The 144179-nt window shown below is 37.2% G+C and overlaps 5 protein-coding genes and 1 long non-coding RNA gene across 8 annotated transcripts; 2 read left to right on the forward strand and 4 right to left on the reverse strand.

Annotated features, from left to right (window-relative positions):
* Positions 1-18899: 18899 nt before the first annotated feature.
* Positions 18900-22574, reverse strand: LOC306847360. Its single transcript, XR_013782151.1, has 4 exons — positions 22261-22574; positions 21563-21742; positions 20840-20998; positions 18900-19921 (listed from the first exon to the last, which is right to left on the reverse strand). It is a non-coding gene; the product is annotated as an uncharacterized lncRNA (long non-coding RNA).
* A 9849-nt stretch (positions 22575-32423) lies between these two features.
* Positions 32424-44965, reverse strand: LOC306847369 (transcription factor E2F3-like). The gene is made up of 7 exons (XM_079381281.1): positions 44476-44965; positions 42547-42649; positions 42172-42391; positions 41880-42047; positions 41644-41758; positions 32923-33061; positions 32424-32833 (listed from the first exon to the last, which is right to left on the reverse strand). Exons 1-7 carry the CDS (start codon positions 44731-44733, stop codon positions 32547-32549), a joined length of 1290 nt encoding a protein of 429 aa, XP_079237407.1. The 5' UTR covers positions 44734-44965; the 3' UTR covers positions 32424-32546.
* A 412-nt stretch (positions 44966-45377) lies between these two features.
* On the reverse strand, positions 45378-51958 carry LOC306847370 (uncharacterized protein). Its single transcript, XM_079381282.1, has 3 exons — positions 51865-51958; positions 48777-49420; positions 45378-47581 (listed from the first exon to the last, which is right to left on the reverse strand). The coding sequence occupies exons 2-3, from the start codon at positions 49398-49400 to the stop codon at positions 46013-46015; spliced, it is 2193 nt and encodes a 730-aa protein (XP_079237408.1). The 5' UTR covers positions 49401-49420; positions 51865-51958; the 3' UTR covers positions 45378-46012.
* LOC306847371 (macoilin-1-like) lies at positions 51949-65125 on the forward strand. The gene is made up of 11 exons (XM_079381283.1): positions 51949-52226; positions 53584-53725; positions 53879-54005; positions 54979-55102; positions 55547-55722; positions 58297-58804; positions 58883-59041; positions 59473-59655; positions 59742-59862; positions 63141-63315; positions 63400-65125. Exons 1-11 carry the CDS (start codon positions 52147-52149, stop codon positions 63600-63602), a joined length of 1998 nt encoding a protein of 665 aa, XP_079237409.1. The 5' UTR covers positions 51949-52146; the 3' UTR covers positions 63603-65125.
* Positions 65126-65812: 687 nt separating this feature from the next.
* Positions 65813-83269, forward strand: LOC306846928 (low density lipoprotein receptor adapter protein 1-B-like). 3 transcript variants are annotated; one of them, XM_079380632.1, is made up of 9 exons: positions 65853-66316; positions 72811-72953; positions 74240-74352; positions 74870-74984; positions 75485-75568; positions 76991-77063; positions 77693-77788; positions 77887-77984; positions 80316-81701. In XM_079380632.1, exons 1-9 carry the CDS (start codon positions 66142-66144, stop codon positions 80433-80435), a joined length of 1017 nt encoding a protein of 338 aa, XP_079236758.1. In that variant the 5' UTR covers positions 65853-66141; the 3' UTR covers positions 80436-81701. The 3 variants fall into 3 exon arrangements, with proteins under 3 accessions (XP_079236760.1, XP_079236758.1, XP_079236759.1); XM_079380634.1 differs by lacking the exon at positions 75485-75568 and having other exon boundaries at positions 65813-66316; positions 77890-77984; XM_079380633.1 differs by lacking the exon at positions 75485-75568 and having other exon boundaries at positions 80316-83269.
* Positions 83270-90881: 7612 nt separating this feature from the next.
* Positions 90882-108932, reverse strand: LOC306846753 (fibronectin type III domain-containing protein 5b-like; the record flags this gene model as incomplete). The annotated part of the gene is made up of 5 exons (XM_079380343.1): positions 90882-91021; positions 93004-93093; positions 97150-97348; positions 98181-98296; positions 108854-108932. The coding sequence occupies 5 exons, from the start codon at positions 108930-108932 to the stop codon at positions 90882-90884; spliced, it is 624 nt and encodes a 207-aa protein (XP_079236469.1).
* Positions 108933-144179: the final 35247 nt, after the last annotated feature.

Below are 144179 nucleotides of genomic sequence, written 5' to 3' on the forward strand. Positions count from 1 at the left end.
GGGAGTAAGGCAATATTGTAATGCATTACTTTTAAAAGTAACTTTCTCCAACACTGGTTATCAGCATATATTATCTCTTCATGTATGATGGATTAGTGCTCAAAACCTTCCATTGTTGCTAGTTTCCCCCTTTAAGCTAAATAATGCAGTTTACAAGACTAGCTTTTTCTTCCACGTTTGTGCATCAGTGTCTATATTGTATGTTCTAAGTCCAAACAAATATAGGAAACTTGGATAAGATGTATGTCAGTCGTATGCTATTTGTCATGCAGGATCACAGAATGAAACCGTGACAACAAATATAATTAACCCTCATGTTGTGTTCTGGTCATTTTGACTTGGAGAGGGTTTTCCTTTTTCCTGAAAATGCTAGTTAATGTAATCACATTGGACTAAAATCGATTGTCTTCTGTCTCAGAGAATATAACAACTCCCCCCCAAAAAATTATAATTTTTTCTCACCTTGTGACATTCCCAATCAAAAATGAGTGGCCTTTTAAAAACATTAAATACATTTGTTTTCTATATTATTACCAAATTATGGATTCAGACTTGCACAGGTTTTGTTTTTATTTTTGGAACTAACTGATCCATAGGCTTCAGTGATCAGAGCTTATGCACCTCAATTTATGAGTGAATATTTTTCCACTCAAAAATTGAGGTGCTTACGCACAGATTAAAGGGATAGTTTGTTTATTTATTTATTTAGTCATTTAGCAGATGCTTTTATCCAAAGCGACTTACAAATGAGGACATAAGAAGCAATCAAAACCAACAAAAGAGCAACAACGTGCAAGTGCTATTACAAGTCTTGGTTAGCCTAACGCAGTACAGACAATAATTATTATTATTATTATTTATTTATTTATTTTTAAATACAAAGGCAAATAGATCAAATAAAATTAGAATAGAGAGTGCTAGAGTTAGAGGGTCAAGTAAAGATGGAACAGATGAGTTTTTAGCCGTTTATTGAAGATGGGTAAGGATTCGGCTGCTCTGATTCAGTTGGGCAGGTCCTTCCACCAGATGGGAACAGTTAATGAAAAAGTATGTGAAAGTGTTTTTGTGTGTCTTTGTGTGTCTTCACTTGAAGAACACAAGCTTCTAGAGGGCACATAAGTCTGAAGTAATGAATAGGCCCTTTTCACATGACGTCACGCAACTTCCGTTTTGAGTCGAAGCAGGGTATTTTTACTTCCGCCCACATAGTAAAGCGCTATCGCTACCAGTATGGAGTTCAACCAGACACTTATACATCTGCCACAAATACGATTAAAGGATGACTGCAGCTTTCTACTCTCGTCCTCATTCAAGACGAGGCGTCTGGCATCTCAAATTAACTTACCGAATACCTATCAGCGAAATTTGCCGCTTGAAGTCGAGGGAGGAGTTGTGAACGGAGAAGTTGTACTTTCTGATTTACGCGACTCTTGCGCAGTGTTTGCTGTCTTTATTGCTGTTAGATATATTTGTCAAATACGTTTTAGATATTTGCATGTGGTAACAGAAAGACTATACATTCAATAATTTATGTACTGCTTAATACAGCGTCTGTATGTACAAGAATATTCAACATAAGCCTGTACTATTTAAATATCAATAAAATGGGGTCTATATTTGTCCACTTTATTTTGATAAACATGACACAATTTAATTCATAAATAAATAAATGGGTCAATCTATGGAAATGTCCATTTTTCTGTCCCTAGCCTTTACAGAAATATTACACTTGAATATATAAAAAAAAAAAATTATATTTTAAATTGAAACAATATGTTATTTGAACAATTACACCTTATTGAGCCATCAATGTGGCAATATTTGTTTTTTAATTAATTATAAAGAATTCCAAGCACCACAAAACTGCTTCTCCCCACAGCAATGATGAGCAGCAAGTGCTTTATTTTGAGGTCAAAAATATATATAAATGCTGAATAAATATGATAAAACATATAATGAAAACGGTGGTCCCATGGAGTTGTGTCACTGGTGTTATACCCTTCAACAAAAATCATTTATTTTGAAATAAAAATCACACTGATGACATCACTTGACTTCCTCCTTCCTATTTTCTAAACATCTATGAAAAAAGGCCCATGTTATGTCCACTGTTTCTTATTCTTGAACTGGATAATACTGGGTTTCTTTTCAGACCACTTGCATTTATGGATGTGAAACTTGTAATATGGACTTGTGATTGCAATTATTCCCATAGTAAAAAAATAAATAAAAATTATGACATTTGTCATTTTTATTGCAGAATAACAATACTTGCATGAACATTTACAGTGTACTCACTATTACAATATTAACAGCAACTGAAATAAATAAAATAAATTATCCAGGGAATAAACCGAAATAAGTGAAAATATTTTAAGTAGGCATGTGTGGAGACGTAAACGATATCATACAAATCTGAACGCAAATCTATAACATTGCTGCAGGTTAGCCTCCAACCATCTAAAGCAAACATGTAGAATAACGTTCGCAAAAGAATCCGACTGTAAGTACATTAACATTATTAGTCTTAACTCTTAGCGTACGTCTTTAGATTTCAAGTTGTTCCCGCATTTTCCCGAGAAGTCTCCGGTGTAAAGGTATAACGGAAGTACGGATCCACTGCTTTGCGGAAAAGCGGAAGTTAGCTGACGTCATTGTGAAAAGGGCCTATTAAGGTAAAGGGGTGCAGAGCCAGTGGTGGTTCTGTAGGCAAACATTAATGCCTTGATTTTAATGCGAGTAGCTATTGGTAGCCAGTGCAAATTGATAAACAGAGGTGTGACGTGCGTTCTTTTCGGCTCATTAAAGATTAATCTTGCAGCGGCATTTTGGATTAATTGTAGAGGTTTAATAGAATTGGCTGGAAGACCTGCCAAGAGAGCATTGCAATGGTCAAGTCTGGACAGAACGAGAGCCTGAACAAGGAGTTGTGTTGCATGTTCCAAAAGAAAGGGCCTGATCTTCTTAATATTGTATAATGCAAATCTGCAGGACCGGGCAGTTTTAGCAATGTGGTCTGAGAAATTCAGCTTATCATCAATCACAACTCCAAGGTTTCTGGCTGTTTTTGAAGGAGTTATGGTAGATTAACCTAATTGGAATGTGAGTTGTGGAATGTGTAGTTCACCCAAAAATTTAAATTTTGTCATTAATTACTCACCCTCATGTCGTTCCAAACCTGTAAGATCTTCATTCATCTTCGGAACACAAATTAAGATATTTTTGATGAAATCCAAGAGCTCTCTGACCCTCCATAGAGAGCAATGCAACTGAAATGTTCCCAGACCAAGAAATGTCGCAAGGTACTTGGTCCATGTAACATCAGGGTTCAACCGTAATTTTACGAAACTACGACAATACTTTTTGTGCACAAAGAAAATAAAAATAACAACTTTTATTTCCATAATTCTTCTCCTCCTCATCATATCCACAGCAGCATGCCACATTGTGGAAAGAGTATCATGATGCAGGTGAGCGAAGGTCTTACGGGTTTGGAACGACAAGATTGCGAGTAATTAATGACAGAATTTTCATTTTTGGGTGAACTATTTCTTTAATGGTGCCTACAACCAATCAACTCCAAAAAGAAACACAAAACCTTTGTTAATTGAAAGAAAACAAGTTAAATCTAAGATTTGGTGATATATAGAGTAATGACATCATTACACAATGGCACAAAAGAACAATTCTAAGGCCATGTGGTGATTGACACCATGATGGTCATAGCTATATTGTGGTGTCCATCGTTTGGTATCTGCTATTTTTAACCAAAGTAATAATAGCAACCAAACTAAACCACCGTCAACAGAGCCATTGTGTTTTGTTTTTGCTTAGAAGAACACTTTGCCGAGCACACTCTTGAAATGTCCACTTATTATAAGCGATGCTTATTAAGCATCTTTGGGCTTGTTGTTTGGGCTCAGCTCATAAAGCACTCCATTATATGGAGTAAATAAATTAGGCAGGTGCAGGTCACAATAATGTGGCTTATTTCCAGTATTAAACATTTGGACTTGAGTTTATTATGTGCTTGTTCTTAGCTTTTGTCTAGCAAGATCTGGCAACACTAATGAGTCAAAACATGCCTGGTGATTTCTTGCACGTTTAAATACAGTTAAGTCCATATATTTGGACACAGGCACAATTTTTATTATTTTAGCTGCTAACCAAAACATACTGATGTTATGGTTATATAATGAATATGGGTTAAAGTGCACACTCTGAGCTTTAATTTGAGGGTATTCTAATCAAAATTGGAGGAAAGTTTAAGGAATTACCACTCTTTAATGTGTACCTTCCCCTTTATCAAGGGACCATAAGTAATTGGACAATTGATTTAAATTTGTTTCATGGACAGGCATGGGCTATTCTTTTGTTATTACTGCATTGATTAAGCATGTAAGAGGTCTGGAGTTAATTCTAAGTGTGCCATTTACATTTGGAAGCTGTTGCTGTGCACCCACATCATGCAGTCAAAGGATCTCTCCATACAAGTGAAACAGACAATTGTTAGGCTTCAAAAGCTAAATAAATCCATTAGAGAGATAGCAGGAACATTAGGATTGGCCAAATCAACAGATTGGTACATTCTGAGAAAAAAAGAACGCACTGTTGAGTTCAGCAACATAAAAAGGCCTAGACGTCCATGGAGGACAACAGTGGTAGATGATCGGAGAATCCTCTACATGGTAAAGAAAAACCCTTTCACAACATCCAGCCAAGAGAAGAACACCCTCCAAGAGGTAGACGTGTCACTATTAAAGTCCACAATCAAGAGAAGACTTCACGAGAGCAAATACAGAGGGTTCACCACAAGGTGCAAAAAAGGCCAGATTAGACTTTGCCAAAAAACATCTAAAAAAGCTAGACCACTTCTGGAAAAGCATTATTGGACGGCTGAAATTAAGATCAACCTGTACCAGAATGACAAGAAGAAAAAAGTATGGAGAAGGCTTGGAAGATGCTCATGATCCAAAGCATACAAATCTGTGTTTTTATAACAGTAAAGCATTTTAGTGTAGTCGCACTGTTATCTTGAGTCATTTTTATCAAAAACACTGATAAAACTATATATATATCCCCACTTTATTTGTATTTAAATAGTATATATTTATGATGAAGTTTATTCATGAACAGATGGCGCTGTATAAGCAGTATATAAAAAAGTGTTTCTGTTGCTCATAAAAACGTTTTGTATTTGACAAATATTGCATTGTATTCACTTTTTACTTTTATCTGTGATAAGAGTATGGAATCACTGTGAGAGCGTCACTACCGGGAGCAGTACGTGTCCAACTTGACGTCTCCACTTTTAATTCCGCCCTGACTGCAAGTGGGTACTCTCGCCAGCCAGTGGCAGGCTAATATAGTTCATCTTGAACAAGCCTATTGTCAGTCCTGTGTCGTGTGTGTCATGTGTTTCCCTCTTGTATCCTTATTTGGTTTGTTTCCTGTCCTTGTTAAGTGTGATTATGAGTTAATTATGTTCAGCTGTGTTTTAGTTATTATCTGTGATTAACCTGTGTATTTAAGTTCCTGTCTGTTTAGTTAGTGTTGTCTGGTCTACTCGTTACTCCCGGTGTCTGCCCTGCCCTTTTCAACAAAATATTAAAAATAAACATTTTATTTATGATTATATTTATTTGTCCAATTACATTTGAGCCCCTGAAATTGGGAGGACTGTGTATAAAAATGGCTGTAATTCTTAAACATTTTATGCTACATATTTGTTCAACCCCTTGAATTAAAGCGTAAAGTCTGCACTTCAATTTAATCTTGATTGCTTTATTTGTAATATCGCTCTGGTGGCATACAGAGCCGAAATTATGAAAATTGTGTCAGTGTCCAAATATATATGGACCTAACTGCATGTCATTACCAACTAATTGTTCTGTTCGGTTTGTGGTTGTCACTACCATTTTTTTGGGAGTAAGTTTGTTTGTAGAATACGATTGTTACTCCCGTAAATTACTGAACTGTGTGTGTACAGAAAAGGATTAAGCACTGAAAGGTGAATGGATAACCGAATTTAGCTGCAGTGTGTACGCAGCCTGAAAGAAATGGTATTGAATGGGACTTCCCTTTAAAATCGATTTTTGATTCCCAATGCCTCAGAATCAAGGAATCGATTATTTTTGGAATCTTTCACAACCATACCATTCAGACAATGTGAGACACACACAACTCATTTGCATGACACTGCATTGGGTGAATAGCATAGTCAAGTTGGTGCACGTGTATGTGTACACCTGGTAAGCATAAAGCGGTCAGGGTGCAAGGCATGAAAATTAATGTGTTCTAGTAAAACAAACACCCAAAATACCACAATGACCGAAGGGCACATGGACTGGCACACTGAAACCATGTGGAAAAACCCTTCGTGCCAGCCTCCATACCAACTCACTGAACTCATCGCAACCACAGGGGAGGAAACCAGGGCTGCTGTTAAAACACTAACTGCCTAAACCCAATAACCTCCATCTTGCACATTCACTGAAAGCTTTCTGTTTTTCAGGGGAATTTGGGAGGATCTTTTTTTTCCATCTACTTCTCGGTTTTCGCTCGCAAACACACACCCACGTGCACAAAAACACAAACAAAAGAGTGTTAACCTTGTGGACCTTTGGTTGATTATGCTGCTGTGACTCAGGAAGGCGTACGATCAATACAGCTCTTCAAAAAAGCCATTGTGTCAGGCATGTTATTAGGGTCACGCTATTAGTCAGCGCTGAACACAAACTCAGGTCACACCAGCTGAGGCAAACGAAACAGTTGTTGGAAAATTATATGCACATGTTTTCCAAGCATGAGGGAATTAAAAAATGTTAGGGCCTTAAAGACCCATTAAATTTCTCAATCAGTGCAGTTGTCTATTTTTTGTTGAGGTATTTCCTGTTGAGTATGGAGGACCAAACCTGCATAAATTAAATATGAATAAATGAATGAATGAATAAATAAATATATTAATGAATAAATAGAAAAATAAATGTGATAATAGGAAAATTAATAAATGAATAAACGATTCAGTTTATTCCCACAATTATGCCCACAATTCACGATTGTGGGCAGTCGTGGCCTAATGGATAGAGAGTTGGACTTGTAACCCGAAGGTTGTGGGTTCGAGTCTCAGGTCCGGCAGGGATTGTAGGTGGGGGAGTGAATAACCAACACTCTCTCCACCCTCAATACCATGACTGAGGTGAGACCCTTGAGCAAGGCACCGAACCCCCAACTGCTCCCCGGGCGCCGCAGCGTTGGCTGCCCACTGCTCCGGGTGTATGTTCACTACTGAGTGTACACTTGCATGGATTAAATGCAGAGCACACATTTCACTGCTGGTTATACTCTGTATAATTGTGTATGTGACAAATAAAAACAAATTATTTATTTATTTACGACTTGATAAAATAAATATGATTCATTTTTAATAAAATTAACCCCCCCCCCCTTAATTTATTTTCTGCTTTTATATATTTATACATTTTTAAACATTTTCTTTAACTTTTATTTTTTCACTAATTCTTTTTTAATGTATTTTTATTTTATTTATACATTTATTTTTAGATTTATTTATATATTTATGCATTCATTTTTTTAGAATGATTTATTCCCACATGTATTTATTTTTAGATTTATTTATTTATTTATTTATTCAAGATTCAAGATTTTTATTCGTCACATACACAATTATACAGAGTATAACCAGCAGTGAAATGTAGGTCAGGTCAGCTCCTAGAAACCTAGTCTAAAGTAGTTTAGACTTTGAATTTTATTACACATTAATCATATTTATTTTATCAAGTCATTTATTCCTTTATTTATTTTCCTATTATCACATTAATTTATCTATTCATCTATTGATTCATTAATATATTTATTTATTAATTCATTCATATTTAATTTATGCAGGTTTGGTCCTCCATAGTTGAGACAGGAAGTTTGGGGCAGGACATATCAAAGGTTCTTTTTTTCAAATATTTACCAGTAGGCTCTATGCTGCAATTACGTGCACCTGAAAAGAAAAAACAAGCCAGTATCAAGCATAGTATCTGATAAAACACATTTATTTTGCATAAAACAAACTATGGTAAATGATCATCATGGTCAAATCACCTAAAAAGTATTGGAATACAGCACAGAAATTAAAACTATAACTATGAACTACCTAGTAAGAATATGATTGGGCAGAAATCTGACTAGTGCAGGATGATGTCATCAGAGCTTCTTGATCTACTGGAATTTTCACGCACAACCATCTCTAGGGTTTACAGAGAATGGTCCGAAAAAGAGAAAATATCCAGTGAACGGCAGTTGTGTGGACGAAAATGCCTTGTTGATGTCAGAGGTCAGAGGAGAATGGGCAGACTAGTTAGAGATGATAGAAAGGCAACAGTAACTCAAATAACCACTCGTTACAACCAAGGTATGCAGAATACCATCTCTGAACACACAACACGTCGAACCCTGAAGCAGCAGAAGACCACACCGGGTACCGCTCCTGTCAGCTAAGAACAGGAAACAGAGGCTACAATTCACACAGGCTCACCAAAATTGTACAATAGAAGATTGGAAAAACGTTGCCTGGTCTTATGAGTCTCGATTTCTGCTGCAACATTCAGATGGTAGGGTCAGAATTTGGCAAAAATAACGTGAAAGCATGGATCCATCCTGCCTTGTCTCAACGGTTCAGGCTGGTGGTGGTGGTGTAATGGTGTGGGGGATATTTTCTTGGCACACTTTGGGCCCCTTAGATTGAGCATCGTTTAAACGCCACAGCCTACCTGAGTATTGTTGCTGACCATGTTCATCCCTTTATGACTATAGTGTACCCATCTTCTGATGGCTACTTCCAGCAGGATAATGCACCATGTCACAAAGTTCAAATCATCTCAAACTGGTTTCTTGAACATGACAATGAGTTCACTTTACTCAAATGGCCTCCACAGTCACCAGATCTCAATCCAATAGAGCATCTTTGGGATGTGGTGGAACGGGAGATTCGCATCATGGATGTGCAGACGACAAATCTACAGCAACTGCGTGATGCTATCATGTCAATATGGACCAAAATCTCTGAGGAATGTTTCCAACACCTTGTTGAATCTATGCCACGAAGAATTAAGGCACTTCTGAAGGCAAGAAGGGGTCCAACCCGGTACTAGCAAGGTGTACCTAATAAAGTGGCCAGTGAGTGTATATATATATGTATGTAACAGTACACATATATTATGTACACAAAAACTTTTTATTTTGGATGCGATTAATCACGATTAATCGTTGCCCAGCACTATAAATAATACTAAACTCTGTCAATAAAACAGCTGATTGCCCTGTGTTAATGCTGAAAGATATGCTTGGGAGAAAAAAAGTTGCATAACACCACCCACCACAGTAAAGCGTCCTGACATTCAAGCTCGGCTGAACACAAGCCACACTCTGTAAGGGGCCAACTTTGTGTTTCACAACAAATATGCTGGCCTTTGAATAAACTTATATAAGACACTACGCCAACTGCGACACTTAACATTTGGAGCGAGGCGAGAGAGAAAAATTAAGGTATATAGTAAAAGAGTCAGCAGGAAATTCATACATAGGTCAGCTGCCACATCTAAAATCATCTGTTTGAGCAAGCTGTCTGCATGAATGCGTTGACAAGGCACACTGTTGGTTAAAGAGAGTTAACACACAATCCTCCCTGAGGGTTTCATATCTGTATGCATTCTAACTCCACAGCCGGAAGCTTGTTGCCCTATGTAGACATATAGACTTGCACTATAATAGCCTGAAGTGTTTACACAAAAAGCATCATTGCATAGAAGCAAATGTATAAAGCTCACAGGCAGTGGATATGCCCCGCTGAGATCGTTCACAAGTGCACCGTGCAGATCAAAGACTAACGCTGCATTACGGCAACTGTACCAGAGCCCTATAGGGCTAAATATGCATTCTGGGATCGACACCGACTGCACACCTTCAACACTTCCTGGCTTCTGCTCTCCTTGAACCTGCAGGCTACTGAACATTGGCAGATTGGCGCGCTGCCAAAGCCTCAGCTGAATATTCATTGAGACTTTGTGTATTATCCGTGACCAATGCTCCTCATGAAGTCTGACTCCTACTTCCTCTTGTCGGTTTGAACTGGGAGGAAGTGGATTATTTTTACCTGCCAATGATTCATGCGCTGCTCAGTGATATGTTTCCTGTTTACTTATTAATTACTTGACAGTTGTCTCCTGGGTTTAGTCTGACAGAATTAAAGGGGGCGGGGGCATAATGTCATAGATCATTTTTGAGATTAAAGATTCTGGAGAAAAAGTAGTGCTGGTGTTGTGGTTGGTTGCGCTGGTATTGCTATGCAGTTTTTAGTGCAATCGCTAGTATGTTCCAAGTGGTTGCATACAGGTCCAAATAAAAAAAAAAATTAAAAAAGGGTTTGGAATATTTTATGCAAAAAAACTCACAAATCACAGGTTTACATTAAAATGATTTGTGAACTGCAAACATTTTATATATAGTAATTTCCCTGCTTATGCTCAATCTGTGTGAAGCTTAAAGGTGGCCTTTGTGGAAATCCATCCTTGTAAATAGAACTGAACTTACTTAAATGTAACGTAATGAAACCTTAAAGGTATATATATAAAAAAAAAAAAAAAATGTACATACAGATAAATTTAAAACATCCTACGTAATCCGCTGGAACCCCACTCTCTCGTGAATGAGTGTACGACAATTAGTGGAAGCTAGAGATTAGATTATTGTTTATAATTAAGTTTTAAATTTAGATATTTTTCTTACACATAAATTCACTTCAGAAGGTCTTTTATTAAGCGGAATAAATAAGCTTTCCATTGATGCATGGTTTGTTAGGATAGGACTATATTTGGCTGAGATACAACTATTTGAAAATCTGGAATCTGAGGATGCAAAAAAAATCTAAATATTGAGAAAATCACCTTTAAAGTTGTCCAAATGAAGTTCTAAGCAATGCATATCACTAATCAAAAATGAAGATTTTATATATTTACGGTAGGAAATTTATAAAATATCTTCATGGAACATGATCTTTAGAAAAGGCAATAATTTTGACCCAAACAATGTATTGTTGGCTATTGCTACAAATATACCCCAGCGACTTTAGACTGGTTTTGTGGTCCAGGGTCACATATTAATTTACTATAAATGCTTGTTAGACCATTTAGTAATACACCTTTACCATATTTCAAGACAATAAAAAAACAAACAAAAAAAAAAACTCAAGACTAGAAACAATTATGAAATAAAAAATTTATGAAATAAAATGTGCTAAATAAAAAGTATGCTAAGAAGAATACTATTTTAAAGTTTACATCCTTTTCACAAGGATGGTGGAACAAGAAGCTTTAATTAACATCTGTATCTTGAACAGCTCTGAACATGTGACTCAGTGCTTATATCATACTGGCTGGAGTGATGAAGAAAAAACTTCAGCTGAATGTTTGTTTCCATGTTTGTTGCTGTCCAAAACCTTGTTCATGCTAAACATATGTGCTAAACAAACGTTCAATTTAATATTTAGGGTTAGTGGTTTGCTCAGATCTCTTACCCTAAGTACAGTGGGGCAAATAAGTATTTGATACACTGCCGATTTTTCAAGTTTTACCACTTACAAAGATTGGAAAGATCTGTAATTTTAATCGTAGGTACACCTCAACTGTGAGAGACAGAATATAAAAATAAAATCCAGAAAATCACATTGTATGATTTTTGAATAATTAATTTCCATTTTATTGCATGAAATATGTATTTGATACAATAGAAAAATAGAACTTTATATTTGGAACAGAAACCTTGGTTTACAATTACAGAGGTCAGACGTTTCCTGTAGTTCTTGACCAGGTTTGCACACACTGCAGCAGGGATTTTGGCCCACTCCTCCATACAGGTCTTCTCCACACCTTTCAGGTTTCGGGGCTGTCGCTGGGCAACACGGAGTTTCAGCTCCCTCCATAGATTTTCTATTGGGTTCAGGTCTGGACACTGGCTAGGCCACTCCAGGACCTTGAAATGATTCTTACGGAGCCACTCCTTAGTTGCCCTTGTTGTGTGTTTGGGGTCATTGTCATGCTGGAAGACCCAGCCACGACCCATCTTCAGTGCTCTTACTGAGGGAAGGAGGTTGTTGCCCAAAATCTCGCGATACATGGCCCCATCCATCCTCCCCTCAATACGGTGCAGTCGTCCTGTCCCCTTTGCAGAAAAGCACCCCCAAAGCATAATGTTTCCACCCCCATGCTTCATGGTTGGGATGGTGTTCTTGGGATTGTACTCATCCTTCTTCTTCCTCCAAACACGGCGAGTGGAGTTTATACCTAAAAGTTATATTTTGGTCTCATCTGACCACATGACCTTCTTCCATGGCTCTTCTGGATCATCCAGATGGTCTCTGGCAAACTTCAGACGGGCCTGGACATGTGCTAGCTTGAGCAAGGGGACTTTGCGCACGCTGCAGGATTTTAATCCATGACGGTGTAGTGTGTTACTAATGGTAACCGTTGAGACTGTGGTCCCAGCTCTCTTCAGGTCATTGACCAGGTCCTCCCGTGTAGTTCTAGGCTGATCTCTCACCTTTCTCAGGATCATTGATACTCCACGAGGTGAGATCTTGCATGGAGCCCCAGTCCGAGGGAGATTGGCAGTCATCTTCAATTTCGTCCATTTTCTAATAATTGCGCCAACAGCTGTTGCCTTCTCACCAAGCTGTTTGCCTATTGTCCTGTAGCCCATCCAAGCCTTGTGCAGGTCTATAATTTTGTCCCTAGTGTCCTTAGACAGCTCTTTGGTCTTGCCCGTAGGGGAGAGGTTGGAGTCTGATTGATTGAGTGTGTGAACAAGTGTCTTTTATACAGGTAACGAGTTCAAACAGGTGCAATTAATACAGGTAATGAGTGGAGGATAGGAGTACTTCTTAAAGACAAACTAACAGGTCTGTGAGAGCCAGAATTCTTGCTGGTTGGTAGGTGATCAAATACTTATTTCATGCAATAAAATGGAAATACATTTTTCAAAAATCATACAATGTGATTTTCTGGATTTTTAAAAATATTCTGTCTCTCACAGTTGAGGTGTACCTAGGATGAAAATTACAGATCTCTCCTTTCTTTGTAAATTGGAAAACTTGAAAAATCGGCAGTGTATCAAATACTTATTTGCCCCACTGTATATGGCATATTCCTTCTAATCTCAAGTCATCACAACAGTGATGCTTGCCTTAGCAATTACTGCTAATCATAATGACCACAGGCAATGGAACTTTACGACATTTGAGTGTTGCTTCATGATACTAAACACTTGGCAGTTTGGTGTATTGTGAGTTAAGGATTGATATTGATTTTCCATCTTGTGAACATTTCGCCACTTCGATTCAGTTATTGTATCAAAACAGAGGCAGCAATCTCAACATGCGTGGCAAATGGGGTGGAAAAACATATCTATATTTTGAGCAGACAGATAAAGACAACAAAGAACGGGCGCTGTAAATCTTGCACGCCACCGCTGTCGCACCGGAGTTACGATGCTCTCAAAGGTGGTGTTCCAAACGGTGTTACTGAAGCGCCACTTCTCATCAACAGAAGCCCCTCAGGTATGACCCGCACATCTCCTTCATCCCAGATCCCCCTTGTGGATTTGACACGTTCCGCTTCCACAAGTTTCCACCCTGAAGGAAAGGAAGCGTCTCTGTGGAACGACGCAAAGAGATTCTCATTCTGGACCATGGCGCTCAGAAGCCAATCTGAGCGTTTATTAGAGGCGCCAGAGCAATCAGAGGACCTGCGATTGCAGCCAACAAATGAATAACTGATTTCCAGAGGTTGGGGTTAAAAGGCTCAGGAGGCCCCTGTTGTGGATGCCGGGGCCTTGATGAGAGATGCTATTGGCATATGGATTCGGAGGTGAATTTCACACTCCACTAGGAGCAGTGTCATTATGATTCTGCTCGCTCACCCTCTCTCCCTCTCTTTCCTTCTCTGTTTCTCTCTCTCTCCAAAGCTTTAGGAGCCCCAGCCGAGCAGAAAAGCCTCAACCCAAAAGCTTAATTACAAATCTACCCTGAGGAGGAAAGGAAAATATACTCTGTCGCCCCCCTCACACACACACACACACACACACCCACAGTATTGTGCTCATTCAACTTGGTGGCGTGTGTTTGAAGAAATCCTCAGAAAAGAAAAAAATGGGGAAGTGTTTATGTATAGTCAGGTCGAAATGTCTGAGACTGTAGTATAAGTATAGCATTTTTCTTATTAAAAAAAGCATACATATACATATATATATATATATATATATATATATATATATATATATATATATATTGTGTGTGTGTGTGTGTTCAAGTTTGTTTATTTGTTTAAAACAACAAATGTTGTATCAAAGTAGTATACAATCAAGAAGTAATACAGTAAAAACCAGAATTACACAGAATTAGTATTATGCATTATTATAAAATGTAGAATGTTATCAGCATAGCAATAACACTAAAAAGTTGAATAATAAAAAATATATATATAAATATACAACACATTTATAATGAAAATGTATATTAAATCTGAAAAAGTCTATATTAATTAAGAATTGTATTATATAATAATAGCATAATAATATGAGTGAAGTTATAAAATGTATTCATTAATAAATTTATCTCAGTGAAAATGTTTCAAAAAATACACTGAAACAAATACATTTATAATGAATATATATATATATATATATATATATATATAATTAGAATTAATATGCATTTTTGATTGAATTGTACTGAAATAAACTAAATTATATTATATTCATCATTAAACATTTTGTCCTTGTTCTGTTCTTGGAATCAAATTCTATATATATTAGGGATGGACAGATAGGATTTGTTTTGGCCAATACTGATACAGATTTTAACAAACAACTATTGGCTGATTCCGATACCAATACCGATATTGGTCAACTGCATAAAGCAGGGCTTAAAAATAAAAATAAAAATCTATCGGTTCACTCCGAGCAGAATCGGTATTTGAACGTTTTTATTCCTGCGTTCCTCTGCAGCAGCCAGCTAAAACCAGCCTAAGCTGGTTGGCTGGTCTTAGCTGGTTTAAGCTGGAAGTAGCTGGTTTCAGCTGGTCTCCCAGCCTGTACTACGGAATGCTATGAGCAGTGTAACTTTTTATGCTTCTTTAACTGTATTTTATTTTGATAATGAACAGGCTGCGATGTCAAGTTAGCAAAAATATGTTGTATGTGCGTGTGAGACGCCGATGCGATCACTGCATTGTTTTCCCAACTTTTACTCCATAATTTATGGTCATACCAACGCTGGTTGGTCATACAAATAGAAGCAACACATCATTCAAAACTGTAAAGCTTATGCAAAATAAAGGAAACTTCTCGGTTTCCTTTCCGTGAACTTTGGAGCTTGTTACAATTAGCCGAAACTCAGAACATTTTTTTTTCTTTTGTTTTGTTAATCTGTTAATGATTTAAGTTAAATATATTTTGTGTAATAGGCCTATATTCCTTTTTATGTAGCCTATATAGTTTTATTCTGTTTTCTCCATTCACAGATGCGCTGCAGGTGTGTGATCTGATGTGACCTTGTGTGAATCCGTTGGTCTACACTATCCTGCCATTTTTTGCTGGTTTCAAACACACAAAAAGCTGCATATTACATTTTCACTTAAATGTAGGCTTAATGCTTGGCGATTCGTGACATCCTCAGATAAATTAATACCAGGGTATTGCCATTGCTATGATGAATTTACAGATGAGCACGGGCATTTCACTCGCTGGATGCGTCTGCGTCATATTTGCATAGGCTGTACTATGCCATCTGACAAAAAATATTTTGTACAGATTTTATTTTGTTTTGGCAAGTATTTAATTATTTTGCCCAGAGAAAAATGTTGGATCACGCAACAGACTTGCATGCAACTCATTGTCTTCATGCAGTTAATTAATAAACCATTGGTATCGGCCCTTTTCATGCAATTTCCGATATGCCAATGACTTTAAAATAATCAAATATTGGCCGATAAATATTGGCCGGTAAATATCGGCGGTCGATACATCGGTGCATCCCCGTTTTATATATATATATATACAGTGCCCTCCAAAAGTATTGGAACAGTGAAGACAAAATTGCTCTGTTGGCTGTAGAGTCAATATAAATATGATTACAAGATGAATATGAGACAAAACTACAGAATGTCACATTTTATTATTGGGTGATTCAACACATACATGTTTTACCAGCTAAGAAGTTCAGCACTTTTAGAGTTTCATCTCTCTATCTGATATGAGCATAAGTATTGGAACAGTTGCCTCACAGGTCTTTCTAAGTGATCAGCTGTCCTGTTGCATTAATTCTTCAGATATTAAAAGCAGGGAATGTGTCGTATCAGTTGTATCCATTACTTCTGCATTCTGAATCTTGCGCTCGATGATGACACACACAAACCGAGGGAGCTGACTTTGAGAGAAAAGCAAGTGATTTGGATGCTAAAAGAAAAGAGGAAGTCAGTTAGAGCTCTAGCAAAAACAAAGGGCATGGAGAAATCAAGAGTTTGGAAACCACCAGCGACACCAGCAACCAACAACGACCTGATCAGCTGAGAAAACAACAGTAGTTGATGACAGACAAATCATAAAAGCTGTGAAAATTAACCCTAAAAGAAGTGTCTGTAAAATCACCAACAACTTCCAGAAAGCTGGGGTGATGTTCTGACAATCTACTGTCCTCAGGAGACTTTGACACAGAATTACAGATGCTACACAGCAAGATACAAACCTCTGACCAACACCAAAAATAGAAAGGCAAGATTAGAGTTTGCAAAAAAGCACAAATGTGAGCCAGAAGAGTTTTGGAACTGTGTTTATGGACCGAAGAGACAAAGATGAACCTAAGTGATGGGAAAGCAAAATTGTGGAGAAAAATGGGAACTGCCAAAGATCCCAAGCATACAGCCTCATCTGAAAAGCATGGTGGAGGTGGTGTCATGGCATGGGCATGCATGGCTGTCTCTGGAACAGGCCCTCTCAACTTTACTAATGACTTAATGTATGATGACAGGAGCAGAATGAATTTGGAAGGGTACAAAACCATCTTGCCTACCAATATTCAAGAAAGTCCCACCCGATTCATTGGGAAGTGCTTCATATTGCATCAGAACAATGACCCAAAACACCCTGCCAGTTCAGTCAAGGAATTTATAAGGGCAAAGAAATGGAAAGTCTTAGATTGCCCAAGTCAATCTCCAGATTTAAATCCGATTGAACATGACTATCACCAGCTGAAGAGGAGAGTAAAGGCAGAAACTCCCCAAAACAAGTAACAATTGGAATTGGCTGCATTAAAGGCTGGGAAACGTATTTCAAAGGATGAGAGCAAGAGTCTGGTGATGTCTATGGGTCACAGACTCACTGCTGTGATTGTGCGCAAGGGATCTGCAACTAAATAATAGCTTTTAATCTTTTATATCTGCCTTATGTTCAACTGTCCTTATGCTCACATCAATGAGTGGGATGAACTCTAAAAGTACTGTTCTTTTTATTTGGTAAAACATGTCTAATAAAATGTGACATTATGTAGTTTTGTCTCATATTCATCTTTTAAACATATTTGCAAATGTCTTGACTCCACAGCCAATAGAGCAATTTTGTCTTTACTGTTCCAATACTTATGGAGGGCACTGTATATATTACAGGTTTAAATAATATCAAACTTTTGGATCCCACTATTTACACAAAGGTTTAAATAATCTGAAAGCTTTCTTAAAATGTGCTCGCTAAACATTTAAAATGAGTTAATTTCCTTTTCACCCAGCCCTATGTGCTTTATCTTCAGACAGTGAAGACACTAGACCATCACATTAACCTGTGGCAAAAGCAGACCGTTTAACATGGCAAAACTATGAACCTCCCCTGCTAATGTAATGAATGAATCTGCTTCTTTTCTGATTGAGATTGATCGCGCTGATGAAGGCAACACTCATCATAGCCTGTCCTAATTTTTCATCCTTACGAAAAGTATGACAGAACATCTACACATGCAAAACGCGACTTGATTGGGAACAGCTTGCACATCCCCATCCTGACAGCATGCAAATGTATTCTCTGGGTCATAATGATACTTTCCTTAATGAAATTAATTGCAATCAGAGGCTGCTTTCTCCCTGCACAAGGACGAAGGCAATTAAGGTCACCTAGCAGAGCAACCTCGGTTAAGCAGCTTCCATGCAAATGAGATGCAAACCGAAAACTAGTTAATTTGGCCTCTTGACATTACCAAACGGCTTTGGGGGGCAACTATATGCAAATGGTATGCAAATGACCAGACCTGGGACCACTTCTGGAACCACTTCTGGAACCTACTGCTCCGTCCTCACACGGTATCTGCAGTTTGCAGGTGGGGTAGCAAGGAAGTTCAGGTGCCTCTGTCTGTGTTGGTGCAACTGGAGCATTACGCAGACAGCAGCTGGTCTGTCATTTCTTAAAAGAAGGTGCTACCTTCAACAAATGTTACATTAATTTTGCATTAACACCATATGAAATGGACTGAGTTTGTCACTAGCGGGTACACTCTCAGAAAGAAAGGTACAAAACTGTACCTTTTAAGGTACAAGTGGCCGTCACTGGGGTGGTACCCTGAAGGGTACAATTTTGTACCTCTAGTCAGAGGTACAACATTGTACCTTCTAGCTTTGTACCATTTAAGGGGCAATTTTGTACCTCAAGGAACATTTGTACGCACTGCAATGAAGGCAAAAAAGTGTACCTTGTTAAAAGCATCCTCAGGTTACTGTCCCAACCATCTTCATTCTTTTGGTGGCCTTGTTCATGCATGCATGCAAAAAAACCAAACAAAAAAAAACAATAGATACATTGGCTAACAAATACAATTTTATTTAGAAATGTTCTATTTAAAAGAAGTAATTCATTACATCTCATAACAGCAGGTGTGTCAAGAAAAAACTCTCAATGAAAATTAAAAACTCATCAGACCATTTAACAAACACACTAAGTATAAAACAGCCATTTAAAACAGTACAACTTTTTAAAAATGTAATAGGTGTACAAGAAATTGTCCACTGTGCAATCATTACAAATTCAACTGGACAAATACAAAAAAAGTCCTGTTTAACATTGATATATACCTTAAATGCTACTGCACATTGTGAAGTTTACAGCAGTTTGTCTTCAGCAAGAATATCTAATGGTAATAAATAACTTGTCATCAACACTGTATGTATCTATCTAATGTATCAAGATCAAAGCCATTTTTTCTAGGTGATATGCAAGAAATTCATCATAGTTCTCTTTGAAAAAACTAAACAGGAAATTAACATCATCCAAAATTTCTTGCTGTACTGACTGAGGCAAGTGATTTTTTTCTCTGCATTTCAACATGAAGGCAAAAAGGTTCTCTTTAAATTGCTGCAAGAGCTCATTCATGTTTGGGGGTGCTGAAAAAGCAACATCAGTAGTACATTCTTCCTCAACCTCATCAAGAAGAGGCAGAGGGTCAGTAATCGTAGTTGTAGTCTGTTGTAACACTGTTTCTTCGAGAACATTTAGGGCAAATGAACAGGTGGGGCATTTTTGCTGATCTTACTGTAAAAGGTTTATTAGTCTGGTAACTGGGGTAGGAAGCGGCTTGTCTCCATCCACAGTAAGTTTCAAAACATACCGCTGAAGAAACATCAGGGTGTTCGTCAAATGAGATGGATGTCAAATTGAAGACGAAATAAGCAAAAAATGCTGCAAGAGCCCCTTCATCCACACCGCTCGCCCGGCAGATCTCGATCGCATCAACTTTGATGACTGCAGTGACTCTTCTTGTAAACACAGTTTTCCAGTCAGTGGTCTCTTGTACTTGAACAGTTGGATATGGCAAAGATGGTTCCCTCTAAATGACAAAACACAAAACAGAAACAGATTCTATATCAGTCAAATTTTCTCAGCAGATGACTAAACTGATGTAGAGAAAACTGACATGCATAGTCTAAGATAATTATTATTCACCCATTTGTATGTGGCCACAATAAATACAGTTCAAAGAGTTAGTTCACCCAAAAAATGAACATTCTGTCATTAATTACTCACCCTCACATTGTTCCAAACCTGTAAAACCTTTGTTCATCTTCAGAACACAAATTAAGATATTTTTGATGAAATCTGAGAGCTCTCTGATCCTGCATAGACAGCAAGGATATTACCATGGTCAACGCATAGAAACGTAGCAAGGAGTTTGTTAAAATAGTACATGTGACATCAGGGGTTCAACTGTAATTTTACTAAGCTACGAGAATACTTTTAGTGTGCAAAGAAAACAACAACATAATTTCCCTGAGTTACCTTATTCTGCCATTTTGGAGAATACCCCAGAACGTAATCAGCGTTGTTTGCATTCAGCATGCGCGTGTTATCTACTGAACGTAAAGAACGCTAATTACATTCTGGGGTATTCTCCAAAATGGCAGAATAAGGTAACTCAGGGAAATTATGTTGTTGTTTTCTTTGCACACTAAAAGTATTCTCGTAGCTTAGTAAAATTACAGTTGAACCACTGATGTCACTATTTTACCAATGTCTTTGCTACGTTTCTGTGCGTTGATCGTGGTAATATCCTTGCTGTCTATGGAGGGCCAGAGAGCTCTCAGATTCCTTTAAAAATATCTTAATTTGTGTTGCGAAGATGAACGAAGGGATTTGCATGTTTGGGATGACATGAGGGTGAGTAATTGATGACAGAATTTCCATTTTTGGGTAAACTGAATTAAATGGTTAAAATTGAATGTAAGCGATTAAAATGAGAAATACTTACATTTTGTACTGAGCCATGCTTTCATACAACGTTATAACAATTTTGATTCGTTCTGATGATGTTAGTTGGCATTCTTTTCGGTCCAACTTGGCCTGAACATCAAATGGAAACTTCGGAACTTCGAAAACTGCAGGAAAAGCTGTTGTCGGGCTGATTTTACTATGGCAAAACGAGAAGTAATAATCAGATATCGCAATGTTGCAGGTATACATAAAATAGTACAAATACTGTAAAGTACCAGTTTCAGTACTGAAAAGACAAATTAATAAAACAAACAACAACATCACTAACGTCAGATTTTTACCAAACAAGTTTTATTTACAATGTGTGCCCTACCCTTTACTTGATCATCTTAGTTGTCAATTCATACACTGTGGTAACCTAATAAATAATTATACAGTAAACATAAATAGTGATGCACCAAAAATTCTGAGCACACTGGGCTGAGTCTGTGCACTGTTTTTCCTCAATGTCAAAGTTTCTGTTATCTTATCTGCTCAAGTAGTACTTTCTCTTGATATTTTTGACAAAGAAAATGGCTGAAATTTCAGAGCCTCTAATACATTGTTACAGATGCAAGAAATTGATAAACTAAGTACTAGTAGTAGTACAGTAAAGTAATAGGCTATGTAGGGAGGCATGGGGAAATTACCTAGTTATTTTTAAGATTTGCTTTTAGAATAGGTCTCTGAAACAAATTAAACATTATTAACCAGCAATTACCTTGCTCCAGCTGATGACTGGCATTCTACAGGCACAGGTTCAAGAGTTAATGTCACTGTCTCCTTCATTTGCTGAACAAATCGATGGAATTTTGCTTGTTTTTAAATGATCCCTCAAAGAGGAATGAAATCATTGACTCGGTCAGTCCAATGTCAACAGTCTCTCCATCCACATCATTGTCTATAACATAAAAAGTAAGAGAAGTGAACACACCTAAGAGAACACACCTAACTTACCTGGGAAAAAAATGTGGGGGACGAATTCATATTTTATTAAAAGGATAAATATTCCCCGCATAAACATCTACTCCCATGTTTGTAACAAATAAATATTAATTTTGGTGCTGTCCTTTTACTTAATTAATCACTTGCTTTGCCGTCTAAACACAAAATGGCCGCATATAACGAGTTCCCTATTGAGTTCGTTGGGCAACTCCTGCGCCTATTACAAAATGTAGTCATACTAGCAAAGGCGGGAAAAATTGTATGCAAATGTAAAACGTTAATCACTAATTACTGTACAGTTGTTAATATTGCAAATATATTAAGTGGCGGCCATAGTTATTATTATTTAAGCAACAAGGTAACTTATGAGAGGCCGATAAAAAGATCACGGATAAGTTAATTGGACGTCACTTTACACTAGAAAATCCTCAAGAAAACACTCAAAACGTTTTAAAAATGTTACAGAATACTCACCTTCGATTTTTTTGTGACTTCGATGCCAAACTGTATTAACTCCTTTATTAAGTGTGCTGTAGACATCCTAGCCAGCTCCATCCCGCAGGCCAAATGACGAAAGCACTTTTCGCGGGCTTAGAGCAAGGGAGCACAAAGTTAGACAAAATCAACTGAACATTGAGTCACGCGTGTAAAAATAAGATTATATAACATTATTCCGAATTTACCTGAGAAATGTTTTCTCCAAAACAGACTCAGCGTTGAAAACCGTAGGAGATTCTGTCAGAGCAGCTGGCAAACTCAATCGCCGGCCTCAACTGAACGAACGACTCAAGCAAGCCAAGCAAGGGAAATTTTCTTAAAGCGATAACGTCTGCATAAGCAAGTTTTAATAAATAAATGTTGCCATTCCGCACTGTCCTTAGGCTATTCCAAATTTCATTCAGCGTCTTAAAATAATGCAAAGGTCAAAATTTTAAAGTAAAAAAAAAAAAAAAAACATATAAAAACTGACGAAAGACTATAATATTACAACATTACAACAAAAAACATTTACAGTTATTCAAAATATTTCATTATTATTGTTTGTTAATTATATCTGTCTCATTTTACAGGTAGGAGACAAGTGGTTGTAGGCTTTCGTACACGGTTTGAGAAGGTATTTTAAAGTAATTTAATATAGTGTCTTGATGTTATCATGAGTTCACACACATTAAATTAATAAACAACAACAACAAAAACACAGTTAGGCCTACTCTAATTGGGTCTAAACTTTAAATAAATATATAAATAAAAATTCAAATAATTCCAAGGTACAAAAATGTACCTTTCACATCTGAATCTGAAAAGTTGTACCTTTATAACTCGTTTTGGGAACAAAATTGTACCCTAAGTACCTATTGTGGACCTTTAAAGGTACCATTATATTTTTTGTTCCCCTAGGAACAAAATTGTACCTCCGCGGTACCTTTTTTTCTGAGAGTGTAGCAGCCATGTGCTGTTCCAACATTACAAACTGGCTGCTCACCAGGGCAGCACTGCATATCTGCGGCAAGCCAATTTAAAGTGGCGGTCACTGGCTGCCGCTTATGTAGGGGGCACACATTACCTCATCCCGACGGCTGGGGTCAGTGCATGAAAGAACCAAGCCAATGTGCCAAACGTCTGGGGTTCTACTTTAAAAGATGTAGTTAATGCTCCTATTTAGTCTGTGTTAATGCAGTAAGGATGTTAGTGTAGGAATATGCAAATAATTGTTTTCATATCTCACCATTAGTTTGCTTATAATTCATTACAATAGGAATCCTGATAAAAAATAAATAATAATAATAAAAAACTCCTATGGACTCAATAAGTCAAGCCAGTAAGATCAACAGTCATTCTTCAGAATCAGACAGTATAATTTCTCTTGTGAGAAGATTGTGCCAATAAAATCATTCAGTACAAAATTATGATTCTATTTCAGGATATGTCACAGGAATAGTTCATCCAAAAATGAAAATTTGCTCCCCCTCTGTCAATTCAAGATGTAAATGACTTTGTTTCTTCATCAGAGATCAACAGATTTGGACAAATAGCTGATAACAAAACATCTCAATAATGAAACGTGTGATCCTCACCACTCCAGTCCATCAGTTAACATCTTGTGAAGTGAAAAGCTGCGTGTTTGTAACAAACATGTTTTAATTGTAAACTGTTGTTTATGGACAAAATACTGGTCCATAATAAATTCTTCCAAACTCATCTACATCTAGGATGGACTAACTTTTCATTTTTGGGTGAACTATTCATTATCTTGTTTATTTAACGTATTATTTCAATTATTTTCTAATGTTCAGTTTACCCAAAAATGTCAATTCTGTCATCAAAGAACAATAAAGATATTTTGAAAAACATATTCGCATATTTGTGTCCATACAATAAAAATCAGTGGGATGCAATGATGTTTAAACCCCAATGTTCTTCAAAATATCTTCAGTGTCCCACAGAAGTAAATCATATAGGCTTCAAACAATGACAGAATGTCAGAATTTAAGGTTGCTATCCGGTTATTTTCAGTACACAACAACAACAACAAAAAAATGTATGCAGCAAATACGATAGGTGAATATTGTCATGTTGCATGAGTATGTATTATGATATATCCTGTAGAGCCATCAAAAAGAGTGATATCTACTACACAAACAGTATATTCACTCATGAGAATACCTTCTTTTATTTCCATCTGGAAATTAAACCATCTGGATCAATCACACACATTCTCCTTGACTACAGACAATTCCGTCTGATTAATTACCCATCACTGAACTGCCTGCACTGTGACGGTATGGTTCTTATATACATATCAAACATAAATAATTAAACAATTTGATGTAAGTTCAATAGGCAAACAGAGGCAATCTGGAGGAAAGACGTGTCCTGACATCCGTATCAATGAATGTCAACCAAACAACTTTATAAAATCCCTTGTGAAAAGAAGTACGCTTGGTTCTATTGAATGAGCATTTGTAGTGTACTTCAGATCTTAAACTGTACTTACATATAATCTAATTTTAATTACATAAAAGTCTAAGTGAGCTTTAAGTAAACACTTTACATATTTAAGTATACATTTAAGTGTAATAATGTACTGTCAAATTCAATAATTGTTTTAATAATATTTTAAATAAGTTCACTTATTTTAATGTGAAGTACTTAACTTTAATGTGATTTTCAATATTTAAAGTTAATATATATATTATATGTACTAAAGTGCAACTTGATCATTACAAATGTGTAATTACAAATATATTTAAATATATGAAACCACGTTTCAATAGAAATTACATTAAAGTCCATTTTAGTTTACCAAAAATGCTCATCAGTACATTCACCAGACAATGGAAACAAGACCAAATATTAGCAATACATTAAACATTTGCAAAACTATAAAAACATATAAAATTGTGCTTAAGTCCTACTTAAGTGGGTCCAAAAAAACAACAAAAAAAACAATATGATGTTCAGCTACATGAATTTCATATAAATATGAACTAAAATGCAATTTATTACCACAAATACACAATTATGTGTCAGAAAACATTGCATTCAGTTCACACTTTTGCATATATTTTTTCAGTATATACAACATAAGGCCTGTGTATGTCTATGCAAATAACTGCAGACAACTATTTCCAAAAAACTAAAACAAATCTCAGGCATGCCATTTATTTTAAATAATGCTAAACATGTGGGGTAACCAAGATGGCGCTGCTGATGGCAGCTATTGTGCGTTGCTCTCCAGTGTTTGTACTGTTTTTGTTTGTTTTTCCTGTTTTTTGTTTCTCAAATACGATCAGTTTTACCAGGGATGACCTGCTGAACATTCGGCAGAACACACCACAAAATCTTTTACCGGATTTAGATTTTTCGGACGTTTTGCTGGACATTGTAGTTAGCGGAGCCGTAGCTCTGGTCAAACGCTACAGGAGGCGCAGACGGGGAAAGAGAGCCGGAGTGCTCATGAAGCTTCGTCAGCTCGGATTTCGAACGGCATTGCCTAGCAACCATCTGGCGAATCTCCGCTCTCTACCCAACAAAACGGATTAGCTCCTTCTGCTCTCCTGGACAAACAAGAATTTTTCTAACTCTGCTGCCCTGTGTTTCACGGAAACCTGGTTAAATGGCGACATACTGGACAGCGCGATTCATCTGCCTAATTACCAGCTGATCAGAGCAGATCACGACGCGGAATCAACGGGGAAATCGCACGGCGGCGGGACGTGCTTTTACATCAATGAGAGGTGGTGTACAGATGTAACAGTTTTAAAGAAGATGTGCTGTTTAGATCTAGAAACGCTCATCATTAACTGCAAGCCGTTCTATTCGCCGCGGGAGTTCTGCTCGTTCATTCTCGTAAGTGTCTACATTCCACCGCAAGCGCACGTGAGCACAGCTTTACAGAAACTCGCTGATCTGATCACAGACACAGAACAACAACACCCAGACTCTGTTTTAATCATTCTCGGGGACTTTAATAAAGCAAATCTCTCCCGTGAACTGCCAAAATACAGACAGCATGTGTCCCACCAGAGACAGTAATCTATTGGATCACTGTTACACAACAATAAAGGACGCATATCACTCGGTTCCCCGAGCAGCTTTAGGACTGTCTGATCACTGCTTGGTTCATCTTATTCCGACCTACAAGCAGAAACTTAAATCTGCAAAGCCTGTATTAAGATCTGTTAAAAGATGGACTAATGAAACAGAGCGGGATCTACAAGCCTGTTTCTCTCTCACTGATTGGTCTGTTTATGAAGCCACTGCCATCGATCTGGACGAGCTCACAGAGACTGTAACATCTCATATCAGTTTCTGTGAGAATATGTGCATTTCTAACAGAATTCATCTAATCTACAACAATGACAAACCATGGTTCACTGCAAAACTCAGACAGCTCCGTCAGGCCAAAGAAGATGCTTACAGAAAAGCGTATAAAGTCTTGTACAAACAGGCCAAATACACACTGGAAAAGGAGATCAGAGTGGCAAAGAGGAATTATTCTGACAAGCTAAGGAAAGAATTATCTTCCAGTGATCCTGCTTCAGTGTGGAAAGGTATGAAGGATATCACCAGTTACAAGTCACCATCCCCCAGCACTCTGGAGAATCAACAACTGGCAGACGACTTAAATGAGTTTTATTGTCGTTTTGAAAAAATCACCCCACACCCGCCCTGAACACCACTCCACACAACCATTAACACTTCCAGCAACCCTCCTCTCCCCCACACATACAATTCAAATCAGCGAAGAAGATGTGTGCCAGGTCTTCAGGAAAAACAAAAGAAGGAAAGCACCAGGCCCAGACGGTTTGTCACCAGCCTGTCTAAAAATCTGTGCTGACCAGCTGGCCCCCATCTTCACACAGATCTTCAATAGATCACTGGAGCTGTGTGAAGTCCCCTCATGCTTCAAACACTCCACCATCATCCCCGTCCCAAAGAAACCCAAAATTACTGGATTTAATGACTACAGACCTGTGGCCCTACCGCCTGTAGCCATGAAATCATTTGAAAGACTGGTTTTGGCTTATCTGAAGGACTTCAGCTCCGCTTTTAACACCATCATCACGGAAACCCTTCAGAATAAACTAACCCAGCTCTCCGTCCCCACCTCCATCTGTCAGTGGATCAACAGCTTCCTGACAGACAGACAGCAGTTAGTAAAGCTTGGTAAATTCACATCCAGCACCCGCACCATCAGCACTGGAGCTCCTCAGGGCTGCGTTCTCTCCCCACTGCTCTTCTCCCTCTACACCAATGACTGCACATCTAAAGACCCCTCTGTCAAGCTCCTGAAGTTTGCAGATGACACCACACTGATCGGCCTCATCCAGGACGGTGACGAGTCTGCTTTCAGACTGGAGGTTAAGGAGCTGGCTGTCTGGTGCAGTCTTAACAACCTGGAGCTTAACACGCTCAAAACTGTGGAGATGATCATGGACTTCAGGAGAAACCCCCCTGCTCTCCCCCCACTCACCATCATGAACAGCACTGTGACTGCAGTGGAGTCATTCAGATTCCTGGGCACCACCATCTCCCAGGTCCTGAAGTGGGATATTCACATTGACTCCATTGTCAGAAAGGCCCAGCAGAGGTTGTACTTACTTCGCCAGCTGAGGAAGTTCAACCTGCCACAGGACTTACTGAAACAGTTCTACTCCGCCATCATTGAATCCATCCTCTGCACTTCAATAACTGTCTGGTTCAGCTCAGCTACCAAATCTGACCTCAGAAGACTACAGAGTAGTCCAGACTGCTGAGCGAATCATTGGTACAACCCTCCCCACTCTCCAAGAACTGTACTTATCCAGAGTGAGCAAAAGGTCTGGTAAAATCACTCTGGACCCCTCACATCCAGCACACTCCCTCTTTGAACTGTTACCATCTGGTCGACGCTACAGAGCTCTGAGCACCAGAACGACCAGACACAGGAACAGTTTCTTCCCTCAGGCAATCCATCTCATGAACACTCAACAATAAACGTGGAACACACAACTATAACACATTATCCATTCAACACTCCCTTATTTTATTTTTATTTTCTAATTTGCACATACTTGACCTGTACATACATAGTTGTCTATATTATATATTGTGTTTTTGCTGCTTTGTACATTGCCTATTTGTATATTATTCTTTTATTATCTGTGTCCTGTCCTGTTGCTGTCTTTCTGTTGCACTGTGGAGCTTCTCTCACTACAACAAATTCCTTGTGTGTAAACATACTTGGCCAATAAAGCTCATTCTGATTGTGATATTTTGGGTGGTCATTCAGTCAGTAGTCTGAAGAAGCAGCTGTCCAGCTACTAATGTAGTCCACAAATGAGGCACCTGTGTTTAAATCTCAAACATCTGTGAATGAAGCAAAAGAAAAATACATATTTCCAGCTGGATAACCATTATAATTTTCCTTAGAGAGACAGCCAAATACTAAAAAAGAATTATATAAATTATAATTTCAATGAAACTTGCAAACAAGATGTAAGAATCAAAAAATAGCACAATATATCAATAGCAGTTAGTTTCACTAGCGTCCTGTCATAACAACTGTCACTCAGCTAATACTGAAAAACAGGATTCTAATGTGATATAAATTTTAATTTCAACCAAACTTGCAAACAATAAGTAAGAAGCAAAAAATAGCACATTATATCAATAGTAGTTCGTTTCACTTGCATCCTGTCATTCAGTTGTCTTGGTATCCGTTAATGCACTTAGCACATGCAAACCCTTTTCATGGTGTGCTGAACTGGGAATATGCATGCAAATCAATCTGGATAAGATCACCTACGCAGATGGATTTCAAAACAGATGCATATGGTGTTTTATGATTTACAGCATTACGTTATCCTTGTTTATAGTGTCCACAGACCTCTGACCACTGCTGCAAACACAGTGTGGCAAAAAAAAGGATCTAGTTGAGCAGTCAGACTCACTACTGAAACTCTGAAACAGAGAGCAGAGGGAATGAAGAGCAGCCTGCTTCTGATTGGCCACATAGGATGCGGCGAATGGCAGCGTAGCGTAGCCCTCATCCAATCAGTATCCATCAAAACACGCCGTGTGCTTTTATGAATGAGGAGTAGCGTATGCTGTGCATGCGTGCACGTGTACGTTGCGTGTACGTTCCAGCTTTACTGTAGCACTTATACATGTTTAGAGGAATGAATGACATGCTCCAGGACATAAAACAATCGTTTGTGGCAGTTCAACAGGGTGCTGTGGCTGTACGAGCGCTTGGGCTAAAATAAAGGGTGCTTTGCAACTGTCTGGCTTGAAATTTCCCACCGGAGCCTGTGTGGACAACAGCAGCAGCTGAATGAAGCATTAATCAAGGGCACACAAATATCAGTTTTCACATAACCAATGAGAACAGCTGCAGCCATTTGTTTTAACTGCTGGATGGATGCTATAATTTGAATAACTGATAAAATCTGACTTTCCATGAACCTAGTGTCTGGCAAGCAAAACTGGGGAATTAGGTTAAGTGTGTCTGGGCCCTCTTTGGTGTCTCAACAGTGCCCCCTACAGGCGGATGAGAGGGGCGCCACTCAAAACAAATTACATCATAGATTGTCTGCCCCATTCACTGCTGCTTCTTGCAGACAAAGAGCAGACAGACTCAAAGCTGAGACATTAGTCTAAAGGATGTCTGTAGATGAACAAGTCTGTCTGTTCGTTCTGATGATGCTGTCTGTGCTGATGGCCATGGGACTCCCAAAAATAATATGAAATTACACATTTAGTCACCAGGGCTGAAATTATGTGAAATGTCTTTAAAAGATGAAAATGATAATGGACATTTTGCAACAAAGCACTAAAGGAAGCCATGTAAAGTAAATATGAAAGCCAAAAAAATATATATGTGCTCATTGGGTTTTGAAAGAAGCAGTGTAAGATCTACATTAAATGGCACTGCATTGATTTTGAGTGGAACATTAAGATTATGGTTGAAAAACGTTTCTCTTTCAAATGAAGAACATGCCATCTAATGGCAAGTGAGGGGAAGACAGGCATCACATGAGGCATCACATTAATGCAGAAATAGAAAAATATATTTACTACTAATTTAGAATATATTTACTACTAGTAAATTAAAAAAGAAAAACTACTGATCAAAACATAAATACAAATTGACCACACACACTGGAGGATCATTTATACTAGCATTTTAATTCAACCGTGAGCTAAAAACAAAAAAAAAAAAATTCTAATATTTAATATTTTATTTGAACTGAAAATGTAGAAGTTCCCCAGTGATTCTGGTTAATCCAAATATGGGTCACTAGACTTTTTTTCCTCATGGCCTTATGACATTTACATTTCATTTCGGTTAATACCAAACATCCTGACAATATAATTTGGAATTTGATTCATAATTCTAATTTCTTGTTAATATCATAAAAATTAAAGTGACACAGTATATCCTACATGCAAAACTGGTCAAACTATACCATTACAACTTTTTTTTGTTTTAGTAACATTGAGGATTTGAGATTTCTCAACAGAATCAATAAAGATGAATTATATAACCATCTCAGAATGAACAAGTTCTGAATGATTGATGTTTAGCACCAACTCAGGACATGACCACAGAATTTACATAGAACTGGTTATATAAAATATGAAAGCAATGCTTGATGATACAATGCAACGATTGAACAAAATCAGCAGGGCAGAATATGCATAAATACATAACTTTATTAACAATTTGCAAACAAGTGATGCGCAGTTTACAATCCACATAAAACTTCACATTTTCACACACATTGGCACACAGAACTGCCTTGATTGTTAAAAAAAAAAAAAAAAAAAAAAAAAAAATCAAACTGCATTTGGGAGTAAATCAAACTGCACAGTAGAATAGAATAGGCTTACATACTGGCGATTAATCATAACTTTCTATGCAATATGGCTGCATACATGACCAACACCCTCATTCCAATGTAGAATCAAGAGAACTAGTGAGCATTAGCATCAATTCAAAATTACGTACCATAATTTACTTTAACCACAGCAAAAACTGCATTAACAAATTACTTCACATTTGAAGTATTCAACAATTGAACTCTCCTAAAAAGGTTACAGAAAATACAGATCGGCAGTCTAATTTGCAGGAAAAAAGATTGAAAAAGGTATTAGAACAGTGGTCTGTTTATAAGCATGTAATGAGGCTTTTCCAGAAGATGTGAAAAAAAAAAAAAAAAAAAAAAAAGTTAATTTATTGGAATGGACAAAGAAAAAGGAGAAATAATGCTGGGGAATTTATTAAAGCTACTGAAAAACCTACAATTCTCTGTGGGACACTAAACGTTTCATAATCATGTGGCGATATATGCCACTGATGTCCATGATGGCTTCATAAGACTTCAGTCTTCAGTGCAATCCAGATACAGAAATACATTCAACATTGAGGGGGACTAGGGTCATATCCAAAGTTCACTTTCCAATCTAAAGTTTAAAACACTAGCCAAAACTGTAGTACCGGAAGGGCACGCAGAATCATTACATTGTTGTTTACACAAGGAATCGCAACGAAATGCATCAACATTGTCATTTATTTGCACAAAATCATTTGGTAACAAAAGGGATAAGACACTGTAGCTCAGGAAAACAGATCTGATTTTACCCAGAGATCACTAGACCAGCACACAAAGCACTCGCTCCTTGATCTGTGCCCTGAGTTGCTGAACACTGGCAAAACGCATACTAAATGAAGGAGCACCAAATGCACTTTGGATCATTCAATAAAGAAACAACTCTGATCTTCTTTGATACTTAGCTAGCCTATGATGCTGAGAGGTTTCTTTTTCCCCAAGAAAGCAAGCAAGAGATTCTCACATGGACAGAAACGTCCACATTGAGAGTAGAGAAATACTCCATTCTGAACAAATTGTGACCTTTCTGCGTTATTTGTAGATGTGCCATCAGGAAAACCAGTATGACAAAGTTCATAGACCAATCACACAGCTCATGCAATTCACCACACTAAAAAACAACTTTAAAACAACATTATCAGGATACAGAAACCCATCTGTACAGTATCAGACAACCGAAACCTTGGATCCCTTAGCAGTAAGATCCATGCGTAAACGGTCAATGTCAAATCCGACAAGGGAGATTTTAGAGTTCATCAAGTTCAGTCTGTAGTTCATCCCCAGAGTTATGCCCACCAATCTCACCAATCAAGATTTCATTCAGGAACTAAGAAGCACCCATCAACTAACTTGAAAACAGGTCCGGTCGGTCTCCGGGATCGCTCATATCCTGAGCAGGTCATCCAGTGCTAGCGTGTCCAGGTCGCAGGAGTCAAACAGATCGCTTATGCCCTGCTCATCACCTAAACCCAGCATGTATTCATCGTTGAGAAGAGCAGGAGACAGCGGCACGAAGGGGATGGACTCCTCCGGCTGCTGGAGAATGGAAGACAAGGAGGAACTGAGGGGTGACATGGGGGCACTTCCAGTCAGGGGCCCATAACCGTTGACGCCACCGTTAGAGCTGCCGTTCATCTTCACACCATCAGCCATTCCATCTGTAGCGGCTTCTGAAATGATAAAGAACAGCAAAAAAAAAAAACTTTAAGGATGAACTTTTTTGGAAGGACCAAGGTATTGATGCTGTAGAAGTTCTTGCCTTGGGAGACTTTGAGAAATGTAGGGTGATTTCCATTTACATCAAGGCCGTTCTGCAGCAGGCTCCCGGAGTCGCCACCGTCCGCACAGAGGAAAACATCAATGGGACCCTTGGAGCTACTCAGGAGGACCTGTAAACTCTGAATGGACATTAAAAAGGAGTTTAAGTATATGGAACAAATACAAATCCCTTTAATGAGCTGCCTCTACTAGACATCCAATTAGACTCAGTTTACACCAAGTGTATTTAAGAAGCATTTTAGTCAACCCGAGCACAAGTAGACAAGTGAGACACATTCCCACTAACAATCTCATTTGGTCTCTTCTGTCCACTTTCAGTCACTTCTGTCTTGATTTCTTGGAGGGTAGGGTCGTGCACATTTTACTTTCACTTCCAAATTAGTGGCAATTCGGCGTAAAGCAATTGTTTGTTTTTTTTTTTTTTAGATTTATTTTTGGCATTTTTGCCTTTTATTTGATAGGACAGTAGTTAGACAGGAAACGAAGTTGGAGGGAGAGAGAGAGAGAGACTGGATCGAGAAAGGTCCGCGAGCCGAGACTAGAACACAGGATGCCCGAAGAGCAATGGCGCTACATGTCGACGCACTGCCCACGAGGCTATCGGCGCCGACGATTGTTTGTTTTCAGTTCATTTCAGTTTTCCCTCTTTTCTTTGCTTTCCTTCACTTTTAAACAGCTTAAAAAGCGCTATGCACTTTACGTTCACTTTCGAATTAATAGCAATTCAGCATCAATTGCGTGAATGCAAATCAAGCAACAAAATAAAACGCCAAACTCACTTCACCTATATATAAATCATAGAACTTTTATTACTAAAAATAAAAATACACCATGCTATAGGTTAAGCCTAATAAAAAAACAAATTACTTAGTTTAAATTGGTATACAAAAATTGAAAATTAAACACTGTGGAACCAAAAACATAAGAAACGTAGAATGTTTATTAGCAAAAAAAAAAAAAGCTTGGAGGCATTGCATACACCTTGATGTCAAATAAAATTAAAGTAAAAAAAAAATTAATATCTTCCAATATCACATTAGATAAACAGCAAAAGTCAACAGGCTGTTCAAAATCTAAATTATTTCCAAACAGGCGCTTTTGCATTTTGTTTCGAAACAAAAATCATCCGCCATTGTCTTGTCTGTCTCACCTCACTCTTCTTGTCAGTCAGCTCGACTCACTCTCCTCGTGTGATAAATGAAGTCTGATCTGTGAAGAGACGGTCCTTCAGCACGCTGCATTGTGCAGCCGCGTTCAGTTTTTATTTTTAGTGTTCTCTAACGGAACTAAATTACTTTTATTACTATTAAAATAAAACTAAAATGACGGTGGGGCGGTACCGTGGTGGGCAAGTGAAGTAACTGGTGTTGTAGCTTAACGGTATTACCGCCAACACAGACCATCACAGCAAGCCTAGTCTGCATGTTGGGCCTTTTCTGATCTTTCGAGCTAATGTTGCGAAATAAGTTTGTAATTCTTGTGTAATTACAGGAGCCACTGGAAAATGATATGGAAAGGAGCAGCTTTCGTTTTTTTCTCTAAAAGCTACAAAACGTCACCAAATGCTGTGGGTTCATGTTAGAACCAGGTCCAGTAAATGCCGGGACATACCAATGGTCAGCTGTCAGCGAGCATTTGCCGGTAGTGGTGCAACGGATCACAAAACTCACAGTTCGGATTATACTACAGATTTTGAGTCACAGATCAGATAATAAAAGTTTTTTAGTTATTATTAGTAATTATTATAAGCTTGCTTTAAGTACTTCTATACCCAAGCAGAAACTACTAGCTTAACTACTAAAGTCAGTAATAAAACAAGAACAATTACACAAATTACAAGCATAGATGAACAGCCTACAACATAAATTATAAAAAGACAGTAAACGTAGTATTCAGGTGCAGAAATTTAAGTTTTACACTGCATAAGTTAAATACAGATTATTCTTTGTTAAAGCTGTTGTGTTGTTTGATTAGCAGACAGAAGCAGGTATTATAGGCTGCCGTCTGTTTAAGACTAAATGCATGGACCTAATACTGACACGCATCCGGTTTCTTTCTCAGCTGTATACGTTAATTTAAAACATAACCGACTGTATTTACCAGAATACTTGCCAAAACTGGTATTTTAACAAATTTGTGTGTATGTATATCCATCTGTTGAGGCGTTGTCTGAAACGCGGTATCGGAATCGCTCCTCTCTCTGCGTGTGCGCGGCAGAGCACAGAAAACGGTGTGCGAGTCCCGATTCGACTTAAAGACAAAACACGTGCAGATACTTTCACTCTATGATGGTTAAACTTAACAGTCAATCCGCGAATCACATGCGTGCCGAACCGTGGGGGCTGTTCCGTACGGATCACAGATCTAGTTTTTTTGGTGTGTTCCACAATGTCAGCATGTTGAATCGGTGCCGGGGCCATCGGTAAGAGTGAGAACTTTGATAGGATGTTGAGTTTAGTGAACAAGTCCGTACACAAATCAAAAGTGATCAAAACAAGCATTGTTTGTCATGTCAGCAATGAACAAACTTTGAGCTATTTACCGGGTTCAACATGACAACACAAATCTAAACCACATGGTTTGTAAATGACTCAAATTAAGAGGGTTTTTAACCTGTCAAAATGGCTCTTGAATGAGTTTGACTCATGCCACAAATGGTTCACTCACTCAGTGAATCAGTGAATCAACCTCAAGTCTTTTCAGACTCAAAATAAGCAGAGAGCTGTTAAGGCTCCCCCATATTCTCTTGCCTGAGAATGCATTGTTAGGATTTTATTGATACTCAATATTATGGTCCAAAATTTGGTTCAAATGCAGCTTTATCTCCCTACATGAAAATATTAGCAACCTTTCAAAACAGGCTTTTAAGACCTAATGCATAAATCCAATATACGGACACCTAAATTCTTTCCCAACTGTGACATTGACTTACCAACTGCATTTAAAAGAATACTCACCAAAGTGGGCACTGACATAATTGTATAATTGACCAATCAGGAACAATAATCATCCCTATTCATCACTCCGGCATATTCTTTTTTGTGTGTGTGTGTCTGACATCAATGGACTGTTATCGAAGAAACAAAATGCATATTTTCCAATGTTTCTCTTTCTTTTTGGCATTATCGCCCGTGTAGACATTTCATGATGTTATGTTAATTGAAGCATTGTTTTTAAGCTTGTAGTCAAGCTACAACTTAGGCTATTTGATAATTATCACATACAACTAAAATCGTGATTTTTTTCTTTCTGGTTTGGAGGTCTCTTTTGGCCCGGTTTTTAAGAAATAAAAATAACTGCTTTATTTTTTTAGAAGCAGGGGTAATTTAAATTTCATTTGTGTGTTTTAATTTTTATTTTATCAAAATACAATGCCCACAATATAATAGGCTATTCAGTGTTGGGCTGCCGAAACTGCGAATGCGTGCATGTTGAGGGGTGAGCTGAGATGTACCTGTATGGTAGCCTACTAGGCCTATCTCAAAATTATAATATCGTGAAAAACTTCATGTTTTTGTAACTTTTCAAAAAGTGAAACTTTCATTTTTTACATTCATAACATGTAATCACAATCAGAATCAGAAAGAGCTTTATTGCCAAGTGTGTTTGCACACACAAGGAATTTGTCTTGGTGTTATGAGCTTCCAGTACAGAAAGTACAAACATAGTGCAGACAACATATAATTAAGGTGATAAAGAACACTAATGAAGAGAATATACAATAATTAAGAATAATGAGTTTGACTCATGCCACAAATGGTTCACTCACTCAGTGAATCAACCTCAAGTCTTTTCTGCCATATCAGACTCAAAATAAGCAGAGAGCTGTTAAGGCTCTCCCATATTCTCTTGCCTGAGAAAGCATTGTTAGGATTTTATTGATACTCAATATTATGGTCCAAAATTTGGTTCAAATGTAGCTTTATCTCCCTACATGAAAATATTAGCAGCCTTTCAAAACAGGCTTTTAAGACCTAATGCATAAATCCAATATACTGACCCCTAAATTCTTTCCCAACTGTGACATTGACTTACCAACTGCATTTAAAAGAATACTCACCAAAGTGGGCACTGACATAATTGTATAATTGACCAATCAGGAACAATAATCATCCCTATTCATCACTCCGGCATATTCTTTTTTTTTTTGTGTGTCTGACCTCAATGGACTGTTATCGAAGAAACAAAATGCCTATTTTCCAATGTTTCTCTTTGGCATTATCGCCCGTGTAGACATTTCATGATGTTAAGTTAATTGAAGCATTGTTTTTAAGCTTGTAGTCAAGCTACAATGTAGGCTACCTGATATTTATCACATACAACAAATCATGATTTTTTTCTTTCTGGTTTGGAGGTCTCTAATGCAAGACATTTCAAACGTTTTTTTTGGTTTTAATTTTGATTAGAGCTTACAGCTCATGAAAGTCAAAATAAGTCAATATTTTAGAATATTTATATTAGAGTTTCATTAAACGACTATCTCTACAGAATAAATTCAGGGTATCTCTTGTTCTTTGAAACCACAATAATGGGGAAGACTGCTGACTTGGCAATTGTCCAGAGGGCAATCACTGACACCCTCCACAAAGAGGGTAAGTCACAGAAGGTCATGACTGAAAGGTGTGGTTGTTCACAGAGTGCTGTATCAAAGCATATTAAATACAAACTTGACTGGAAGGAAGAAATTGGGTAGGAAAAGGTGCACAAGCAACAGGAATGACCGCAAGCTTGAGAATACTGTCAAGAAAAGCTGATTCAAACACTTTGGAGAGTTTCACAAGGAGTGAACTGAAGCTGGAGTCAGTGCATCAAGAGTCACCACGCTCAGATGTCTTCAGGAAAAGGGCTACCAAGCCACATCTGAAACAGAAACGACGTCAGAAGCATCTTACCTGGGCTGTGGAGAAAAAGAACTGGACTGTTGCTTAGTGGTCCAAAGTCCTCTTTTCAGATAAATTTAAATTTTGCATTTCATTTGGAAATCAAGGTCCCAGAGTCTGGATGAAGAGTGGAGAGGCACAGAACCCAAGATGCTTGAAGTCCAGTTTGACGTTTCCACAATCAGTGATTATTTGGGGTGCCGTGACATCTGCTGGTGTTGGTCCATTGTGTTTTATCAAGTCCAGAGTCAATGCAGCCGTCTACCAGGAGATTTGGGAGCACTTTATCCTTGCATCTGCTGACAAGCTTTATGGAGATGCTGATTTGCTTTTCCAGCAGGACTTTAGCACCTGCCAACAGTGCAAAAACCACTTCCAACTGGTTTGCTGACCATGATATTACTGTGCTTGATTGGCCAGCCAACATGCCTGACCTGAACCCCATATGGAATCTATGGTATATTTTCAAGAGAAAGATGAGAAACAGTCGATCCAACAATTCAGATGAGCTGAAGGCTCAATAGTGCCTCAGCAGAGCCACAGGCTGATCGCTTCCATGCCATTCCTCACTGATGCTGGAGTTTGTGCTAAAGGAGCCCCGACCAAGTATTGAGTGCATATATGAACATACTTTAAAAGAACTTGAATGTTTCTGCTTTGCAAATCCTTTTGATTGATCTCAGGAAATATTCTAATATTTTGAGATACTGAATTTTGACTTTCATGAGCTGTAAGCTCTAATCATCAATTTAAAAAAAAAAAAAAAAATTGAAATGTCCTACTTTACATGTAATGAATCTAATATATATATATGAAAGTTTCACTTTTTGAAATAAGTTACAAAAAAAAGCAGTTTTTCACAATATAATTTTTTTTTGAGATATACCTGTAATGTCTTAATCCGAAAAATTAATTAAGAATTTATAGTGCTATATTCTCAGCTTAAAAATCTTAAATAAATACAATAAAATAGGGCGCTGTGCGGGCTGTATTAATAGGCTGTGAAGGAATTTGCGTATTTTAAATTATAACTGTCATGTTTGTGGTTTCATAATTATACCATCCGTTTAAATAAATATTCAGAAACAAATGCAGTGCTACCATGTCTTTTTTTCTGTTTAACATTTATTAAACAAAGGATGAATTATATTGGAACGCATCTCTAAAATAATCATATACACAGATGCACGTTGCCATTACCGTAGTTGGCGCCGAAAAACAGGCAATTAAAATATAAACTGAGGTTACAAAAGTGATTCAATCAAGATCAGAGGGATTTTCTTTTCTTTTGTTCTTTGATTAACATTAATGACTGGTGGCAGCGGCTGCTATCAATGCACAGATCCAATACACTTGTTTTCTCTCTCAACTCTTTACGTTCACAATCGGTCACACTACCTTACGACATCTCTTGAGTGCATGAATGTTTATATAAAACTAATTGTATTAGTAGACTTGGGTAGGGTAGGTAGAATGTTCACATACTTGCAAGTTATCCTATACTCAGTATGTCTGTTGAGCAACCATCAAAATAAAGTGTTAGCATACAGTATATTCAGCAGACACACTACTAATACTCTCATAACTGCTATTGGACATGTAGTTGCAGAGTTACTTAACAGCTGTCTAAAGGGTGCCATTAAAATAATCAAACTGATATTACAATAGAAATGGTTCAAAGCAAATGTGTCATATTACACAATCATCTGATCTGATATCTGATCTTATGGCTGTTTGAGAAAAAAAAATATATATTGTTATTATTATTACTCATAAGTGGTCTTTGTCTGCTTTAAGTAACATAAGAAAGGTGGCAAGATATGGGACTTAATACATAACTATGAGAAATATAATCCATTGTAACATTGTAAACGGATGGATCGTGTTCATTGTGTGTTATAAATCATCATACTCCTAAAAGCTATAACCACAACTATTATAATACATTAAAACTGCTCTTACGATTATTCGAGATGACATACCATATTATAAAAGTTATTTATAATGCATTATGCATTTATTATAATGCCTTAAGAATACCTTTATAATGTATTATAAATACAGGCTTCATAAATATCATAATCGTCTGTTACTTGACTATGATAAAGTTGATATTATCGACATTATCGGAAAAAAATTATAAACCTAGTAAGTTGGAAAAAATATTTCACATAGCCCCATAGTCACCATACAGGTCTTTTAGCATGCAAGGATGAAATAATTTAGTACGAGAGTTATGAATTGAAAAGCTATTCCAATTTTGGAAATCAGATCAGATGCATAAGGTCAGGAATCTAATTTCTTGCTATAAAATTTTATTTCGATTCTGCATCTTGATTCCTGTATTTATTGCGCATTTATTGTGATTTCAAAAGATTCAACTGCAAGACGGCAAAATAGAACTCGCGGTAACACTTTCTACACCTTTAAAATGGATCTTACGCATACCTATCCATAAAACGTCCCACCTTAGCTTGCTCAAGTGTCTAGTACTGTAAATGTGTTACTTGACTGTTGACATCAACACCGCGATATTTACGAGACATCCTGGAGCGCCCTACGCTGCTCCTACGTCATCAGCTGGAACGCCACTCTCGCGTACGAAAGTGAGCCATGGGGAGATATTTTTGTGATGGATGGATGCACTTTATTGGACTTCAAAACCTCAACAGCCATTCACTACCATTATAAAGCTTGAAGGAGCCAGGGCTGCATTTCCCAAAAGCATCGTAAGCCTAAGTTGATCGTAGCTCCATTGGTTTCAAAGGGTCTACGATGTACTTAAGCTTACAATGCTTTTGGGAAACGCAGTCCAGAACATTTAATATAACGTCGATTGTATTTGACTGAAAGAAAAGTCATATACACCTAGAATGGCTTGAAGGTGAGTAAATCATAAGGGTAATTTTCATTTTTGGGTGAACTATCCCTTTAAAGATTGCGACATGTCAATCAGTGCACTAAATGGACATTTAAAGGGCTGCGGTTTGTAGCATTTAAAATTGCTACCAACAAGGCTTTTGAGTAGTTGTCTAATAGAACTAATGTAACAAGGCAAAATACAGTTAAGATTTCAAAGCGTAGAAAATATTCCTCAACTTTTTAGCCCTCAATAGTCCTCATTAGGCCTGTCGCAATAATCAATATATCGACTTATCGCACAATATATGGACATGACCTCAATTTTCGGTGACAATATTTTGCCCATTATATTTACATAATGAATGTCACCATGTTTTTTGCATTCCACTTGCGCCTGTTTCTTTTCCAGCTTCTCGTACATAACGTGGTGTAGTCATGAGCTGCTAGTTCACATTTAAAAAAATGCTTCTACAAAAAAGGTTTCACTGCAGTTATGGCCATAGTTAGGGATCTGTACCTTTGTGCATACAGACATCTCTGCTAATTAGGGATTGTGTTTTTCAGCAGTAGTGTGCACCCTTAATTTACAAAGAAAAGGTGGTCAGAGAAAAATCAGGAGATGGAAAAATCTCCGCCCAAATTCATTGTGCATTTTTCTTTTTTTCTTGTTACTTTGCACTTTTTGTTAGAAAATGTTTACTATTTATTCAAATTTTAAGGTAATATTTTGATCTAAATATTTTTATTTGAAAGTGTATAGGCGTTTTTGCATTATTACGCTGTTGAATTATGATTATATATTCAGTGGCATAAAATGGTCTTAATGACAATAATATTGCTTATCGCAATTATTTGTGGGGCAATATATCGCACAACAAAAAGTTATCGTGACAGGCCTAGTCCTCATTCTTGATGTGAAATGGCTTAATATGTATGAATTAAAACTTAAATTAGTTTACCTCCTTTGGGTCAGGCACCTCCAACTTTGTTTCAGATGGAGCTTTAACCGCTATGACGGTTTGGTCTTTTAGGCTCTTTATTCTTCGGATGTCCTGATAGGTCACATAGGCATATGTGAGAAAGGTTAAGGACAAAACAGGGAATTACTTTAATTCCTGCCAGTGCTCTCGTTTTTCTGATCTTCAGTGGCCATTACACACATGAGAAATTACAGCTGAGTGCTAGTAAAGGATATTTCTGACTGTGTATCTCTTCAGTCATCTGCTGGACGTTGCGCGTGCAGGTCTGAATGAGCTCATCCAGGCGTCTCTCCTCCTGAGTGAGCGCCAGCATCTCTCTGGCCAGGCACTGACTCTGTATGGCTGGACATGGAAGGCCTCCTTCTGACGGCAAACTGGAGCCCCTGCAAACAGCAAAGAACAAGCCAACTCTTAAAACTCTTTAAATCTAAACTAGCAGCTCAAATATACTAAACGTCCAAAATAATCAGCGTTGCTTAAAGCAAACCACATTTTTAAGTAACGCACAGCCATTGTATGTTGTTCTTTGACTTCTTCTTGATGAGGTGCACCCCCTCCAGCACGTTGGTGATGTCATACAGACGTCTCTTCTGGACGTTGAGCACAATGGCGGCGTTATTGAGATCCAGCACTCCATCGGAGGACTGCGCCAGCAGTTGACAGAACTTTTTAGTCAAGAATCCCAAGGATGTGTCATATCGGGTCTTCTCCGGTGGGGTTTTGGGAGCTGAAATGTAAGAGGTAATTTAATCATTCATAACTCTGCAGCAGAATGAAGGAGGGTTGGTTGGTGATCTAATTATATGGTATAACTTAATATTAGGGGGCTCTACACACTTATCACATCAGCAAAATCGTGGAACGACAGAATTAACTTTATACCTTTGGGGACCTTCAGTTTAAGAGCTCCTTTGCGACTCCGAAGGGTTTTAGCTGGTTCGCTGTACTGGTGGTCTGTGATGTCCAGCTCCAGTCTCCTTTTAGCCTGTTTCAAGAAAATAAAATATGAAAGGTGTTCCAATCTTTCAGGGTTACTAGATTACATACGGTATAAGCTCTACACAACTGAAATGCACAGAAAAGCTAAAAATCCCATTTTATGCAACATTTAGACTAGTAATGTCCTCATTTTAAGAACAGAACACGTGCATTATTCACAGAAATGTCTGAGTGGATTGAACCCAACACTTTTGCAAACCATTCAGGATTCATCTCACAGCAGATATTAGTTTTACTTAATAATACAACACTTAAAGTCAACACACTTGGAGCAGGGGGAAGCAAAAAGGCTGTCATCCATTACCAAAGCCTTAAACTCAGTGACCACTGAGAAACTTAAAGTACCACTGACCCTGAGATAAGTATAGATGCAGTCAAGTTCTATTTTTTGCGTTTTGCATCTTGCAAAAACACTGCTGTCCTCATAACATGTTAAATAGGAAACAGTTTGATGTCATATGAAGTGCCCTTTTAAAGTGATGCAAAAATGCATATTGCAGCTTGTGTCAATGTATAGATACAATGCATATTTTTGTATTTGGGGAAAAAAAAAAAAAAAAAAAAAGAGAAATGATTTACTTTATAATTGTTGTGATCTTAAAATCAGATTTGCTGAATTTAAGGCCCTACATGTTAAGTTATAACTTGCTACATCTCTATACAAATGAGATAACAGATTGTTGTAAACCTTTACATTTTGCTGAATTTTTTTTTCAAAAAAAAACAATTTCAAAATGAGCAACTTTTTTTTTTATATATCAACATTAACATTAGAATGCTCATAATTGTATATTTAGCCCCACAATTTTATGGTTTTGTGATTAATATTCACGATATAATCTGAATTATTCTTGTATGACATTATTTGTAGTTCCTTCATTCATCCCCATCTGCTTTTCCTATCCATGTTTTTTTTTTTTTTTTACTTGCAATTCACTTCAATTTTACATTTGTCGTTTTTTAAATTGAAACCATCTAAGTCTGAAGTAGTTATAATTGCTGTATTATTTCATGTCCTGAACACTACTAAACAAAAGTTTGATCTCTTGATAAGCCGTTTAAGTTTGGGTAATATGAAAACCATCGACCTCACGTACGCCAAATGACTTCCTAAACAGATGCCAGTCAGAAGTTTTTGCAGTAAATAACGTTAAAAACAACAGTTAGCAAAGCATTTGGCTTAGCACTGAGTCCGCGAGCTCAGAAATGACTCCATCCCCCATCCTAAGAACACAAACCAGGGCCTAGACTCCACCAATTCAAGCTTTTGCGAGTTAAGCAGTCTTATATTAGACCATATCTAATCGATCTTACATTTCACATGATCCATCTCAGACCTATATAACGCGATTTACAGCAGCAACCCTCGAGCTTTCGAAGAAAACTTTAAAAGGCGTGCAACTGGACAACCAACCGTTATTGTTATTTTCAGTTTAAATGCATTAAAGCATCTTGTCTCATACAATTACAGTCGTATTGTCTAATACAGTTAATAAAGTTAAATCGTAAAAACAGCAGGGACAACATTGCGGAAATATGCATGTCTGTTTGTGGTAAACTGTCATTATGCGTCATTACGCATTTTTGGTGGACATTCAATAAAGGTCTTAATTAGTTAAGTATCTAAAACGTGCTGATTCGTTTTGCACAATAAACCTGCCTACTCCAGACACTGAATGCACATAAAGCAGCTCCAGCAGTAGCCATGATGACAGCACAGCAGTAGGAGGCTAAGTGGACTTAGCCTAACGACTTAACATTTGCAGGATTGAATGTGCAACACTTAGACACAGAATTACATCAGGCACTTACCGGTGGTCGTCCTAGTGTGGGTCGCAGTCCTGTCCCATGTGTCGCTCCTTGTAGAGGAGTTGTGTACAAACTGTCAGCAGAAGCCTCGGGCACACAGACATTATTAGTGGACGGCGGTGTGTTTATTTGTATACGGGCTGCACTGGAATAAGCTGCACACCGTCGATCGGAAACCGCACTAAAAACACCGTGTTGTTCACCTCTAACAACCCCTGTTAACATTACTTGTCCTGGGACCGAGGAACCCCCCTTTCTCATGATCCTCGGAGGCGCAGGTTCCCTTTGTCCCACTTGTGCTTTGAGGCTCGTTTTCTCTCAAATCCAAGCGAGTGGATATAAAATAATCATAAATGATGAAAGCGCACAGTGTTAGGAATGCATTGCTGTGATATGAGTGAAATTGCTAAAGCCTAAAACATCCGATGTAAGCGATTAAAATGCGATGCAAACTCCCTCTCGCTACAGCGAAAAATGGCTCCAGGAAGCGGACAATGAAGTAGGGGATGAGGTTTACGCGCGAAAGATCCTCCCCCGAAACTCAGATTTCCCGGGAAATATTTGAAACGGATTTGCATATGTGAAATCATTCGCTAGCACCGTTCTGTTTTCCGCCCTCAAGTGCTGACGTATAGGTATAGTGCAGCCAATGAAAACGCACGATGGCGGATTTTCTTTTAAGTACACAGATTTGTCCTTTAGAGGGCGTTAGATATCCGACGCATTCTTAGGCTATTTTTATAAATAGCCTATGTAGAAAAATAAATCTAACAGACGTGTAAACGTAAACATGAAACAAAACGTACATAAATCCAAAGAAACTCATAAAATGTTTGAAAAACGGATTTGAGAGTTTTTGTTACCCACAACCAAACTAAACAAAATGAAAAACTATTTGTTCATTTAAATAATGATTAAATGAAAAAAGGTGGTTATTTTAATTCAGTTACTTGACAAGGCAGCATTTGTTGTAATACAATTACTGAAAAGTGAGTAGAATAAAAATTAAATAGACATACTGACAAAAACACACCTAAATTACTATTAATTAAACTTTAAAATTAAAATATGAAAAAAAGTGAAATAACACTGAGGGAGTTTATTTGAAATCTTCTTTCCACACGCTCCAGGATTATACTATGGGCAAACAATCTTTGTGTACAGTTTTAGAAAACCTTAAAACTAGCATACAGGGGGTAAAAATGTATTGCAACTTTTAAAATATAATCAAATTGGCCACATTATAAGGTTAATATCAACAATGCTTATGAGAACTTTGAAGTCTTTAATTGTGCAACTGAAAAACTGGAACTGTATAGTGAAAAACAAATAATAAAAAAAACAATGAAACCCTTTTACACAGTTTTATCTATGAGATATGTATTACACATAATGGGAAATTCACATTGGCTTTGAACATGAAACAAAGAACAACTGTTTTACATCTGTGTTTTAATACAAATGCACAGTAAATAGTTTAAAGGGAATAATTTCATGTTTTAAAATATAAATGCATCAAATTAATTTGAGCAGTCTTTTCTTAATCATCATCATCAAATCTGATCTTTTTCCCTTGGAACACTGTGATTTGTGCCTGCTGTTCCTTTCTCTTCCTGCTAGCCTCCCATGAAGGATGAAGGGACTGCTGGGGTGGGTCTGGCATCCTGCCAGGTGGACCTCTGGGATTCCGCTTCTGCTCAAACTGTGGTCTTCCCCTCCCTGCCCCTGAAGGTCCCGCTTGCTTTTGTTCAGCAACTTTAAAAGTCTGTCTGTTGGGTTTGAATGAACCCATCCTCCTGTCAGAGCCAAGGTCTTGGCCTTTATATTGAGATGCTTTCATTCTACCCTCAGTACCTTTCCTCTGGTTCTGGAATCGAGAAGGTCTCGGGCCGTCACTGTGAGAGCCAACCTTTGCTTTCTGAGGGGACACGCTAGATTTGGACAACGCTGAGCAAAACACAGACTGTAATTTACCACGGTTCGTCTCATGGGGTTTGCCGGTGGCCTCCTTGTCAGTTTTTTGAAGCTCACTCTTCTTCTCCTCGACTTTACTTTGGTTACTTTTCCGCTTCTTGAATTTGCTAACTTTGCCCAGAAAGAAGTCATCATCATCACTCTCTTCAGACTGAGACGACTGCTTATGGAAACGTTCCTCTGTGCTGTCGTCGAAATATTCCTTCTCTTCCTCCTCATCTGATAAATCACTCTCTTCCTCGTCTTTTTCTGCCTCATCCCTCTTGGTCTCAGGTAGGTCTTTTTTCTTTTGTGGCTTTAAGGTGGTCTCCATTTCTTTGCTTGCTTTACCAATGTTCTTCTTACTTACAGTTGAAGACTTTTCAGGAGAACTTTTGACATTTGGAGCCGTGGCCTCTGCTTTCTGTGATTTAACTTCAACCCTTTTAGATTTTTCTGGAGATGTTGTGATGATCTTGGAAGGTGGCACCTTTACAAGATCAGAGTCTGTACTTTCTGTTGGCTCTGCAACACTAGACATATGGATCTCAGAGGTAGGTCGGTTCAATTTCTCCTCTACCACATCATCATCGTCTTCACTGTGAACACTATTTTGGTCATCCTCTGGTTCCTTGTCTTCCTCCTCCGGTTTCTCACCTTCCTCAGGTTCCTCTTCCGATTCCTCATCTTCCTCAGGTTCCTCCTCCGGTTCCTCATCTTCATTCTTGGACTGCACCATATCCAGTTTGTCAGTCTTCTTCTGCTCAGCTTCAGCAACCTTAGCTCTTTCTTTTTTGATGGCGTCTTTGACCTTCTGGAGCCTGTTGATGAAGCGGGAATGTGTGGCAATATGTGCAGTGGCTCGGTCCACTGGGCTTGCCTGAGGGTCCTGCAAATCCTTCTTAAGGTCAACATTCTCCTGAAGTGCAATCATGGTCACCTGATCCAGATTAAGGCTCCTTAAAGCCTTGATTTCTTTTATGATTTCTGCTGCTTTTTCTTGGCTTTCCTTCACCTCTGATTCCTGACCTTTCTTCTTCTTCTTCAGAGAAGCCACTTGCTCTGCCATTTTACTGATGATCAGCACCCTCGTCCTCTTCACTTCCTTCCTCATCCTGATCACCTCCTCTGGGATGCCCACTGTTTCAGATGATTCCTGTAAGAGGCATTTATTTCAGAATAACCTTCATGCAAAGAGTAGTTTCAATGGAATAATTAATCTATAAAGGAACATTCTTTCATTATTTAATCATCTTCATTCCAAACCTGTATTCTGTTGTTTTCCAGTTGAACACAACATTTAATATGAAGTTTTCTATATGAATGTATTTTAAAATGTAATTTATTCCGGTGATGGTAAAGCTGAATTTTAAGCATCATTACTCCAGTCTTCAGTGTCACATGATCCTTAAGAAATCATTGTAATATGCTGATTTGTTGCTCAAGAAATATTTCTTATTATTATCAATGTTGAATGGTTGTGCTGCTAGGTATTTTTGGATAAACCATGATACATTTTTTCAGCATTCTTTGATGAATATAAAGTAAAAAAAACACAACAACATCTATTAGAAATAGATTTCAATTAAATGCATCCTTCAAGATTAGTAATAACAATAATAATAAAAATCTTATTGATCTGGAATAAACTATTCTTAACTAGAAAAAAAGTGAGCGTGAGCAATTTTATTTTTAATTTAAAAAAATAAATTAAAAAAAATCTTGTTTTCAGCATCAAATATCCTGTTTTATTGCATGAAAAGCAATAAAACAGGATAAGCAAAAACTGATTTTCAGGTTTACAATTTCAAACTTTCTGGTTATTGTTTTTTACTTTGGCCTCATTTTGTAGTGGGAATGTGGATATGGAAATTGGCCATGGAAACTCAAAATTAATTAGTTTGATTACGGCACTCATCTATCAACAGTGTTGCCAGATTATAGTAACATTATTGTCATGGTTTTCACCAATGAAGTTTGGTCCCGAGATACACATCTAACCTGACACAACGTGTAATGGAGGAATATTTGATTTGAAAGCGTGAAAGGGAAATATTTTCTGAGTATTGACTATCAGCCTCTTCTCCACATGAATCTATCATACGACTTCAAGAGACGAGAAAAGATTACGTAAAGATTCTTCAAAAAAAAAATAATAATTTGTGTTGCACTGACAAAATAACAACATACGGGTTTGGAACAACATGAGGCTGATTAATTTTGGCTGAAACATTTATTTAATATTTTATTAACATTGTTTTATTGTATAATTGGATACAGTGTGTTTTATTAGGGAAGCAATATGTAATTATAGTTTTGACTAATAATTTCACCACTTCAAATACACTTACCTCAACTGTTGGCAATTCTTCCTTCTGGCACTGATTGGTCTGTTCATTTATTGTCTCTACACTCGTCTTCTGGCTCTCCTGTGTGGAACCATCAATCTCCTCTTGCCTGTCTTCATCTGTCTTTTTATCACCCTCTTTCAGTTTCTCATCATCATCGCATGACTTCTCTGAACCCAAATCATCATCATCGCTGTCTGCTTGTGACTGATCTAGCGACGTGACTTGTTTTTCTGCTTTTGATGCATTTGTTCTCTCTTCTTTGAAGGCTTTGATGGCTGCCTTTATGCTCAGGATTTTCTTGCTGAACTGTGGGTGTGTGGCGATGCGGGCGATGGCTCGTTCGGATAGGCTGGCCTCTTTATTGCGGCACACTTTCTCAAAGCTGATATCCTTCTGTAGGGCGGCCTTGGTGACGCTGTCAGGCATGATAGTCTTCAGCTCATGGATCTCCTCCCGAAGTCTGGCCGCTCGCCTGCGGAACTTCTCCAAGTCTGCCTCACTTCCTTTCTTCTTCTCCAGGACTGAGATCTGACGGATGAGTTTCCGGATGAGAAGCACCTTCACCCTTTTAACCTCTGCCCTCATCTTGACCACCTCATTGCTGAGGATCAGTACTGAAGGCATCTTTATGTACTTTCTAAAAACTGAAATGAGAAAAGCAGCAAGTAGTGTAAGAGCGCTAGTGAAAGGTGATATATATATATATATTATTTTTTTGTTTGTTTTACCTATGTTTTAACATCATTTTCAATTTAGCACTGGGCTGTTACTTGCTCAGAAACACAAGGAATTTGTCACAGAAATACTACCACTATCAATATATAAAAACATTATAACATTAAATTATAATGAAATTTTGACCATTTTCTATTTTAGATAAATAATCATTTATCTGGATTAAAAATATTTTACAACATTATAAATGTCTTTACTGTCACTCTTAATCAATTTAATGTATCTTTGCTGAATAAAATAAAAAAAGCTGTATATATTTTTTAGCTGTATTAAATTGTGACCATTTTCTATTTTAGATAAACAATCATTCATCTGGAATAAAAATATTTCGCAACATTATACAAGTTTTTACTGTCACGTTTGATCAATTTAATTCATTTTTCCTGAATAAAAAAAAAAGCGATAGATCGATCGATAGATAGATAGACAGACAGATAGATAGATTTGATCCTCTATCAATCAGCAAGATTTCTGGCTCCCAGGTATCTTTTATACAGGTAAGGAGCAGAGATTAGGAGCACTCTCTTAAAAGGAGTGCTCCTGATCTCAGCTTGTTACCTGTATAAAAGACAACCTGTCTACAGAAGCAATCAATCAATCAGATTCCAAACTCTCCACCACGGCCAAGACCAAAGAGCTGTCCAAGAATATCAGTGACAAGATTGTAGACCTACACAAGACTGGAATGGGCTACAAGACCATCACCAAGCAGCTTGGTGAGAAGGTGAGAACAGTTGGTGCAATTATTCACAAATGGAAGAAACAAAATAACTGTCAATCTCCCTCGGTCTGGGGCTCCATGCAAGATCTCACCTCGTAGAGTTTCAGTGATCATGAACGGTGAGGAATCAGCCCAGAACTACACGGTAGGATCTTGTCAATGATCTCAAGGCAGCTGGGACCATAGTCACCAAGAAAACAATTGGTAGCATACTACGCCGTGAAGGACTGAAGTCCCCCTGCTCACGATAGCACATGTACAGGGCCGGTACAGGGCCATCTGAAGCTTGCCAATGATTCAGAGGAGAACTGGGTGAAAGTGTTGTGGTCAGATGAGACCAAATTCAAGCACTTTGGCCTCAACTCACCGTGTTTGGAGGAGGAGGAATGCTGCCTATGACCCCAAGAACACCATCCCCACCGTCAAACATGGAGGTGGAAACATTATGTTTGGGGGTGTTTTTCTGCTAAGGGGACAGGACAACAGCACTGCATCAAAGGGATGATGGACGGGGCCATGTACCGTGGATGGCCATGTACCCTTGAGCAAGGCACCGAACCCCCAACTGCTCCCCGGGCGCCGCAGCATTGGCTGCCCACTGCTCCAGGTGTATGTTCACTACTGTGTGTACACTTGGATGGGTTAAATGCAGAGCACAAATTCTGAGTATGGAGCACCATACTTGGCCACACACCACTTCCCTTTCCCCTTAACTAGAAAAAAAAATAAAAATAATTGTAAACATTTGTCATTGAAAGTATTATTTTTGTTTGTTTCTTTCTTTTTAAAGTTAGATCTCAAATCTTGTTTTCAGCATCAAATCCCAGGTTTCAAATATAATTTTACTATTATTATAAAATGATTATTATTATACTTTTGGCCACATTTGTTGTGAGAATGTGGACATGGAAATATATGTTCATATTATTATAATATATTTATAGATATTGTATACATTCAGTATGTGCAAATTGTGACAGTACGTAAGAAATGTAATAAATATCAAATAAATACGTACTGCACAGTGGTCATATTGCATCATAATTGCAGTGTCTGTGTACATAATCTTAAACATTTTGACAAAAACATTTATTTAAAAAATATTTAATAACACTTTACGTACATTTAAAGACAAGTGAAATGTCATTAAAAAAACTACTGGTGAACAAGTATTTACATAAACGCAAAATGATCACACAAATGATTTAACATCACAGTGCAATCACAAGTGCAAGTAAAAAGTTTTTATACGTATTGTTTTACTAAAACTGGGTATTGTCTGAAACATCATGCAACGCAAATATAATGTTGACATGGTCAGATCCCTGAAATCAACACTAATCTGTGAGTGACTTACAAAATAACACAAGCAAACATTTTGTGTTAATAAACATACACATATGGGGAGTTTATGTCTATGTTAATTAACACAACGATTAATTAACTCTCGCGACATGTCTAACACGTTTTTGTTTCTTCTCATCCAGCTCAAGCATGGCTGAAGGCATGCGTTGGAGTGATCCGAAGTGTTTTATTTAAAAACACCACGTTTGCACGATATGCCACCACTTTTAATTCAGTATTATTATACATACCATCACATCCACAAGTTATGTCAATGTTAACACTTACCCTCACAAAATAAACATGAAAATCGGACAGAAGAGTTGTCTGCTCAGGACGCCGCCATCTTGCCATGGGAACGTAGCGCAGAGCGTACAGCGTCGTTACGTCACGAGGCGTCCAGAATAAAAATAGGAGGGCCTCGCGCAGACTGTTTTAATTTATTTCTTTGTGTCTAGTGGAAGGAAAACACTGACAGTCCCGCATTCGCGTAGCGATGCGCATCAGTATTAGGACAGTCACGTAGTTTCCCTCGAGTGTTCAAAGTTACAGGAATCTAAAGGGTGGAGAATGAAGCGGCGCAATGCGGACTGCAGCAAACTCCGTCGCCCGTTGAAACGGAACCGAATCACCGAGGGTATTCACAGCAGGTACGGACGGAGAAGCTCCCGAGCACCGACCGCACCGTAATGGCGTCTCTGAACTGAGCTCGGCCGTTTAAGAGCTGTCACACTCAGATACAGATGACAGTTCAGTGAGACTATTCACTTCTGTAGCATATGCGAGGATGCTGGCTTTTGTGTATCATCCACAGGCTTCAATAGTGCAGAATATTCAATAATAAGTATTGCATATAGTACTGGCAATGCCATGAATGTTCTTATGCTGTTGTCTTTTATAGTCATCATCACAAGATCCAGCTTGTGCAAATGTGTTTTGGATCATGGTAGCCGCTCAATCAGCTACAATACAAAAACAGCTTGACCAACTGGTAGCTGGATTGTTGCTGGTCCACCAAGAAAATCACTACAAAGCTTCAGCTGGATCTTGCAGTAGGGCATTGAGATGTTTTTATGTTGATGTCACATTATTGTAACGTTTCTGCCATTTTCCACATGATATTGTAATGAAGGTAATCCTATACAAACTGGTTGATTTTAGACTGTTCTTGTTCTAGAACTGTTTAGATTAAACTCTGTGTAACTTAATCCTTCTAGTTTTGGTTAATTCCACATCTGAAATAAATGAGTGTGTGTAAACACTACCAAGATCTGCTCTGCCAAGACCTCATTGGCTGAGTATATTTGAATAGTTTTAATATATGTGACCCTGGACCACAAAACCAGTCATAAGGGTAATTTTTTTGTTTTCAAATTGAGATTTATTCTGACTAAATAAGCTTTCCGTCGATTTATGGTTTGTTAGGATAGGACAATATTTGGCCGAGATACAACTATTTGAAAATCTGGAATCTGAGGGTGAAAATAAATTGAGAAAATTGCCTTTTAAAGTTGTCCAAATGAAGTCCTTATCAATGCATATTACTAATCATAAGAGTTCCATTGTTCTCATTTGTAAGTTTTGATATATTTACGGTAGGCAATTTACAAAATATCTTCATGGAACGTGATCTTTACTTAATATCCTAATGACATTTTGCATAAAAGAAAAATCAATCATTTTGACCCATACAGCGTATATTTTGGGCTATTGCTACAAATATACCAATGGGGGGGGGCTGGAAGAGTCATGGAAATGTCTAATTTATTTCATTATGTGTAACAATGAAAATTAAGTAATTTATGATAAAAATGTGTTTAATTTTTATTGTATTTAAATGAAATTCATACCTGATATATTAATAGAAACAATTATTTTAAGTGCTTTAAGTGCTTACATGCACACACTATGGACAACCAGAAACATAATCAAAATTCCTTTATAAAAAGGCTTTGCATAAGATTTCAATAATTTGTATGATTCTCCTGATTTCTCTTGATCTGGCAGTACCTTCCTGTACCTGAAGTTCCTGGTCGTTTGGGCGCTGGTTCTGCTAGCTGATTTTGTGCTGGAGTTCAGGTTTGAGTACCTGTGGCCTTTCTGGCTTTTCATCAGGAGCGTTTACGATTCCTTTAGATATCAGGGACTGGTGAGTATTTGATCTCTCTGTGTTGTGTAATTGAGCAACTAATGGCTCACTCTCCTCTTGATTCTTTATCAATCAGCTTTATTAACGTCTCTGAGTGACGTGTTCTGCACAGGCTACATCAATCATCTCTACACTTCTCATCTGATTCCACAGGCGTTCTCTGTGTTCTTTGTGTGTGTCGCATTCACATCAGACATCATCTGCCTCCTGTTCATCCCCAAGCAATGGCTGTTCTTCGCCGCCAGCACGTATGTCTGGGTACAGTACGTGTGGCATACAGGTAGGTCGACATCGGCCAAGCCTCATCTGACTTTCCATGCGTATCATTTTAGGAGTAAGGCCGCTTACACACTATAGAGTTGATTGAATTTTAGAGAACACATAGGAGAAATGATTTTGTGAAAACAATGCTCTATCATGTAACAAAAAAGTTGCACAATCTGACTTAGGCTTCCATTGGCCAATGAAGTCTCAACTTGATCAAATATACAGTAAGACAGGGATCTTATAAAAATAAAATACTATTTAAAATAACTTTCTTTTTGAATATATATTTTAAAATGTAGTTTATTCCTGTGATGCAAAGCTGAATTTTCAGCATCATTACTCCAGTCTTCAATGTCACACGATTCTTTGAATAGAAAATAGAAAACAGCATTTGAAGTAGAAATCTTTACATTATAAATGTCTTTACTATCACTTTTGAGCGATTTAATTCATACTTGCAGAATATACTGTATATGCTTCCATGTAGACGTATACCCTGCTCTTGTATTTGAACTCTGAGTGAACAGCAGAGATCTTTGATGGATTTTCAAGTGCTCCTGTAATTTATATGTCCTTTTCTTGGGTTGGTTCAGTGATACCTCAGGATAGAGGAGGAAAAGCATTGCTGACACTGAGTGATTGTTCCTTGAAAACTGCTTCAATACGCCTTGAGCTGTGACTGTGATTGCTCCTTCTGACACACAACTTGCAGCGTGTCTCAACAAGAGAGGGTGCTTTCAGCAAACTAGGGTTTTGTTTGCAGCCTAGAGCTTGTTTTGTGAAACCTGTGACGTTATTGATCTCCCAAACAGCCAGTGGCCCTTTATGCAACCTCTTAGATGTCTAGGTCACTAATGGGCTAGAAGTCATTATAGTTTGAAGAATTATGCTTTCCTAGATATGCCATAAGAATGCCATAACTATTAACAGCAGGCTAGAGATCATTTGTTGAACATAGTTTTCCCTCTCTCTCATTGTATTTTCAGAACGAGGTGTGTGTCTGCCGACTGTTTCTCTCTGGATTCTCTTCGTCTACATCGAAGCAGCCATCCGATTCAAGGATTTGAAACATTTTCATGTAGACCTTTGCCGTCCATTTGCAGCTCACTGGTAAGCTTTTCTTGCATTTTACTTGTCCCCATGTCATTTCAAACCTGTCTGATCTACTTTATGCAACAAAAGAGGAGAAATTCTGAAGTATGTTCATGCTACTCTTTTCCAAACAATAAAAAGCAAAAACTCACTAGCTTCCCTCACAATGCATCCTTGTAAAAAAGAAGGTTTTGTAATTTTGGGTGAATTATCTCTTCAAGCGCAAAGTCGCACCACATTGTGCTTCACCAATTTTTGAGTATTAAACATAGCTGATGTAACTGCACTACTTATAACGCAGAAGTCAGCTTTGTATTTGTAAATACACTGGTGGCATCTCCATAGCAGCAAATGGGAGTGTTGCCATTATCTGAAGGTGTCTGATGTTGAGTCATCACTAGTTGTACCAATCATGTTTATTTCTGTTTTCTGTAACATGCTGTTCTAACCATTTCATTGCAGCATTGGCTATCCCGTGGTGACGCTGGGCTTTGGATTCAAGAGTTATGTGAGCTATAAGATGCGTCTGCGCAAACAAAAAGAGGTGCAGAAGGAAAATGAGTTCTACATGCAGCTCCTACAGCAGGCCCTGCCTCTAGAACAACAGATGCTTCAGAGACAGGAACGAGAGACAGAGGGTAAGATCACCATTTGACCAGTTTCATAATATGATCATGTCATCTTAATTTGTTAAAGGGGAAGCCATGCAAAATAAAGACAAAAATTACCATAATTTTTCTTTTAAAAATACATTAATTTTGAAATTAAATGCATTAAATTAATGAAAAGTGACAGTAATGACATTTATGACGTTAAAGGAACACTCCACTTTTTTTGGAAATGGGCTCATTTTCCAACTCCCCAAGAGTTAAACGGTTGAGTTTTACCGTTTTTCAAATCCATTCAGCAGATCTCCAGGTCTGGCGGTAGCACTTTTAGTGTAGATTAGCATAGATCATTGAATCTGATTAGTTACATCGTGCACGAAGACTGACGGAAAATTAAAAGTTGCGATTTTCTAGGCCGATATGGCTAGAATGGGGACTACTTTCAGATGCTGCGTAATATCATTGCGCCTGCTGCACCCATGGTACGGCAGCAAAGTTCCTTGATTGTTACGCCGGAATGAGAGCATAGTTCCTAGCCATATCGGCCTTGAAAATCACAACTTTTCCGTCAGTCTTAGTACACCATGTAACTACAGAAGAGTCAAGTTTTAAATGGGAAAAATATCGAAACTCTTTGGTCATTTTTGAGCGAGATGCTAATGGTCTAATTCAGGGGTAGGCGACGTCGAACCTGGAGTGCCGATGTCCTGCAGAGTTTAGCCCCTGCCCTAACCTCACCTGCCTAATAGCCCTAGTAATCTTGAATGCCTTGATTAGCTTGCTCAGGTGTGTTTGATTAGGGTTGGAGCTAAACTCTACAGGACAGCGGCACTCCAGGACCGACGTTGCCTACCCCTGGTCTAATCAGATTCAATGATCTATGCTAAGCTACTCTAAAAGTGCTACCGCCAGACCCGGAGATCGGCTGAATGGATTCGAAAATGGTACAACTCAACTCTTGGGGAGTTGTAAAATTAGCCTATTTTCAAAAAAAGTGGAGTGTTTCTTTAAATAATAAATTATAATTATATAAATATAAATGCTGTTCTTGTAAAGGGGTCATGAACTGCCTTTGTTTTTTTTTATTTTGTGCTGTTCTCTGAGGTCCACTTATAATGTTATCCAGATTTTTACATCAAAAACATCACAGTTTAGAAGTAATAGGCTATTTTCTGTCCTGCTTTGACCCCCCTCATCAGAACGCTGTTTGAATAGGCATGGTGGATTGTAGATTCGGAAGTAAACGCCCAGCGCCATGATTGGCTAATCGTTGTGTATGTTTGACAGCGTAAATTCCTCATAGATGGACACTGCTGTGATTTTTAGGTCAGAAACGCATAAATAACTCAATACATGTCAAGCGATTTAGTAAAAAGAGACAAAGCAATAGTGATCACGTAATGAATACAGTTACTCATGTTGCGCCATTACTGTCAGATCCAATATAGTTGGCACATCGTCGTCTTTTAGTAAACAAATCCTCTGTAAAATGAAGTTCTTACTGATTCAATCTGGATCTTCATTAAAAATAAAGTTCATCCACTCTTTCCTAGCGTTGGGATCAGAAGGAAGGCAATGCAAAGATGATTTTGATGTCGAGGCGTTGATCTTCTTCTGCGAAGGTGGTGCTTATCCACACTATTACATCATAAAATAGATTAGAACATTCCAAAAGCTGCCATTTTGGCAGACTGGCTTCAATATAAGCTGTTTTTAGGCTAATGACAAAGTTTTGAGTTCTGAAACGTATAGGATGTTTTTCTAGCCCAGTGAGCTCTTGTGTGTCAAAAGATCAAGGGAATTTTGGTTTCTCAGTTCATGACCACTTTAAACTTTCTATTCATCAAAGAATCCTAAAAATATTAAGCAGAACAACTGTTTTCAACATACTACAACATAATACATTTTTCTTGAGCAGCAAATCATAAAAAATGATTTTTGACAGATCATGTGACATTGAAGACTGGAGTAATAATGCTGAAAATTCAGTTTTGCCATCATAGGAAAATATTATATATTAAAATAGAAACTTTTTTTTTTTTTTTTTACTATTTTACAGTGTTACTGTTTTTACTGTATTTTTGATCAAATGTAGCATAAGAGACCTTTTTTCAAAAACAAAACAGAAATATCTTTAAAAAATATCTTTTAGTAACATAAACAGTACAATACGTTTTAAATATTTCTAACTACATTTATTGCATGATTGATTCCACAGTTGGAATCTAGTTATCAAAAACATGGTTATTTCACAGTTTTATTAAAAATGTAGTCATTTTTGGCAACCCAATCAAAGAGATGAAGTCCTGGTTCATTCATCACACTGGGAATGAAAGCGTCAACTTTAGTGCATTGTAGGAAACAGTGCTGTGTGTTTTGGATGTATACCACACATTTTGCCTAATGGTATCTAGGTATTCCATGCAAACAGAACATTTTCATACTGTGCACTTTAAACATACTGCAAAAATAATATCAGTCACATGGTAGTACTAAACTGCCTTTACATTTTCATGATGCTTTCTGTCTTCTGTTTCATTTGTAGTCTTACCAGTCAGACAGCTTTGCCATGTAACATTAAAATCTCTTTCATTCATTTGGCAGCCACCTCAAAAGGCATGTCTGAAGCAGACTCTGTGTTAGTGGCTCAGAACGGCACTGCTATTACCAAGAAGCTGCCCATCTCTCTGCCTGAACTGGAGTACAAGGAGAAGGGCAAAGACGGGGGGAAAGACAAAAAACAGCAGCAGCAGCACAGCATAGGAATAAACAACAACATCCTACAGACTGTGGATGCTAAACTACAGGACATTGAGTATATGGAGAACCACCTAAACACTAAGAGACTCAACAACGAGCTCGGTGGCAGCGCCGAGAACCTGTTCCTGAAAGAGGAGGTGGGGAGTGGAGGAGGAAGCTCTGCCACCTCCAAACATTACAAAAACTCCTCCCCCCATAGCCACAACTCCACTAATGGCAGTGTACCGTCCTCCTCGTCCAGTAGGAGTGAAAAGAAACAGAAGTGTGCAGGGAAGAACCTTGCACCTCACAGAGAGCTGATGGAGAACTGTATACCTAACAACCAGCTCAGTAAGCCAGATGCATTAGTGCGGTAAGAGTCCTAAATGTCGTCTGATTCAGCAGTTGGAGTGTGTTTGTCCTGTTCATTCTCTTTTTCTCTGTCTGGCAGGCTTGAACAGGACATAAAGAAGCTGAAGGCTGACCTGCAGGCGAGCAGACAGGTGGAGCAAGACCTGCGCAGTCAGATCAGCTCTTTGAGCAGTGCCGAGAGGAGCATGCGCTCTGAGCTCGGCCAACTCCGCCAGGAAAACGAGTTGCTGCAGAACAAGTGAGAAATCAGCTGCCTAAAACAATGAAATAATGATTTCATTTATTAAGGGAAAAAAGCTGTGCAAACATGCCTGGGCCTACGTGAAAAAGTAATTGCCCCCTAAATCTAATAACTGGTTGTGCAACATTAGACAACATTCTGGCACTAAAAGATCCAACTATATTGGATCTGACAGTAATGGCACAACATGAGTAACTGTATTCATTACGTGATCACTATCGCTTTGTCTCTTTGCAGCAACAACTTCAATCAATCATTTGCGATAACTGGCAATGAGTTTCACATCACTACAATTGTTAATTATTAGTACACTACTAGCTTATTATTTTTCGGTGGAAACACCTGCCTTTGTATCATCAAATGCCCATTTCCTTCTCTCTACCTGCAGTTGTTTATGCCAGTGTTGATCATGTTTGTCTCTGTATTAGGCTTCATAATGCTGTGCAGGCCAAGCAGAAGGACAAGCAAACGATTGTGCAACTGGAGAAGCGGCTCAAGGCAGAACAGGAAGCGCGAGCCGCGGTGGAAAAGCAGCTTGCAGAAGAGAAGAAAAGAAAGAAGATGGAAGAGGCCACAGCCGCACGTGCTGTAGCTCTGGCAGCTGCCTCCAGGTGGGACTTTACCCAAAAATATTGCTTCAACCCCGTATGTATGTTATGTATGTGTGCTGTTGAGCCTGACTCGCCTCCTTTCACAGAGGAGAGTGCACAGATTCACTGAGGAGTCGCATACGTGAGCTGGAGTCGGAGTGCAAGAAGCTCATGCATGACATGAAGCTGAAGGAGGAACAAATCAGAGAGCTTGAGCTCAAGGCACAAGTAAGCCAGAACCCCTGCTGACATGTTGCTTTAATATTCTTTCCCAAGAGCAATATTTAGAATAAAACATTAGGGAGGAATGACCTTTGTGAGGCACATTGTGGTTCAGAATAAAAAAAAAAAAGTTGGTGTGTGACTTGTAGGAGAAAGTTATAAACATTTAAAATCAACATGAAATCAAAATTGTCTTTTTTTTTTTTTTTACTTAAGTGTCCATTAATCCAAAGAAATAATGTTACTCTTTGTAATTTTTCGTCAAATATAAACTTGTTCCACCGCTGGACCAACTTTCTTTTTCAGCTAATTTTGTCTAGGCCATGAAGGCTTCTGGCTAATGTTAACTCAATAACCAAATAACTATTTAACTGATTTAGTCATGCAAAAATATTGTCATGAAAATACACCAAGATCAAAAAATAAATAAGATCCGCACACAAGAAATATGCCAAAAAAGCTCATATGAATTTATTATTCAGAGGCCACGAATAAAGTACGAAAGTGCAAAGTGTGCCGAACGTTTTTGGGTTCAATCCTTCATCAGTGCCATGTTTTCAAGCTTACACCTGCGCACATTTAACAGGCCCATTTACTGTAATCATTACAATATGCCGGACATTGATTATGGAACACCATATTTATCCAAAAATACATATACAGTGCCCTCCATAAGTATTGGAATGGTAAAGACAAAATTGCTCTGTTGGCTGTGGAGTCAAGACAGTTGAACATAAGGCAGATATAAAAGATTAAAAGCTATTATTTAGTTGCAGATCCCTTGCGCACAATCACAGCAGTAAGTCTGTGACCCATAGACATCACCAGACTCTTGGTCTCATCCTTTGAAATAATTTTCCCAGCCTTTAATGCAGCCAATTCCAGTTGTTGCTTGTTTTGGGGAGTTTCTGCCTTTACTCTCCTCTTCAGCTGGTGAAATTGGGCAATTCAAGACTTTCCATTTCTTTGCTCTTATAAATTCCTTGACTGAACTGGCAGGGTGTTTTGGGTCATTGTCCTGATGCAATATGAAGCACTTCCCAATGAATCGGGTGGCATTTTCTTGAATATCGGTAGGCAAGATGGTTTTGTACCCTTCCAAATTCATTCTGCTACTGTCATCATACATTAAGTCATCAGTAAAGTTGAGAGGGCCTGTTCCAGAGGCAGCCATGCATGCCCATGCCACGACACCACCTACACCATGCTTTACAGATGAGGCTGTATGCTTGAGATCATTGCAGTTCCCTTTTTTTCTCCACATTTTTGCTTTCCCATCACTTAGATAAAGGTTCATCTTTGTCTCATCGGTCCATAAACATAGTTTCAAAACACTTCTGGCTCACCTTTGTGCTTTTTTGCAAACTCTAATCTTGCCTTTCTATTTTTGGTGCTGGTCAGAGGTTTGTATCTTGCTGTGTAGCATCTGTAATTCTGTGTCAAAGTCTCCTGAGGACAGTAGATTGTCAGAGCATCACCCCAGCTTTCTGGAAGTTGTTGGTGATTTTACAGACACGTCTTTTAGGATTCATTTTCACAGCTTTTATGATTTGTCTGTCATCAACTACTGTTGTTTTCTCAGCCGATCAGGTCGTTGTTGGTTGCTGGTGTCGCTGGTGGTTTCCAAACTCTTGATTTCTCCATTCCCTTTGTTTTTGCTAGAGCTCTAACTGACTTACTCTTTTCTTTTAGCATCCAAATCACTTGCTTTTCTCTCAAAATCAGCTCCCTCATCTTCATCCTGGTTTGTGTGTCATCATCGAATGCAAGATTCAGAATACAGAAGTAATGGATATAACTGATACGACACATTCCCTGCTTTTAATAGCTGAAGAATTAATGCAACAGGACACAGCTGATCACTTAGAAAGACCTGTGAGGCAACTGCTCCAATACTTATGCTCATATCAGATAGAGGGATGAAACTCTAAAACTTCTTAGCTGGTAAAACATCTATGCGTTGAATCACCCAATAATAAAATGTGACATTATGTAGTTTTGTCTCATATTCATCTTTTAATCATATTTGCAAATGTCTTGACGACTCAGCCAACAGAGCAATTTTGTCTTTACTGCTCCAATACTTTTGGAGGGCACTGTATATTCTAACTGTACCCATAGTAAATTCAAAGCCAAAAAACATACTATAAATATTCACGATTATCATACTTAAATCTCATACAAAATACCATCATCGCATGATTGAAGAAAATGCATTTTATCACAGTAAAATAATTCTATAATACATCTTTATCAATATATAATTTAACAAATATAGATAAAAAAACGTATCAATCAGCATTTACAAAAAACTATTGAGAATTAATTCATGAAAATATACCACCATTCAAAAGTTTGGGGTCAGTAGTTTTTATTTTTAATGGATATGAGTCCAAATAAGTCTCTTAAGCTCATCAATGCTGCATTAATTTGATCAAAAATACAGTCATAACAGTAATACTGTGAAATATTATTACATTTTAAGAATGCTGATAGATTTTAACATGTATTTTATTTCTGTGGTGCAAAGCTGAATTTTCAGCAGCATTACTCCAGTCTGCAGTGTCACATGATCCTTCAGAAATCATTCTAATATGCTGATTAGAGGCTCAGGAAACAGTTCTTAATGTTTTTGTGGAAATCATGATAACCATGATAGATTTTTCAGGATTTCATGAAGAATAGAAAGTTCAAAAGAACAGCTTTCTTTTTTTTGAAATAGAAATCTTTTGTAACATTATAAACGACTGTCGAATGCTTATGAGCATTTTAATGCATCATTGCTGAATACATTGGCTAAAATAAAATGTATAAATAAAATTTACTGACCTCAAACTTAGTATAATAGTGCAAATGAGCAATGATTTCCGGAAGTCCTCTGAGCTATAAAAGGTATAAATTTTTATATGAATAGCGAATCAATAATGATTCAGTAATGAATCAATAATTATTGATTCACTGTTCATATAAAAACAGTTAAATATACACATTTGAAACTTTTTTTTTTTTTAAGTTATATTTAGTCTGATTTGGCCTGATTCCTGGGTCAAAGTGTTTATTCATTACACAGTTGCCTGCAGATTCTCATTCAAGTCTGGAAGCAGCCTCGTACTGTTCAAATGGATAAAATCTAACCTTAAGATTAATTTACTCCTTTATTTATTTTTCTCAAAATATTCTGTTTCACTCACAAATATACCAGATGCAAAATAATTTGAATAATGTTTCATATTGACTAAAAAACGTACCTTCAAATTCTTAACTCTTTGTTTCTTTACGTGCAGGAATTGCGCAAATATAAGGAGAATGAAAAGGACACAGAGGTTCTGATGTCAGCGCTGTCGGCCATGCAGGACAAGACCCAGCACCTAGAGAACAGTCTGAGTGCTGAGACCAGAATCAAACTGGATCTCTTCTCAGCACTCGGAGATGCCAAGAGACAGCTAGAGATTGCTCAAGGTCTGCCCCCTTCCTGTCTTAATGTGTCTCTTAGGCTTGTCTGCTTCTGCTCACTAACCTATTCTTTCTCTGTCCCGCACACAGGTCAGATTTTGCAGAAGGAGCATGAGATAAAAGAGTTGAAGCAGAAGATTGCAGAGGTCATGGCGGTCATGCCCAGCATCACCTACTCGGCAGAGACCAACAGCATGACCCCTGTGACCCCACATTACTCCTCCAAGTTCATGGACGCCAGTCCTTCCAGCTTGGACCCCAATGCCTCCATCTACCAGCCGCTCAAGAAGTGAATGTCCAATCACATCGTCCACTTTGCTCTTTGATTAGTCTAAGAAGTTCAGTATGCAAACCAATGGGATGGGGTAGTATTTTTGTTTGATTTACCCCTCCTCTGTTAGTATGGCTCTTCTTCGTTGTTGATAAAATCAGTGGAGGAATAGAGAGGAGAAAATTAGAAAAAGGAAAAAATCTTTGTGTTGAATCTGAACAGTTTTATGTGACAGTGACTTCTTTTACTTCCCTGGTGTAAACTTACCATCTTTAAGTTTATTGAATGTAAAAAGAAAAGGGAAAACGTATTGAAATGAGACGGACGTATTTGAGATGGAAAAACATTGTGTTTGTTGCAATGGAGTGATTTAAGAATGCATTTCAGTTTAAGTATGACCATAGTATTGTACATCTTTTTTTCAAGGGAGGTAAAAATCATTTCATTACAGATGTTGGATTTGAGTTGGAAATATTTTTGGTTTCTCTTCCTCCCGTTGCTGTTTTCTAAAAGGTCGAAGACATGAAAAAACCCATGTATTTAAAAAGGACTGATCTTCACATTGTATTTGTTGACAAAAATGCTGCATAAATATTCGGGAATGTTGTCGTATTTTGCAGTCAATGCAAGTCCTTTTTGTTACCGGATGAAATTGAAATAGAATTTAGTTGAAACCAGTTGAAAAGCTGAATATATGATGTCTTGTTTGCCAGTTGTTATGTTACACAGTGCCTTGAAATATCTTGTTTAATATAATATATGCCGTATTCATCCATCCCTAGAATCCATCTGATTGGTCAACACACCACATGACCCGTTTTTGTTTTTCCCAGCGTGGCATTTAAAATCATCTGCCCTCCTGTTGCCATGTGTTTTGTCAGGGAAAATACAGTAACAGCAAGCCCACTCTAATTCACTATTTACCAATGGTCTGCTGTTTCTGTCATGTCTCTAATTTACATTTACATACTCATTGCGTTTTATAATACTTGCCGAATGGTTTGATTTTGGTAAAATGTGCCAACTTTTCCTTCCTTCCACCATTTAATGTCATTGAGGACAATACAAACCATGCATCATAGAGACCTCATTCAGTGACTGGGATAACACCTGAACATCAATCCATTAATGTTTCATGACCGAGTTCTCCTTCACATTTCTTCTTCAGTGGTTTAAGGTTTGTGTCATGATGCAGGCAGAATATGCTTGTTTGGTTTAGTCCTTGTTTCACAACAGGACTTTTTTTTATTTGTCTACCTTGGGAAAGTATTACAGTGGATTGCATTTGGTGTTTTTATGGTAAACTTTGTGGAGAGTAAAGAACACGCCTTTGTTTCTCATTGTTTGATTTTTTTTTTTTTTTAAAGAACAAAGCTAAAGTGTGTGTGTGTGTGTGTGTGTGTGTGTGTGTGTGTGTGTGTGTGTGTGTGTGTGTGTGTGTGTGTGTGTGTGTATAAAGTAAATCATTACAGTAATTGTTAGGGAAATTTGCACTTCATTCAAATGCGATTGAAATTGAATACTTTACAATTACATTTACAAGGGAAGAAAAAAATACTCTTTCTCTTTTCAGTGTCATTTTGCCTTCCAAATACGTAATAGGTCATAATTTTATATATTTACTTATTTGTATCCTTGTTGCACTTTTGTCAACGTTATGAATGTTTACAGCAGTCAACGAATTCAATTGTAATATGAAATTTAATTGGCTACAAATCTGGTCATTCGTACTTGTGAAAAGACTGCAGGGCTATTATCACAAACTGAAACAAACAAAAAAAAAATATTTAATTACTTGCAATATATTTTATTTAATTTTTTCAGCTATTCTTCATTTTGTTTAGTTTTAAGTTGAAGGACTAAAATAACTAAAACTAAAATGTTATAAAATATATAGACAAACTAACATTTAAATTTGAAGTATGGTTCCACCCCAAATATAAAATATGAAAATACAATTTTATTAGAAATGCTATAACACTGTTCTGCCTTAGGAAACATTTAGCAGATTTTTAACATTATTCATACAATTATTATTATTCAAAAAAATATTGAAATGCTAAAAAGAGCATGTAATTAAATCAACTATTTCTGTTAAGCTTTGATATTGAGGGGCCTTCAACTTGTGTTGTGTTATTATAGCCATAGTTGATTTGATTTTATAATTTCCTCAAAACAGGCCTTAGTTTCAATAGAGGGCCATTTTTATATCCGCATGAGGGCGACAGAGATGAGATCAGTAGATTATACCATGCTGTCACTTGTTTTTCGTGTCTTTCTATGTCTGGGAATCACGGACTGTGTTCTAAACCTAACGAGTGTTGACTCATCGGGCAATATAGGGAGTAATGAACAGATTACGGCGCTTATACCACGTTCCTTAATACAAACCCGCTGTCTGCTAAGCTGTTGTTTGATATTCACTCACAGCCATTTAAAAAAGCTTCGAATGGATTGTTTAACGCCGTTGCCATGGAAACAGAATCTTTGCGTCGCGTAACTCGAACGTCAGGTTGATTGACAGATGAAACGCCGCCCAGGAGACTCAAGTATTCCCACAGATGTCTGCATCGACAAACTTAAGAGTGAGAAGACGTAGTTCATGGCCAACAGCAGCACCTGAAGACGCTTCTCCGCTTAGAAACCTCGCCATGGATGTGCTCAAATCAGCCAGAAGGGTTTTTATTCGCAGTCCCAGCCTGACCAAACAGTCCTGGAGCTCAGGCAAACATCAAAGTGAGTAACTTACTTTAGTCTCATATTGCGTGCTGTCCATCTGTTTGTCAGAAGTGTTAATCATGTTTGGTAATACACTCAAAAGATGAAGTTCTCCTAATAGTTCTGAAGCTTAGTTTGTGGGTAAAATGTGTTTTGAAATGGCTCTTTATTACAATTTATAAATATTCTCTGAAAAGTTTTTTAATGAAAGGCACAGATAAGACTTTAAGTTACATCTATCGACGAGATTCACAAAGTTCATACGAAACTACATGTTTTAGTGTTCATTTGTGGATGACTGGGTCTCAACAACCTGTTGAGCTAATGTTACCTATCTAGACAGTAACGTTAGTAATGCTCAAAAACGCTGTCTAGGTAAGAGAAATGGCTTTGCTGGAGCATGTCACCAACACTAGCCCTCAGCAACCCAGACATTTTATTTTAGCACACCACTTTTGTTTTGAGAGCGAATTTTGGGAGAGAAAAAAAGTTGTAAAATGTTTCCAGGTTTGAACGGTTTCACAATAATTCACTATGCAAGTACTTTCTTGGTCCAGGAGGCTGGAATGTGGATATGTTCATCTCTGTGAAGGTCTTGATATTTCTACACCTCACTGACCTCCTGTAATATATTCTGGAAAAGGGCATGCAGAGGCCCACAGAGCAGTGGCTTTGACCTTTTGTAAATCTTCCAGCGAGATTTGTGACTCTCTTAAAAGTTTTAGTAGGATGCATCCAGAATATTTAGCTGTATAATGTGACTTGTGTGAATAAAATGTAATTTTGCCCAAAAAGGCCCACTATTGCTTTTAAAATGTAACTTTGTCTCAGATTTACAATACTGCGTCGGCGGCAATAACCTTGTGGGCAAGTGCATCAACATATAGCTCCATATCGTTATTACTCGGGCATCCCAAGTTCGAATCCTGGCTCAGACCATTCCCGATCTCGTCCCCTCTTTCTCCCACTCTGCTTCCTGTCTGCTCTACACTATCCTATTATTTAAAAAAAAAAAAAAAAAGGGTTTACACTACTGATTTAGTTTGGTGTTGGAATTTAAAAAAACTATTTTCAAGAAAATAGAAATGTCAAAAGAACTGCATTTATTTTAATATTTTAGTCTTCTGAAACATAAATGTCTTTACTGTCACCTTTGATCAATTTAATGTGACCATGTGGAATGAAAGTATTAATGACCCCGAACCTCTGCATTTAACCCATCCAACGTGCACACACACACCGTGAACACACACCCCGGAGCAGTGGGCAGCCATTTATGCTGCGGCGCCCGGGGAGCAGTTGGGGGTTCGGTGCCTTGATCAAGGGTACCTCAGTCGTGGTATTGAGGGTGGAGAGAGCGCTGGACATTCACTTCCTCCACCTACAATCCCTGCCGGCCCGAGACTCGAACCTTTGGATTACGAGTCCGACTCTCTAACCATTAGGCCACGACTTCCCCACTTATATAAAATACTAAACATTTGGGCAATTAAGGAATAAATATTATTATTATATTTTTCCCTTAATTGCCTACTTGTTTAGTATTTTATAAGTCATAAGTTTTAAAACTGTAGTTTAATTGCTTTAAACAATTGTTTCAGTTTTGCTACAGTAGATCTTCGAGGAGTTAATTGAAAAGAGACCTTATGAGAGGGATGAGAAGTTGCCTACGACGGTTTTGTGAAATAAACATGATGCAAAGCCAGCAGTGTGATTTTGTCGACATCTGAAATCTGTTTCCTTCTCTTTGGCATCCATCCTGGATTAGTCTACAAGTAGGTACTTGTTTGCTGGCAGTTTCCAAGCCATTCTAAGGCACATTTGTTTCAACAAAGACTTCTTCAAAGTTGCAATGGACAAGCTCAGAGCAGCGCTTTGAAAGCAGGTGAAGTGGGCTGGCTAGGTCTTTGCAAGGGCAATGTTTTTTTCCTTTAGTGGGATCAGAAAGTTTGCTGTGCGTTTTCATTTCCCCTTTAATTCTGTCTTGATTCCACAAAAGCGGCTCTGTTTGTTGGCTGAGAGCTGCTTATCTGCATGACCTGGAATACAAGAAGTCTGCAAGTGCACGGTTATTATTGTCTTCGGTCCTAATTCAGTCACAGTGGCTAAGGCTTTGCCAAAATAGTAAAATTTTCCAACATCAGCAAGCTACCAGTGTTTATAGGTTGTTCTCTCAACGGGTGAGTGATGAAGAATAAGACGCATTTGTGTGTTTAACATTCTTTTGTTGATCTATTGACCTACTTTTAGCTGCAATACAAACTCACTTCACTTCTTTTTGAGGGATCTTTTTTTTATTTGACTGCAGTTGTTCATTTTGCCAGCTGGATTGTGTAATTTTCCTCTTTAAACCAGTGGTTTTGAACTGGTGGGTCACGGCCCAAAAAATGGATATATATACACCCCCCCCCCCCCCCCCCCCCCCCCAGTATTAATATTTGTATTATATAATTATCTACAGTTAGGAAAGCAAAATATATATTACACATAAAATAAGTAAAAAAAAAAAAAAATGTCTTACATGTTTACACACTATCATTATTTTTCCAAAACGTTTTAAATATATTTTTCATATATATATATATATTTATGTATATGGTTACACTGCATAACTTTGATTTGGTTGATGAAAGTTTTTTGGATATTAGTATGCTTACAATTTCTTAACTGATTCAAATGTGAATTGCATCTTACTGTATTTTCAATAAATTTAAATGGACAAAAAAGAAATAAGAAAATAAAAATTAGCATCTTTATATTGACCCAAAACTAAATGCAGATATTCAAAACACAAGTAACTACATTGTGCACAGATAGCAAAATGAATAGGCTTATCAACTTTTAAACAGGAGGTTTGATAGCGATTCACCTTATTCTAACTCATAATTACTTTCCTTCCTCTTAGAAGAATCTCATTCAGCTATCTCCTATGATCACTTCTCATCAGAGTGATCAGAAATGTCCTTCTTGCTGCTCCAAAGTTGTGTGCCTGAACAGAGAAAGTGCATAGCTTGCAGCAAACATGGCAGCATTGTAATGAAGAGAGTTTTTATGCTGTTTTATAGTGGTGAGATTTATCGCCTGTGCCTCTGGATCTTTGGTGTGCCTGTGCCCCGCACATACTAAAGAGTACAGCAGTCTGATGCAGAGAGCCAGGGAGACGTCTAGCAGCAACTGTTGAGCCTTTTCCAGCCAGTCCATTTGATAAAAGCATTCAAAATTCACAACAAATATACAGACAAAACAAATATATTCACAACAAAAATAAACAGCATGCTGTTTATTTTTCCATTTTGAAAAATAAACAAAAGGATGTTTAATTATTTTTTTTCCTCTCTATCTGGCCAAGATTGAAATAACTCCCAACTTTACCATGACCTCATAAAAAATTTTTAATAAAAAAAAATCACCATTTTGCACCATAATCATATCTGGCCCAACAGCCAGTTGAGTTTCTGATCTGGGAGCTAGAAAGCAGGCGGTGGTTTGGGTTACTCCACCCTTGGATGGTTCTTCAGGGACATGGTTAAGACAAAGTAGTCCCCCCCCCGTGATTAAGGGCCCTTGGGTGTGTCACTAATCAGTATGTCAGGAGGGCTGTATTATTACGCCCTTCTCCATCTCTGCTTGTCTGTGAATTACCCTGGTTTTATGCTGGGGTTGTAGAGTACCATCAATAATTTTAGCATGATATGTTATTTCAGGAGCTGCGGTAAAAGTAATGATATAGACCCTGCAACTTCCCAAAGTGATTTAAGGACACAAGAAGTCACTCATCAGCATTTCAGTTTCTTTGTAATGATTTGATCATCTTTGGTATGCCACAATAGAGTTGTGAATTTTGCCCTTGTTTGACATGTTTTTGTCGGCTGAAATTGTAAAAAAAATAAATCAAGCTAGTGTAAAAAGCACCTTCTTTACCCTGTCAAAATCAGCTCTGTCTTCAGCACGTTGATCTAGTCCATTCCTTTAAGTCCTAGTGAGCTCTGCTGACTCCGCCCCTCTCTTCTGTGGAGTGACGAGCAGACCATAGATATGTGTAGATTCCCTATTCGACCGCTCCAGATACATTGACGCGTCAGCCATCTTGCATTCACCATATTAATCAATGAATATTCAAATATATACAAGCGTATAACTTGCTGTTGTAGACGCACACAGTCAATGCGCTCAAAGATTCGCAGACTGTTCCAAAAATGGTGGATGGCTTGCGTATCACGGCCCATAGAAACAGTCCATAATGAGGCATCTAGGTATATATATCTATGGAATATCTCGTGGGAGCGCTCTGTACAGAACTACGTCATTCTGACAGGAACCTCAGAACAGCCTGATTTGAGAGAAGGGATTTTAAAATAGGGATTTAAAAAAAAAAACACTGGGTGGATTTTTATCATTATAGGATGGATGGATGTGTACACACACTTTCAACACACATTTTTGTTCAAACAACTTATAAAGTGAATTTTGCATTCGATGACTCCTTTAATATTACATTTAGGTGGAATATGTACTTTAAAGGGGTCCTATTATGCCCCTTTTTCAGAAAGGCAATTTGGAAAACAAACTTGTGATACTTACTTTGTCTGGAGCTGACGTTCGCGCACGAAGCGTTGGTATTGATTCATAAACATTTAGGGGACGTTACCGATTTTTCCAGGATATTTCCTTCGAAAATGAAATTTAACCACAGTGTGCTCAGCTCAGAGGGGGGGAGATTATGGTGACTCCTATGTTCATTAGTGCATCCCAAAACACAACACTTGTAAAGCCTCTTTGGTGCTGACATATAACTCAGTAATGGCGGACCGCATCTTCTCACTCAGGGCTGTGTTTATGCTAATAGGGCAGAGAGCGTCACAAATGGGCAGGACTTTTTCCCGCTTGGTGACGTGAACGGAGGGAGAATCTGAAACAGCTCGTTTGGAGAGACTGTTCATGATTTATTGGTTTTTATAACAAAAAAATGAGTTGGTGGATTTTTAACATTAGGCTGGTTGTTTCACACACTACAGCCATACAACTGTGTTCAAACACCTTATAAAAGTGATTTTTGCATAATAGGTCCCCTTTAATGGCATATCTGGGTCATTATCATTAATTAGGATCATATAGAAAAGTTTAACACAAAAGGTGAATATATTATTCACTATAGCGGTTTAATACATCTGACTAAATGAAAAAAATATCTTGTCTGTTTTGGATTGGTTCCTTTGTGTTGTAATTCCCAGAATTGGTCCGTGGGGATTTTCTGAATTTTAAATGTTATAAAGTCTCAACAGAAATAATGAGAGCGTTTATTTGTGTGCATCTTAGTTAATGGATATCTGAAACAGCTTAATGTGTTGTAATCAGATTGGGAAATTATGCCGATTGTGAAGGCAGAAGTGTTGGAGGTTTTCTAATCACATTTACATTTTATATAATTGACACATTCCTGGCATTAACTTTACAAGTAAAAATTTATCAGAACTGAGTCAAAGCACATGCTAATACAATACATGTGTTAATAGTCAACCTAACCAAATTATTCTTCCCAAAGATGTGCAGTAGGGGTTTAAGCAAGACTTTTATATTTTCAAATGTTTTTAGTGAAGATGAGCTGAGAAAACACACTTCAGGATAGAAATTGAGGAAAAAAAGAAAGAGAGACCAGAAACACTGGTTCAAGAAAGACCAAGATTTCATTGAACTTTTTCTCTCTTAGAGCTGCTCCAGTCCTTTTTCGAGTCAGCCTTGGAAATAAGGATGTACAGAGGCATCCAAAAAAAATTTGCCTGGAATATTTGAGTCTTTAGAGCAAAGGTTGATTCCAACAAATATTTGCTCATGCAGTGTTTTTTTTCTTCAATATTTTATAACTGTTCATTAACTCTACAGCTGTGTCGCTTTCACGATCTGCGGACTGAGGCAACTTGATTCGAATGCCAGCGTGCCAACTTCCCAGGCCACACACACACACACACACAGATACGCACTCACCTCCCAAACCCCCATCCAACGCCTTCGCCGCTTCGTACCGCCATTCTGATAGGCGGGTCTGACCGGCGCCGGAAATGGCTGCAGGACCGGATGGCTGCTTGTCGGAACTGGATTAACCGACCCCCCCCATCCCCCGTTGCAAGTCGTGTGTCTCCCCTGTTACTATGTGCTTTTTGTTGCTGGGGTGTTTTTTCTGTTCTCACACTGTACTCTAGGACTATATAAGAATATAGTCTGTGAATTATTTTTTTTTTCTCCCCCCTCTCCTCATGTCAAGCTGTATCTTTTCTATAATACCTACATTTCACTGCTGGTTATACTCTGTATGATTATGTATGTGACAAATAAAATTACTTACTTACTTACAGCACAAGTCTTTGGCGTGCACTTTGAAGCTGTTTGTCTGTGCTGACTTGGTTTAACCCACCAATCACACTTGGTTTAATCACACATGTGTGAATGTTTTTGTAGGCGTTTAGTATTGCCTCATAAACTCTTCACTCTATTTGTCTTTTCTCCCTTTGCTCCAGAGCTCCCTGAGAACTGGACTGACACGAGAGAGACTCTTCTGGAGGGAATGACCTTTAACCTTCGGCATCTGGGCATGACTCTGGTGGACCAACCCAAAGGCGAGGAGCTCTCAGCTGCTGCTGTCAAGAGGATTGTTGCCACGGTGAGTTCTGTCATTTGACATGTAGCTTGGATTAGGGCTGGACGATAAAACACTAACAATAATTATCGCAATATAATTGTCCTTGATGAAACGATAACAAGCGTTCTATAAATGTTCAGTATAAAATGTATGTGACTCATTTATCCGCTTGGCTCAAAATTCAGCGTGAGCTCACTAGAGCAGCGTTTATTCCCTGATAAATCTTGGTCATGCGAGCACTAAACAACACAGATCCAGTGTGAAGCGCATGAATTCAGCGAAGAACACAAATGACTGATTTAATGAATAATTTTAACTAGTTTTACGACAGCACTGACAGAAGAAACACTGCACAACGGTACAGTCAGAACTTTTCAATCTATAAATCGCCATAATTTACCATGGATTTACTGTAGTAACACTAAATGCACCATGGTGTTGTATCAGAAATGTGGGATATTCATATCAAATTTTATAGTATTATTAATGGAATATAATTAGTATTTTTGGTTATTTAAGCTATAGTGTTTGTGCATTTTTATTTAATGGATTAACACTAATGTTTTTCATACAAATACCTAGAAACCATGTATTTATATTTTTACCATCATATTGAGGTGATATGTTTGGTGTTAAGTATGGTTATAATGATCTAAATGTATGCACTATGGAAGACCAGTGGTCAATTTTTATTAAACACAATATCTTCACAATATAAAAACAGATGTTACTTTTTTTATATATATATATTGATTAAATTTATGCAAACCTGTTTCATGATTTGAAAAGATATCACTCATTAGAATCGTAATATCTTAAGATATTTAAGGAAAATTACTGGAGAAGTCTAAAGAATTCAAATTTGTGAAGTGTTTGTCATGTTCTGACCATAAAGAGTAGTTTAAACCACAGTTAACGATCTGGTTTCTACAACTTTGACTTAAGAGCAAAAATCAGCATTTAATCTTGAAAGAAATAAAACTTATTGTGAAATTTGTGAATTTACCGTGGTAATTTTTTTTTTTTTTTTGCCAGATTGCCTAGCCCTACCTCGGATTTGAAGATATAAGAATATACAAAGATTATATTAGTGAGACCCCTAAAACCACCCTATTATTAACACCGTAACGCAATAAATCACACAGAACACCTTAGAAAACCCATAACCCTTAAAGTAAACACAGAATATCCTAGAATCAAGAACCAAGTTCTGCATGGATGAGCACTACTATGAAAATCAATAGACAACGTACAAGCAACAATATTAAAATCTTTCATTCGTTTGTTTTTGTTGTTTGGTTTGTTAGGCCAAAGCCAGTGGGAAGAAACTGCCTAAAGTGGCCCTGAAAGTGTCTCCTCAGGGAATCGTCCTGTGTGACGGTGTGTCCAACCAGCTGATCGAGAACATTTCCATATACAGGTGAACTCCACACACCTCCGGCACGACTTGCTCTCACGTTCACCTGCCTGTTAAACATTCACACGCTGTGCCACTCAAACACATTAGACTATGAAAGTAATGGTCTCTGTATGCTTCCTCTTCTGAGAACTGAGTGTGTCTGACCTATTGTGGAGATGATTTATCCTTCCATCCAGTGTTTTACCACACACACTCACCTCTGAGTTTCTCACTAGGGACATGTGAAATACAGCATGCTGCAGGAGACCAGCAGTAGTTCCCATAAATCTCATCTTCACAGATGGATGTGCTTCAGCTGAGCCTACTATCCATACACACACTTCCTATATTTATTTAAAGAAAAACAGCAGCCGTCAGTTCTTCAATGTGTAACAGCTGTACAAAAAAACAGTCCTTGAAGATCCAGCACACAGCTGTGTCTGCTCCTTATCCATATCTCTGCAAAACATAATTTTTATTTACTTAAAACTGACTGCAAGTCCTTAACTCTGGTCTGTTTTGTGACCCTTTCCCCCAGGATATCATACTGCACAGCTGACAAGATTCATGACAAAGTGTTTGCTTTCATCGCCCAGAACCAGCAGAATGAGACGCTGGAGTGCCACGCATTCCTCTGTGCCAAACGGAAAGTGGTGAGTGTTTGATGCTTCAGTCACCACAGAGACTTCTGACTAGGGGTGTGCGGTATATATCGTCTGCGATAATATCGTAATTGTTGTTTTAACGATGTGCAATTTGACGTTATCAAGTATTTTGCAAAAACCAAACAAAACACCTAAGGAATGCACGCTTACATTAGCCTATGAGGTGATGAAGCGGGTTAAACAGTGCACGTGCGCGTTTAGAGTGTTATTTCACTGCAAGATTCAGTCTATTAAAATGCATTAATAATGATAGCAAAATTCAAGATATGGGGGCAGAAAATGTATATTTATGTTTCATGCTGGGGTTTTTTCTTCAAAAAATAAGCATGATTACAAATGTGATATTGATTTTTATACAACAGTTCAATAAACAATAAGTTAATATTAAGAGACTTACGTTTTCTATACAACAGTTCAATAAACAATAAGTTAATATTAAGAGACTTACGTTTTCGACACAATATGCCTGTTTTTGCTCCATTTCGCAGACAAAAAATAATTCCAAACAGCTACAGCACTGTTTTGCAGTAGCCCCTCACTGCAGAACAAAGATCCAGGGGGTGGAGGTTCAGGTAAATGTAAGGTGGGAGGAGTTAAAGCACTCCATGTCCCTCTGAGCTGCATTAAATAGTGTGTAAATGCATCTAAATCCCACTTCAGATGCAACTTCTGCAAAGATTAATTTTGATGAGACTGGTTTCATTTGTTTGGTTAAAGCCTAAATGTGTGTTCTCTTAATTGACTGATTAAATGTAACAATTTGACTCAAAAGATGTACACTTTTAGACAAAAATTGGTTTATTAAAAGGTAAAAATCAATTTAAACTTACATGAAAAGATTAATTAATCACTGATGTGAACTGACCACACAGAATATGAAGAATATCAAAAACTGCAGCTGTCCACGGTAGTCAGATATCAGCACAATAACACACACTGCAACATTTTGTCTAATTATCGTTATCAAAAAAATATTGAGATCTTTTTTTTTTTTTTTGCAATATCGCACACCCCTACTTCTGACTGGAACAAAAGCAGTCAAACAAAGCATGAAGAAGGGGGAGAGTTTTCCAGAATAGCTGACTAGCTCACAGGCTGAAGGACAGGCTGTTCTTCAAAGCATTCACTTCACCATCCAAAAACATGCCTGTTTATGGCTAGATGCTGAGGGTTAGTTACAAAAGCTTTCCTAGTGAGCCGCCTACCTTTTTGAAATACTGTGTTGCTAGCTTGGCAACATTCTAACGTAAAACTATTCAAATCAATTGTGAGGATGTTTGCTTTTGCGGTTATTTCAGATGTGATTTTTATAGACGTAAGGCAGCTCTCTAGGTTTCTCACATAATTTATAATGTAATAAAATATAACGTGTTTTTTTTTTTTTTTTTTTTTTTTTTTTTTTTTACATGGTTACAATAATGTTTTATGCTCACTAGGTTTCAGAACAGAGCTTTTGTTTTATAGATTATATATTCATTATAATTCATAATAATAAATTGCTATATATATATATATATATATATATATATATATATATATATATATATATATATATATATATATATATATATATATATATATATATATATATATATATATATATACAAATACTATTTCATATTTTCAATATAATTTATAATACAATAAATAAAATCTCTTATCAACCATTTATGTCTGTCTGTCTGTCTGCAATAGTTACCATAAAGTGTTTTATATTGTTATTTATGCCAGAGATGCTAAAAATGTGGCATACGTGCTGCCCATAGCACACAGAACATTCCCATGTGGTACTGCGCAATACTTTTGCCGTTTGGTTTGTTTAGCTATGGTGGTCTAAAAAGTTTCCAAACCACTAAAGACTGCCGTTGAAACGCCTTAAAAAGATGTGTATATGTTGTATTTGTATGTTGTTCTTGAATGTATAATGTACAGACACTACAGTCCTCCTCCTTCCTGTCTGACTGACTCGCTCTTGTCCTGTTGTGTTCTCTCAGGCCCAGGCAGTCACACTCACGGTGGCTCAGGCCTTCAGAGTGGCCTTTGAGTTCTGGGAGGTTTCCAAAGAAGGTACAGAGTGTCCTATCTCTCCACAGAGTAATGTGGAGGTCGTATATAACTGCAGAGGATCATACTCCACAAGTGGAAAATAATTTGTCACTTTGTTTTGAAGAATATGCTTGCCTGATAGGGTCTTTGAGGGCAGTGAGGCTGTCGTGATTGATTATGGCAATCGGGACATTGCTCTGTTGCCTTTTCATGTTATAGAAAAGTTGGACTCACAAAATTATTTTATTTTTAGATTTGGTGAACAGAAGCCAGTTAATGCATCCCAAATAAATTCCTTGTATATCTTGAACTTTCTGAATCTGAATCAGGCGAGAAATATGCACAGATCAAGTGAAAACAGGTTATGGACTCGTATTTTGTCCAGACGAAATGGTTTAAAGTTAAAATGCCCAAATGATGGACTTCTTACAAACACACAGCTTTTCACTTCACAAGACATTAATCGATTGACTGGAGTTGTGTGGATTACTTGTAGATTATCGTGACGTTTTCAGCTTTTTGAACTCTCATTCTGAGCAATTGATGTTTTCACTTTGGGATTAACTTTTAGTGTTCAGTATATAAGTATATATTTCTGTTTTACCTTATGGTACAGCATGAATTTACTTCATGTGTTGCTGTACTTTCAGAGAGAGAGAATCGTGTGAAATGGAATTCATCTGGAGAGACATCCAACAGTTCACAGTCAGAGAGATCGGTCAGCCTTAACAGCCTTAAAGTAGGAGGTACAAACTCCTTAAACTCGCTGTCTTCTATTCGTTTCTATTGTGTGTGAGATCCATCCCTTTAGCATTTTGATATTAATGGGCTGTTTCTATTCTAGCAGTAGCTACAGAGAACCTGTTGGACATTGATGATCACTCATCTGCTGTGGAAAATGTGGACAATCCTACCGAACCCAACAACAACACCACCCTATGGGTAAGATCTTGTCCTTGTACACCGGCTTTTCTCTTAAATGAGACTCTCAGGGAGGATTCTACATTAGTGACTGCTGACCATTAACTTTGCTCGACTTGTTACAATTCAACTACCATATTGTTGGATGATTGTCTGGAAGAGACTTTAAGGTATGAGGCACCCAAAGCTGTTCATATCTCCTCTCACAAACTTCTGTCTCGTCTAAATCTCCTTTCTATCTCTCTTCAATGAGGGGCAGGAAGGGCAAATCCTTGAAGTGAGCTGCATGTTAAAAACATCCTGATAACCACTCGCACATCAAGATGATCTCAGACTACAATCTTTCTGTGTTTGTTCTCAAAGATTGTTGGAAGCATTTGAAAAGTTTCTTTTACTTTGTTCCGCATGCTTCTTGGCCTATTAATCGTCCGGAACAATTGTGCAAAGGCACTTTTGCCATACCAAGGTCTAATGAGACAGTTTTCCTGATTTTATTTGTTTATTCTCCACAGAACCAAGCTAGCTCTTTACTTGTAAATGTAAGTGAAGTGACATAAGGCCAAGTATGGTGACCCATACTTGGAATTCGTGCTCTGCATTTAACCCATCCAACGTGCACACACACAGCAGTGAACACACACACACCATGAACACACACCCGGAGCAGTGGGCAGCCATTTATGCTGCGGCGCCCGGGGAGCAGTTGGGGGTTCGGTGCCTTGCTCAAGGGCACCTCAGTCGTGGTATTGAGGGTGGAGAGAGCGCTGGACATTCACTCCCCCCACCTACAATCCCTGCCGGTCCAAGACTCGAACCTGCGACCTTTTGGATTACAAGTCCGACTCTAACCATTAGGCCACGACTTCCACGACTTGTAGAGTTGGCCTTCAATTATTTATTTGTGATGGCATAAAGATGATAAACCTGAAAACTGGACCTCCCAAAACTGGACAAAAGAGATCTAACATTTTTATTTACTAGATGCAGTTTGCTACTTATTTAGTAATTTATTACTTAATATATCCTTATGTAAGTCTTGCATCAGAGGAACCATGTGTTAACTGAAGGATATTTATCAGATGAATTGAAGATGGGTGCAGCCTTATTGAGCAGCAACATCTTCATCTGGGCTGAAGCAGCTAATACCGCATTTAACCTTTCATGCCTACTGGGAGAGTAATGTCAAAAACTGGCTGTTTCATGCATTATCACTTGTTTTAAAATAGAACTGTTTCTTAAAGGGGGTACAGAGAAGCATCCTGCGGCCCTTGATTGTTGTGATCTCTCTTTGTTCCTAGCTGCAGTTTGGATAGCTATGAGTACTCTCCAGGTAACAAGTACAGGTTCGGTCCTGTACCAATCCAACCCGAGCTCAACTTCCACCCGCTCCATACCCAAATCTGTGTTCCATTTATATACCGTCTGTCAATCTGTAACCTCATTCCCCTCCCCTGTTGTCTTCCAGAACCCAGCCAACTTTCACATTAAATACAATGTGGTTTGTTTATAATATCCCATCATTCTCAGTCTAGCCAGTTTGTATGTTATTTTTGTTTTCATCCTGTTTTTTTTTTTTTTTTTTTTTTTTTTATCCCTTAAAAAAAGTTAAGTGGAATACAATTACATTGGTGTACTGCATGCCTTCTAACCAAACAAATAAAACCACACCAGTTGTTAGCACAGTAAATGCCAACCAACCAAATGTGGCCTTTTAAGGAATAGTTCACCCAAAAAATGAAAATTTGTTGAAAATGTACTCCCCCCTCAGGCCATCCAAGATGTAGTGGAGTTAGTTTCTTCATCAAAACCGATCTGTAGAAATGTAGCATTGCATCACTTGCTTATCAGTGGATCCTCTGCAGTGAATGGGTGCCTTCAGAATGAGAGTCCAAACAGCTAAATAATAATCCACACAACATATACATACAATAACTGATGGACTGGAGTCGTGTGGATTACTGTGTTTTTATCAGTTGTTTGGACTCTCATTCTGACGGCACCCATTCACTGCAGAGGATCCATTGTTGAGCAAGTGATGTAATGCTACATTTCTCCAAATTTGTTCTGATGAAGAAACAAACTCATCTTAGAAAACCTGAAGGTGAGTAAATTTTCTGGAAATTCACATTTTTGGGGTGAAATATTCCTTTAATGAAACCTTTAGACCCGTATGGGTAATTCCAGCTTTACAAATGTTTCGAAATCAGAGGATTTATACTTCATTTATACTTTTCCGTGGTTTGGTTAACATTTTAATGGAATTACCCATATATGATAATCAAACCTGTACATCTGCATCACTGAAGAGTTTCAGCTTTTTCAGTTGACATTCTTCTGTCTCTTTCCCCGTAGACTCGCACTAACCCCCAGGTCCTGGACATTGGGGTGACGCCTCAGGACTGGAACTCTGAGACCGATTGGGACAAGGCTAATGGAAACGCACCAAATGCCAATGAGCTCTTCAGTCTCTGAGCACAGATAGGTTTGCAGGAGTCTGCTGTCAGTCGAGAGGGCCGTGCACTGGTCCTTCTCATCCCGATCATCTGGTCTAGTACACCAAAGCAATAGCAGATGAGTCTATTTTTGCAACAAACAAACAACTATACTATACCTGAGTTTACATGCTACAATTTTTTTTTATTTGTTATTTTTTAACCGTTTTAAGTCACCAGGAGAGGGCAGCATTGCCTTTTTAAATTTCTCTGGCTCTTCATCTCCATTTTAGTTTTTTTTTGTGTGTGTGTGTGTGAAACAGTGTTTTTTTTTTTTTTGTATGAGATGGATTTCTTTCATTTTTTCTATATTTGTCCCAGATGGCACAAAATGCACGTCAAATACACATGTAGAGCAGCTGCAGCAGAGTCTGTTTGAAATACCACAGGAGAGATTGTTCTTTACTAGTCTACTGAAGCACACATTCAGCATGAGAAATCCCTGTACTCCTCACGTATGACAGTTATTGTGGCCATGGATGGTGATGTATTGGCAAGAGGACCCTATACGTTGCCTGAAAACATGTAAATCAAATACTAAGTGGTTCTTATTGAGCGCTCACTGGATATCAATGCAATACAGATTCTATGTAAGTGTTTTCCTGTAACCCAAAGACAGCTTTCCTTAAAGGGATAGTTCACCCAAAAATGAAAGTTCTGTCATTAATTACTCACCCTCATGTCATTAGAAACCTGTAAGACCTTCGTTCATCTTCCGAACATAAATTAGGTTATTTTGGATGAAATCCGAGAGATTTCTGACACTTAAAAGACAGCAACACAACTTGCATGTTTAAGGCCCAGAAATGGAGTAAGGACATTATTAAAATAGTCAATGTGACATCAGTGGTTCAATCGTAATGTCTGAAGCTATGAGAATACTTTTTGTGTGCAAAGAAAACAAAAATAACGACTTTATTCAACAATTTATTCTCTTCCGTGTCAGCCTTCGATGCAAATTATTGGACTATTTTAATGATGTCCTAACTACCTTTCTGGGCCTTGAACGTGTCAGTTGTTTTGCTGTCTGGGTCAGAAAGCTCTCGGATTTCATCGAAAATATCTTAATTTGTGTTCTGAAGATGAACGAAGGTCTTCTGGGTTTGGAACGACATGAGGGTGAATGATTCATAACAGAATTTTCATTTTTGGGTGAACTATCCATTTAAGTACATGTGATTTTGTTTGTCAACATGGGCTAACTTGACCTTTGTGTTCCTATAAAAATGGACAAGTTTTTTCCTGTACCTTTTGCCTCATAGAATGGAAGCCAAGCGGTTGACTTGCGTGTGTACATGTGTGGAGTCAGATGTGCATGTGGGTTGAAGCGTGTGACGCAAAGTGCTCAAGAGAATCCTTGGCGCGCACACAAACAAAAAAAACGTGTGGGAGGCTCAGAGCTTCAGAAACGTGGCTCTCCTCTTGTTCTCGCCTCACGCAATCCGTATCCTCATGCCTGAGGACTTTCCCTCGAACTTCATTTGCATTCGTTTTGTAACGTACCCATCCAAATTGTGTGAAATGTTCAAGTCCTATTTCCTTTTCTGTCTCTCATCTATATATAGGTGAATTGTGGGTGAAATGCCATTGATTTTGCTAAAGTCTCTAGTTCAGAACGGATGAAGCTTACGCTTTACAGCCAGTAAAAATAGATTAAACCTAAAGGGCAGAAAGTCCGGAGAGCACAGGCATCTGTATTCACAGGGCCGCTGATGGGATTTTGCTTACGCTTTAAACACACCAAGGTTGAACAAGATGGATGAGTTTGATCACAGAGAGTCGGTCGAGAATCTGCGGCCCATTACTTTTTACTTTATTTTTTACCTTGGAAGCCATCTTCTATCATTCACTGCTCAGCTGCTGAGTAATTTTTATATAACAGCCATCCTTTGTGCATGTTTGACCCAGATGAATAGCTCCGATCTGAAAAGTTCCTGCTGAAGGTCTTTAATTCTATGCCGAATGTGTGATATTTCTTACCGTTCAGCTAGTTTTAAGTTGTGCTGTATTATATGGAGGGCATAGCAGATGTTTAAATTAAACGCATTACCATAAAACTTTTTTTTTTTTTTTTTAACAGTCATTGAAGTGTTATTTCTTTATTAGTCGTTAGTCAGTGATGGCTTAAATACAGTCAACTTTTTCTTTTTCTTTTTTTTTTTTTTAACTGAAGAAACCGAAACAGGAGGAAGTCCGTAATTAAACCATCATGATGTGATAAGACAGACAGTATTTTATTGGTATTGTAACCACAAACAAAATACACAATGTGGTTCCAAAAAGTATTTAGATGCTTAATTTATGAATGTCTCTGCATTAGATACAAAATATCAAACCAAGTGGCATACAGTACACTCGTTAAAAATGACTCCGTTATACAGACCAGTTGATTAAAAAGTAGTTATAAAAACGATAAAAGTGATTTTGTGTCATCTAATGCAGAGATAATCATACATTATAGTAATTACAGTCCATTGTTCTGGAAGAGTATGTTCACTTATAGTCCATTTCTGATGAAGTGGTCGTGTAAGTACTGTTTAAGGCCAGCTGACTGAAGATTTACTTGCTGTTTCAGGTCAGTGCTGTGCTATCCTATCACTGGAAATCTTACATTTACCTTGTATGAGTCTTGTACATCTATTTGTATCTTTGTTAAACTTAAACATTTGGTTTTCTGAGATGTATCCCATGCTGTTGCAAATTCTGCTGATTTGTCAATTAGACATTAATTATATTAATGATTAATGTTAAAAATATACCTGTTTCAAGAAAATATAAAAATGCTAAAAATGAAAATATAACTGCTATCAACTCAACTAAAATCAATTGGACATTTTTTGAAGGCAAAATTCAAATTTTGTGAAGGGAAAAATTGTAAAGAAAACATAACTGATAAAAAAATATATATATATTTCTTGCAAATACATTGCTATAAATGTAACCTTTTTTTTCAAATGAAGAAAAAAGTTCAGAAAAAAAAAAATATATATATATATATGTATACATGTTACTTCTAAGTACTATTTTAAAAGAAAAATAATAAAATAAAATCCTTACTTTGTAGCCAACAAGTAACCACCTTTTTTCTAAATATATGACAAATAATGCATTCTGTGGAGGGGGATTATACAGTAGTTTCTACAAAATATACAGTAATGGGCTTCTAGAGGAAAAAAAAGAATCAGACACTAGCTTGAAAATACATGATCCTTTATTTTTTGTGATTGTACATAATTAGACATTTATCTATTTTATGCCCATATAAATTGTATAATTCTGTGTAGAATAGCAGAAACATGCTAGCCCTCATGAAGCATTGTTCAAGAACAACAGTTAACATAAACTCGATGGATTACATAAAACATTCCTTCTGTTTTGAAATCCATGCGTTATAGTAAATAAGTGGAACGAATGTTATTGTCACGTTAGTTATGCACCGCTCTGACTCCAGCCGTCACGTCTACGGAGTTCATTACGTTCATTGGGTTCTTTAAGGCATGATCTCTCTGCTTTGCCTTCAGTAGACCTTCAGGATGCTTTACTGGAAATGCTAAATTGCCACGACACAGAACTATGTACAAGAAATGCTAATTTGAAACACTCTTAATGTAGCATAATCTTAACCTGACACCTTATTTTAAGTTATGGTGTGTAACTGTGTGCTGTGGACTGAGTGAAAGGATGATTTCACACAGACTGTCAATACACGTCCATACACAGGCCAATGCATTGATTCACAGAAGCTTAACATAAGCATACACATACTCTATCACTGTACTCAAGGCTGTTTGTTCCTCATCATGACAGGCTGATAGAAATAGTAACGTGGGGCCTATTTTTGTTTCTGATTTTAAACAGGGACTGAACTTTTTATGATGAACTATTTATTCTCAATCTTCAAAGATGCTTGTGATGCTTCAAATATAACTTGGAGTTTGTTCACCCAAAGATTACAACTATGGCTTTCGTTCTTATGCAAAACACAAAAGATGTTTTTGAACTGTTTTTGCCCATACAGTGAAAGAAATATTTTTTATTATCATTGAAAACAGTTGTGCTGCGTAATATATTTGTGGAAACAAAATTTTGATGAATTTATAGTTCAAAAGAACAGCTTTTATTTGAAATGGAAATCTTTTGTCTCATAGTGTGTATTAGTATTTTATACATACAATTGTAATTTTATTTTTAAAAATTCACCTTACAGTAAAGAAAATGCAGCTTAATTTCAAGCAAAAACCTTTTAATAAGCTAAATATCATTTCTTAATTTAGATTTTGAGGTCAAATTTGACATTTCAATAGATTTCATGTGATCCATGCTATGAAAGTCAAGTCAAATTAACATTTTGGACCCCCAAATATATATATATATATATATATATATATATATATATATATATATATATATATATATATATATAATATTTTGTGTGTGTTCTGCAGAGAAAGGAAGCCATTGGAGTCTGGATTTTTGAGGAAATTATGACACAAGTTTCATTTTGGGGGGGTGAACCAATCCCTTTAAGACATTGTCATTCCTCGAACTTTTGCTCCCACTATTTTCAGAGTTTGCAAATCTAATGAAAATCAATTTTCGAAACTTCAAAAATATACTTATTTTAAATGTCAGCTAGTGAATCCTGACAGTTATGATGATAATCTGAAACTTTATACTCTACGATGAGAAACATATTAAGCTCGTTTAAGCATTTAGACCATGTGGTTGTTAAATATATTTGGTTCTTAAAGGGATAGTTCACCCCAGAAAAGAAAATTGTTGTTATTTACTCTCTCATGTTATCCTATAAGTGTAACTTTCTTGCGTAGAACACAAATGGAGAAATTTAGCAGAATGTTCAAGCTGCTCATCCCCATACAGTCTTTGGTCCCCATCCACTTGATATGGAAACATGTCTTGGACATTCTGCTAAATTTCTTCATGTTGAACGAATGTGGGTCAGATGGGTTTGGAACGACATGAGGGTGAGTAAAAGACATCATCTGAACTATTCCTTTTAAGCTTCTCGAATTAGTTGAGTTATTTGTGTGAGTGTTTTCTACGTCATGAGACGAGCACCAGAAGCCCGTCCAGCTTTTCTAACTGATGACACAAGCACGGGAGCACAAAATGTGATTACATTTCCTAAATCTCTCCAACTGTGCAGCCTGTGAAAGCTCTCTCGAGTGTCACTAACAGGAGAATTATTCTCTTCAATAAGTAGCAAATGAGCTGCCTCTCTTAAATCCAGACGTTTGAGCTCGTTCTTTGGAGATTTCTCTTTGAAAGGACTTTGGAAGTAAAGAATGGGATAAGCTTGGATTGCAGGAGGGGAATACATTGCTCATTCTGAAATCATTTCAAACTGCTCGTGTGAAATGTGAATCCTGAACGCATTACACTCTATTAGTGTTGACTGCTGGTTTTCATGTGCATGGGAACAATGTAAGCTGATTTGTATGATTATGGCTGTGTTCGGAATAGCTTAATACTATATTAATATTCAGTTTGCATGAGAAATCTACTGGGTGCATTGAAAATGTCCAGGTCATAATTCAACCATAAAATAAAATATATGAAATAAGACATATTTTTCATAATGTAAAGCCTATTTTATGGCTATTGATGTATTTTTCACGACAATTAAGAATTTTCCCTCTCAAAATTCTGATTTAAAATGCATCCTGATGTATTATGATAACTTCCTGAAACTTTTTTTTTTATATATATATAGGCAGTATAAAAGTACTACCATCATGCACACTATCAATCAAAAATTTGGGGCTGTCAAGAATTTGAAAAGAAGTCTTTTGTATTCACCAAGGCTGCATTTATTTGATAAAAAATACAGTAAAAACAGTAAAATTTTACAATATTATTACAATACCTGTTTTTTTATATCAATTTATTCCTATGTTACTCCAGTTTTCAGTGTCACATGATCCTTGAGAAATCATTCTAATATGCTGATTTGCTGCTCAAGAAACGTTTCTTATTAATATCAGTATTGTGCTGCTTAATATTTTTGTGCATACCGTGATATTTTTAAGATTCTCTGATGAGTAGAAAGTTCAAAAGAACAGCGTTTATTTGAAATAGAAATGTTTTGCGACATTACAAAAAACTTTCACTTTTGATCAATTTACTGCATCCTAGCTGAATAGAAGCATTCTTTTATTTAAAAGAAAAAATGGACCCCAAACTGTTGAGCGGTGCTATGCAAATCTTTTAAACATTTTAAAATTAGTTAATATTTAATAATAGTAACCTAAATACTGTGTATAATCATATTTAGCTTGATATTAGTATAAATATATTTATTTTTTAAGAGTTTGTGTTAAAATATGACCCAGACATGTTCTTGAAAAGGTTTCATAAGATTTGCCAAAATATGCAGTATGTAATATGGCAAACAGCAAAGAACACAAACTCAGTCTTCCTTTCCCAGTGTGATGAATTAACCAGCTGTGATTTTTAACATCTCATTCTTCACTATTTGAAACACACATTTTTCCATAAATCTGAAAGCAAGCAGTAAGCAGCACATTAGTATTCCACTCCGAACAAAGCCCGTATCTGTTCATTATGCCACTTGTCACATGAAATGATCAATAATCTGAATGAAAGTGCTGCAGGTTAATACAGGACCCAAAACCTCAACGCATCTCTGAAGAGAAAGCACGTGGCCGGTCCTCTCTGGTTTAAGCCAGTCCTCACACCCAGCCTTCTGTTCTTCTGCGTTAGCCGCTCAGGCAGAATATTGATATGAGCCACTTTTCACCCAGCAGTCTGCCTGAGCTCTCTTCCCCATGGCCAAGGTTAATTAGCAGTCATTAAAGAAGAAATATACGCTTTCCTCCTCTGGCGGGAATGAAAAACGAAGGTGCGGATGACTCGTAGATGGCAGCGGAGTGAAAGGACAGTCAGTTAGCCTGTCACCATGGTGATAGAGACAGGGAGGTAATGGTAACCAATATTTAATTGTTCTGAGATTCCTTCAGGTGCCTTTCAACACACTTGATTAATGGTGCAATCCATCCCCACAATGAGGGCTTTTGAATATGAATGGCCATCCAACCTGAAGTACTCTATACTCAAAGTATATAGAAGTATGAACTTTTACACTCTTCTATGCGTTTGAAAAATGAGATTGCTCTATTTCAATTCCACTGCTCATTGTGTACACTGGTTTGGAGAATAATGGGAGGTTCTGTTCTTCAGATCAGATACTAACAGTCTAACACACGTCCTTGGGAAATGCATACGGTCTGTAACCATATAAAAGTCGCACTGCTGCAATGTCGAACTGAACTCCGATCGTGTAGAGTCCCGAATGACCAGCGGCTGAGGGAATCAACGTTTTCTAGACCTCTGACCTGCATTCCCACAATTCTTCATTCCTGACAAGTGAGGACTTATTCGGTTTAGCTGAAAAGGACACTATTCCTTTAGACAGTACACTAACGTTCAAGCCTATTTTTGTAATCAAACTGCTCGCCTGGTTGTACATTTCGCTTGAATTGTCATGAAGAACACTTCTTATAAGTTATACTTCTTAATGCGAGGGAATTTAAAGAAGACATGAAATGTACTGACAACCCTTTTTACTTTTGTAATGTGATCTTGTCAAACAAATTACTGACAACATGTTTGTTTACAAAGAGCTTTTTTGCAATTTACTCTACAATAGTGAAAAAAATATGAAAAATGTGCATCATGATAATTGAATGGTTATTTTTTAACTAATAATGACTGGAAATGAAAAAAGAAAAAACAATATCGCAGAACAATGATTTTGAGGAACCCAAATCTTAGAAAAATCTAATTCAGATCAGCTAAAGGAAAACAAGTAAGCTGAAGTGCTTTGCTAGCTGTTTAATATACTTACCCCTTCCTATTTGGTGAAGTAATCATCTGATGATCATATATAAAATGTTTGAATATTTGGTTGAATTTTTGCTATTTTTGTCAACTAAATTTTCAACAGAAATTAGAGATGATTTTATATAAAAACTGCTAAAATTAATAAAAAAAAAAAGGATGGGATTTTCAATCAAGAATTGAATGGATTGCAAAGAAGCTTATTTTTAACTCTGGAAGAAGAATCAGAAGAATCACTCACAATAAGACTTGGAAGTAGTATGTAGTATGTAGTGTGTAGTATGAAGTAAATAGGGTCCGCTTTGATTTCATGTCGACTTTAAGACTGAATCGTTTAAAGGGAAAGAAATCTAAAAGAAAAGCCTGTAGAAAAAGGCCCCCAACTCTATATCATAGTGGCACATAAAAGCGGTAAATAGCCATACTCGTGACCAATATGCTAATGAATGTAATATGAGGACCAAAATAACCATCACTGTACAGTAATGTGCTCATTAGAGACAGCAAGCTGTTGATTTACTCGAGACACACAAGCGGTTAAATACGTTTTCTATCACTATTATAATATGGAGCTCTTCATCGTCAATGGCTGATGTGCAGTTCGCTGTGATTGGGCCGCAGGTGGGTGAATGCGATGCGGCCGATGTGGTCCATCGTTTTTCCTGTGGATGCTTTCCTGAATGCCCTGAGAGCGAGAGTGCTGAGAAGAAAGATCCCACCGCACCAAATAAACCACATCAAATTAGCCAGACTGTCCATGATTGGCTGCTGGAGGGAGGATAATGGAGTAAAGAAATCGAAACTACAAGTGAGAAAGAAGGAACCGAATACACAAGATAGCGACAAGTATGGAGAGATAGTGAAGTATCGTAATGTCATCCCTCTCAGAGACCTGATCCTGGTTCGGAGCTGATAATGACGGTGTGCTCAGAAAAATGCTCTTGCTTCTTTTTCACAACAAACCTTCCATGTTTATGCGGGGTGACAGGTTTCTCCTTATCTCTGTGAGTCTACACAGGAGCCGAAGACACTCCTGGTGGCACGGCGTCTCTGGTTTTCCACCTCACAGCAACAGCGTTTGAGTCGTTCAGCTGAGGCAGCCGTGGATCGAAACTCAACAACTCGCTTCAAACAGCTCAAGCTTCCAGTTCTGGAACCATCTTGTCCATTTCGTCCTCAAGTTTGTGTCAGTGTGCCAAACAGACAAGCACCAAAGAGTTCATGTTGGTCGATGGGAATACCAAAAGGTTGTTTGATTGAGGATGAGAGGTGGGCTTCACAACTTTGTGATTTGATGGCTTTCTTGTTTTGTCTCAGAGCACTTTGGGGAAGACAAAACAAAATGAGAGTTAGACACCATTTCCTCAAGGAGATATAACTATTGCTTGCAAAGCAGTAAAAGAACAGTGTTCAAATTTTAGGTGCAGCTTAGGACACTAAATGTGCTTCTTATTGTCAGTCGGCTGCACACAGGGATCGATAGACACACTATATTCCAGAACCTATAGTGAACTGCCTAGGCAGCAATTTAAGGCATCATGGATCTGCCATTGACAAAAAGCCTGTTCTAAAAGGTAGGTGGCGTAATTAGCATCGCATGAATCCTTAGTGGACAAGAATGCACTGCGATGAGCAGTCTAATAAATCCAAAATGGTGGACAAAGAATTGTAAACATTCATTTAAAGGGGAACTATTATGCAAAAATCATAAGGTGTTTGAACACAGTTGTATGGCTGCAGTGTGTGCAAACAACCAGCCTATAATGTTAAAAATCCACCAACTCATTTTTTTATAAAACCAATAAATCATGAACAGTCTCTCCAAACGAGCTGTTTCAGATTCTCCCTCTGTTTACGTCAGCTCCAGACAAAGTATCACGCGTTTGTTTTCCAAAATTGCCTTTCTGAAAGAGCTTCTTGTCACTCTGTAAGGCTAACTGCTAAAGCTATCATTGTCTCTGTCTGTTTTCACTGATGCTGCCTTCAAGTGCTAACAGAATGATCTTAAATAGGAATGTGGTAGTTAAAAGTTGCGTATGAAAGCAATGTGAGTCGATCGCTTGACGTTTTCGAGCTCAAAATCAGAAGTGGGACTTATAAAGTTTGATAGCATGAGACCAGCTATGTTAACTTATTTTTATCCCACCGTGCTCCCCGTCTGTGTAATTCATAAACACAAATTTATTATGCACAGTATAATCAGATGACTGACTTTGAAACGGAGTATGTTTTCTGTAAAGATAACAGGCTTGTACTAATAGTGGAATGTTTATTTGTAAAGGCTAGCAGACTTATTTTACATCTTGTAAAAAGGGACATAATAGGTCCCCTTTAATACTGAAAAGCATAGCTACAAATAGTTTAAAATGATTAAATATGAACTATTTAATCAAACCTTTTTTGTGATATGCTCATTAATGCTTATTAGAGTATCCCGCCATTATGCCAGGAAGACAAACCCATCTAAAAATCAGAATTCATTGTTCATGTTCAACATACCTGTCCTGAGGCTGAAGCCTATTATTGCCGACAGGGGAAGGCGTAATTAGACCTTGCTGCGCAGTAGACCCCCCGTAGGGTGCTCTGGCGTACTGCACTCTGACGAGTTCTTGGCTTTGTCCTTGTTATTGTTGGGCTCGTTGTCTTTGATGATGTCATACTGGCGGCAGAACAGAGCTATCACACCTGTGCACCAACAAGCATGAGGAAGTGAGAGAGAGCTCAACAATTCAGAGAGTTGAAGACAGGATGACAGAGTGGTAGTGATGGATGGTACGTTTTTTGAAAAAAGGAAAGAAAATAATGGATTGATGGATTGCACCACGATTCTGCCCCAAATAATAACATACCAATTATAGCCGGTCTAGAACAGGGTGATGAGCTGCGCTGCGGCCCTGAGTTTACGTTGTGCTAGTACTGTCCCGTTTGATGATTTATTCTCTAGACTCCTCAAAGGCTTGATGTGGATTATAAAAAGATAAGGAAGGCCTCTAATACCCAATTACAACATTAGAAACTCCCTCGTCTTTTCTCTGCTTTACAAGAAAGGAAGGGTTTATGACCACAGACTACAGAGCTTGAAAACTAAATAAGTAAAACTTAAAGACATTTTTTATCAAATCCCTGTGTACCATCATTTGCATTCGTATAAAGAGTTAGAAATGTCATAAAACTTACAGAATGTGAATGATTGAAATTAGATTTGAAATTTATTTTTCACTCAGAAATTGCTAGTAAATTTCACAAAGACACTGCAACAATTGTAAAGAAATGGCAAGTAACACAATGAATTAAATGTGAAATAGTAGTTTCTCCTAAAAAACAAAAATCATTTTATATAGTATATCAAATATATTCAAAAAATTATAGGCCTGCATGTCCTGTTTTGACATTACACAAAATATTTCCTTACTTTCACGGAACATAAAATGAAGGTCTCCTGCCTGCATCTTGGTAGCAGACTAGAAACACAGCCAAAAAAGGTAAAACGCATATGTATGAAATGTATTGAACACGCCTAGAGGAAAAACTATTTAAAGGGGATACAGAAACATATTCGGGAGATCTCTCTGCAGGGTTTTCTCGGCCTTATTGTCTAATGATAATAAAGTCTCTCTTCTGGCATCAAAACCCTAAGACTTCAAGAGTGATTCTTCATAGAAAAGGCATTGTGTTCAAGTTCAAGTTCTGTTCAAGTTCGGTTGTTTGGAGTTGGCAAATGTTTTAAATGCTTTTGAAAGTCACTTATGCTCACCAAGGCTGTATTTGTTTAATCAAAAATACAGTAAAAACGGTAATTATGAAATGTAACTATTTAAAATGACTTTTTTTCTGTTTTAATATTTTAAAATGTAATTTTTATGATGCAGAGCTGAATTTTCAGCATCATTACTAGTCTTCAGTGTCACACGATCCTTCAGAAATCATTCTAATATGTTGATTTGGTGCTGAAGAAACATTTCTTATTATTATCGATGTTGAAAACAGTACTGCTTAATAGTTTTGTGGAAACCGTAATACTTATTTTTCCAAGATTCTTTAAATGGAAAGTTTACTTTTTTATCAAATTGAAGCAAAATAAACATAATCAAATAAATCTTTCTGACCCCAAACTTTTGAATGGTATTTACAATATGGCTTTCTATTAAATCATGTGACCATTGTAAAATGTATTATTTCTATTAATTTATTAATTATTAAAATACACAATTTTGCAGTTTACAGTGCGTGTTTGAATTCAGGCTATTTAAAGCAAGACTAGAGGGACGCTTGTAAATAATACACAGCATGATGCTGTAGTCCTTTTCATGTGTTACATAATTAACCCAATCTCTCTTCCTCCCCCCTCCTCTCCTCTTCCTCTCTGTCTCTTTCTGCTGTTTCCTCTTCTAGCCACCACAACTTCATCATAAATCTTTTTAAAAGCTGTTAACTTTTTGTGATTTAGAAATGTTGTATTCTACAGCATTGATTCTATGACCTTCATATTCTTTTTCTTCATGTAACACACATCTTTTGATCCAAGTGTGAACAGAAGAAATCTCACTCAATCTGACATTTTCAAATTGAATCTAGGTGACTTTGAAATGTGGAAATACATTTGTGTGAATGTAGCCAAAGTTGCAACAGTAAGATGATTCTCACCAACAAACTGCTCACGTTCTTACCTGCCCACATGACGAGAACCACCACGATGATAATGAGCTCTCCAGCCCTGAGCTGGGCGGCCTGGCCAACCTCCTCCATGGTCACTTCATCTGTGTGAATTCAAACAACCACAGTTCATTTGCATGTTTTCAAAGCCAAAAACATGCCCAGCTCTGCAGTTATCAAAGCTCAGGCATCGTGACAACATGAAAACCACAGAAGAATTATTCAAAGAATTAAGACCATCTTCGAATATCTAATTCATTCTTTAATTAGCCTCAAGAGGATATGAAGCCTAAAGCAAACGTTCATCTCTGGCTCAGATATGACCAAACTGTCATCATTTTCATCAAACTGGCTGCTTCCAGCCAAACCAAAGTGGAAGCTCATCAAGTCATGCTAGAGGATCACTTCAGGGTTGAGCTCTCCTCTTGCTGGGACGAGACCTCAGGGGCCACTTTCTTGTCTGGAGATTGAAAGCATCTAGTAATTAAGGTCTTGTTAGTTAAAAGAAACTACGCAGCGCTCTGGTCTGTGTTCACTGATTAACCGCAGAGGGAAAAGTGAAGTACTTCGGCGTCCTGCTTATCTGAAGGAGCAGAAATGCGTGTTTCGTAATGACTGGGAGAAGTTACATTCGTCTCTTTGTGCACCTCTTCTTTCTCTGAAGAACACGTCTATACCCTTCAGGTGAAACTGAAATCTTATTGATGTCTCAGGCATTTGAGTGCAGGGGAAAAGTTGGGGCATTTTTCAGCTCACCATCAACATCAATACATGTCATGAGTCCAATAAGAAAACAACATGAAGCCACCCTGAAGCGATGGAGAGGGGAGGCCCACGGAGAGAAAGATTAACTGTCTGTGTTTATTAGCCGTTCTGGTATTTAGTGAAGTGTAATGGTGCTAGCTTGATTAATTAAGAGTGTAACGTGAGCACTAATGCCTGATGATTAAACTGTTTTTTTTTTTGTTGTAAACGCTCCTGCTATCTAACTGACACATGCGTCAGCTAAGAGTTAGCCATCGGTAAACCACTCTCTGCTGCGCTCAAGCACATTTCTACCTCGATCCATCACAAATGACATTAGTGTAGAATTAACACATTTTTAGATACATCCTGAAAAAGAGAGCTTTATACCTTTATGAAGAGTGTGCTTTAATTATAATAACTTGATAAATCTACAGGTCAGTTTGTAATTTGGTCGAGTTGTCAATTTGTTTATATACAGTGCTTCAAAACTTGCGAAAATGCTTCTATTACAATGTGAAAAAATACACATTATATTGTAACTATTTGATTCTTTTTTTATTATCATTTATATTTATTATATGTATATTTACATTTTGTCATTTAGCAGATGCTTTATCCAAAGCGACTTACAAATGAGGATAATGGAAGCAATCAAAATCAACAAAAGAGCAATATGCAAGTGTTATGACAAGTCTCAGTTAGCCTAACGCAGTACACGTAGCAAGGTTTTTATTTTTATTATTATTATTTAATAAATAAAGAGAAAACAGATCGAATAGAAAAACAATAAAGCAAGCTAGTGTTAAGAGGCCTTTTTTTTGCTTTTTGTTAATTGTATAATAAATAAAAAGACAACAAAAAGGTAGAATACAAAAAGAATAGAGAAGCTAGTGTTAGTGTTTTTTAGTTTTTTTTAAAGAAAACAAGCAGTTAGTAAAAGAACAGAGTGCAAGTCTAAAAGGTAGTTTTTTTAGTTTTTTTAAGAAAAGAATTAGAATTTAAGAATTAGAATAGAGAGTGCAAGAGTTAGAGGGTCAAATAAAGATGGAAGAGATGTGTCTTTAGTCGATTCTTGAACATGGTTTTATATATATATATATATGTATATATATATGTGTGTGTGTATACTTTTATTTATTTATTATTTGTTTATTTAGTTATTTAAAATTATTCATAAAGTGACTAATAATAAAAATGATTCAAAATCCTAAAATGTGGTTTAGGGTTTAAATTTAGATTTGTTGGCCCCACTGTATATTATATTATAATGTTTAACACTATTTTAATATAATATTGTATTCCTTTTGGTGACATAAACCTATGAAATATAATACAAATATATAATCACAAATATATGTTTAATAGTTGATCAATAGGGTTGTTTTTCATAAAAAAAAAAAAAACTTCTCCCAAAACAGTATCTAGAGAACAAAGCAAATATGTTGTTATACACTACCATTCAAAAGTTTGGATCAGTGTGATTTAAAAAGAAAAAGAAATTCATACTTTTATTCACCGAGGTCAATTTATACATTAAATTCATCAAGATCAAAATGTTTCAAATTATTTATCCCGAGAAAAAATGCATTATGGTTTCCACAAAAATATGAAGCAGCAAAAAAGTTTTTAAAATGAATGATAATAAGAAATATTTACTGAGCGCCAAATCGGCACTCAAATGATTTCTGAAGGATCATGTGACACTGAAGACTGGAGTAATGTTGCTGAAAATCAGCTTGACATCACAAGAATAAATGATATTTTACAATATTTTCAAATAGAAAACAGTTAATGTAGTTTTTACTATATTTTCTGATCAAATAAATTAAGCCTTTGTGAAAATAAGAGATCTTACTAACCCTAAACTTTTGAATAGTAGTGTACATAAATATGAGATGTGCACTAAATGTATTACTTATTTTTCACATTTCACATTCAGGGAGTACAATTCACTGAAACTACATCATGGTTCACTGTTCCTCAAAAGCATGTGAGGGATGAAGAGGTATCATCATTTGACATTTCACTAAAGTCTGAGGTTACACCTACAAACTCCTGTGTGGATCCTGCCCGACTCTAACCTGCACGGCTGAGAGTTTGATACCAAATGTCATCAGCACGGTCCAGTGCCAAAGACTGATGCTCACCCACAAAATGGCAAGCGTTTCTGGAATATAAACCTCCCCAGCAGATGTTTGTCCAAGTAAGTAGGTCATCGAAATGGATTATACAACAGAAAAACTGACTGTATTGTGTGTTGCTCTAGACAAGACAAGCTCCTAGTAACAGAAAAATTAATGGGAAAACGCACAAAAGTGAACACTTTATGCCCTGAATTATGACACAACACCATTTTTAGAGCGGTTGTATAACCACCTCCCCGCTGTGTTTTTTTCCCTCTATGGAAGTGATTTGACTGTTAGTCATCTTTCAAATGAATCTATTTTTTTTTAACTGTACAAATCTTGCACCATGAATGTGTTACATCAGCATTGTATCTCTGCATATGATAAGCCCCAGAATCTGAATCTAATATGTCTGATTTATCCTAAAATCTAAATGTTGTCATAATGTTTATACATATATATATATATATATATATATATATATATATATATATATATATATAGGCCTATTAGTTCCATGCATTTGCATTAAATAGATCTTGTGGATTTCAAGCTTCAAAAAGCACCATACAAGTCATAAATGGTGTCCATACATTCGTAAACTATCATTCAGACCTGCTTTGTGAACTTGGCCCATCTATTCACTGAAAGATCTCACTTCAAAGAAGAATCTGTTCGTGAGTCAGACATAGCAACATCTCAGACAGAACTACAGCTGAAGTCAAATATTTCAGTCAATAATGCAGTAAATTTCATCTTAGTACTCAGTTCCTGTACTCCTTATTCCAGCACTTCTCATATTATTGCCCCCTTAGCATGAATTGCTTTGTTTCATTCCCTATTTGTAAGTCACTTTCATAAAAGCATCTGCTAAATGTAAGCGCCGATCTGTTCATAACACAAAGCTATCATATGGCTTCAGAAGACTTGGAATATAGTGCACAAGGCATATATACTACTTTTATGGCACTGTTATACAGCTTTTTGCTTTTTTGCAGCACGACAGCCCCAGTCCTCATTCACAGTCATACAGGTTTGGACTGACATAACAATGAGTAAATGATGAGTGAATTTACATTTTTGGGAGAACTATGCTTTTAAATTTGATATTTTATTGTGGTCCTGCTACCCCCTCTTGTCACAGCTGCAAGATATAATGTCGAAATTGCGAGAAATTACATTGTATATGCTAAATAAAGTTGCAATTGCAGGATATGGATTGTTTCCATTTCTGAAATGGTACTCTGAAGTACTTCAAATGGTAGTTGTTTGTTAGTGCTGGCTTACCTGGACTTTTGGAGGCCAGTTTCTCTGACTCTTTGGGAGTGCGGAACAAAACAGGTTCACTAAGGGGGCTTGTGCCGCTCATGCTAATGGACTGCACATGGACAATGTACTCTGTGTCTTCCTCCAAGTCCCATAATGCACATGAACGAGTGGTGGTGTTCACTTCCTGGATGAATCGCAGCATACGAACGTCCTTTTTCTATGAACATCAAAATGAATTAAAATCTGAGATTGAGAGCGCAAATATTCTAAGAAGAAATGTGGTTGATGCCACACCATGAAATCAAAATCCATCCTATTTAATTTCTTAATACATGCTCCTGTTCTAATTGTAAACAATTCATCAGTGCATGTTATATTTGTAATAATCAGTATGTAATATGCAACAGCTTTCCTCTTTAGTTGATACCACTCCTCTTTTTCCTCTTATTTTTCTCTCCCTTTCCATATCCAATGATCCATTTTTATCAATTGATTTACTTATAATGGATAAATGTCTTTAATAATGGCTTTGTCAGATAAGATTTACAGTGTGCACTAATAAACAGTGCTATTGGCCCAATTCATTCTTAGTGAATTCCCACCATACTTGTGATAAGTGGTTGTGATAAGAAATCCACGAGGTGATAAACAGTTAACACACACACACACATTCATGCACACTGCAGAAACTCTGTCTCGCTCAGTTTGGTGACAAGCTGTAATGGCTTTGTACTCCAGCAGATGGTCACTGCAGTCCTTATTACGGAGGTCTCCACAGTGACTGCTATCTTCAAATCTGCTTACACACACACACACACACAAACTAATGCATTTATGCATAAAACATTTACAGAAAGCTCAAGGCCACCTAAAATATCAACAGCATGTGCCCTCGAAGAGAAAGCGGCCCAGTCTACATCGACACATAATCAACATGCTCACACAAGCATTTCTCCATGATATTGCCTCATTAATCTTGAGTTATTAGGTAATTTTGCCATGTTTTGCACATGTAAGGACTCAAAATTGACCATAAACTGGTTCAATACCTGCTGGGTGATGGCAAACCCAATGACTGGGTCTCCTTCCAGAATTTCCCATGTTACTATTGCTGAGTTCCCCTCCAGTGCTTTGATGGTCACATTGAGCGGAGCAGATAAACTGTCTGAGGATGACAAAAATAAAAGACATAGAGGGATAAAAGGTGCTGATGTGACATACTGCAAGACCTCTTGCGCTTATAGTCCCGTATTAATGATCAAAAACATTGAAAATGTGCTTGACTGTGCATTGCATGCACTCTCTACATAGGAACGTCACAGTTAATGTTTGCTTATTTTTAATAATGAAACTTAAAAATAAAATAAAAAAATGTGATTGTTGAAAAGATAATATTCTTCTATTTTAACTCTTCACTGTATATGATAACAATAATGATTTAGTTTCCTAGTGTACTGCTGAAGCAACATATAAATGCACTCAGAAAGATATTTTACCCATTACTTTAAGCTTTACCGGAAACAGAATGGACCAGTTACAGTCATTTGTGTCATTTATTTAACCATTTAACAGAAATAACAGTGAGTAAAATCACTGTCCAGGTGATAAACAGTATTTTTAAAATATAAACAATTTAATCTGATACCCTCCACCTCCCCCAGCACCACCTGTCTAGATATTTATGAAGCAGCATATATTAAATGCTCACTAAAGCAAGTCTATTGGCAATATCAAGCCCATACTTTCTCTGCTGCAGCAGTGCGTATAGTAGATCTTGTCCGCCAATAACAAATACATAAACATTGCCATATCCATCACATTCTAAAATTGTTCTGAGAGTTGTCCTGATTCAAACAGAAAATATTGCCTTTATGCTGGAACACAATAGCCTGCCATACACAAGGTAATTGCCTGTATAAAGTAAAACAAATCATGTACAGTTATGCGGACTGTACACATATACTGAAGTGAAATTGCAGTTCTTATTTGATATTATCCTTATAACTTATTTCCAGTTCATATGTTGCTAGGTTGTTTCTATATGGCCAGTTGAATTCCTAAGACCCAGAACACCCGAGCACAACTACATAGCCATGATGTGTTCAGTTGTGAATTATGATGGTAGTACAAAGTTATTTTTACCCCAAATGGTTCATTCCGTCTTCTCTGTTATGTCTTTCTCTAACTCTTTTTCTAATGCCGAAATGAACAGTGCGGTTTGGTTGATGGAAATGCCCTGATGCTTAGCTCTATGTTTGCTCTAGATCAATATTTCCACTGCTCTTTACGTTTATTTACTGTGTGGAAGCTCTTAGATTGTTATCTGAGCCAGCCTCTTTGTCTTTGATGGTCATCAAAGAAAGAAAATGGCCTGGCACAGCCTAGAGTACACAAAGCCAGCAGCCGTTTGGCCATTGGGCATTTTTTCACAAATTAAATGGAAATGATTTGCCACAAAGACATCAGAAGTTGTGCGTCATCACTTGTCAGAATGATAATATGCCGCTACATAAATCGGTGCGTGAAGATCTAATCATCAGTAATGTTTGTTGACTACAGAGTGAAATGGTTGTCTGCTTGGCCTCATTCATCACAATGTAACAAATTCACACCCTGCAGATGGGAAATCATGTATTTAAAGGGGATGACAGACAGAGAAAGCCAGTCATCCCTGAGGACACAATATGTCTCCCACTGGGCAGGATGTGTTTGGAACAGTCATACATTACACTTTAAATAGGGCAGTAATGTAACATGCATTCAGAAACATGCCTCAGTAGTTTATTGATGCCTATGAGGAGCGCATTCACATCCCAAAATTCATGGTTCATGAAATGTTGCTGTGCAAAAGGTTAGTTTGCCCCAAAATGTAAATTCTGTCATCATTTACTCACCCTCATGTTTTTTTGAACCACTTCCCCATAGAACACAAAAAGGAAAAGAACGTGTTCTTTTCCATACAATGAAAATTAAAAGCAATTTAATGGCCTATGTGTTAAATTCACTAAAACTATATAAAAAAAAATGTTTTCGTTAATTTAAAGCTGCAGTCCGTAAGTTTTGCCTCTTTGTCGCCATCTCTGTTTGAAAACCTGGAATTGCGGTTTCTTGCGGAATTATCTTCCGTGCGTGGGTTGCTCTCCGGCACGGCTCCAGCTCGGATGAATCTAATGTTTTGAGGTGAATGTGTGGCAGTCAGTCACCGCACCGGTGTGGATGTTTACTGTACTTCGCAATCACAGATTCTATACGTCTTGGAATATATGACCCAAATAAGGATTTTCACCGTATATTGTCATCTGAACAAGTAAGTAACAAATCTGCCACGTTTGTTCTGCCCAACTGAGGAAAAAAGCATTATCATAAATCGCGCTACCAATGGTGATTTAATCTAAAGATTGGTTATTTTATATCACATCAAACCATGCAAATTGTTATTGTTGTTATACTTTATTGTCAAATTATTAGTTATCAACATCAGCATTGCGCGACTATGAGTCTAGTGTGTATTAGTGTGTAGATTTCAATTTCTCTACAGTCTAATCTGTAATTGTCATAACATTCGAATTTCATATTAAGAAATTATTTTAACCCAAAAAGCAAACTATGCTCCCTTCGTCTTTAAAATACAAATCTTGTGTAATCCTAGGCTATCTGTAATCAGAAGCATATTTAAAACTGTAATGTAATTTAATTTCATTCACACTTGTTTCATAAACACATGTTGATTACAATCCGCCATCAAAATGATACATTTAATTATCCTAGCTGCTGTGAGAAAAGGCTAAACGATCCGCCACCTGCAGGATCCTTGCGATAGCCTACTAGCCGGGACAACTTCTTTATGTTTACAGACGTGACGTAATGATGCAGTGCCATGCTCGAATTTCCCACGAAAACCTACCCGTACCACTCAAATTAGAAAACATTATTATAATATAACCGGTGTTTTAGTCATAGTTTTGAACACTGGTCATGTACTTGCTCAAATATTGATTTTGGATCATTTTTAACCAAAAAAAGTGACGGACTGCAGCTTTAAATGAACTGAAATAAAATATAAATATTTGATGAAAAACTTAAAAACATTTAAATGATGCATTGATAACTAAATGAGGAAAGTTTATGTTAAAGTACTTAAATTACTAAAACTAAAACTGAAAAAATAAAACAAAGCTAAATATAAATACTAAAAAAACAATGTGAAAAGCACATCAAAATTACTAAAAAGAAAACAAAATTAAAATGAAAATATAAAAATAAAAGCTCATTCATAATTTTAATCGATACTATTATAATATATAAATAATACTAAAATAACACTGTTTTTTGAAGTCAGACAATAGCTTTGTGTAAGGAACAGACCTAAATTTAAATCAGTTACAATGACCGAATACAACACGGCAATGAATATGCTGAAGTGAAAATGAGATTTGAGAGCTATGGTGGAAAATACAATTTTCATTGAATAACAACTTTGGTCTCTTCCTCACATGAAACTATTGTATGACTTCAGAAGACTCTTAATACACTGCACAAGTCATATTTTTAATTGTATGTACTTTAATAGGGTCTTATGTTCAGCTTTTGGTTACTATATGCTTTCACTGAATGGAAAAGAGCAGCATGTACATTCTGCTAAACTACTAGAAAATCATGAGGATTTGGGATGACATTAGGATCAGATTTAAATTTTTTGGCTGAACAACTCCTTTAAATAAGAAATAATTTGTTTGATTTTTTCTTATTCTAGTTTAAAGCTACTATAAATCAAGCCATTTGTACACGCTTCACCTTTAAGGATTGGATGCGTTTTATAATTTGCCTTTTATTTGGATATTTTCCAAAAATCTTCAACACCTTCAAACACTTTCAACTTAAATTACCCTCTTAAAAACGAATAAGGTCAAGCTGCCTCAAACACATTTGTTACCACCGCTGAAGAGGTTTCAGACATCATGTCAACACATACAGTACATTAATGTAACCTCATGAACCTCAGGCTGAAGACGTTCATTCAGTCTTTCTGGATCCCATCGGTTGTTTATGGCTTCTCTCATGAGACTCATGTTCTATAGGTCCTTGGCTTGCAGCCAGACACCAAACCTAAAGTGTATTAGCCTGTCTGCAGAGACAAACGTGATTTGAATGTATGGACTCTCAGGCTATTCAATCTCGCAATGAGCACTGCTTAGGAATCCTGTCCCCTGGAAAAGTTCATGCAATTCATTTTTCAAACTGTCAAACTAAACTCACAATCACATTTGCTTGTCGCCCTTGTATGAAGCATGAGTGTTCTGGTTCCTATGTGTCTGAGGGGTGTGCAGTCAGGCGGGCAGTGGCGGTCCTGTGATACTCGTTACATAGACCTACAGCCATGATTTAGGGAGCCCTGGCTATGAGGCGAATCTCCTGGCTTGGCTTGGCTGCATCCACAGTCCCTGGACATGGCAGCCCTCGTAAATATGTAGCTTAGTGCTGCCGTCCCACAGGAAGAATTGGAGTGATATTTATTGGTGTAAACATTGGTCAGGTAAAGAGTAACCTAAAGCTCATTTGATGGAGAGAGGTTGTGCTATCTTGTTTCAGAGTAAATGCAATATTTTTTGAGTAGAGAAATATTTTTTATGTTTGTATGAGGCCGTCAGGTGCTGCAGCTTTTCAAAATCAGATCACAAGTCTGAATTCGATCAAAAAAGTATTATGGTGCAGCATTAGAAAATTGTACATGACTGCTTTTACAATTTTGCAATGCTCCTATGAAGTTTTCAACATATCTTTAAGAAGACTTTCAGAAAATATACCAAAAAGAGGCAAATTATACAACATGTCCCATCATTAGAGGTGAAATATGTAACTTCTCATAACATATTTTATTATTAGAAATGTTGAAAATGGTTGTGCTTCTTAATAGTTTTGTGGAAACTAATATATAACTATATAAAAGTTCAAAAGTACGACATTTATTTAAAATCTTTTGGAAAAACCGATGTAAAAACCTTCACTTTGGCATCCTTGCTGAAGATATTTTAATTTTCTTTTTCAGATATTAATTCCAAACAAACAAACAAACAACATTTCCAAAAAATCTGCCAAAATTCAGCTGATGTTGTGCATTATATGACTATACTTTGGGAACAAAATTTCCAAAAGTGAGCTATATCTGACAAAAGCTTAATTTGAGGACATTTTAATTGGAAAAACTTTAATTGGAGAATCAATCAAAATCATTTCATTTTCTTTTTTTAAGGTTTACCTGTTACAGAGTTTGTCTGCTGTATTATAATTTGCTTTATATAAAAACATAAGAAATCTATTGTATGTCCTCATTTAGTGAAGGAAATGTTTGTGTTAATCAGGTTTTGGTGGGGACCAAATGGATGGTAAAAACTTGAGTTATTTTGTAAAATTGTAGGATCAGCCAATGGTCCCCTCGAGGAAAAAAAAAAGCCTAATAAACACTAAATCTCATGTTAATGGCAATTGAAAACAACAGAAAGGTTTCTGTGAAAGTTAGGGAACAGAAAATATCATTAGTTCAGCATAAAAATAATAGAAGTCAAAGAAAATCCTCACAGTGACAGGAAAAAAAAGTGAAAAATTGAGGAAAACTAGCAACTTAGACCAATGATTCATTATGTCCTTGACCTGCGAGATTATTTCTCACTGTAAAGCAATTTAGCAAAGCCCCCTTATAGGGAGGAAAAACTGAGCCTCTAATTAACAATTCGGTGATGTCAGAGATGACAGGATGCAGTTTGGCCTGAAGTCTGTAAGCGGTTTCACAGCTCAAGCTGACCTCTAGACTGAGAATATTACACCCTTGAGATTCAAATCCCAGTCTCTGATCCAGAGACCCGTGGCCTGCTTCAACTCAGAGGAAGTGATGCAAACAGCTTCCCTCCAGCATGTAATAACATCTTAGCTTGGACTCTGCGTCCCACCTGACCCCCTCTTATTTCCAGATACGTTTGACAATATTTTATGTGAGAGTAATATCAGCCAGTGAGTATCCACCATCATAAAGTTTGTGTTTTAATTAGGGCTTTCAATTCAACTCGCTAATTTTGTGTGATTTATTATAAAACTAAAATTGCAGAGACTAAAAATTAACACATTTAATCAAACCCTACGACCCCCCAAAAAAATCCTTAGTAGAGAAGAAGAAAAGACATGTCCTTTCTGTATGAATAATTCATGCAATTTGCACATGGCAGATTTTACAGTATTGCATTGCTCATTTGAGAATATATATACACTATGTATGTATGTATGTATAAATATATATATATATATATTCAGTGGCGTGAAAAGATTTTTGCCCCCTGCCTGTTTTTTTTTTTTTTTTGCATATTTTTTGTCACACTTAAAAGATTCAGATCGTCAAACAAATCTTAATATTACACAAATATTAATGATTTCATTTATTAAGGGAAAAAAGCTGCCCAAACCCACCTGGCCCTATGTGAAAAAGTAATTGCCCCCTACATCTAATTACTGATTGTGCCACCCTTTGCAGCAACAACTGCAATCAAGCGTTTGCGATAACTGGCAAGGAGTTTTTCACATCACTATGGATGAATTTTGGCCCACTCTTCTTTGCAGAATTGTTTTAATTCAGCCACATTGGAGGGTTTGCGAGCATGAATGGACTGTTTAAGGTCATGCCACAGCATCTCAATTGGGTTTGGATTTGGATTTTGTCTTGGCCACTCCAAAACCTTAATTTTGTTTTTCTTGAGTCATTCAGAGGTGGACTTGCTGGTGTGTTTGGGATCATTGTCCTGCTGCATAACCCAAGTGCACTTCAGCTTGAGGTCACAAACTGACGGCCGGTTCATGGTTCCATCAATTATGGCAAGTCATCCAGGTCCTGAAGCTGCAAAGCAGCCCCAGACCATCACACTACCACCACCATGTTTCACTGTTGGTATTTTTCAGTAGGGCCAGGTAGGTTTGGACAGCTTTTTTCATTTAATAAATGAAATCATCATTTAAAAACTGAATTCTGTATTTACTTGCATTATATTTGTGTAGTTTTAAAATTAGTTTGATGATCTGAATCATTTAAGTGTGACAAGTATGCAAAAATTAAAAAACAGGAAGGGGGCAAAAATAATGTTTAGAATAAATATTTAATATTTTTGAAAGAAGTCTGTTATGGTCATCAAGTCTGTATTTATGTATGTACAGTAAGATGAATACAGTAATATTGTGAATTTTTTTATAAATATTTACAATTTCAATATGTTTTAAAGAGTAATGTATACTTGTGATGCAAAGCTGAATTTTCAGCATCATTACTCCAGTGCTCAGTGTCAGAAATCATTTTAATATGCTGATTTGCTGTTCAAGAAACATGAAAATATTATTATCAATGTTGAAAATGAGTTGTGCTGCTTAAGGTTTTTGTGGAAACCATAATAGCTACGAAACTACTAAGCTAGAGTTTAGGGGTAAGTAAGATTAAAAAAGAAGAAAAAATGAATACTTTTATTCAGCAAGAATGCGTTAGTCAAAAGTGATAGTAAAGAGTTTTATAATGTTACCAAAGATTTCTATTTCAAATAAATGCTGTTCAGTTGAACTTTATATTGATCAACGTATCCTGACATTTTTTTAAAACTCTTAAACATTGCACATAATTAGACCCATTATTAATAACTGAGCACCAACAGCATATTAAAATGATTTCTGAAGGCTCATGTGACCCTAAAGGCTAGAGTAATTATGCAGAAAATTCAGTTTTACCATCACAGGAATAAATTAAATTTTAAAATGCCATTTTTAATTATCAAATTAACACAATATTACTGTTTTTACTGTATGTTTGATGAAATGAGAGATTATTAATTATTAATATTATTAATGTCTTTAAAAGACATTAAAAAGATCAATATATATTGGCCTTTTGTCTCTTTTGTTGGTTTTATTATATATATATATATATATATTTTTTTTTTTATTCAGCAAATATAGCAGAGAGTAAAACTGTAAAATGCATTAACTACTGTACCACAGTTCCAAACGTGACTTCATGTGCCGCACCAAACTACATTTATGCATGACAAACAATATATTGACATGTCTTTTTCTTTGTCTGTTCAAGTATTGCCAGTCTTAATTGGGAAGCTTTTATCAGTTAAATAATAATTAATGTGATTAATCGTGATTAACATTTTACTGACTGACATCCCTAATGCATCAAAACAAAACTTCAGTCTGATAAACTGATATATTTGCTCGAATATGCAGTGCACAGGAGCGACTGGCACCACTAAACAACATCAGACTCATAAAATATTCACAGTGTCCTCCCGTAGCTTTGATGAGATGCCTGACACTGTCAGATGAAACAAACATGTGAGAGCTCGGAGCGAGGAACTCCACGTTGCACATTGTGGGGTCACCTCTGCCTTTCATCACAGGCGTCATAACAAAACACACCAGGCCTGTAATAAGACCAAACCCTGTAAAGTTGATCAGTTATTCTCTGACATGTTTGTTTCACCTGCTTCCTCTGTTGCTTCTGTGCTTGAAACTGTGTTCTTTTCATAATGGTGAGGAAATGTCACTTGCTCTCTTCATTAATATTCCTCCGTCCTGCATCACTGCCAGAGCCTCAGTATAAAGACGTATGGACAGAGGCTTTGTTGCCTCTCTAGACCACATAAAAGAGAAAAGCAGAGTGAAATGGTTGGGTGTGCTTTGTTTCTGTATAATGTTACACATTAACAGCCACTACACCGTAGTAGCACACGCTCTGCTCTTTTTTCCACAAACAGTCCACATCTCAAATTTATATATGGCACAGCCATACCATTTCACAGCAACTTTTATGATACAATTCTATTCCTACACTATTATAGCAGTATATAATTTTCAGATTGCCAAACAGGTGCCACTGAGGTGAAACAGTAGCTGTTTTAGCAAACTGCCCTCCTTCACCAAACAACTGTAATAGAATGAAATTGCAGGTGACTTCCTCTAGAAAGCTATACATTTAAGTCCTGAGGCATGTAATTTTTTAATGTAATTTTCTGTTGAACTTTAAAATCTGATTATGTCTTGTCAATCAAAAGGGGGCGGGAAAAGCATTTGGTGAAATTCGCTCAGTGTATAAAATGTCTATTTTTATTTTTTTTTTTAAATAAAGTTATATACAGAATGCAAGCAACATAACAACATTCAGTGCTCTCATCCATTATATCATCACAAATTTGTCTACAATGTACAATAATCACAGTAACAATGGTGCATGTTTGGTGTTACAGATTCACATACACGCTGAAAAAAAGTTACCTAAAAATCATAATATTTATATTAAATGGTTTTAGTCAAAATATCAATCTAAATACATTTACAGCAAAGCTACTTTATAGGTTAAATCATGTATGAATAGCTCTTAAAGTAACAATTGCAGGTTATCATTTCAAGCAGCATGACATTAGCAAATTCAAAGTAATTTCAAATTACTGCCGATATATTTCACTTTTTTGTAAATTATTACATGATGCACTCATTTTCATGCCACTACAAACAGAAATAAAACTTAAAGCAAACATGTGGAACAAATACCTGAAAACTTGCTCATTAGGACCAGTTATTGCTATGAATATATACATTTACATTTGCCATTGCATTCATGCATCCTGATATGCTTTGTAATGCTTTTGTTTCCGTGTTAAACTGGCACTGCTTTTGATCTAAAAAAAAAAAAATGATAAAAAAGATGAATGTGCATTAATTGCGATAGTTATTAGTTTACATTTGTCATGCAAATTTTCCACATCTAAGCTTTTTATACTGAGAAATTGAATTTTAAAGCACTTTACAAAAGTCAATTATTATAGTAATTTATTTTCCAAGCTGTGAAATTACTTATCAGTATTTTAAAATAAGATAACAGCAAAGGCTGGACAATCCAAAAACTGATATTGCCAACAGATAGTTATCTGCATGTACATCTTTGAAACAAGCTAATATTTTTAGGTTTGCAAATGAATAAAAATAATAAAATGCCATGATTTTCGGGATATATCCAGGCCAGAGAAAAAGCATTATACTAACATCGATATTAAATGATATATTGCTTTGAAAGGTTCAATTAATGGAGAAACGCAAATACGATTGAAGAGAATGGCTGACAATTAAATGATTGACAATTAAAGTAATCATTAGTCTGCTGTGTTGAGCTGTTATCAGATCGGTTCCCATTTAACAAATGCATTCAGTATAGCCTACTATTAATGTGTCTGCGTCCAGACACATTCCCTAAATCCCAGTGCCCTAAAATGTGATTTATTGTGCATTCAAGCTGTCATTTCTGTCTGGCGACCAGGTTTCTGCTGTCTCTGAGAACAGAATCAATCAGGATCACATGAATTGTTCACAGCATTTACATGCAGCCTGAATGAACAGTGGAAACCCACGAGCGTCTGTGCTTCCCATGGAGGGCTGAACAGGTAGCAGCGCATCATTTATTCATCTCATACCCGCAACCTGTCTGTTCTCTGCCAATGTGAACATATCAGAATGCATTGCACTATGCATATTGCTTGTAGCTAAAAGATAAAACCGTTGCAATTCTATTCATGCATGCAAAAATAGTGGAATAGGGGTTTATGTCTGTTTCTATATCGTGCGCAAAAAGCCCATAAATGACCATATATAATAATGACATTCCTTACCAAATGAGTAGCCTACTATCACGCAAACTTACCGGCATTAACCGAGGACACGGAGATATAAGCCAAAAACAACAATAACACCGCAGCGCACGAGCCTTTAATTCCCCACATCCTTCAAGGAATTCTTTACATTCTGTTCGGAAGACGTTGAATCCCATTTACTCGCAAGATTTTTAAACTTATAAGTCGGCGTCTATGTGTTTAACATTCACGACTGGTTGCCGTCTTTATTCCTGCATCTGTCCAGAACAGCACTGGATCTAAACTCCGTACTTGCCGCAGAAAGTCGACATGAGAAGACTGCGTGAGCCCATTGGACGGCATTTGTCACTATTACTAATGGGACATAATATACACTTACTCCAGGGGGCGCTCGGTGGCTCACAAAGCCGAGTCTTCTATTGAAACGCATTCAAATTTAAGTTGGCTTTCAAGAGCATTTCTAAGCCAAAAAGCATGATGAATTAAATCTATTATTATAACTCTTCGTGTCTGGTGTATAAACGATAAGTCAGTTACAGCAACCGCTGTGTTAAGGTTAAATAAAAGACTGTATTCTGTCATCAAAAACGGCTGTGATTAGTCCGCCCTAACAGCGCTGAGAAAAGTAACTTGCACCACGTGACAACGCTGTCCAAGTTCCAGCAGCACCCGAATAAAGACACGGAGGATCTTCATAGAATAGAAAATAGAAAAAGAACTGGAATTGAAGAATTAGAGAAGAGTTAGACCGTTAGGGGGTCTAAATAATAACTCTCAAACTGAGGCTTGACCCCGAAAAAAAAGGTTGAGGGATACTTTAATAGTAGGCTTCAAGGCCTACAAAACAACCACAAAAGTTCAACTAGCAGATAGATAAAGTAGCGTAAAATACACTGCTTGTGTGTTTTCTGTTAGGATCATTTGACTTACAAAACACACATTTTGTAATAGGCAGATATACTAGTTTTCTGTTTAAGAAGTATTTAAGATTGTGCTACACTGAAAAAAAATGGTAACCGTAAATGTTTACATTGAATCTACCTAAATACACACAGCAGGCACAGGACATCAATATAACATCAGGATGGCGTTGGATACGACGTCAGACAAAAGTTGCATTTTGGTTGAGAATGAAAATCGAGTTGACATCACTTTTTTGACGCCAATTTGACACTGACTTAACGTTGGATTTTGGTTACACAACCTAAAAACAACAAATATCAACATCAGCTAACATTGGTATTGGACATCAAATTAACATTGACATTAGATGTTGAATTGACATTGAATTTTGGTCACTCAACTTCGCAACCGAAATTTAACCAAATATCAACCTCATGATGTCTTGTGCCTGCTGGGCATTCATCATTTATACCAACAATACAAAATTTTATGGCTGAAATCAACAGAAATAGATCACCACTTTTTATGTTGTGTGCTGCTAAATCATAATATGGGTTACGACAAGACAAACCTTAGCCGATTGCAAGATTCAGTCATAAGTTGCACACTGACTGTAGACAGAGAGACAATGTGTGGGTTGTTAAGCTCCACCTTTTTTAGGACTCCCTTTGTCATGGTAATTGCCATTCTACCCGTGTATTACATTTCTATGGTGTAGCCACTACCTGGGACAGCGCAATGAGCTCTGCATGACAGTCTCAGCTTTAGCACGCATCGACGGCTTTCAGTGTACAACATGGGGTACACAACTACAAAGCAGCTCAAAATGCGATAACCAAAGCTAAACGGACAGTTCAATGACTGCTGCTCTATAGTCATCCGCTGCAGCCCATTCAGTGAAAGTGCTGGCAGTGTCTTCATCGCTCCCTCTCGCCGGTTCCTGCCAGAATGCTTACTGAGGGAAACCACTCTTCCTAAATTTGTGGGGGTCTTTCCAGCTCTCTCCTTTCACTCTTGTGCCAAGTGCTGAGAAAATACCCTCTGTGTACCGAAAGGAATTGCCTCAGGATGACAGCACTTTAAATTCACACAATGCACTTTCCATTCAGACCGTCTGACACATTTTCATTATGCTAATGCACCTACAGTTGGCCTAATGTTGTCAGAATGCCAAGTACAAATACAACATCTACATTTAGAATATGCTGATATTTACAGTTGCAGTGCATATTTTATCAATGTGACACTATTCAAAATAGTCACTTCTTGACTTTCATGTACTGATGTAGTTCCATTTGGGGTGAGAAAAATTACATATGTGGCCTAAACAACCAACTTCATTTCCACAAGTCACGTCTTACATGCATCCCAAACCACCTTCGAATCTGTCTCAAATGCATCTTGAAGGGCATTTAATCTTGCACTGCGTCTGCATTATGGCTACTTCCATACCATATGGTAGGTGAAAATGTGAAAAGAGCTTTTTCACAGTATTCAAAAAACAGATGAAAAGTACTTGGGTGACCTACTGCTTCTGGCGAAATTCTGAAGTGCGCATTCCATGGATAATTTACTATCCCGTCAGAGTCATTATGTCTTTTTATTTAATGTTAAAACATCACAGAGTCAAAGAAGTATGAATTTGTCAAGATTACTGGCTGATTTTGGGAATGGAATGAACAAAACCTAATAAACTAGCCACTCCTAAAAAGGCACACCACAGGGACCTGATATGAGACCTCTTGAGAGGTTCCCGTGTCTCAATCCTTTTTTTTTATTATTGATTAATGGAGAATACCTTGTGTTTTTCCATGGATGATCTGCCATTTGAAGGGGGCTTTATGGATGTAAAGTAAGTTTCAATCCTATCAGACACTATCCGATTTCAGATGCAGCTTTGATCTTTTCAAGACCGGATAGCTATACATTCAGTAAAAAAGCATGAAATGCCAATGTTGTTATTATTACCTAAAACTAAATCTATTAAATATTTATTCAAAAAGTAATTGTAATTGAAAAAATACAGCAATCGGTTATTGAAATAAAGCTAAAAAATAAAATATAAACTAAAACTAATTCAAAAATACTAATAAATACTGTAATATATACATATATCACTAAATGATACTGGTAAATACATTTACTATCAACGGCTCAGCCCTCAGCACAATAAAGATGTTTTACTTTGCAACTATCTGACCTTCCTCTAAGGAACAAGTCCAACACATTCTGATCTTATAAAGACTGAATGAGACGTTAAGAGAGCAAGACATTTAGAGACAGCATGTTCCTACACAGTTTCAAATGCTGTCATTTGTGCGGGAACTTTTTGTCCAGCTTTCTTTTATATCTGCCCTTGAGACTGGTAACTCGGGTACAATATGTGGGACATTCTTCCATCTTTTTGGCAGATGCTGAGTTGTTTCTTTTTTCAGTGTACAGAATGAAAATCTGATGTTTAGCATCATCCCTTGTCTCTCTCTCTTTCACTGTTTGAATATGTTTATATGCTTGTGTTTGCATGCATGAATTAATGCCTATGTAGGCAGAATTCGGAGTGGGATTTTGATCTAATGAGATTGTGCTGTGGCTGCTTTGGACAAAAACTCATATTTACATGGATAGCGTTTATCACTTATCGCTTTATTGTGTCGCACCAGTGTGAGCCAAATCAGGTTTTATTATTCAGACTCCACTAGTGATTTCGCCCAGTGAAATTCAATATAGTAAATGCATTTTTTTTTCTACTGTTTCTTCTGCCTACGGCTGCTGTGTGATGATTATTGATTACTAGATTAAGAGGGAAATAGCTCTTAAATGAGAACAAAGATCAATACATAATTAGCATTTTGATCAAACAGTTGTTAAAATCTCTTTTTACAATGTTTTACTAAAATGAATAAATTAGAAAAATCAATAACACCTGAGGGAGGGTGCAAGACTTGCTGAGTTGTCTGTAAGAGAAACATGCTTTTTAGTAATAGTGTTGCCCCAGGCTAGAGGTTCTTGTCACGGGAACTCTCAGTAAAAAGAGCTGTCCACAGAAGATGTTGGCTGTTTTCAGCGCTGTCTCATCCAGAACATACAGAGAATGTATGCTCAAAGGAGCCTTCGAGGGAGTTGAAGTGAGACATTTATGTAATGGCCATATGGCTGCTGTTACACTTGAATGCTCAGTTCCGACTCTGTTTCTCCGTACTGTTTCTCTTTCTTAAAGAGATTGTTCACCTAAAATTACAATTCTGTTATTATTTATTCACTTTCATGGTGTTTCAATTGTGTGAGTTTTTTCTTTTGTGAAATACAAAAGGAGAATTATGCAGGTTGTTCTGTGCCATGCAATTCAAAAGCATCATTCATGAGAACTAAGGCTTTTGAACTTCAACAAGGACACAAAAGCACAATTAAAATATGATCAAAATGATCCTTATGACTGTATATTTATATACTGTATTATATAAGTCGCACAATAGTTTTGCATGAGGAATAACAAATTCAAACCAGTTTTAAGAACTGGATCAACTGATTCATTGGAGACAGTTGATAAAAAAAAAAAGAAAAAAAAAAAAAAAAAGACATTGCTGACTCTCTTATGAACTCTCACGAATGAGCCAAAGAGAATGAGATCAGATGTTAAGGTTTTCAGTGAATAATGACTATTGACCACTTCAGAACTAGAAAGATACAGTTTTCATTAATGTTGTTATTGTTAATTAAAACTTGTTAGTTGTTAATTGAAATAAAGCTACAATATAACAAAATATAATTATGAAAAATAATAATAATTAAAATCCTGCCTTGGCAACTAACTGAAAAAAAGTATAAGATGAAGCACTAAATTACTAACTGGAAGCAAATAAAAATTCAAACTGAACTAAAATGAAAATGTAAAAAAACTTAAAAGTGTGTGTGTGTGTGTGTGTGTATATTTACATTTATATACAGTGGTGTGAAAAAGTGTTGGTCCCCTTCCTGATTTTTTATTTTTTTGCATGTTTGTCACACTTTAATGTTTCAGATCATCAAACAAATTTAAATATTAATCAAAGATAACACAAGTAAACACAACATGCAGTTTTTAAATGAAGTTTTTTATAAATAAATACTGAAAATATAACAACAGAAGCTTATTTAAAATACTAATACAAACTGTGATAGCATATTAATAGTTCTGAAAACACTGGTTCCCATTCTATGTATGCTCTCAGAAACAAAGCTATACATTTCCACACTTAGGTAATATTTACTTATTTAGGGATAAAATAGGTACAAAGATGTACCTTTTAGCTTTTGTACCTTAGGGTTTATTTATTTTCCTGAGAGTGTAACTGCATTAAAAAGAGCATCCTGCACATCCTTTAAAACTCCTTTTGTTACATCCCATTAGTAAATGATGTCATAATTAATTTTTGCTGAACTAATTATTTCATCTGATTTTCAGTTCCATCCTCTCCGAGGTTCTCATCCTGTAGTATTAATTTATCTCTGGATGTAGGTTTTTATATAACTCCCTTTCTATTTTTTGCAGATAGAAAGCGAAATGAGGGCACAGTGGTTCTACACACAGTGTAGTTCAGGGCAGCAGATGTAGAGAGTCTATAAATTGGCATGAAGGTGAATCTGTGTCTCCCGTTACTGGGGCTGATCCTGAGGGATAACCCCACATCTTGTGTTCCTCCAAGCGTAAGGCCATTGTCTATACTTCCTGATCCATCTCACGTTCTCCCAGTAAAGCAGTCATTCCTGCAGGGCTGAGGCTTATGGAGATATTATTGCCACAGTACGTGAGCATTTATGTTTTATGTGTTTGAGCATGCATGACTGTAGTCTCAGCCTTACAGTCTGCTCATAATCTATACACATTAACAGCACATACAAAACGAGCATTGATTGGTCACTTTACATGTCAGTGGGTGGTTCTTGGACAGAACAAGTTGGAGTGAGTACTAGGCTTTTCAAAAATCTGGCTGTGAAGCTGTGACCGTGTCGGTGTGTTTCAGTTTATTGTTCCTACTCCTAAAGTAGGTGACAACAACTAAAATGAAGCATTTGTTTTTAGCATCTGGACTCCTAGACCTCACACACTGGTCTCAGTGGGCACTATCTTAGAGAACAAATCACTGAACAGGTTTACAAGATGCCATTTGCTTTATGTTGCAGACGGTCCTGCTGACTCACTGATGAACCGCAGTGGTTCTGTTGACAGGATGAGAATCTCTGAGCGTTAGCAATGATTGATAGGCGGGGATGACGCTTTTCCCTGCATGCAAATGAATTATTTTCTCCTCCATTTTTTCTCTGGCCTCATATATCTTTCTTCTGTTCCTTCTGGAGGTGCTTCAGATGATTCATGCACTTTAGAGAAACTCACACGTTTTAGAGGATTTAATTGACTGCTCCAAAGAGCATCATAAATATTCAATGGTGGTCTGGTGGTCGCTATATTTCATAATTAAGCTCCATATCAGAAAGTTCATAGTCATCCACAGAGCAAATTTCGGATATAATTCCAATGGCACAGATCATGGGATTCTACTTCGGTGGAATGTTTTTCCCTCTGTACTTGAATAATGTGTTGATGAAATGTTGCTAATTATATCACTTAATTGATTGTCAGATATTGAAAGTATATTTTTGATGTAATTGTACTTGCAGATAATATGAAATTAATTAAATAAAAGGCCATCTAAGTGTCCTTAAGAGAGTATGACTGTATCTTATGAGAGAGTATGACTAGGTTTCTTAAGTTTTAAAGTACTTTTTTAATCATTATGTTTTTAATCATTATGTATTATCTGCTGCTGTGTTTTAAAGAAGTGCACTTATTCTAACAGCTCATGTAAAGCACTTGATTATAATTTTAACTGTAGTGTGCTATTTGATATTACATTTGAAGTTATATTTTAAATGTACTAAATGCATTTTCGGAATGATGTGTGATTACAAATGACATACAAGCTTCAATAGGAATGACATTCAATAGTTTTAGTTTACTATAAATGCTTGTCAGTACATATAGCACGCAGTACATTTTAACCTTATTTCAAAGACAATAAGTTATTATGAGTTTACATATAAAGATGCACTTTAGGCCTATAAGTGGGCCAAGAACACTCTAAAGTTCAGCTAATTCCATTTAATATACATTTGAACTATAATCCATTTTCATTTAAATGTAACATGCAGTTAAACGTTTGAAAACATTACATTCAGTTCGCAGTTAAGTATATTCTTTTAATGTACATTAATTCTGAAATAAGGTTTTTTTTTTTTTTTTTTTTTTAATGTTAAAGTGTGTTTCTTTTTCACAAATAAAGCAATAAGTAGTAGTCAAGTAATATTGTACTAGTTGAACACAATAATGATGGATTATGTTATTATCCAGATATCTAAAGTAGCATACTGAAACATTAAAAGAGACTTGAGACTATTTTGGACAAAGAAAGGTAAAAAAGTTGGAGAAGAGAGAAAGAAATATGTGCCATGAGCAAAAAGACAGAAGAATGAATGGATAGATTTTCATCAGACATAAGAGACCTGACATTCAGAAACTGAGAAACAGAGAGAGAAAGAGAGGCTGCATCCCTACAGTCCAGTTGAAGTTCAACACTTCTGCAAAGTCACCGACAGCATCTAAGGCTCTGTTTGCTCCTGCTGTTAACATCTGTATCGTGTGATAAGTGGTCAGCCAGTGCACAATGCTGCTTACACCTGGTGATAATGCGTCTCTAATCAACCTCCTGTGAATATTGTATGTGTGACTGGATTTCAAGAGGAGGGCCTCACATTTATCATTACATAACTTACAATGTTATTGTTTATGGTCATAACCAGCAAAGTATAAAAACCGTATTTTATTGCAGTGGTTGATTGACAGGCTAGTAGCAAGTCCTAAAGTGCTTGCATTGCGATGGATAAGCATTAAACTACAGCTGCATCTACCTCAGAATGTGATTTTAGTGATCAGATCACAGAACATTTTGAATTTTGACATATATTTTGTGCTGTCCATTGTCGGATCACCTCAAACAGATGTTACTACCAGGTGTAAATGGAGTCTAAAAACAAATAAAAAGGACAAGCAAACATTTAGCATCACGTTCAAACCCTTGGTTGTTGTCTGTTTTTTACTCTCTCTGGCCCTCTTTTTCTTCCCAGCGTCCTCCTTGCCTCTCCGCTTCTAGGCATTTCTGGCAGAGAGCTGTTCCTCTGGGTGATTGGTTGTGTAGAGCGAATTTACTTAAGTGATGTTGGAATGCAGAGTTAGCATGAAGCAGAAGGAGAAGCTGTCCTCCCGATAAGGAGACTGAAGCAAATAGCTGGAAGAAGTTTGTAAATGACCCTCCATTTTACGTCAGCACTTTTGTCCAACCCTCAGAAAGGGGTTGCATAAGAAAGCAGTGTCGAGGGGAGGGCACAATCGGCATGATTAGACTTCAATGAGATCAGCGCTGGCCCTGCTCCATCATCACTGCATCTTAACCACACAAGATCTTCTAATTAACCTCCCTGATTTTAATCTCAAATATGCACAGGCACACATACACAGTTCACGGTGAAGGACAACACTCATCAATAAGCCCTCATGATAACACATGCACAAGCAAACACACACAACAGATATTCCCTTTAAAGGATAATTTACACACATCATTTACATTTTACACACCTGTCTCTGTAAGTGATTGCTAAAGGTTTATCTTTAAGGTTCAGGTTCATTTTATTTACATAAAGAAATTAATATTATCAACACACAGATTTCACAAGTTTTCAAGCAAGTTCCCGAGTTAGAAGTCTATCATCAGGTGATTTGAACCATCAATTTTGATTTGAAGAGAAAAAGAAAATCAGAAAAAAGACAGTTTAAGTATAACAGTTTTAAGGGGAATGAATTACATTCCATGAATCATTGTAAACATTGTCGGGGAGTAACTAGTTACATGTAACGGAATTAAGTAATTAAATTACTAAATAATTGTAATTGTAATTGTACAGCTACTGAGAAAAATGTCATTAAATTACAGGTAATTATGAAAATGTTAACGATTACAAAGGGGGTCACATCTGAATATTTTCACACACACACACACACACATGTTGGGTTTCCATGTTTTATGGGGACATCCCATAGGCGTAATGGTTTTTATACTGTACAATCTGTATGTGCTATTGCCCTACACCAACCCTACACCTAAACTTAGCCCTCACAGGAAACATGCTGCATTTTTAGATTTTCAAAAAACTTTATGCTGTATGATTTATGAGCTTGTTTCCTCATGGGGACCAAAAAATGTCCCCACAAGATTAAGATTTACTGGTATTACTATCCTTGTGGGGACATTTGGTCCCCAGGACGTGATGAATACCAGGTGCACACACACATACACACACACACACACACACACACACACGTTGGTTTTTGTGGTTTATGGGGACTCTCCATAGACGTAATGGTTTTTATACTGAACAAACTGTGTGTGCTATTGCCCTACACCAACCCTACACCTAAACTTAGCCCTCACAGGAGACTTTGAGCATTTTTAGATTTTCAAAAAAACACCATTTAGTATGTTTTTTAAGCCTTTTGAATTACGGGGACATAGGCAGTGTCCTCATAAACCACCTTAATATTGTAATACCTCTGTCATACCCATGTCATTATACAAATTTGTGTCCTCATAAACCACATAAACATGCACACACACACACACACACCCCTTGTGGGATCACCACAATGTCAAAAATTTCAGGTTTTCCTATCCTTGTGGATACATTTGGTCCCCTCAATGTAGCATAAATAAGTACGCACACACACACACAGAGAGAGAGAGAGAGAGAGCGAGAGAGAGATTTGATTGATTTGACTGCTCTAAAATATGAGAAACCAATGTTTCAGAAGTTTAGGACACAGAACAGGACGCATGCTTATTTGATGACTGTTTTATTCCCTATTTAGGTTCATGTATATGCTTTATTTTTTAAGATCAACTGTTTTTTTCCTCCCTGTAAGGATTAGCCCTTATTTTAATTTAGCTTTTAGGGAATCTATTCTTAAGATTCGATATTGATATGATATCAATCAAAACGTATCATTTCTAAGGTTTTAACGACTCGTCCAGCGAATCGTTAAATTCAGTAACGTTATATCTTTAACAATTTAGTTTATCTTATTCATGGCCAACGATAAAACAAACCAAATAGTACTTTATCAAAATTCAGGAGCATAGGTAACGTGATCTTTGGCAAATAGTTTAAGCCTTGAAAATCACATAGCACCAGACACAAGATTTCTTAATAAATCAAATTTATTTGCCACTCTACAACACTACTAAGCTAAAATAATACAAAACAGAATACTTACACACACAAACATTGCAGGCAATGAACTTGAAGAAAGCTTAAAGTAGCACTCTTTTGCTAGTTACTGAAACCTCACCCTGAGGGAGTTTCAAGCAGAGAACTTGTCTGTCTTTACTCTTAAAATTACTTCAACCGGTTTCCAGCAGAATTATGGAGAATTGATTGATTACTTGCTTTAAATGGAGTTTGACAGCTGATCGGTGTTTCCGCGCGGTCTCCATGGGGTCGGTGGGAACCTCCGGCTGATTGGCTGCTGATGTGTCGTCGTCACGCGATGTCACTGGGGATGCCCTCTTGCAATTGGTTGGTTTTCTGTGACGTGATGACGCTCTTAGGAAGTTTCTTTCAGTTCTTACGGCTTCAGGTGTTAAAGTTTCTTTGGTCAGAACTTTGAAGGCATGTGTGGATCTTTACCAGATGGTATATGGCCGAGAGTGCTTAACAGAGCGATCAGATCAGGAGCCAAAGTTTCAAACAGGTCAGCGCGCAAGAAAGCCGCAAGCACTAAGCAAAAATATATATGTTGCTTTCGGTAGCAGCAACAATTATTGTGTCTTTCGGGACACCCATAAAAGTCCAGTCTTCTTTGTTCTGCCAATAAGAAGAAAAGGTGCGTTTCTCTGCTGGGGAGAAACGGGAGGTCATGAGAATGTCACTCCGGTGTGTATCTGTGAGACTTCAACGCCCAGTCTCATCATAAAAACGTCTCTCCTGGTTGATAAAATCATTGAATTACATGTTAAGCAGTCAGGAGGTCGTGTCCAGATTCAGAGGTCTTTGTCCTGTTTCTGGTTGAATTATGTTTAAATGATAAGAAAGCCACAGTAATGTCCTGTTCTGGAATACGTCCAGATGTTCCCTCAAATTTATCCTGGTTTTTAGAGATATCCTGAGATTTAGGGCAGGATATCGGCCAGCCAGTCAAATGCAGATGCTGGGAGTGGAAGTCTTAACTCCTGCTAAGGAATGTGCTGTCTTGAAATTATTTTGTGTGTGTGTCCTGCTCTACAAGGCATTACACCCCCAAAGCAGTGTTTCCTTTCAAAGCTATGCAAAGATATCAAAAACAGTATCATATATATTAAACTATATCTTGATGATTTTAAATTCATTTTGGATTTAACCTCAGAATAGTCTCAAAGTAAGTCTAATGGTGACTGTGCTTTAAAATTACATTTTTATAATCTCAATAAATCAAGTGATGAAGGATTTTGAGAATCTGATAGTAATCAGTGTTGAGTACTACTGTAAGGTTAACACTGCCTGGTTTAAATGTTTGCAAATGGTTAACAGATGAAAACATTAGACATTTAGAAAAGTAATCAAATATAATCAGTTACATTACTTTAATAAAGTAATTGGAATAGTTACACTACTTATTACATTTTAAATGGGGTAATTTGTAATCTCTAACATATTACATTTCCAAAGTAACTTTCCTAACACTTTCTCAAATTATGTAATCACATTAAAAATGAGGAAAAAATATAAAACTATTTATATAAAGTTTAAAGTTAAGATTAAAAACAACATTTAGATATTGTACAATATTGTATTTATTGCAAAATACTGCGATAAATAAAAACATTTTATTTTAGTATCATTGATATACTATTAGGCTATTTTTGTTAATATTTTGAATAAAATTTTTATACTATTATTGTTTTTGTTAATATTTTGAATGACATATTATTTACTCTTGTTTTTATTTTAATTTTAGTTAAAGTTTTAGTAATTTTGTTTTTGTCATTTTTATTATTATTTTTAAACATTTATATAGTTTTAGTTTTACTTTATTTAGTTTTAGTTATTTTAGTATTTCAGCTTAAAATGTGAAAAACTAGTTGAAATAAAATTCACACTTCTCGTTCACCTTATTTTATTGACTTGGAGTTGGAATTACCTGTCCTATAAACAGTTAATGGCACCGTCCAGCAAATCAGAATAGAGCATTCAGACATAACAATATAGATTGTTTACAATAAGATGTAATTTACAAAATAGATTTTCAAAAAAATAGCTGACATTAATAAAATAAGTTGTTGCAGGCTATCTAGTAGGCCTACTCTCTAGTGCTACTTTTATGTCCATTACTCCGTGATCTTGCGATTAGCGCTACCCTGAGTCTCAAACAGTCACTGACAGTGTAAATAATGGCCTCGGTGTGGTGAACCTGTTATGAACAAAACTTTTGATGGATGGCAAGGACTTTGGGAGTCTCTATTTACACCATGAAACCGAAAAATAACTCGATGAACTAGAACTTAAAACATAGGAAGTCATGTTATATTATAGCAAGATATGTTAGCTATAGCAGATAGAAACGTATCTTTATTTGCAGATTAGGGTCGGCCCTGTTACACGTTTTGTCTTTTGCAACACATAAAGTAGCTAGAAAAAAAAAAAAAAAAAAAAAAAAACGTGTATTTTTTTTATGTGATATTTATTTTATTTTATCTACTGAATAATAACCAGAAATAGTTCATATTTCCTCAGTTAGTTCATTAAGACAAGAAGTAGCCTACTTTTGTTCAAATTTTGTCAGGTATGGTTGAAATAATCGTCTTTATTGGTTTAAAGCAGCCTAACCAACTAATAATTACCAAAAATATTATTTTGAGCTCTTCATTTAAATCCTGTTAAATAGCCCACTGTTCATAAGTATATCACTTACCAATTTAAGAGTTCACATAAAGAATAGGAGTCTCTAAAATGTTTACCAAAAGTTGTAAATTGCTTAAACATTGAACAATTAACTTTAACTCATTCACATACTAATGAATCAGTTTACTCTTACTCCATTTTAATCATTCCAAATGCATCTGATACAATATGATTGAACAGCGAATAGAGTTTAAAGTGTGTTTTATTTGTACCCTGCTCATCACCCGGCACATTTCTCTAAATGGCTTGATAACACTGTAGGGCACCTTGCTATAAAATATGGCAGTTTTTAGAGGACAGAATAAAGTTAAAAAACATCACAGTTCATATTTGTGCACAGATAGAGAGAGTAGTTCATGACCTCCCATGGCGTGTTGTTTTAATGCATGACGACTAGTGGTCGACCGATATTGTTTTTTTGACAGCTGATGCTGACATCTTGGAAAGCAGGGTGGCCGATGTCCGATACAATGTGATATAATTTTATTTCTAATTAATATTTAAGAAATTTGAAATCATTTGAAAATGGATATAAAAATAAATGTGTAAAATAAACATGCAGTGAACAATGACAACGAACAAGAGGGAGAATGTGAGCAAAGGTGCTGCTTTTTTCAGCACCATCAAAATAAAAGTCCTGCCTCGAACAAATCGGCCAGACAGAAAAACCTATTGGCCGATGCCGATAATTGAAAAATGCCAAATATCTGCCGATATATCGGTCGACCACTAAATGACATGTTTAGCTTTGTTCCTTTTAATGTACATAAACGCACGTCATATACATACCGAAAGCTTAATCTGTGTTTGCCCAGCAAAGTTGGCAGGTTAGTCGAAAAAAAGGCGGGCACAGGGTTTCTGCACAGATGGAGCCAGATCTGCGTTTGATCTGTAAATATTTACCCAGCCTGTGAGTGGGTGCTACAGCATACAGAGGACAGTCAGCCTCGCTCACTGGACAGTGTGTGCTGAGCTTGGCCACCTGGGTGCACGTGTGTGTATGTGTGCATGGGCTTGTGTACACAGCCCAGCATCCCTGTGGAGAGATTTAGAGAATTGACTCTCCACTTGCGTCCACGCTGCACTGTAAATCTGATTTTCCCCAAGACTCATATGAAACACACACACTCTGACATTTATATATGAAAAAATTAAATATTGTATCTGGCAATCGGGGGCAGCAGCTCAATATATCAAAGCATGGCGGCATAGACAAGAGCTTCAATTGTTGTTCAAACCAAACACCAGAAGATGGAAGAAATGTGATCTAAGTGACTTTGACTGTTAAACGATTGTTCGTGCTAGATGGCAGTTCGAGTATCTCAGCAACTGCTGATCTCCTGGGAGTGCACAACAGTCCCTGTAGTTTATAAAGTGTGATGCAAAAAATCAAGAACAAAAGTCTGTTTTATACTACACAAACTCAAGCATATGTGACGTTCACTGTTTTTAGTGCCTGTCGTCTCACTATATGAGGATATGAAATTCATCTCTAGAACTGCTCTGCGAGTCACTTCAAAAGATTTTAAGTTTCATTTGACAAAAAACATCATTATTATATACACACAGAAACTCAAAATAGAAACCCTTCTCATAGGCCACAAACCAACACAGCCCATTTAACTTGAATTTATCACAAATATACAGTCATGGCCAAAAATATCGGTACCCTTGGTAAATATGACCAAAGAAGGCTGTGAAAATGAATCTGCATTGTTAATCCTTTTTATCTTTTATTTAAAAAATTCACAAACATCTAACCTTTCATTGGATAATTAGAATTTAAAATGGGGGGAAATATATCATCATTGAATCCATCCTCTGCACCTCAATAACTGTCTGGTTCAGCTCAGCTACCAAATCTGACCTCAGAAGACTACGGAGGGTAGTCCGGACTGCTGAGCGAATCATTGGTACAACCCTCCCCACTCTCCAAGAACTGTACTCATCCAGAGTGAGCAAAAGGGCTGGTAAAATCACTCTGGACCCCTCACATCCAGCACACAACCTCTTTGAACTTTTACCATCTGGTCGACGCTACAGAGCTCTGAGCACCAGAACGACCAGACACAGGAACAGTTTCTTCCCTCAGTCAATACATCTCATGAACACTCAATAAATAAACGTAAAACACACAACTAATACATTATCCATTCACCACACTCACTTATTTTATTTTCTCATTTCTAATTTGCACATACTTGACCTGTACATACATAGTCGCCTATATTATATATTATATATTGTGTATTTCTTATTTTTTTTTGCTGCTTGTACATTGGTCATTGGCTATTTCCTGTTATTTTGTTTCATTACCTGTGTCCTGTCCTGTTACTGTCCTTCTGTTGCACTGTGGAGCTTCTGTCACTACAACAAATTCCTTGTATGTGTAAACATACTTGGCCAATAAAGCTCATTCTGATTCTGATTCTGATTCTGATTCTGATATCATTATGAAATAAATGTTTTTCTCAAATACACGTTGGACACAATTATTGGCACCCCTAGAAATTCTTATGAGTAAAATATCTCTGAAGTATATTCCCATTCATATTCAGAATTTTGAGCACTCCAGGGTGATTATGAATATGAAATTATCCAGCCATGGCTTCCTGTTTCACAGAAATATAAATAGGAGGGAAAACAAAGACCAAATTCCCTTAATCACCCATCACAATGAGAAATAACAAATAATGTATTTCTGATGTGCAGCAAAAGATAATTGAGCTTCACAAATTAGTGAAGTGGCTTTAAGAAAGTGCTAGAGCAGTGAAAATTCCCATTTCCACCATCAGGGCAATAATTAAGAATTTCCAATCAACATAAAATGTTACGAAACTGCCTGGAAGAGGACGTGTGTCTATATCGTCCTAATGCACAGTGAGGAGGAGAGTTTGAGTGGCTAAAGACTCTCCAAGACCACAGCTGGAGAATTGCAGAAAATAGTTGAGTCTCGGGGTCAGAAAACATTAAAAAAAAATTGTCAAACAGCCCCTACATCACCACATGTTGTTTGGGAGGGTTTCAAGAAAAATTATCCTAGTTCATCCAAAAACAAACTCCAGCATATTCAGTTATCAGACACGACTGGAACTTCAAATGGGACTGGCTTCTATGGTCAGATGAAACAAAAAAATAAGCTTTTTAGCAGCAGACACTCAAGGGTTTGGTGAACACAGGGATAAAAAGTACCCCACGTGTACAATGAAATATACTGCTGCATTTTTGATGTTGTGGGCCTATATTTCTGCTGGAGGTCCTGGCCATCTTGTTTAGACATATGGCATCATGGATTCTATAAAATACCAACAGATACAGTGGGGCAAATAAGTGTTTGATACACTGCCGATTTTTCAAGTTTTCCCACTTACAAAGAATGGAGAGATCTGCAATTTTCATCGTAGGTACACCTCAACTGTGAGAGACACAATATTAAAAAAAAAAAAAATCCAGAAAAATCACATTGTATGATTTTTGAATAATTAATTTCCATTTTATTGCAGGAAATAAGTACAATAGAAAACTAGAACTTAATATTTGGTACAGAAACCTTTGTTTATAATTACAGAGGTCAGACATTTCCTGTAGTTCTTGACCAGGTTTGCACACACTACAGCAGGGATTTTAGCCCACTCCTCCATACAGGTCTTCTCCAGATCTTTTGGGTTTTGTGGCTGTCGCTGGGAAACACGGAGTTTCCAGTGTTCTAAATGACTAAATCTAAATGTAAATAATAATACATTCAAACTTTTGGTCCCACTTTATATTAGGTGGCCTTAACTACTATGCACTTACATTTAAATTAATCATTTGGTACAATGCACTTATTGTGTACATACATGCTTTTACATTGTACTTATATTGTTAAACATACCTATATATAATTATATCTGTAATTAATTTCTGTAATTACATTTATAATTACACTGTTGACCCACCCCTTACACCTTAACCTACCCTTAAACCTACCCATACCACCAAACCTGTCCCTAACCTTACCCGTATCCCACCTCAATAGCAGCAATAGTGTTTTGCAATACAGTATGAACACAGTAATTACATTGTACTTATTTTTTGATGTAAGTACATAGTAGTTAAGGCCACCTAATATAAAGTGTGACCAAACTTTTTTAAAGGAATAATCAGTGTTGGGGGTAACACATTACAAGTAACGCGAGTTATGTAATCACATTACTTTTTTTCAAGTAACTAGAAAAGTAACACATTACTTTTTAATTTACAAGAAAATATCTGAGTTACTTTTTTCCCTTTTATTGACTGACAGTTCTCCTTTCCCCATGTTGGGAGAAATCAGAAGTACGGAGGCGTTGTGTGCACTGTGTGAACATGCTGTTACTGTAGTTCTAGACTAAACGTGAATGTGCATTAATTCATCTCACTCGCAAAAAACAGATTTAGTATTCATCAAAATGAATTAAAACTTTGAAATGCAAACTTAGAATATGACGCAAACCTGCAATAATTAAATATGTTAAACAACACAAATGTATCTAATCCCAGTTACTAACCAATGTCTCTGCTGACCTTTGATGATCCAGTTCATCCATACTAATAAGCAAAAATGACTTTAGATAAACTAACAGTTGTGCTTCATTGTTTTTTATTGCTGAAGAGTGTTGAACCCTCTTCTCTAGTGTTCTACTTTACAGACGTGAATTTACTCTTCCTTCAGCCTGAGGTTTATTCATTACACTTTTTGGTGTGAAAGGTCTTTTACATTTGCTATAAATAGAACTTCTTATATTAAAAACGGAACGCCGGATCCCTGGCAATCTTCAAGCAACAACTGAAAACTCATCTCTTTCGCTTGACAGTACTTAACTTCATCCTAAACTCAAAAAAAAAAAAAAAACTCTTTCCCTCTATCTTTCTCTCCTAGCTTGTACTTATTTGAACAATGACTGAGACTTGGTGTTACGAGCACTTCCTCTGTCTGATTGCCTCTTCAAGATTAATCGCTTTTTGTATTCCCCAATTATAAGTCGCTTTGGATAAAAGCGTCTGCCAAATGACTAAATGTGAATGTAAAAACAAGCCCTGCTCATATTTAAAAAGTAACGCAAAAGTAACGTAGCACATTGCGTTTCATAAAAAGTAACTAAGTAACGTAATTAGTTACTTTTTTAGGGAGTAGCGCAATATTGTAATGCATTACTTTTAAACGTAACTTTTCCCAACACTCGGAATAATCACAATATTTTTCAACCATATTTTACATTTTATAGTAGACCTCTGCTGTACAGCACTTTGTTTGTTAGAAATTCATTTATTAATTATTTATTAATGAAATTAATTTATTTTGATTGCATTTTAAATGATTACTTTGTTTTATAATGCTATAATGTTGTATGCCTTCATTTGATTACCACAATCTGATAATACATTTATTTTAAGTCATAAAACCAGAAAAATTAAAACAGGAAACATAGAATTTCTGAAAAAATTAAATATTTCAATTGGCCATTTAATGCTTTTAGATAATTCAATTTGAATTAAAGCATTAAAATGGAATCCAGAAAAATTAAAACGGAAAACACTGAATTTGAGAACAATAAAAAATAGTTTGAGCAAAACATATTTCATATAATATAATTTCATCTCACATAATTTTTTTAAACTTTGAATAAAATATTAAATTGTAAAAGTTAACCATTAAAATATTGTGCAGTTTCATGCATGTGATTTCCTTAACATGATGAATGATTGGACACTCTTAATAACTGCTCCGAAGTAGTATTAGATACAGTGTAGATTTAGTGTGTGTTAAGAGCACTGAGCTTTGGCATTTTTCCGACTTGAGACAGTCTTGTGCACTTACTTCCTGTCGCATGCACATGCCAGTGGTGAAGACCACAATGGTGGGTATTTCGACAGGCACAATATTTTCTTGACAATATGAATAGCTATTACACTATGGGGACACTATGTGTCCCCCCCCCCCCCCCCCCCTCCCTCCTCACCAACTTAAAAACTGTGACCAGCACCTGTCACTTGTGCAACATTGGACTGATCACTACCTCATCCAGCATTGACTGCAAACTACCTCTTCGGATAGTCTGATATAAGGACTGTTCTCCCTACTGACAAGCTCTTCTTGCACTAGACATACATCTACACAGTTTTGTTTTATTTAACTGATTTGCACTCTATCTATTCTGCCATGTGCCTTATGCCACTTTATCTCTTTTTTTTTATTTTTCTACAATGTCCTCAGATTGATAAGCTCTTTTTGCACTACAAATATATCTGCACAGTTTTGTTTTTATTTAACTGGTTTGCACTCTATCTATTCTGCCATGTGCCTTATGCCACTTTATCTATTTCTTTATTTTTCTACAATGTCCTCATTTGTATAGCTGTATAGTTGTATGTACATATGTTTAAACTGTATTATCTGTATTTGCACGCGTTTAATGTTAACTGTATGCACCAAGGGTCTGAGAGTAACACAATTTCAATTCTCTGTATGTATGCGCCGTACATGTGGAAGAATTGACAATAAAGCAGACTTGACTTGAGATCCTTGAGATAATCTCAGCCTTAAAGATGTCGCTGACCAATCTTATTTTAGTAACTGTTGGCATCTGGGATTTTCTCATTTTCAAAAAACAAACAAAAAAACAAACAAATAAATAAATAAATGTGAGTTCATTGTGGTTCAGTCAAATGGTCAAGCCGGGCTGGCAGGTTGGTATGATCCCATTATTTTTTTGCAGTACTGTAATGATAGATAATACCAGTTTTGTTTTGGAGGCTCTTAAAAAGCATAAAGAGGCATATTTTTCTGTTGCTTTTGGCATCACAGACGTTTGGAATTGTGCACGTTGTGTGTGTTTTTGTGTTGCCATCAGTTGGTGTCATTTTCTTGCAGCTCCAGAGCAATTATTCACATGGCTTTTACGGCTCAGAATATAAATAGAAATGAGAATGTATCCCTTATACTGTTGCAGGCTTTAAGTTGCTATAGGAGAATGTCTGCTCTCAGACTCTAAGAGGCTTTTTCACAGTACACAGTCTCAAATCTGAACCTCATTTTGGTCCCCTGTATTGCATGTCTGGCTGTGTTGGTATTAAAGAAGATATATGAAAGTCCCACTCCAGCAGCATGAAGATGGGCTGGTTGCTTCGCTGGATGTGGATGGGGTTTAATTAGCTCGTAGGCCCTGAGGATGCAGTGAAGACTTCCTGGGATTAGTAAATTGCATTCCTACGCTGCCAGCATTTTCCCATGTCGGGTCTCATTTGTATTCATGGATATTTGGGAGGGAAAAAAAATCATATTCCCCAGCATGCTTTTTGTCTTTGTGTGTTGTGAGCGGAATTAAACGTATTGTTTAAGGTGCTAGATTGTTATGATAGAGGTTGGATTTGCTAAATTATTCTCTGAGTGTTTTCTTCTGCTGAGTCTGTTAAGAACTTGTTTTCTTAATTCTTATATTGTGTGAACACACACTTGGAGTGTTTTATATGTTATTGTTTATTGAAAAGTCAGTGTAGGTTTGGTTTCATGTCCATAGTAATATACATAGTAATTTTTGTTTAGTTTTTTTATTCATTTAAGCCAGGGGTGTCAAACTCAGTTCCTGGAGGGCCACAGCCCTGCACAGTTTAGTTGCAACCCTAATTAAACACACCTGATCCATCTAATCAAGTCATTAAGGCTTATTTGAAAACTACATGGTATGTGAGTTGGAGCAGGATTGGAACTAAACTCTGCAGGGCTGTGGCCCTCCAGGAAATGAGTTTGACACCCCTGATTTAAGGAATAGCCTAACCCTATATACAAGGGATTCTCAAATCTGGCCCACGAGATCCACTTTCCTGCAAAGTTTAGCTGTAACCCTAATCAAACACACCTGAACATGCTAATCAATGTCTTAAGGATCATTAGAAAATCACAGACAGGTGAGTTTTAATCAGGGTTGGAGCTAAACACTACAGTGGATTGGCCCTCCAGGATAAGATTTGAGGAACCCTGCTATATACAGTATATGCAGTGAATGACCCGGAAGAGAAGAAATAGTTCAATAAAGTCACAAAAAGCATTCTTGTAGCCAAGGGCATACATTTCTTCTAACTGTAGGTCAGTAAACATAAAACTTCTCAAGAGCCATTTTTGAAGGGGACACAAATAATACAGCCAAAATTGTACTTGTAAGGATAGATATGTGGACATACAGCATGTGTACATAGCATGGATACCGTGTTTAAATATGAGTTTAGTTCATAGGTTCACCAAGCATTCATATTATAATTATTAAATAATTTTGTGTCCTCCACATAGTATTTTAGGTTTCGACTAGGACTGAGGACCAGTTGCGGCTTGTCAGGGGAGGCAAGGGAGGCACAGCCTCCCCAAAATTCTCAGGTGAAAATGGGAGGAGGAGGACGATTTGATGTAAATAAAATTCACAATTCATTTCAGTTCATGTCTCAAAATGTGTATTTTTTCAGAATTCCAGAGCAAGGATTGTTTTAGTGACAGTAGCTCCACAGTGCGACAGAATGACAGCGACAGGACAGGACACAGATAAAAAAAATAATAATTATGTACAAATATACATAATGGACAATATGTAAAATAGCACAAACACAATACACAAAATATACACTTCAGTATGTACAGGTATGTTAGGTGCAAATTTGAAATGTAATAAGTATGTGTGTTAAATAAAAAAATAAAAAGTATGATAGTGTTGTGTGTTTCATGTTTATTGTTAAGAGTTCAAATGTTCATGAGGTTGATTGCCTGAGGGAAGAAACTGTTTCTGTGTCTGGTCGTTCTGGTGCTCAGAGCTCTGTAACGTCGACCAGACGGTAACAGTTCAAAGAGGGAGTGTGCTGGATGTGAGGGGTCCAGAGTGATTTTACCAGTGATTTTTGTTTATAATTTCAAACCTGTAATATCTTAACATGTTACTGAAGTAGGAAAGCCTCGCTTTTTATCACGAAACGCAAATGTGCCAAATCTGCTGATGTAATTACAACCGCTAAGTGATAGAGAGGGGAGGGGGAGGTCGGGGGAGAGCTGAGGTCTCGTTCCTCCGTTGGTAAAAAAAAATAGCCAATCAGCATCGAGCGTTCACTTTCAGCGCTGAAGAGTGTTGAAAAAAGAAACCTAGCAAGGGAGCTATGGGCTAGTTGCATATCTCCGCCATCTTGGACTTCCGGTCTAGCGAGTGTGTGCATAGATATTTCCGGTTGTGCTAAACGCCAGTGCAAAGGGATGGGCGATACCTCTTATTTTATTTTCGATCCGATACCGATATTTTCAAGCCCAGTATCGTCGATACCCATACCTGTAAACTAAAATTATCTTTTTAAATTATTAAAAGAATACAGTATAATCAGTAATTAAACACTTCTCTTTTAGAAAACTACAGACCTGTCTCTCTCCTTCCATTCGTAGTGAAAACACTCGAACGACTTGTCTTCAACCAGCTCTCACTGTTTCTTTCACAGTACAACAAACTGGATGCTAAACAGTCAGACTTCAGGAGTGACCATTCAACAGAGACTGCGCTACTGTCAGTCACTGAAGCCCTGCGAATTGCTAAGGCCGATTCCAAATCATCAGTCCTCATTCTGCTGGATCTTTCTGCTGCTTTTGACACTGTCAATCATCTGATACTCCTGTCTACCCACTCATCACTGGGCATCACTGGGATTCCACTTCGCTGGTTTGAATCCTATCTCACCGGTAGGTCTTTCAGGGTGGCCTGAGGAGGGGAGGTATCCAAACCACATCAACTGGTCACTGGAGTTCCTCAGGGATTGGTCCTTGGACCCCTCCTTTTCTCCACATACACTACATCACTGGGTCCCATCATACATGCACATGGCTTCTCCTATTACTGCTACGCTGATGACACACAGCTCTATCTCTCTTTTCAACCCCAACGGTATCTCAGGCTGCACGGATCTCAGGCTGCCTGGCGGACATCTCGGCATGGATGAAAGAACATCACCTACAGCTCAACCTAGCAAATACGGAGCTTCTTGTCTTCCCTGCCACTCCGACTCTACAGCATGACTTCATGATTAAGTTAGGCTCATCAATGATTGCCCCATCAACTTCGGTCAAAAATCTTGGTGTAATCTTTGATGACCAGCTGACCTTCAAAGAGCACATTGCAAAGACTGCTCGATCCTGCAGGTTTGCACTACACAACATCAGAAAGATCAGGCCCTTTCTGACAGAGCATGCTGCACAACTTCTTGTCCAGGCCCTTGTCGTTTCCAGGCTGGACTACTGCAATGCTCTTCTGGCTGGACTGCCATCAAACACAATCAAACCTCTACAAATGATTCAGAATGCAGCGGAACGACTGGTCTTCAACGAGCCCAAAAGAGCCCATGTTACACCTCTCTTCATCTCCTTGCACTGGCTACCAGTGGCAGCTCGCATCAAGTTCAAGACACTGATGCTTGCATACAGAACAACCACAGGCTCAGCACCCTCCTACTTCCACCCACTATTACGAATCTACATCCCCTCCAGAAGTCTGAGATCTGCTAGTGAGCGATGCCTTGTGGTACCATCACAGAGAGGCTCAAAATCACTCTCCAGAACATTCTCGTTCACCATTCCTGGCTGGTGGAATAATCTTCCCACCCCTATCCGGAATTCTGGATCCCTGTCAATCTTCAAGCAACAACTGAAAACTCATCTCTTTCGGCACTACTTCATCCTAAACTCAAAAAAAACAAACACTTAATCTTTCCCTCTATCTTTCTCTCCTTCCCTTGCTAGCTTTTACTTATTTGAACAATGACTGAGACTTGGTGTTACGAGCACTTCCTCTGTCTGATTGCCTCTTCAAAATGAATCGCTTCTTGTATTCCCCAATTGTAAGTTGCTTTGGATAAAAGCGTCTGCCAAATGACTAAATGTAAATGTAATTATACTCACTTAATATTAGATTTTAAAGCCATGTTTTTTTTTAAAACATTTCACAGGCCTTTTTTTGTTTACACTGTCAGAAATGAAACTGTATTTTAGCCCTTTACTGGGGCAGTAGCCTCAAAGGTGCACCTATACCCCTAAAAGGGAGCATTTTAGTACCATACAAGTATGCATGCTTTAAGGGTATAGATAAGTTACAAAGGTGCACGTCTCTTTTTTTTTTAGATATTTAACCGCAGCAAGCCCACTGACTTGCCACTTAAAATCATATTGAGCAAAACCCAACACAATTGGTAGGTCTACAATATTAGCCTAATACCAGCTCACACACAGGCTTACCGCAGTGTTAGTTGTAACGTTAGTGGGTGACTTACTATCATAGAAAAATATATCATAATTTTTTGTCATGACTAATTTATTAATGATCATATTATCAATGATCCAGTATTAAAGAGAAATAATTACTTCATCCAATGTCTAAAGTGAATAAAATAGCATTGACAGCCTACTTACACATAACTACTGAAGAACTTTGCTCTCTCCCACCGGACTCGTGTTCGTGTATCGGAGAAGTAAAGGGGGAAAGCAGGCAGTGGACCAAACCACTGTGAGGCAAGGGAGGGGGACTCAAAACATTTCTAAACTTAAAATGCTTTTTTGCGTTTATATTGCTTTACTGCTTAACTATTTTAAGTATATGTCTGTTAAATTATTTACAATACACAGCGTAGTTTGTAGTGATATTTTTTGGGGCGAAAAGCCCTCAGATGGGGAGTCCTGACCCCCCCATTCCCCCGCGATTTACGCGCCTGCTCGTAGCTTCATAACATTATGGTTGAACTACTGATGTCACATGGACTATTTTATCGATATCCTTACTAGTGTTGTCAAAAGGACCGACCGAGATACCATTTGGTACTGAGATTTTAAGAATCCATTTCCTGCTAAAATTTGAGAGCGTTTGAAAGCTGCATCTATCAGCGGATCTGTCTATGTGCACATAAATTAGGGATCCGCTGATGATGACTGATCTGCTGATAGATGTGGTGGGAAATGGATGTTTTTTTTTATTTCAGTACTGAATGGTATCGCAGACAGTACTTTTGACAGCACTAGTCCTTACTACCTTTCTGGGCCACAAAATGTTGCTGTCTATGCAGTGTCAGAAAGCTCTCGGATTTGATAAAAAAAATCTCTTAATTTGTGTTCCGAAGAAGAACGAAGAATTTACAGGTTTGGAACAACGTGAGGGTGAGTAATTAATGACATAATTTTCATTTGTTGGGTGAACTAACCTTTTAATGTAAGCCGGATGTATGGCATTCATTTTGTTGTCATTGTCATGTGACCTACCTGCATTTCATTGGCTACGTTTACATGCAACCAAATAATCCGTTTGCAATCAGATTGACGGCTCAATCGGGCAGAAAAGGCTTCATGTAAACGCCTTAATCGATCCAATTGAGCTCGATCGGAATGACATTTCCATCGGATTGAAGGGGGTGGTTTATTCATTTTCTAATCTGATTGAGCGTGTATGTAAACACTTGATCGGATTGAAAACCAAAGATGAAAGGACTGCGCATGTGCAATGACGCAGAAATAGTGTAATGACGTATGACGCACGCAGTGGTGTAGAGTAACGAATTACAAATACTCTCGTTACTGTAATTGAGTTGTTTCTCTCGGGAATTGTACTTTTTTAAGTAGTTGAAAAACAGTTTACTTGAGTGCATTTTTTAGCACTGCATCTTTATTTTTACTGCGCTATTTTCCCTCAACCTGCTGTCGCTACTTTATATGTTTATTTTTTCCTGTCAATCGTGATTGGCTAAGCAGAATAATAAGTTCCGTGATTCCCCTCCAATCAAATCGTGCATAGAAATCTTGCATCAGACAGACTTCAAGACACCTGGTGCCAATTTAGTTTAATCATGGAGGAAGAGGAGGGAGAAAGCGTGATGGATGCTTCAACGTGCAACAACTCAAATACAGCACTTCAGCATCCTTGGCCACACCTAAAGGAGCTTTTTGCAGTGAAGGCGAAGAAGGGCAATTATGTTATTATGTCATGTCAGCTTCATCTAATTTGAAAAAACACATTGAGGTAAGTTTTGAATATCTGCTAATTATGGTATCTTAAATATGTTAAATGGCAGTAGTCACAATTAATATAGTGTGGCGGGCATAAATGGGGGAGGGAGTGTGTTCATGTAGAGGTTTTATGAGTTGATGTTAATTAGGGATGCACCGAATGTTTTGACGCAGTCGCTTTATAAGTGCAGTAAATGTCTGCAGTTTGGAAGCATTAAAAGTGGCCAAGAATATGCAAAAATCTTCGCAAGCAACGATGAGAGAATGTCATTGATGAAAAGAGGGAGGGGGGTGGATTTGTTGCTGGAATTGTATGATGACTGAAATCGCGAAATGGCCTTTAACAGAATGTTACGTTCTCTAATACATGCATATTCTGTCACACAAGCTTGCGTTGCGGTGCCGAAGATGGCGATTAGGCTGTCCTGCCCATAGATTTATACGTAGATTCCTCATTAGCGACGGTTTCTATAGGCCGTGATACGTAAGCCATCGGCCATTTTTGGAACAGTCTGAGAACCTTTGAGTGCAATGACTGTGTGCGTCTACAACAGCAAGTTATACGCTGGTATATCTTTGATTATTCATTGATTATCATGGTGAATGACGTTAAGTTGACCGTTCCAAGATGGCGGACGCACCAATGTATCCGGAGCGGTCGAATAGGGCATCTATACATATCTATGGTCCTGCCTGCCTGTCAAAATATGTATTTGCTTTCCACTGAGCACATGATGCATCAAACAGCATGTTCCGGCGAGAATGAAAGGCGTTATTACTGTAATATTATGCGCTTTGTACCGTAATGTTTTCTCACTGGTCAATGAAATCAAGTTTTTAAATCATGTTTATTTTTTTTAATGCAAGCAAATGTTTTTATCAGTGGTTACAAGTGAGAGTTACTCAGTTTGCGTTCTTTTTACAGAGATAACATCCATCGAAATTAAAGCAGTACAATGAATGCGTTCTGAAAAGAAGAAAACTCTGAAGAACAGGGGTGTGATTCAGCTGTGAAGCAGATTAAAATTAAAGACTACTCTACATCATGCAGGCAGGTTAGTCAGTCCACAGTTGACAGGCTTGTAGTTGAGTTTGTCTGTGAAAGTCTTAAGCCCTTTAACATAGACCCTAGATGACATCCACTCGAAATATGGCATCTCAGAAAAAACAGTCAGAACAACAACTCATAGTGGATCAAATTTGATTAAAGCATTTAAGGTGTATGGTGAACCGAGTCAGCAAGAATTGATTAGTGCTGACTCTGCTGAGGCAGTGACACTGTAGAATGAGGAAGATGCGGAAGGAGATGAGGTTCAGGACACCTGTTCTATTTTAAACATTCCTCAGCGTTGCGCGTGTCATCTTCTTAATTTGGTGGCTACTGTGGATGCTTCCAAGGCAGAGGACAGCAGTGAGGTATATAAGAAGCTTACCAGTTCAACGTTTGTGAAATGCCAGGCATTATACAATAAAACCAGCCGGTCTGCCATCAATGCTGAGATCGTACAAGAAGAATGTAAGCTGCAGTTCATTCAGCCCAACCACACAAGATGGAATTCAGTGTACAATGTGGTAGAGAGGGTAATGCGGATCCTAAAGGAGCAGGGAGAAGCATCACTTCGGAATGTATGTGCAGCATTCAAAATTAAAATGTAAGTCTGTTTGCTCAATCTCACATTGTTCTAATTGGTGTTTGTGTTTTGATTTTGACGTGTTATTTTTTTTTTTATTTAATAGGTTAAATCCTGCTGAAGTTTCTTACCTCTCTGAATACTGCATTGTAATAAAGCCTGTATCCATGGCCTTGAACATCCTTCAGTCCGAAACAAACACTCAGATGGGCTGGCTGCTTCCCACCATCCACCTTCTTGATTCCAAGCTCAAAAAGATGGAGGCTTACATCAAGGTATGTCTTCCCCTTATTCATGCTCTGCAGCAGGGTCTACAAAAGCGCTTTGGAGAGTTTATGGAAGATCCGGATCTCATCAGTGCTGCGATTCTTCTTCCGAAATTCAAGACGTCATGGCAAGACAAGGCCCACATCATAAAAGCCGGCAAGATATTCCTAATAATTTGTACATGAATGAATATTACATAGCCATTGTGAATTACAATTTTCTCCTGTGCCCTCATGGGATAGTAAAGTGTCCTTTGGATGCATACTTCAAAATCTCAGTGGCAGTAGTAGGTCATCTGGGTACTTTTTGCCTATGAATTTGGACATACTGTTTTCCACCAACTATATAGCAGTATGAAGTGAGTAGTATGCAACCAGTTACTTGTTCTGTTCCTGAATGAATCAGTGTCCTTGAATGATTTGGTTGAGTGAATAATTGATTACTCATAAAGACAGTCAAAAGAAATGGTTAAATTAATTATTCTTGACTCACTCAAAGACAGTTACAGGTCTCTGAATGAATCAGTGTGTTGGAGGCAATCGGTTAAACAGATGATTTATGAATCATTCGTGAACATAAGGTGCGCACCAATACCCGGATGAAGCACTTAAATATCCCAAAAAATGAAGTGTGGAATGTTGAACACTTCATGCACTCTCAACTGTCGCAGCTTTAATTATGTTGCGAAGGGGGAGGGGTTATAAGACTCAGATTATTAATGACAAAATAACCTTATATAATTCATACACTACATGGTTGAGAACATACAGGTACATCTCAAAAAATTTGAATATCGTGAAAAAGTTCTTGTAGCTTATTTCAAAAAGAAACTCATATATTTTAGATTCATTACATGTAAAGTAAAACATTTCAAAAGTTTTTTTTATTTTTTTATTTTATTTTGATGATTAGAGCTTACAGCTCATGAAAGCCAAAAATCAGTATCTCAAAATATTAGAATATTTACATTTGAGTTTCAATTAATGACCATCCCTACAGTATAAATTCCGGGTCTCTCTTGTTCTTTGAAACCACAATAATGAGGAAGACTGCTGACTTGGCAATGATCCAGAAGTTGATCACTGACACCCTCCACAAAGACTGTAAATCACAGAGGGTCATTACTGAAAGGTGTGGCTGTTCACAGAGAGCTGTATCAAAGCATATTAAATGCTTTGATACACGACTGGGGGAAGTCGTGGCCTAATGGTTAGAGAGTTGGACTCGTAATCCAAAGGTTGCGGGTTCGAGTCTCGGGCCGGCAGGGATTGTAGGTGGGGGGAGTGAATGTCCAGTGCTCTCTCCACCCTCAATACCACGACTGAGGTGCCCTTGAGGCACCGAACCCCTAACTGCTCCCGGGAGCCGCACTGCTCCGGGTGTGTGTTCACGGTGTGTGTGTGTTCACTGCTGTGTGTGTGCATGTTGGATGGGTTAAATGCAGAGCACGAATTCTGAGTATGGGTCACCATACTTGGCCGCATGTCGCTTCACTTCACTTCACTAAATGCAAAGTTGACTGGAAGCAAGAATTTGGGTAGAAAAAGGTGCACAAACAACAGGGTTGACTGCAAGCTTGATAATACTGTCAATCAAAGCTGATTCAAACACTTAGGAGAGTTTCACAAGGAGTGGACTGAAGCTGGAGTCAGTGCATCAAGAGTCACCACGCTCAGACGTCTTCAGGAAAAGGGCTACCAAGCCATTTCTGAACCAGAGACAACGTCAGAAGCATCTTACCTGGGCTGTGGAGAAAAAGAACTGGACTGTTGCTCAGTGATCCAAAGTCCTTTTTTCAGATGAAAGTAAATTTTGCATTTCATTTGGAAATCAAGGTCCCAGAGTCTGGAGGAAGAGTGGAGAGGCACAGAATCCATGATGCTTGAAGTCTGTGAAGTTTCCACAGTCAGTGATGATTTGGGCTGCCATGTCATCTGCTGGTGTTGGTCCACTGTGTTTTCTGAAGTCCACAGTCAACGCAGCCATCTACCAGGAAATTTTAGAGCACTTCATGCTTCCTTTTGCTAACAAGCTTTATGGAGATGCTGATTTAATTTTCCAGCAGGACTTGGCACCTGCCCACACTGCCAAAGGTACCAAAATCTGGTTCAATCACCATGGTGTTACTGTGCTAGATTGGCCAGCAAACTCGCCTGATCTGAACCCAATAGAGAATCTACGGGGTATTGTCAAGAGGAAGATGAGAGACACCAGACCCAACAATGCAGATGACCTGAAAGCCGCTTTCAAAGCAACCTGGGCTTCCATTACACCCAAGCAGTGCCACAGGCTGATTGCCTCCATGCCACGCCGCATTGATGCAGTAATTCATGCAAAAGGAGACCCAACCAAGTATTGAGTGCATAGAAATGAGCATACTTTTCAGAAGCCTGACATTTCTGTTTAAAATATCCTTTTTTTTATTAATCTTATGTAATATTCCAATTTTCTGAGACACTGAATTTCGGGTTTTCATTATCTGAAAGCCATAATCATCAAAATTTCAAGAAATAAAGGCTTGAAATATTTCACTCTGTGTAACGAATCTACATAATATATGGGTTTCACTTTCTGAAATGAGTGACCAAAAATATTGACCTTTTTCACAATATTCTAATTTTTTGAGATGTACCTGTAGAGCATAAGCACATAGTGTATAAGTGTATAGTACGTTATTTGGGGTGCAGTTATAGCCCTTTTTTAATGAATCAGGGTCTTTGAATGAATCTTTGAGTAAATGATTCATGACTTACTCATAAGGACAGTCACTTGTTTTGTGCTTGAATGAATCATTGAGGAAATGATTCATGACTCGCATATAAATACAGTTGCTTGTTTTGTTCTTGAATTAATCTGTCTGTGAATGAATTTGAGTAAATTCATGACTCACTCTTAAAGACAGTCACTTGTTTTGTGCTTGAATGAATCAGTCTTTGGCTGAATCTGTGTATTTACGATCGAGTCACTGAATAATTCACTCACTTGTTGACATCTAGCATAATGATGTAACTTATGGGAATAACTGAAAAACTTAAATGGGGCAAGATAAACCCAGTAAAACTGTTACATTTTACTAAAGACTGGAGAGATAAAATAAGACACACTCATTACTGAAGAAATAACATAAAACATACAAGTACATTAAACATTTGAAGCCCTCTGACTTAAATAGTGAGTGTTTTTTGCATAAATTGAGGGCTTAATCAGAATTGTTCTGAAAATGGTACATCGAAGTGTTGCTGTTTTTAGTTTAGTTTGCATGTGTGCAGTTTGGCTTCAGCTTCATCAGACTCATTACTAGGTAATGGCACTATCACACCACATTAAGTCCTGCTCTGCACTCCTGCCCACACCAGTCCACACTAGCCGCGGTTTAAAAACCTGTACCACACACACGGCATCACTCATTCTCCATTACACACACACACACTACACAAACATTTAAATTTGCCTCCTGAGGGGAATGAAAGCGTTTGCACTTGTTTGGGTGGGAAGAGCGAGCTGGAGTGAGGGAGATAGCGAGCGGAGGAGAGAGTCAGGGTGAATGCTTGTCGATGCAGGACCTTGTTGAGAACAGGAGCGCTGATGTGTGGGCTCTAATGCATATTTATAAATGTCATGGTCTGGCCCATGAGCCGGTCTGTGTGCATGTGTGAATGAGATCTCCACACAGACACTGGCCTTTTACCCACAATTCTCTCTTATTCTAATGCACATTATAAAACAGCCTATTGTTGTTCCTCCTGGAACATTTCTTTATTTATTTTTTTCCCCCCACCAAATTGCTCCAATCGTTTTGTTTATGTAAACCTGACATTTTTCAGTAGTTTAATATTATTTTTCTGATAGACCAGATAATAGCTCAATTAACATTAAATTATCTTTTTAAACTTCATGATGTTTGCTAAGAACTAATTATAAACACAATTCTAGCTGGAGAATATGCATCAAACTCCTTCCCTAAAAATGTACATGAACATAAAACTTGAGTAAATACAATTAATTTTCATATGCTATTTTTTTGATTGGTGCATAAGTTTTGTTCAGTTGTTTTTTTTTTTTGTACGTTGATAAACCACATGATTATAAGTTACATTTGAAAAGTGTGCACTTATTTTGGGACACAACAGTTTAATATTCAATAATATCTTCTTACTACACTGCTAAAACAAGATTTTCCAAAGTTGTAAATAAAACAAATATTATTGGAGTATGTTATACAGGAAAAATACTTTGTTTTTCTACTGTAATTGTTTATGACATTTACTTGCTATTTAAAATGTGTAGTAGCAATTCCAGCAAGTGAAAATTGTCTCTGCACCTATTTATTTATTTTCATTGTAGATTTTTTATTTTCATTGTTTGAAATTGCTACGATTATTCTCAACCTGGCACGGCTGAGAACCTTTTATTTCCTTCTAGGAGTATTTTAACACATCTGACCTGTAAAGCTTCCCTGGATGATTTCTGCTTGCTTTACTGCATTACATCTACAGTATTTATTCTATGTGCAGTGTATTTTGAACTCTCCTAACATCTGTGTAATCTCCGGGGATTACACTCCTGTAGGTTCAAATTATTTGAGAGCTTTTCTACTGTTGGTTTAATATAGATTCAGCAAGTTGAAACTAAAGGAGAGAGAAATGGAGGCAACGAAGGGGCTTGATGAATAACTGCGGTACAGCTACTGACAGCAGGCATCAGAGCTTTGTTTGCACTCCTATTGATGCATGTTTCTGTTTGTTTATGTGTGTGTGTGTGTGTGTGTGCACGCATCTCGCTTGCTGCTTCTAATGCTGAGACGGAAAGCTGTAGTCGCTGTTATCGTTCAAAGGCCTGCATAATCGATTACACATTCAATCCAATTTTAATTGAATTAATGACATGCAATGGCCATTAATTAATCAAATGAATCACATAGTTGTAATTGAGAGAAAGCCAACAAATTAAGATAAAGACATTGCATTATTGTGATGGCTAAAGCATTAATGCATAATGTTAAGATGATTACGGTTTAAAATCTTAAAATTAATAACGTTTCTGTAATCTGTTAACTATTAATATTTATTTTGTTTGTCACAGGACGAAAAAAGAGCTTTCTCATGCTGTGACAAAAAAAAACATAAAATATTCTAAAATCACAACATAAAATGATCCCAAATATTTAATACATGACTCAAGCAGTGTTATGACAAAAGAGTTATGTCAATGAAATCAAACACTTACTGGCTCTTTCCTGCTTGAATGTGATAAGCATGGCTTCACAAAGTGGATCTAGATAAGAGTTTTAGAACTTAATGACTGTTTCTGCTCTGTACATAGATACATACAGTACTCATATTAAAATATTGTACTGTATACCACCAGGGAGGACTATGAATGTTTTTTTTACCACTTTATTTTTTAAGAAATGGATAGATGTGGTAGTGGAATTAGTAGCTCAAAAATATATATTTAATTACATTGTTACTAAATTTGGCATTTTTCTTCTCATTGTGTTTTATGTATTTTTATACGGTCTATAAAACAATAAAAATTAAATATATACAAATATACTTTATATATTTTGCATATTACGCATTTACATATTAGCTGTAAATTCATAAGAATGTTTACATTTTAGATGCTTTCAATATGTTTCATTATGCCATATGTTTCAGCATTTACCCAATATACAGAAGTAAAAATTTTGGTCCGTTTTAAATGTTTCATACTAATTGCTGCTTATAAACAATGAGACCAAATTAGTCCTGACTTGTCAGGACTAATTTGATGTTAATTAATAAAGAATGTAAGTGTAATCATATTGATTTACTATCTTGAATTGCTTAGATGGCAGGAAAATGCCTTGTTTTTGTGTGTTGTTGTCTTCAATACCTTGTATTTGTAAGTCAGCAACTGAGTGGACATTCTACTGTTGTATTCTACACAATCTAGCCAAACACACTCTTTTGTTCTGCTTTGCATCTGTCAGTCAGCCAGAAATTCATTCAGAGGAGTGTTTAGTTTGCAAATGAACGCTGGTGTGATTATTTATTGACATTTTCCTCTGTTTCCAGAGCTCATTTCACTGCTCGCATCAACAGCCACCTGCATCTGATCAATCCACACTGTAAAAAAAAAAAAACTTTATTAAAACATTTATGGTAAAAAACTGGTAGCTGTGGTTGCTGGAATTTTTCCGTAAAAAATACGGTGGCAAAATTTTAGGTTAACTTAAATGTACAGTTAAATACCGTAATGTAATTAACTGATATAATGTTAATATACCAACCTATTGAAGTACTGAAATCTGTTTTGTACCTTTGTAATACACTGATAACCACCAAATGCAGGTGGTGATGAGAAAGTCACATGATGAACCAAATATATATATATATATAGGCTTATAGAAGGTGCACAGTGTCATTAACACAAACACTAAACACCATATTGGAAACTGAAATAATGCAATAAACATTAATTTAACAACATTAGGTGTAACATACAACCCTAATGTTACAAAAACTGATAAGAAAAAAATATTAAAATTAAGAAGACAAAGAAACAAAAAAAACATCAAATTTTAAATAATACAGGGAATTCTGGGAATGTTAATTATAACATTCTGTGTAAATTATACATTCTTTTTCACTTCCAAAAACGGTATACTACTGTAAAATTACATGTAATGTCCAATACAGTTTTTCACTGTATATAGTAGGGAAATTTACCATAAACCAAAGGTTAATGTAGCTTTTTCCATTCTTTTACCGTTAAATTCACGGTCATTTTTACAGTGCACTTCCTCAGTCAGCCACTCACTCTTTGGATCTCACCGTACATACAGGTTATAGAAAGGCAGATGGAAAGAAAGCAAGGTCGAGGAAGCTGTAGATATAGATATAGAAGAATGAAAGTTGTGTTTTTTGTGGTCTGCAGTGCTCAAGTCTTCCTGTCCTCCACAACAGTTTAACAGCAGCAGATTCACAAGCTCCAATCGTTTAACAGTCACCGCAGGCCCCAATTTCTCCTTAATGTTCCCTGAATCATTCTGGCCCTGCGTGGACTCAGGGGAAGGCGGATCAGAGAAATCCTCTTTCTCTTTGTCTTCTCGCTAGGTGCTCTGCAGCCACCCTGTCCTCATTAAAAGGAAATGGGGGCACGTTTGCTATCTCGGCTCGATGAAGGAGCAGACCTCTTCTCCTGCGGTTTTTCATTCACTGTTATCAGCAAACGGTTTCATTTTCCCTTTAGCACCATGCTCTGTATCTTTTTATTTTCTAATTTCCATCACCAAGAAGCCCTTTCCTTGTTCAGCCCACACACAAAAGTGATGAATCGCATGATGTTGCATATAGATGTGACGTACTGTATAAGGTGAAGGAGATTCTTGCATTTAAAAAGGAAATTTATCCAGTAAATGGAAAGACTAGCACTACATAAAATGCATGGTAATGCTTTATAATAAACATTACTTTATGCATCTTAGTTAATTAGTGGGAACATTAATCAATGTATATTCAAATAATTCAAGGAATAGTTCACCCA

This window comes from Barbus barbus (assembly GCF_936440315.1).
Source record: "Barbus barbus genome assembly, chromosome: 27".
Lineage (NCBI taxonomy): Eukaryota > Metazoa > Chordata > Actinopteri > Cypriniformes > Cyprinidae > Barbus > Barbus barbus.

Excerpts from the sequence above, each read along its gene's own strand:
- LOC306847369 (XM_079381281.1), bottom strand. The coding sequence starts at position 44,733 with ATGAGAAAGGGGGGTTCCTCGGTCCCAGGACAAGTAATGTTAACAGGG. Across the intron at positions 41,759-41,879 it reads GAAGAGATACACAGTCAGAA|ATATGCCTATGTGACCTATC; the intron begins ATATCCTTTACT and ends AACCTTTCTCAC. Across the intron at positions 33,062-41,643 it reads AGGTGCCTGACCCAAAGGAG|AGTTTACAGGTCCTCCTGAG; the intron begins GTAAACTAATTT and ends ATGTCCATTCAG.
- LOC306847370 (XM_079381282.1), bottom strand. The coding sequence starts at position 49,400 with ATGCCTTCAGTACTGATCCTCAGCAATGAGGTGGTCAAGATGAGGGCA. Across the intron at positions 47,582-48,776 it reads AAGAATTGCCAACAGTTGAG|GAATCATCTGAAACAGTGGG; the intron begins GTAAGTGTATTT and ends TGCCTCTTACAG.
- LOC306847371 (XM_079381283.1), top strand. The coding sequence starts at position 52,147 with ATGAAGCGGCGCAATGCGGACTGCAGCAAACTCCGTCGCCCGTTGAAA. Across the intron at positions 53,726-53,878 it reads CCTTTAGATATCAGGGACTG|GCGTTCTCTGTGTTCTTTGT; the intron begins GTGAGTATTTGA and ends CTGATTCCACAG. Across the intron at positions 55,723-58,296 it reads ACAGGAACGAGAGACAGAGG|CCACCTCAAAAGGCATGTCT; the intron begins GTAAGATCACCA and ends TTCATTTGGCAG.
- LOC306846928 (XM_079380632.1), top strand. The coding sequence starts at position 66,142 with ATGTCTGCATCGACAAACTTAAGAGTGAGAAGACGTAGTTCATGGCCA. Across the intron at positions 77,064-77,692 it reads CTGGGAGGTTTCCAAAGAAG|AGAGAGAGAATCGTGTGAAA; the intron begins GTACAGAGTGTC and ends CTGTACTTTCAG. Across the intron at positions 77,985-80,315 it reads ACAACAACACCACCCTATGG|ACTCGCACTAACCCCCAGGT; the intron begins GTAAGATCTTGT and ends CTTTCCCCGTAG.